Source organism: Caloenas nicobarica, chromosome 23, assembly GCF_036013445.1.
Source record: "Caloenas nicobarica isolate bCalNic1 chromosome 23, bCalNic1.hap1, whole genome shotgun sequence".
Taxonomy (NCBI): domain Eukaryota; kingdom Metazoa; phylum Chordata; class Aves; order Columbiformes; family Columbidae; genus Caloenas; species Caloenas nicobarica.
The window spans coordinates 5015226-5138045 of record NC_088267.1 but is presented as its reverse complement, the minus strand read 5'-3'; the positions used below and the strand labels follow the sequence as shown (position 1 = coordinate 5138045).

At 48.8% G+C, this 122820-nt stretch overlaps 14 protein-coding genes across 19 annotated transcripts; 8 read left to right on the top strand and 6 right to left on the bottom strand.

Moving 5' to 3' along the window:
- The first annotated feature begins 611 nt into the window (after nt 1–611).
- MYOM3 (myomesin 3) lies at nt 612–25682 on the top strand. Its single transcript, XM_065650497.1, has 37 exons — nt 612–750; nt 2846–2980; nt 3129–3203; nt 3864–4023; nt 4271–4428; nt 5498–5593; nt 5903–5991; nt 8294–8338; nt 8546–8686; nt 8934–9095; nt 9375–9516; nt 9609–9808; nt 10118–10171; nt 10499–10626; nt 11257–11440; nt 12293–12467; nt 13076–13197; nt 13869–14056; nt 14226–14352; nt 14808–14986; nt 15062–15176; nt 15457–15613; nt 16001–16110; nt 16593–16637; nt 16753–16889; nt 18442–18586; nt 19838–19897; nt 20067–20134; nt 20401–20511; nt 21011–21098; nt 21852–21890; nt 22444–22549; nt 23353–23516; nt 23641–23677; nt 23793–23815; nt 23906–23961; nt 25015–25682. The coding sequence occupies exons 2-37, from the start codon at nt 2874–2876 to the stop codon at nt 25309–25311; spliced, it is 4290 nt and encodes a 1429-aa protein (XP_065506569.1). The 5' UTR covers nt 612–750; nt 2846–2873; the 3' UTR covers nt 25312–25682.
- A 90-nt stretch (nt 25683–25772) lies between these two features.
- On the top strand, nt 25773–28727 carry LOC135997694 (fatty acid-binding protein, liver). The gene is made up of 4 exons (XM_065650501.1): nt 25773–27705; nt 27962–28134; nt 28396–28485; nt 28609–28727. The coding sequence occupies exons 1-4, from the start codon at nt 27573–27575 to the stop codon at nt 28657–28659; spliced, it is 447 nt and encodes a 148-aa protein (XP_065506573.1). The 5' UTR covers nt 25773–27572; the 3' UTR covers nt 28660–28727.
- Nucleotides 28728–31731: 3004 nt separating this feature from the next.
- On the top strand, nt 31732–41712 carry SRSF10 (serine and arginine rich splicing factor 10). 5 transcript variants are annotated; one of them, XM_065650490.1, is made up of 7 exons: nt 31732–31936; nt 34046–34152; nt 35896–35997; nt 36598–36760; nt 37059–37112; nt 37289–37390; nt 40457–41712. In XM_065650490.1, exons 1-7 carry the CDS (start codon nt 31872–31874, stop codon nt 40473–40475), a joined length of 612 nt encoding a protein of 203 aa, XP_065506562.1. In that variant the 5' UTR covers nt 31732–31871; the 3' UTR covers nt 40476–41712. The 5 variants fall into 5 exon arrangements, with proteins under 5 accessions (XP_065506562.1, XP_065506564.1, XP_065506563.1 ...); XM_065650492.1 differs by lacking the exon at nt 37289–37390 and having other exon boundaries at nt 37062–37112; XM_065650491.1 differs by lacking the exon at nt 37289–37390.
- A 459-nt stretch (nt 41713–42171) lies between these two features.
- On the bottom strand, nt 42172–46185 carry PNRC2 (proline rich nuclear receptor coactivator 2). Its single transcript, XM_065650493.1, has 3 exons — nt 46029–46185; nt 44835–45039; nt 42172–44370 (listed from the first exon to the last, which is right to left on the bottom strand). Exon 3 carries the CDS (start codon nt 44350–44352, stop codon nt 43930–43932), a length of 423 nt encoding a protein of 140 aa, XP_065506565.1. The 5' UTR covers nt 44353–44370; nt 44835–45039; nt 46029–46185; the 3' UTR covers nt 42172–43929.
- An 11735-nt stretch (nt 46186–57920) lies between these two features.
- CNR2 (cannabinoid receptor 2) lies at nt 57921–58991 on the top strand. The gene has a single exon (XM_065650557.1). It carries the CDS (start codon nt 57954–57956, stop codon nt 58989–58991), a length of 1038 nt encoding a protein of 345 aa, XP_065506629.1. The 5' UTR covers nt 57921–57953.
- Nucleotides 58992–60497: 1506 nt separating this feature from the next.
- Nucleotides 60498–65723, top strand: FUCA1 (alpha-L-fucosidase 1). The gene is made up of 8 exons (XM_065650317.1): nt 60498–60964; nt 61787–61921; nt 62112–62249; nt 62837–62942; nt 63379–63579; nt 63793–63983; nt 64784–64883; nt 65532–65723. Exons 1-8 carry the CDS (start codon nt 60498–60500, stop codon nt 65670–65672), a joined length of 1479 nt encoding a protein of 492 aa, XP_065506389.1. The 3' UTR covers nt 65673–65723.
- A 903-nt stretch (nt 65724–66626) lies between these two features.
- Nucleotides 66627–71594, top strand: HMGCL (3-hydroxy-3-methylglutaryl-CoA lyase). The gene is made up of 9 exons (XM_065650612.1): nt 66627–66691; nt 66767–66853; nt 67716–67823; nt 68229–68324; nt 68798–68946; nt 69333–69396; nt 69736–69924; nt 70058–70183; nt 70615–71594. Exons 1-9 carry the CDS (start codon nt 66641–66643, stop codon nt 70714–70716), a joined length of 972 nt encoding a protein of 323 aa, XP_065506684.1. The 5' UTR covers nt 66627–66640; the 3' UTR covers nt 70717–71594.
- Nucleotides 71595–71949: 355 nt separating this feature from the next.
- Nucleotides 71950–75543, top strand: GALE (UDP-galactose-4-epimerase). 2 transcript variants are annotated; one of them, XM_065650648.1, is made up of 11 exons: nt 71950–71991; nt 73239–73365; nt 73468–73583; nt 73844–73957; nt 74083–74259; nt 74381–74494; nt 74591–74657; nt 74765–74850; nt 74985–75062; nt 75220–75334; nt 75412–75543. In XM_065650648.1, exons 2-11 carry the CDS (start codon nt 73245–73247, stop codon nt 75465–75467), a joined length of 1044 nt encoding a protein of 347 aa, XP_065506720.1. In that variant the 5' UTR covers nt 71950–71991; nt 73239–73244; the 3' UTR covers nt 75468–75543. The 2 variants fall into 2 exon arrangements, with proteins under 2 accessions (XP_065506720.1, XP_065506721.1); XM_065650649.1 differs by lacking the exon at nt 71950–71991 and adding an exon at nt 72718–72760.
- Nucleotides 75544–76000: 457 nt separating this feature from the next.
- Nucleotides 76001–84081, bottom strand: LYPLA2 (lysophospholipase 2). Its single transcript, XM_065650565.1, has 10 exons — nt 84005–84081; nt 81808–81913; nt 80921–80952; nt 80277–80342; nt 79664–79711; nt 79403–79473; nt 79065–79138; nt 78805–78906; nt 78239–78415; nt 76001–78126 (listed from the first exon to the last, which is right to left on the bottom strand). Exons 2-10 carry the CDS (start codon nt 81883–81885, stop codon nt 78076–78078), a joined length of 699 nt encoding a protein of 232 aa, XP_065506637.1. The 5' UTR covers nt 81886–81913; nt 84005–84081; the 3' UTR covers nt 76001–78075.
- A 257-nt stretch (nt 84082–84338) lies between these two features.
- PITHD1 (PITH domain containing 1) lies at nt 84339–86809 on the bottom strand. Its single transcript, XM_065650704.1, has 6 exons — nt 86598–86809; nt 86387–86430; nt 86161–86238; nt 85425–85529; nt 84927–85035; nt 84339–84725 (listed from the first exon to the last, which is right to left on the bottom strand). Exons 1-6 carry the CDS (start codon nt 86796–86798, stop codon nt 84624–84626), a joined length of 639 nt encoding a protein of 212 aa, XP_065506776.1. The 5' UTR covers nt 86799–86809; the 3' UTR covers nt 84339–84623.
- Nucleotides 86810–88297: 1488 nt separating this feature from the next.
- On the bottom strand, nt 88298–101373 carry ELOA (elongin A). Its single transcript, XM_065650740.1, has 11 exons — nt 101209–101373; nt 97392–97448; nt 96700–96818; nt 94611–95826; nt 93776–93890; nt 93245–93400; nt 92746–92843; nt 92307–92487; nt 91896–92007; nt 91471–91622; nt 88298–90929 (listed from the first exon to the last, which is right to left on the bottom strand). Exons 1-11 carry the CDS (start codon nt 101278–101280, stop codon nt 90868–90870), a joined length of 2340 nt encoding a protein of 779 aa, XP_065506812.1. The 5' UTR covers nt 101281–101373; the 3' UTR covers nt 88298–90867.
- Nucleotides 101374–102403: 1030 nt separating this feature from the next.
- Nucleotides 102404–104318, bottom strand: RPL11 (ribosomal protein L11). The gene is made up of 6 exons (XM_065650602.1): nt 104285–104318; nt 103751–103901; nt 103452–103558; nt 102939–103070; nt 102623–102733; nt 102404–102481 (listed from the first exon to the last, which is right to left on the bottom strand). Exons 1-6 carry the CDS (start codon nt 104288–104290, stop codon nt 102452–102454), a joined length of 537 nt encoding a protein of 178 aa, XP_065506674.1. The 5' UTR covers nt 104291–104318; the 3' UTR covers nt 102404–102451.
- Nucleotides 104319–104566: 248 nt separating this feature from the next.
- PPT1 (palmitoyl-protein thioesterase 1) lies at nt 104567–108709 on the top strand. The gene is made up of 9 exons (XM_065650433.1): nt 104567–104861; nt 105139–105248; nt 106042–106169; nt 106439–106509; nt 107333–107435; nt 107530–107620; nt 107856–107954; nt 108175–108246; nt 108491–108709. The coding sequence occupies exons 1-9, from the start codon at nt 104588–104590 to the stop codon at nt 108611–108613; spliced, it is 1071 nt and encodes a 356-aa protein (XP_065506505.1). The 5' UTR covers nt 104567–104587; the 3' UTR covers nt 108614–108709.
- A 643-nt stretch (nt 108710–109352) lies between these two features.
- Nucleotides 109353–122324, bottom strand: CAP1 (cyclase associated actin cytoskeleton regulatory protein 1). The gene is made up of 13 exons (XM_065650432.1): nt 122281–122324; nt 117134–117246; nt 116688–116788; nt 116189–116266; nt 114228–114371; nt 114046–114131; nt 113421–113526; nt 113138–113315; nt 112314–112501; nt 111986–112109; nt 111800–111882; nt 111137–111280; nt 109353–110768 (listed from the first exon to the last, which is right to left on the bottom strand). The coding sequence occupies exons 2-13, from the start codon at nt 117225–117227 to the stop codon at nt 110685–110687; spliced, it is 1410 nt and encodes a 469-aa protein (XP_065506504.1). The 5' UTR covers nt 117228–117246; nt 122281–122324; the 3' UTR covers nt 109353–110684.
- Between the last annotated feature and the right edge of the window lie 496 nt (nt 122325–122820).

The following is a 122820-nucleotide window of genomic DNA, read 5'->3' as shown; positions in this document are numbered from 1 at the left end:
ATCACCCAGTTCTCACATTGCTGGGAAGGGTTTATCCTGAAAGCTGAAACGGCAAACCCATCTGAAATAAATGGAAAAGCAGCCGTCTCTGTTCTTTTACCCTACCCCAGGCTCTTCAATCCCACCGTGGGCAGCGGGAGATGTAAACTCACCCGCTACTGCAGCAGCAAGACTTGGTTTGCCTGTAATGAGGAAAGTCTAATAGTCGCACCCAACCAAAACATGAGAGCCGCTGTTAGCTCCCGATCTAATTATACACTGACATAATTTGGCTGGACTTGGCGTTCACTAAAGAGACATCCAAGAAAATGATTTCACTCTATTATGCAGCGCTGGCCACGTTAATCCAGGGGAAATTCCTGGAGGAGATTAAAACATTCGTAATTCATTTTAGATGCTTTGTGAGCTCCTACCCTCAATGAGCAGAGGCTAATCCAATACTCCAATGCCTGAATTTTGGAGGCACCTGTCTTTCCTTATATCAAAGGCAATAATTTGCCCCACCTGAAAAGGAGTCTGTGATCGGTTGCCATTGCAGCAAAGAGCTCCCAGCGCATCTCCCCTGCCGGGTCTCCCCATTGTCCCCGCGATGGCACAGGGATGCTATATTTAAGACTCCAGGATGGGCACTCAAACATGGGGAACATTCTTTTGGGGAGAGTCACTCTTAGTGTCATCACCAGGGGGAAGGAAACGCTCCTTTGTCCTTTCTCTTTCACGAGGACAGGCTCTCACTGTAGGCTTCACAGGGTGAGTTGGGCTTATCTAAATAAACTACTGTTTATAGCCGGATTTTATAAGATCTTCATAGCGGCATTAGTTACATTGTGTGAGCGCTTTATTTGAATTGCACTTCAGAGACAGACTGCGCTTCATGATTGTTTCTGCTTTAAAGTATCATTACTGCTTTTCCAGTGTTGTTCTTGTGAAAATACTGCTTTACTTCATGTTTTCTCACAAGACTCTATTCTGGTTTACTGGTCTGCTTAGAAAAAAAAAAAACCTTATACTTGGATTGAAAAGCATAGATTTTAGCAGATCAGAACTCTGTATCTTTACAATAAACACCGGATTATAAAGCACGGAAAACTTTCCAAGAAAAATTTAAAAACATTATATAGCAAAACTTAATCTGGATCAGTAACTATTCAGGAAAATGGAAACAAAGGTCTGATAGCCAGTAGTCATTCTGCAGCTAAACAGTCCTGAAGTGAGTAGTATTCTATGAAATTACAAAGATATTCTTTCCATAAAAGTATTTTTTATTTTCTCTTTCTTCTATTTGCCACATTTCTCTATTTCTTCTGAAGCTAACATCTACTGAGGAAATATTATTGTGATAATTCTGTATTTTCATTTGCATTTTGGGGTATTTTGCATTTACCAAGACAACTCTGCTTTTCCTTACAACTGTGTTTTTCTATGGACTCTTTTTAACAAATCTGTTCATATTAACAGAAAATTGTATTATTAGTAAAACCTGAGGGGTTTGTATTCTTTATCATTTTAGGATTAGAAAACAGTAAAACTAAAATGCAGGTGCAAAATTTGCCAAGGGAAAATTTGAATGATGGAACATGAGCTGGGGAAAGATTTACAAGTATGTTTGAACAAATATTATTCAGCAACAATTACACTTCCAAAGCTGTTTTTACAAAGTAATCTAAGCTCTTAGAAATTCAAACTCTCAACAGTTTAAGGGCTGTGCTGTACGTTTCTGAATCAGTTGCAGGATAGAATGAGCTAAAGAGGGATGCACTGTTCAAGTTTACTTTTGTTTAATGCCCACTCGTCAGTGCCTAAAGCAGCACGGTGTTAATTATCAGAGAGGCTGCAGCACCAGCCTCGCTCTTGAGCAGTTAATGCAGGAGATGGGGGGGACCCCAGAGCTGGAGTTTGCTCCCGTGTTTCACCTGCAGGAGTGGGATCCCTCTGGGAAGGCTCCTCTGGGCACCCTGGGGAAAATCCTGTTTCCTCCATGATTTATGAAGCTTTTTTGAAGGCCAAGGAAGAAACAGCGGATCTCTCAAGAGACCGGATAAAACATTATCCTCCTAAAGTATTGAACTGTAACTGTTCCTGTCAGCAGCCCAGATACACACGTGGGAATACAGGCTGAACAAGTGCTCAGTTTCGGCAACGGCAACTGGAACTGGTCAGTTCCAGAAAATCCACTGGGATTTTCCAACTATCCCGGACACTGAGCCATTCCTGCCCAGCAGCCAGTGTGTTCGGTTCAGCAGCGCTGCCTCATCCAACCCCCGGCACATCCAGGCAGGAGAACTTGGTGCGATCACAACCTGGGTGGGAGGTCACAGGCTGTTTGGCATCAGAGCTACCCCTGCAATACAGTTTCCAGACCAAAAATCTGCTTGTTTTCTAAACTTTTCCTCTATATCTCACTATCTGATGTTCCATACCTTATTTTGTCCCTAATGTCCCCCGATCTCTCTTTTCACGATGCTCCTCATTTGTCTGCAGGCTATATTGGGGGTCTGATCTCATGGAACTCCCTGGAAGAATATCCTCCAGATTTAGAGCATAAGATCAGTCCTAGGAAAATAAATCTACCCATAAAATGCTGCCAACCTATTGCTGCTTCAGTTACTGTTGTGTTACAGCTTCAGCTGCCTTTAAAGACTTCTGAGTTTCTTCATCTGATTCCATTTTTCACAGAAGCATCACAAAACAAAGCCCTTTCACAGTGTGAACACCAGAATACAGTATTATATGAAATTTATTTCACAGCCCTTGAATGCCAAAGCAAAGCAAGGACTTAATAACTTAAAGAGATTCTGTTAAGGTGTCTTATTTGAAAGCCACTTGATGTTTTCTTCTATTCCAGCAAGAAAGTTCATTTTTGACTTCCCAGCATGGGAACCCGAACCTTGTTCCACCTCCGAGAGGAGGAGCAGAAGGAGGAGAGGCAGCACAGCTTGCAGATGAGCTCCACAACTAGGAAGAAAAAGTTCAAAACCAGGTAAGCCACAGAATTAGGAACAGGCCGAGCAAATCAGGTCCAGATGGGACTTTCTGCACTTGGTACTGAGCATTCCCAGATTTGTTAAATTTTGAGTTTATGGAATTATGGAACTTTGGATTCTTTTACATGCGTCTGCCTCTGGAAGTGAGGAAGAAGAGACTTTCAGCCTTTCTGAGCTATCGATAGCAGCTGCCCTTGCCTTGACCTCCGAAATACCACAGTAAGTCAGAACTCACTGTAACTCAAATACAACCGTTGTATGTAACATCGCCTTTGTATACAGGGGTCACAGCTCATTTCAACTCATTTTGTTGGAAGCAAAAAGAGCAGGTTCAATCAACAGGTTCCTCCTGTCAAACAAAAACCACCAGACCTCAACTAAAATGCAGGAAATGAAATTGTATCACCTTAGTACCCGTGATAATGAGTAATATTGCCCTGCTCACAAGAGAAACCAGATTTCATACGAATAAATGGAAAATACAGTCAAATTAATACATTAATGGTAACAGATGGAACTTCCTCTCCTTGCAAGGAAATCTCGGCAAAGATCCTGCTCTCTATCCATCTGCGATGACTGAACCTCAGTCACTAGCAACATCTCTCCTCCCTTTAATCCTCCTCCCAGTTCCCTGCCGGGATTAAAAGTGGTCAAATAGTGGGTCCCCTTCTTGCGCCATTAAAATACTCTCTCTCATGGTAGTAATGCTGGGCCCTGTGAGGCATAACTGCCTGACATTCATACCCATAGTGCATGCAAGCTTAACACTTGATCTGATTTAACCAAAAGCATGTGCTTTAAAGCAACTACAAAAAAGATCGAAACAAAATCAAAAGCATTATCCTAACTTCTGCTGGCTTTTTTCACCCTTTGTTGCAGGGATTACAAGACAAGAAGAGAAGCTGCCATCCTGGAGCTGGAACAGAGGGGGCAAAAGAGAGTTCGGTTTGGGAATGAGATGGAAAAGCTGGAAAAGGAGGTTATTAGGAACTGCAGGCTGCTGCGTGTGAGAGCCGACCGCAAGGCCCTTCGCAGAAAGGTCAGACCAGACATCTCCATTGGTAGAAAAAACACCAACAGGGTTAAAATTGTCAAGACTAACCAGCATTCTGGAGAGGATACTGAACCTAATCAGGTGTTAGGACAACCTCAAAACCACTAGAAATAAGGACAAGGCCTTACATTCCTGCCCTGAAGCATTATCATGTGTCCCTTTTGTAAAAGGATTTGTGTAATTAGAACATAACCCCTTTCTACTGCCTTTATTTAGTCTCTCCTTGTCACAGGCTGTGGAAAAGGCACGTGTGGAGAAGGAATACATGGAGCTGCGGTCGGGGCGAGCACCTATGTTCTGGATCCCGCTCAGAGTACACGCGGTCTGGGAGCGGATGGAAGTGACGCTGGCGTGTACGGTCCTGGCGTCCCCACTGCCGCACGTTACCTGGTACGTGGGGTGACAGCGGCAACTCGTGCTGCCCACGCGGTTAACAGTCTGCTCGCGTTTCGGGAAGCAACCAGAGGGAAAACATCTGCGTCCTCCTAGAAAGAAGGAAGGGAGAGCTTCAGAAATCACAGAAAACACTTTCAATTCTCCAGTTCCACTGTTACAACCAGTAAAGGCATTAAATATAGAGCGGGCTGTGGAGGCAGCGGACAGTCTTGCGGGGCTCTCCGGTGACAGGACTGACATTCACGTAGCCTTCCCTGGCTGCTGTCCTTCCTGCAGGTAAACTCGGGATTGAAGTCTCAGAAACCAGAATCCGTTGCCAGCACTAAATCCCTGCACACGTACACACCACCCAGGCCTGGCTACCTTGGACGCCATGCAAGTTTTAGCATTAAACTGCTCTCGCTTCTACAATTTGTAAAATACAAAGCAACTCTTTCATTCACTCGGCTTTGCGCATCTACCAAACCACAGGAGAGGAAGCGTTACATACTGGGCCTGGCTGCAGCATTCACCATTAATACAAAGGGACAGAAATAAATGAAAGATCACCTCAAAAAACAATTTGCAAAGGGTACTCTGATCAGTTTGTTAAAGTGATTGACCATTCCTCCCATGGAAGGTTTGAAGTATGCAAACATTTGGATTACTAATGACTTTGTAGGCAGCTAAATCACTGCTGACAGAGCCCCTGATGTCCCGTGTCCTTCCAGAACAACCTCTTTGAATTATGCAAAGAGAATACGAACCTCCTCCAGATCCCAGCAAAAGACATCTGCTCCAAGTCCCTCACACAGCCTGCAAAGCAGGGAGCGCAAACTGAGGACGGAGCAACAAACCATCGCTGAGCTGCCGCAGGCAGCCTGCACCGAACCCACGCGGCGGGAGGGGATCGGGGTCAGCTCTGGCCATTGCAGAGACCTGGAGAACAGGGAATTGCGTCTGCTCCTCTGTTCTGTTGTCCCTCTGTTGTGTTTGACACGGTTAATTTTAAAATAAAGTGTTAATTTTACCAGGCGATTTCTCCGCCCTTTCCTAAGCAGCTTCTTTCCTTTGTGTTCATTAGGTATAAAAATGGAGTCCGTATTGACCCTCGCCTAGCCCCGGCAGGAAAATACAGGATAAAAAACAAGTTTGGGATGCTGACCTTGCACATCAGCAGGTAACGTATGTGCTCTTGTCCGAGTTGTTTTTTCAGTTGAATAAGACCTGTTCGGAAACTCAGTTTGTGTATGCCAGACAAAAAAGAGAATTCTTCTGGAATCAGACCCTGCTTGACTTCAGTGTGTTGTGTCTGAGCCAAACCTTTGCTGTTAGGAAGCAATTTCAACAGCAGTTCATGAGGTTTAAAAATTCTTTTTAAAAAATTACAGCCTTACTTATTACTTACTTATTTTTGCTGTTGAATTTGTCATGTGAGGTTTGAGCAATAACTGAAACCTAAAAAGAAGGGGAAATTGTCTTTTTCCAGATGCTCCATGGAAGATTCTGCTGAATACAGTGTGGAAGTGAAGAATCAATACGGGGAGGCTTACTCATTTGCTACAGTGCTTGTCAGGAGTAAGTAGTCCTTTGGTTTTAAACTTTCAAATTCTTTAGATTCTTCAAAATATTTTCAATGCTATACATTATATCATAGGAACATACAAGCACCCTGGGAAAACAGAGAAAGACGTGAGCATTCTGTTAATAGGAGGGGAGAATTTCAGTTATTACTGAGGGGAAAGCACAACTGGGTAAAATAATCCTTCATTACCACTAACTAATATGTACATGGCTGATACAACGGCTTCTCTTTCTCCTTTACTTCTAGACTCAGGCAAAATCCTTCCAATTCCATAGGGACACAGCTGCCCTTGCACTGTGCTGAAATTGTACTACATTTAGGTGCTTATTTCTTCTGGACTGATATGAAACAGTCATACAGTTAAATACACAACTGACTTAGAGTCTGCTGCATTTCTAAAGATAAAAAAGAAATGGGTTAACAAGTACTGTGGCTTTCCAGGGGATCTCCCAGTGCAATATTGCACAGAATACAAGATTTCTCTCTCAGTCGGTAACTACCAAGAGCAAATACAAGACTTTCTTCTTTGGATCTGTGCTGTTCTTAAAATAACTGGTGCAGACTCCATAGATACACATTCTGCACAAGCCAAATCCAGACATATGGTGAAGGAACTTAAAAAGGCACTTAAAAAGGGAAATTATATGAAGCTTTAAGAAATAGGCAGCACAGTCCCAAAGGATCATAGTCTAGCTGTTCACAGTTCATATATAGACACACATATATAAATAACAATTTTGTCATAAAAAGCCTGAACAGAATAGACCTACAGAACTGTAGACAACTAAATGCTTCAGTGGGGCTGGTAGAGTCAGGGAGTAATTCCAATGGTAGCGGATGAGCAGGAAGGGAACAGCTTTGCTTTGTACATCTTACTGGCCACGAAGAGATGGGTTTCTTTGACTGACTGAATGGCAAAGCCACCTTGAACTGTTTTTTCAGAGAGAGGGGTCTTCTTTGGTCTAGGTAGTATATTTATTGTTAGTGCTTTAATATATTCTTGGCTCTGTCACGGGTTATGTTATTACCATCCTTATTCATTGCGTGCCATATTTTGATCACATCTGAATATTGTTTGGGGATACATATGCACAGAGAAGAATGTGGCTGCAGAATTGTAACAGACATGTACTGTTTATGATATCTTTCAGATCCTTCAATTAAAAAATGGCAAAATTCAGCATATCTGGAAATGTGCAGCACACCCTTACCAATTCTAAAGTGACATGTATAATAGCCCAGAAAACCTTCACTTGCAAGCCTTGCCAGATTCCTAAATTCCCTTTACCCTAAAGCAGAAATACAGAAAAAGTTACCAGCTGTGCAAGGCTTCTCTTCTACAAAGGTTCTTATGGTATGTCCAGAACTCAGGAGCTGGGCCCTTGCCATAAAGCAGAAGCAGCTGCCTGAAAAAAAAATCCATGGCAATAATCACATACTCCTCCCAATTGCCATCAGAATCTCTAAGATCAGAGCAGGCAGGATGAGCGAACAAGAGCTGTGGTTTATCACAGAAAACCTTGGATGGGACTGCTCTCTTCACCTCTAAGTGCCCGATTAAACTGTGCTTCATCAGGCCTAATTAGCACTTTAAACGGCTTGCTAACATTGTTCCTTGTGGCGGGTGAGAGGCTCACAGTGTTCCTTCTCCCTTGACCCTGCCTAATGCCATCCCAGTAACATGATTCTTCCTTTTGCTATTTGCTTTTAACATTCTGAAAATAGAGACTACACCAAGGCCTTAATCCTGCCTTCACTGGAAACATTCCTGTCCCCCGGGCAGGCGATGGCATCTCCTCTCCCGGCCCCGCGCTGTCTGGAACGCCTGCGATGCCCCAGCAGGGCCTGTGATCCACGGTTCCTGCACCAGAATTCACATTCACACTCCCCAAGACATCACCAAGGGACCTGGGATGAGGCTTTGCCTCTTGTGCTTTCCTATTTCTTTCGCTCCATCCTCATGTCTGCTTATGAATGAGCTCTGCTACTGCCAAGCTTCATTCCTTACAAAAATCAGCGCTATTTTATGTGCATTTCTTGCAGCTTATAAATATAAGAAAATATCTCGATTTCATCCTACGTAAGTGCATCAGTTCTTAGGTTCCAGCTCCAAATCATGTCATTTTGTGCGGTGATGCCAGCAGCAATCCAGCGTCAGGTGAAGCACTTGGAAGGTTCACATTAAAAGCTGCTTTGAGGGAAAAACACAGTTTGCTGAGCATCGTTGTATGTTTTTGAGGGGAAGATAAACACTGGCATGAGATTTGCTGAATGTATTTTCTTCTTGTCCTATAGAATATTACGGGAAGGAGTCAGGATTTGATTCAGAAATATACAGAAGTAAGTAAATTCTTGTTATCATTATTTCTTTTATAGCCTGAAGCAACTTGATTCTTTTTTTCTGAGCTGTAGCTTTTCCTATTAGTCTGACTGCACGTGAAAAGTGCGAAGCTCAGCTACCACTCTAAACATATGATAATAAAAATGCTACAAGGAGGAACACTCTGGGAAGTGTTTATCACACAGACTTTTACTCTTTTTTCATAGGATCCCTTAAGGCCAGAGAGGCAGATTTTGCTTTTCCACTGAAGCCTTTATTTTCAAGAGAAAAGGAGCCTTTCACCCTCTCCTGTTACTTCTCTTCTGATTTACTTGAACACCAACGAGACATTACCTGGTTCAGAGATGGTTTGTATGCAACAGATAAGTTTCTACACATATACCTATATACCATTTGAATTCATAGCTGTGATCTAATGTTCACAGAAGAGAATTAGAATTCAGGATCCTCGAGCTGCTCTTGTCTCTTCTCAAGCTACGGATATTATTAGTTAATTTGTATGTTTTCCTCATTTGTAAGAGGATGACGCCGCTAAAATGTTTTGGAGGAAATGACTTAGTTCTGAGTTCCTTTACTGCTCCTCCTGCTTCCCAGGTGAGTTGCTGCAGAGCTCTGAATGTCGGGAACTGAAGTACCAAGACCAGGAGGCTTCTCTGACGGTGTCATGCGCTTACAAAGAAGACGAGGGATTCTACACCATCCGCGTCCCCTCGCTGGATGGATATAAAGAGCAGACCACTTATGTGTTTATTAGAGGTATACGCAGGATTCTGTCTTACTTAGAACAAAAGCTGCTTTCCTAATACTTTGGCCTAAAGAAACTCCCAACTTCGTTCACAAGAAAACGTCTCCCAATTCTGTGAATGGATACGATTATCAAAATGTCCAAATCTCATTTTCAGTGGTGATTTAGGTAGTAGAAAATACAACTTGTATTACTGGGAAGTAGGCCCTTACACACTGAAAATGAAGCTATTGAGTGAAAATTTTGGTACAGAGAAGAAAAAAAAACCAAACCACTTGGTGTTTCTCTAGATGCCGCAACAGAAACAGCTGGTGCACCTGGAGCCCCACTCAACGTGAAATGCCACGATGTGAATAAAGACTGTTTGATGCTGTCTTGGGTAGCACCCAGTGACAACGGAGGCAGCCCCATCTGGGGATACTACATTGAAAGGTCTGTATGTTAACCATCTTCGAGCAAAAAAACCTCATTATTGTGTTGTGGAAAAACCACGAAGAGACTCCACGGGCTGCGTTTCATTTCAGGTGTGTTGCTGGGTCCGAGGATTGGGTCCCATGCAATGAGAAGCCCGTAAAAACCTGCAGATACCCCGTCGTGGGCCTTGCTGAAGGACAGACGTACCAGTTCCGAGTAAAAGCTGTCAATAAAAATGGCATCAGTCACCCTTCAAAAACCAGTGATCCCGTTACGACATATGATCCCAGCAAGGACAAGAGAGTGACAGGTTTGTACTAAAACCAGGAAAATGTGCTCCTTAAGCACAATGTGAGGCTGCAGGTAAAACTGAACGCAGTTTGTCCAGGTTCTCCTCATTTGCACAAATATCATCGCAACACACTGCCATGCTCTGCCTTTGCTGAACCGCCTTAATGTGATTCTGGACAGAAAGAGATCAAAATACCAGTTATGACATTTCATTGTATGTGTAATGAAATGTATACAATTATCCATATAACAAAATGCCACAGTCGCGGGCTCTTTTTTGACAAGCATCTTCCCTTGGTGGATAACATTGCCCTGTTTGACATTACAGTTATTCCATACGACGAAGGCAGGACGATAGAAATTTTCAAGGATGACCTGGAAGGTAAGTTTGAATTTATACTGAGTCATTCCCTCATAGAGAAATGACTGTCATACAACAGTGAGATCTGTAATAATGTGACTCCGGACAAAACACACTTGGGAAAATATATGGTGAAACATCACGGTAAGCTCCATAAGGACCAGAATCTATCCTAAACAGCACAGCCTTTTACAATAATTTTGGTTTGCCTGCATGTTCGCAAAGGGTTTAAGTCTCCTCCTTTATATTGAAGAATCTTGCTTTATAGTGGGAAAACATATTCCATTTTAAAACAACTTTTTTTCCTGCCACGTTACAGCTCTAACAGCCTATTCTGACTTCCCATAGGACATATTAAAATTCCCTTGCCACCCACCAATGTTCATGCAAGTGAGGTCAGAGAAGATTACGTGGCTTTGGCCTGGGATGAACCAGATCCAAGAGGCAGAGAGCCACTGCATTATTATGTGGAAAAGGTAAGAAAACAGTATCACATAGAAGGGAAATTGCAGAACAGAATAATTGATTTCTCAGCTGGTCTATAGCACAGCCGAGGCTGTTCGCCGTGTCGGTAACTGGAGAACTACAGCCCCAAAAACGGCTCGTTCAGCCCCTCTCCAGCTCCTCAGTTCACCTGAGCTATGATCCTGACTCTGGACACCCACTCAAGCGGTAACGATTAACAAAGAATAAACAAGTAAAATTTACACCATGGAACAGGAGAAGAGTTTTAGCAGGAAGACCCTCCCTCCTCTATGCACCCTTAAGTGTGGAAAAGCTGTGAAGAACCGCACAATCGTTCACTTTCCTGTTCCCCACTAATCATTTTGCTGGTTAATTAGTATCTTCTACCAATCTCCTTTCACACATACTCCATTCCCACCTGCTGGACCATTTCTGCTGCAAAGGGACCCTCTGTTGCCAAGGAAGAAAAGCTTGGGTATATCAGCAAGAAATACATCATTTACATTTTCAGTTTGCTTTTTGCTTGTTTGGATTTTTTAAAAAAAACTACTTTCCTGTAAAGACCAGCCTTGTTATTGCTCAGGAGGGTTTTAAGCTTGAGTTACAACATGACTTGTAAATCATCACCTTTTTCGTTACAGACGGTTGTAGGCAGCAACTCCTGGCAAATGGTTAATCTGGATACGCCAGCTAATTCCCCAAGATTTGCACTCTTTGATCTCGTTAAAGGAAAATCGTACTGCTTCCGTGTGCGATCTGTTAACAAGTATGGAATCAGCGAGCCATCCCTGCCCAGTGAGCCTGTAACTGCTGGAGCAACACTGGGTAATTATTTCATTAATATGCCCTACGCTAATGATATGGAAAAGGAAATGTACTATGAAAGTAACGTGTGGGTTTCCCCGTCCCCCCTTTCCTTTAAACTTCATGGTATATGATTACACAGCAGTTGCTTTGATGTCAGGAAATCTCTTAAAGCCTTAAATCCTTATTTAATTACTTTGCAGTTGGTCAGTGCAGTGTAAATCTAGCCGAGCAACGATGGGGGAATTAAATTTAATAAAATAAGAAACAGTTGAAGCCTGTATTTAATCCAAGCATGCATCCAGCACCGTGGAAGAGAGAGGTTACCCAGACCAGTGCTGGAAGGAACGGTACAACTGCTGAAGCCGCCTGTTTCTGGGGGTTTCACACAGAACAGCAGATTTGTTCTGTTTTCTTCCCAGACTGAGCTGACAACACTAAGAGATGCAAAAGCTCATGTCCATGTTTCCATTATGCAGAGAGATGAGCACTACTTCTTTTTTTTTTTTTTTTTTTTAATATTCTCCTGTATTAAAGCTGCACTTATGTCCTTTTTTCTCAAGAGTGAAGCGGGTTCCATTTCATAATGGAGTTACATGAGAGTTACTATATGGGTCTCGTTTCTCCCCCTGCTTCAGAGAAGGTTCAGTAGGTATTACTCTGCAGAAGTCAATGGGCTGTAAGGGAGAGAAAGATGAGATATGGCAAACCCCCAAAATACAGGCTGCAGACTGGGACCATGTCCGTGGTGTTTTGCCATGAACAAAGGTGAATGGAAAAAGCGAATAAATCTAACAGGCCAACTCATTTATAATATTTTCTTCTTCACAAATTTTAAACCTCCCTAATTTTCTCTGTTTTTTCTTTTCTCAGCTACTCTGCCTCCACCATCTCAGGTTTTAGCTTTCAGAGACACCAAGACATCTGTTGTTTTGCAATGGGATAAGTTAAAGGATGGTCTGGAGCCTCTTGGCTACTACATCTATTGTCGGGAGACAGGGACAGAAGAATGGGAAACTGTCAATAACAAGCCCGTGACATGTAACGAGTGAGTTCAGCTCTTACACTCGCTGAGAGAAGACAGGGTGCCAACGTAGATTCTTCTGTTCATGGCTGGAGTCGTATTTCAGATAAAAAAAGAACTTCACAGCACACTCGGGTTGGCACGCACACCAACACCACAGCCTCTTGTAGAATTACGTGTTGCTCAGACTCTCGGGTTTGCATCCCAAGCCGGACTGACAGCAAAGTCTGGCTGTATCTCAGAGATTCTGGCTCTGCAGAAGGTACCAGCAGAACCACGTTCCCTTTTTTCGGTCGCTTTCCAGTACAGTAAATTGGTGTCACTCACGCATATGATTTAGAAAACCTCTCTAGCTGTGGGGGTCACATGTCAAGCAGAAAAAGTCCATTAAAAAGCCCTATTTATTCTACCGACAAGGCCAGCCCGCGGTGTGACACCTCTCTATCTGATCTGGACCTACTGGATGATTTATTGGTGGCCATTTTATGTGACACAGTACACTTTAATTTGCAATGGCAAATAATAATTTTGTAAGTAACAATGCCTTATTAAAATGTATTGCTGTCTGTTCAAAAGCCTGTTTACCTGTACTTTGAACAGTCAAACACGAGGTTATTAATTTGCTCTCCTAGATTTACTGTTCCTGGGCTGCAGCCTGGAAAAGAATATGTCTTTTGTGTGAAATCTGTCGGTGAGGCAGGACTAAGTGAGAACTCACCAGAAACAGACCCCATCGTTGTAAGGCCAGCTATTGGTAAGTAGTAACCTATACACACACATACACACACAAATTAAATCCCTTAAAAATGTATCTATCCCGTACAGCTGTTACTACAGGTAGTGGTAACAACGTTGAGCAGACAAGCAAAGCAAAGCAACAGGGAACTGATTTTCTCGTACCCTGCAGCTTCCGTCATCAATTGTACTTGTCAAAGGTGGACAGAGTTCATTAGGATTTTGGCTTAGCAGTGTGTTACATTTTCAGTATTTATTTAGTGCTGGTACAAGCGACCATTTTAAGCACTCGATTATGCTGGTATCTTGAAATCAGCATTGCAAATTTCTCCAGGGCAATTACTAAGTCCTCCCAACTACATTAGCCAGCATCTAATCCTCCATCGTCTCCATTTCATCGGCGCACTGCTTCTGTCCTTTCTATCAGACAAATCGTAAAGTAACATGCAAGAAACATCCTGAGACACATCCATGACTCTTCCTGTGACTTCCAAATGAGAATCTGGTCATTTTCAAACACTATTAAACTACAAAAGTGGTATTAGGGGGCCTTAACACAAATCAAATCACATCTGGTGTGAGCAAACATATTTCCTCGGCCCAGTTTATCCTGTACCTACACCTCTCACCAGATCCCACACCTGCACTGAACAATAAATACCGTGTTTTCTCTCTCCTTTTGCTGCGCAGCGTGTCCATCGGCACCGCACGGGTTCGTCCTTCTCAGCTGCGGGAAGACTGACATGACCATCGGCTGGAAACCCCCGAAGCGCAAGGGAGGAGCAAAGATTCTGGGTTATTTCCTCGATCAGCACGATCCATCGGAACCAGATTGGCATGAAGTCAATACTCAGCCAATTCCTCAGCGCGTTTACACGGTACTCAGTTCAGATATTATACCGTCATTCTTTAACTGTAGCTATAGCAGGGTTGAGCTGTTTCTCCTCTACTTTCCCTCATCCCAAACTCTCTTCCCACCCTCACAAGACCAGGACCACGCAGGGCTGTACTATTAATAATTATCTGTTTGCATTTCTGAATGCAAAGGTCAGCAATCTGGAGGAAGGTCACCTGTACGAATTCCGGGCCTGTGCCATGAACATGGCTGGTGTCGGGGAAGTATCTGAACCCAGCGACTTGTTCAAATGTGAGGAATGGACAATGCCAGAACCAGGTATCTCTCACATAAAAACAGCCAGGAAAATACAACCAGGTATACTAGTTATCTGCTCGCTCGTCTGCGAATCCGAGAGACTTCTGAATACTATCGGTCTCTATAAGGGTGGCTGCCAATATAGAAAAGCACATGAACTCTTCTAGGGAAGCTTGATTCAGACGTAGTCTATTATTCCTGCATTGCACAGATATAGCACCCAGGTATTTTTAGTATTTCCAGACAATGAAGAACCTGTATTGAATATCCCAACGTCTTTGTACATTACACCAAAGCCAATAACATTAAACCGGCTGATGCACACTTCTTCCTAAACCCACCTCTACAGTTAATGAGCATAGAAAGCATCTCCTAGGGACCCGCTATTCGCTTGTTACCTGAAAACTCGCTGTTTTCTGATCTCAAAGTTGCATTTTTTAACATCGCTGTTTGACAGCCGACCCTTCTCTGACCAGGCCCCCCTTACGACGTGAGGTGCAGTGAAGTGCGAGACTCGTCCCTGCAGCTGCGCTGGGAAGCACCACGGTACACGGGAGCCGGTCCCGTTACGGGGTATTACATAGAAATGTGTGAAGAAGGCTCAGAGGAATGGAAACAAATAAATCAGCAGCCCATAGCCACCACCCACATGAAGGTCTGTATATGCACCTGGTATCCAAGTGTTGCTTCTCATTCAGTCTGATGTTAATTAATTCATTGTTTCCTGCAGGTTTCGGGTCTGGAGACAGGGAAATGCTACGTTTTCCGAGCAAAAGCACTGAACAAGGCTGGAACTGGACCTCCCTCGCTGCCCTCGGATCCCGTGGTGGCTAAAACCAAACCCGGTACGAAATTAAAAGTGATGGGATTGTGCAAGTCGGTAAATACCGAGATGATTCTGGTAAAAAAATGCTTTACAAAACATCAGCTGCACATTTCATAGCAAGCAAGAACCTCAGTCAAAATAAAGATGAGCAAAGCAAACTGCCAAATGAATTTACTCCAGCTGTACACTCTGGCTCTTTTTTTCTTTTTCAATTATTTTTTGAGTTCGATGCCCAGAAGCTAAGCCCTGATCTGTTTTGGTAAGGAATGTTTTGCGGATTGTTTTTTTCAATCATACAGGCACAAATGAAATTGAACTTGGGGTCGACGAAGAGGGTTTCATTTATATGGCTTTCGAAGCTCCTGAAAAGAATGATTCCTCTGAATTTATCTGGTCAAAGGACTACGAAGGACCACCAGATGCTGACAGAGTTCAGATTGAAGAGAAAGGCAATAAGTGAGTCGATAATGTACACTGAGAAAATTAATAGTGGACTGTCAAATAAAGAACACAATAACCACTGAGAAAAACGTGAAGCCAAATGTTTCCGTCTCCTTTCGACATGCAGCTAAAATACATGTACACTACTGAACTTCTGCAAATCTGTCCCTGATTCTCAGCTCTGATGTCTGTGAAATGGGACATTCAGTGCAGGTTTCAGGTCACAAAAGGGAAGCATTTGCCATCACAATGCTAATGTTTTGCTTTGCTCCTCAGTGTCATACATAAATGACGATAAGTACTAGATTTGATATCCCAGGTGTATCAAATATATTGCATTCTGTTACAGAAAGCATATTTTTTGAGGAAAATATAATTTTTATTATTATTTTTCTTTCTAAGATCTAAGCTTATACTGAAAGACCCATCAGAAAAGGATTTGGGTATATATTCAGTGGAGGTCACGGATGTAGATGACGATATCTCTGCCAGCTGCACTTTAACAAAAGAAGGTAAAAACTAATAACTGACAAGAAGTAAAATCTAATGTGCTATAATTCTCTAATGTTAGATGTTTAAAGGAAGGTTCCTTGTAGAGGAATAGTAAGTGATAATGATCGTGGCATCATTAGGAAGATGTTTCCCATTTGTTGAAGGCTCAAGGGCAGTTTCTTTTACAGTCCCCTAAGGAAAGATTCCATTCTCCAGGAAGGTCATTTTTTCCATTACAGTTCAGATTTCACACACAGCTACATCACAGTGATTTAAAACTTCTTTAACTTGTTTCTTGAATTGATACGACCAACATTTTATTCAGCCATAACTCAAAATTATCTCCACAACCTTTCCTAGTCCTCCCCGCTGCTGAATGTTTTGTACTTATCTTCTTCTTCACATAAATAAAGCTCCTTAACAAATTAAATGAAATTAATACAATTAGTTTGTTTTGGCCTAGCTAACTAATCTAAATGACTTGTTATTCTTGGCATTTCAGATCTGGACAAGTTATTGAAACGTAGCCACGAAATCAGGAACCCATGTAAGTTAAACCAGTGAGAAGCCGCAGCCGCCCGTCTGGACTCCGAAAGGAGGACCCTGACGTAACCCTGCGGTTTGCCTGTGAACCCCCCTCCATGGTTTTCTCTGTTTTGCAGTGATCAAGCTGATATCTGGCTGGAACGTTGACATTCTGGAGAAAGGAGAAGTGCGGCTGTGGCTAGAGGTTGAGAAGCTGTCACCAAACGCAGAGCTGCATTTAATCTTCAACGACAAGGAGCTGACAAGTACTCCAGTACGTTCTGGTTTGGTTTGAATTCTGATTTACTTTCCCTCTGCTGAACAGGGAGATGGAACAAATGGGTACGTTCCCGTTTTTCTGAAGTCCCATCACATATTTTGATGTGTGTTTGTGGAAGACTCTTGGCCTCGGTTTTCCGTACATAAACAGAAGGCCAAACCAATTCTCAAGTCCTAGTACCGAGGCAGGCTGTTAGTTCAAGCCACCGTTAGTTCAAGCCTGTGCAATATTCCCCTGTGCCATGGCCAGCAAAACCCTCAGTGGTGACACTCAGAGAATGTTCCCTCCTTATGCAGCTTCCCTGTTCTCCACCTGCCCCGAGAGGCTCCAATGACAATCTCACCGCAGCAGAGACCTCCCTTTTCTAAGGGAATTTTCTGACAACAAACCTCAGCCACGTGTAATTCATCTGATACTAGAAACGCACGTGCGCAGGACCGAGAGCTTTCTCTTGGATGAACAAACCCGATTCATTTAAATGGATGCTAAAGCTATAAGCTTTCCACCCTGTCTCTGAACTAAATGCAGATAAATCTCATGAAGTCTAAGAGCAGATGAAAGTCATTTATTTCTCAGACTGAAGCACTGGAAATAAAACTGCATCACGTGTTGCAGTGCACTCCAACCTTCTGATACATTAAAAAAATGTTATAGCCTCTTCCTTGTCTTCCCCTATCAAGTTAATATTATAACATTTTAAAAGTATTTGGAATGACAGGACCAGAGGGGAGAACAGTTGAGAATGAAGAACAAGATCACTCATTGGCCTGTCAGTTAAATGCAGTGGAGTGATGCCAAGACAACAAAAAGAACAGATAGAACTAAGGGAGAGGACGAGGGCAAAGAATTTCAGAGCTGTTGGGGTTTTTCAAAGCAACATGTAGCAAACTTATCGAAGGCTTCATCTGTTGTAAGAACTGTCTTTTCCACACTGGAGAACTGACACAGTTATGCACGATTACAAAGTGTTTGTCAAGCTCTTTGTAATTATAATATTTGCTTAGAGCAAACAAGGCAGTAAGGTATAATGACGGTATTTATGGTTCGGCATCCGGCAGGTTTCAGGGTGTAGGTATAAAAGGTTCAGTCGTGCTTGCACGATCTCAAGAGAGTGGCAATATTACTCCTCACTGCCCAAGTATGCAATTACATGCCACGGATGGGTAATGAAGCGGCACAGTTCCATTATACTAGAAATCATAGAGATTCTGGTAAGCTGCAAAGTCTAGAATATCCAACAAGAAAGAACGTTTTGTGTTATGTGGTTTTAACAGAAACTTCGTCCCAGAGAAAAGTTCTTTTGTAAGCAATTCTACTGTACCTACGTACATAAACAAATAACAGATGAACCCCAGAATATAGAATATCAGAGTGCACTGGCTTCATTAGTGAGTCCCGTAAGATGAGGGCAGTATGTAAGGATTCATACAGAAGAGGACCATAACGTCTGAGTGTTGCAGAAGATGCTGTGCCAGGATCTGGCCTTGAAACTGTTCCGCTGTGGAAAAAACTATTCAGTTTCTCATATTCGCTTTGTTTTACACAGACGCATAAAATAAACTTTGTCAAAGGAAAAGGTCTCGTGGAACTGATAATCCAGAATTTCTGCGATGACGATAAAGGGACATACACAGCCCAGCTGCAAGATGGAAAAGCTAAAAATCAATTCACCCTCGTTCTTGCGGATGAATGTAAGTGGAAATTCAGGATCAAATATAGACCGCCATGCTCAGTGGAAAGTTTTCTAGGCACTTCAGGCTCCAAAGTATTTCCGACAGTTATAATGGCACACTGGGAATGGGGAGAACAAATATTTATTCTATCACACATTTAAAGTCCAGAACTCATGGAAGAAATTATCTGAATTTCTCTTTAACACAAATTGAAGCTTTTGGTCTTATAAATAGGGTCCTTGATTATAAAAATGGTCTAAGGCAAAAGATCCAGTGGAATGCTTAGTTATTTTTTTCTAATGTTTTACATATTATCTTGCTATGGCAAACTGTCTGTGCCTTGGCAGTAAACTGTATAACACATATGATTACATGTAGTCATTTATCTCAGGACACGATAAGGTTGAAAATTCAGTGTATTTAACAGCTAGATAATTGCATTAAACTGAATGCAATAAAGAAACCAGTGTCAACTATACCTAGGACAAATCCAAGTAACAGAGCTGAACACGAAACATAGAAGGTCCTTGTATATGCTAGTACAGAGCGCCTTTTTTAATCAATTAAAAATATAAAGCAGCAAGAGTCTCATTCAAATACTTCCCCATACAGGGTCTATCTCTATTTTCAGTTCTTGCAAACACTTTTCTTTCAAGTGATGTTCTAAGGCTTCCGAACGTTCTGAATGGAAAGCGTGTATAAATGTCAAGTCTACTTTACACCCTTTACAACCAGTGGAGAGGAACAGGCACTTTACAGAGATTCAGCACACGCTGAATTCAGAATATAGAATCAGTTTGATGAATTGTGCTCTGAAAGTGCCCATTTTTCTTTACTGACAATGAAGGAAGTAGAAATTACTAAAATTACATGTGGATGTCTACAACTGAGGTAAATTTTATGCTCTCTGATTTCTTCAGTGTTTCTTACTTTTCAAACATTTTAATTTCAGCATTTCTAGCCTAACTTTTTGCATGGTCAAAATTCCTGTTTCATTTCCTAAATGCGTAGTGGTCAAGTCTTCAAAGACCCTCTTGTTTTAATGAAAATAAATGTCGGGTTCTGAGCAACCAGTATAATGAAAGAATGATGATACTAACCTGTTCAGGGTTCTTAGTAGGTACCAGAGGTAACTGATGCACTAGAGATGTCGTACAAACAAGTATCACAGCTCTAACGATAACCCTTTCTGTGATCAGTAATTTCTGAAGTGTTACACTGAGAAATAGCCGGGGACTTTTTTGACTTTGACCATTGCTGTTCTCACAGGTTTTGCTAAAGTTGCAGAGGAGGCTGCTGCAAAACGGAGAGAATGGAAGAAAAAGCAGGGTAAGATCAGCAGAAAGTTTAGGACTCGCCACAATGATGCCGAGAGGATGGCAAATCCGGAGCAAAGCTGTTGCACTGCTGGGAGTCAGCACTAGATGGAGTCATTTCCACAGGTAACACTTGAGAGCTGTGGCAACACTTTGCAAAAGACATTTCTTTTCTTTTATAGGTCCGCATTTCATAGAGAATTTGAAATGGAAGGTTACTGAGAACTGTGAAGTGCTCCTTACCTGCAAGGTACACACAGCCATGGGATGCAGCTGCACAGTCCGAGTTCTTCTAGCATTAAATTTTAGATGTAAATTTTAAGGGAAGGGTATGAACAGTGCTCAGCCAGATGCTTATTTGCAGACCAATGAAAGTTAAGAGCCAGTATATCTTGGAGAGACATTTTAATAAAGAAAGAAGCTTCTAAGATTCTGCAGCAATTCTCTAACGCAACCTAGGCATTCAGAAATAAAATGCATTTGGAACCCTGATTTCTAAATGTTGACTTTCAACAGGCAACAAACCTGAGAAAGGACACCAGCTTCCAATGGTTCTTCAATAAGAAAGCCCGAGCAGGTGGTGTGTTTGATCCACAGACTGGGATAGGAACACTTTGTATTAAAAAGGTGAAAAACATAAGACAACTCAGAGGCTTTGGTGATCACACGAAAATGCAAAAAAATACAGGTTGATCTTATTAATATTCCATGTATGTTTTGGGTAGCACTCACTAAATAAGAGATATTGAACAGACACTGAAAAAAGTGCAAAAAAGAAATCATTTAACATTGTAGTCAGATACAACGAATTAGAAGATGTTTTTAACAGTGAGTGGCTGTTAAAAGCTCTAACGTGCTGGGTGGCTTTTTGGGTTTTCTGATAAGGACTGGTTGCCTATTCTGGAGATGAACTTTAGTTACAAAAAAAAATTGTTGTTACTGAGCCCATTACAGAAGTAACAGAAGTAACTGAACGGAATTTTATGGCTTGACCTACAGAGAAGGCCAGACAAGCAGATGAGTAATGCCCCTTGACATGTGAAATTTCTGTTGGGCAGGGGATGCGTGTGTTTGGTTTCATGTTGTTTTTAAATAAATATTGCATATGTACATATGTATTTGATAGATAACCAAAGCGGATGAGGGCCAATACAAAGCAGTTGTTTCAGATGACCGAGGCGAGGACTACACCCAACTTGATCTCACAAAGGGAGGTAAGAGAACCTTGTATCAGGTAATAATACATATTCATATCCCTGCCTAGGACGCATTTTGGATTTAAAAACAAATTTAATACCTCTCTGCCACATTGTTAACTACCATAGGACCTACATGCTTTTACAGCAATTAAAACCCATGTACAAAGTTACTGGTCAATTCTAGGCTGAATTACAACAGAATAGTTGTTAAAGACAACATCAAGTGGAAAAACAATTACATGTCACTACAGATTCCTATTTCACTTTTCAGTGTTCTGAATACACTCTGGAAATTAGAAAATAAATGTGCAGTTCTGACGTCCTAATGTCATTTACATATGTAGTCATTTATCAAGCTACAACTGCATCATAAATTCTGCCAAGCACCAGAGTTAAAAGCTCAGTAATGTTTCAGTCACTTCAACTCAGGATCAATCTGAAGATTCTACTTCCCAAGATTAAATCCTACCCTGACATCTGGAACCTGTCATTTAAACCTGACACAGAAATCTGCTTTCCATGAGGCAGTCTGTTGCACACATTGAGTGCTAAGATAGAAGCATCTAAATTTAGTAAGAAATGCCCAGCATCTAAAAATAAGTGAGTCAGCGGCAAAAACTCCACTTCCAGTAAGCTTTGCAATAGAAAAAGACAAAGATTAACTACTAGATATAAAACATCCTAAATATGAGGAAATTAAGTGGGTAGATCAGATGTGATTTGCTAAATATTGTATTTATAGACACTTAAATCTTTATGTCTTGGCAGCCTTTGAAGACCTTCTGAAGGAGCTCTGTCGGATCAGTGGTATGTCATTGTCCCCTCCTCGGATGCTGTAATAACGAAAGGGATAAGTGGGCGCCCTGAGCAGAGCAAACTGCTTACAAGCTGTCCCTGGGTTTGGATCAAGAGGTCGATATTTACCATCCCAAGTACGATACCACCCATTTACTGTTCCTTTCATGTTAGAAGCACCTTCAAACTGTCAAGGATGGTCAGTAAATAAACCCAGGGACATAAAACCCTCCACACTTACAAACCAACTCTGTGACCTTTACGTGCCAGCAGCCTGCTGCTTGGCACAGCACTTGCTGTGGGAATTTGGGCAAGTTTTACTATTTCTGTCCACAAGACGTGTATTCCAGACCCAAGTCTCTACAAGAGATGCTGACATTTTTCTCCCGGCTGCTGGCTAAAAGATCCATGGTCTCAAGGACGTAAAATACCATCCAGCTGTCAACTAGCCACATTCTCCAGAACGAAACGTTACTACGTCGCTTAGGATTTTGTTTGTGTAATATGTAAAATTCTGCATTCTTGAACGTCCTCCTCAATTTCAGTCTTTTAATTACACCATTAGCTCTTTCTGCTACACCTCTGAAAATTCAGCCTACTGAAGAAGGCATCAAAATCTACACGGATGTGAAGTACTACTCAGACTACATGAAAACAACCTGGTATCACAAGTAAGTTCCCAGAAGACGTTTGCGAGGCTTCTGGAGTACTTGTAATTGTTTATCATCAAAATTAAACATGTTGGGCCTGAGCCCGTAGCTTTTTAAGGCAATGGTAGGTTTGTCTGAGTAAGGGCTGAAAAACTCAATCCACTCTGCATCCAGAAACATGCCTAGGAATTCCAAAATAAGCATTAATGTTATTTTTAACTTGGCACTGCAAAATATTTACAAGTCATCATCTTTACTAGAATAATAATGATACATTAAAAGTACTACTCAGTTACAGCCACCTTGGTTACAGACAGGAAAAGGTTTTTTCAAATTCTTTATTTCTACTACTTTGTACTTCCCTAAACCACCCTACTACTCCACTCCGAGTAACAAATATTGTCAAACATTATAAAATTATTTCCAAGCACTAGCTAAATTAGCCTCATAATGTCTTCATAAAACAGAGAAATGGTGGTTTATTAGATACCATGTTCACACGTATATAAGGAGGCCAACTTTTAATAACATTCAAGGGCTAACTGCTTACAAATATTAAACATCTAAATCCTATTTAATCACCTAAATAAGATCTAAGAGGTCTTTTGTGGAGTTTGTAGAGCTTTGGCGTCCTGCCTGAAAGCACAGCCAGATGCCCCGTGAGACTTTCAGAAGTGACTGAGCGCACAACTCTCCAGGAAATCAACAGCGAGGTCCTGACTCCCACTGGTTATTTCTAACCAGCATAGGTCTAAAAAAAGTTAGCACTCTAATTTACACGGCTCTGCTAAATACTATTGAAATTGTATCATTTGTTTACTTAGGGAGAAAAAACTGGAAAGCCGTGACCGACTGAAAGCTGGAAGCACGATGAATCAGATCTGGCTTCACATCCTGAACCCAACAGATGCAGATAAGGGAAAATACACCCTGGATTTATTTGACGGGAACAAGTCTTACAAACTGTCAACTGACTTGTCTGGACAAGGTAAGCTGAGTCACACAATTATGTCAGAGGTATGAGAGGTACCTGAGCTGCTTTCCAAGATTAAATCTACTAAGTCAAACAAAATAAATGGCAACTTTCCCTAAAACAATTCCATTCCTTGCAGCCTTTGAAGATGCCCTGGCTGACCACAGAAGGCTAAAGTAAGTTCCTGCCTAAATATTTTTACAGCTAAATCTATTTGAGTGTCACCTGCTGTATTGAGAATACAACGCCTAATAAATAAAACCACTATAATTTTCTCTCTCTCACTTTCAGGGAAGCAGCAGTAGCAGAAAAGTGTAAGTAAACTGATTTCCTTCCTTCTGCAAAACACAGCCAAGCGGTGCACTGGTAAGTAAAACTGAGAGGTCATGTTTGTTCATTCCCAGGTCGTGCCAGGGTTGTTCAAGGTCTGCCAGATGTTGCCACCATCATGGAGGACAAGGTAACGTTGAGTAACTGTTTGTGTAACTGGCCCTTGCACAGACATAGAAGAATAATTGATGGGGAGAAAACCACTTGTTTTCACCTCCCAGATGTTCCCAGGAGCTTTTCTGAGCTACTGCAGTTGCCCAAGGTGTGAAGTGGCTCCCTCCACGATACCTGGATCGGCCACTGTACTGGTGGTGCTTCCAAACCCACACGTGCTGCTGCACAGAGGTGCTCTCTGCGGGACAGAACCTCTCATTTTGCAGGGCACGGATGTTACTGCTTCCTAGGTCTAGCCAGATCCTTTCTGTTGTCATCCCAATTCTTAGGATTCGACTAAGGCCTTCAAGTGCTGGACCTGATTTTCCCATCATATAAACTTGCTGCTTACACTTCTGAGTCACGTTGCCCTTTACTGGTACACAGGCAGAATAAAAATCCTGTAAAGTAATTGCAAATTCACCATGTGCCTATTTAACTGTCACTTCACAGCGTAGCTATAAAAGGACAGTAACACAAGTATGAGTCAGGCCCAGTGAATTCAGTTACGTTAATCGTGCTTATACTGGAGGATATCAGGAAAAGGAGTGGACGGTCCTGGAATCTCCCCTACTGAAAATCTAAGACAATTTCCAAAGTGGTTTATTACCAACGTTGTAAAAGTGACCCCAAAGTCATTAACGTAAGAACTTTCTAGTTCCATAGCAGCTGCAAGCAACAGCGATAAAATTTAATTAAGGCCCACCATTTGCTTGGAGCCACGAACTAGACAACCAATTCAATGGCATTGTAAAGTAGCAACTTTTCAAATAATCACTTTGAATAACAATCACCTTTCAGGAATCACTCTCACTTCGTAAAACAGAGACATGAGAGAAAAATGTTGGTTGCTTGCTGAATACAACAGAGTCAATTAGTTCATATCAGATTGGAACAAAGAGGTTATAGATAAGCAACCCCTGTGGATTTTTACTGATGTTGATTTCTATTTTTCTTAATTTCTCATCAACTGAATTTCGTTGCTCATTTATATCTTCATAATCCATTTCTGCTATCTGTTTTACAACAGACCCTGTGTTTAACTTGCTGTGTCTCTGGAGAACCTTACCCAGAAATCACTTGGTTCAAAAACGAGAAAGTTATCGTCTTTAAAGATCGCTACAAAATGGATGTGAAGGGGACAGTTGTCACAATTACCATAGAGAAAGTCTGCAACGAAGACACAGGAAAATACAGCATCTATGTAAAGAACAAGTACGGTTCTGAAACAGGGCAGGTCACTATCAGTGTCTATAAGCACGGAGAGATACCAACAGGAATGGAAGAGCAAGTCCCAGGTGGGATGACAATGAAAAAGCCTAAATGAATTAGTCAAGTATGTTGCATTGAATTTCAAAGGAATTTCACTCCTTCGGATTCCTTTCAGTGTCTCTGCCCTAAAATCCAGGCTCATGTCTCTATTTTTTTCTGGTAATATTTTAGTATTTTTATTTTGGTAGTTGTTAGAAAACAATTCCCTTGTGTGTGCACAGGTGCGTGTGTACACATGCACCTTCACCTTACAGAGAAACTCTTTCCTAGTGAATCTGTGTGGGAAATACCAGAGGATTCACATATGAGAACCGGGCTTCCAGTGGAGTTTTTCTGTAGTAAATCACTATATATTACTGATTATCTAGTAGCTGACACATGCGCTTTTGTGTGTATTATTAAACTTATACCCTTGGTGACACCTCAGCACTGTCGTCCAGTACATCCATCTTGAAATCAGGTAGGAATTTTCCCAAGTTCCGTCCGGAATCGGGGCCCTGCAGCACGCACCTTCACAAACCTGAGCCATCCAGGAAGAAAACACAGCAGTGACTTTTTCTGGCTTGGTTCTTTACAGAGAAACACATTCCACTGCTATGAGCACACTGACACGCAGTAATACTTTTACACAAAAGGGTGGAGTGAACATCTACACAGGTGGACCCAGATCCTTCCATCCTACTGAACATCTATTAATATATTCTTTAGAATTAAAGAGATTTTTAGTTCTATTAGTTATGTTAGATTATTCTGGATGTAGAGAATTGTGGCCTCTCAACAGCTCTGAAGTCACGGCTATGGCCCCAGCTTCCACCAGTAAATCTGTGTCAGTGAGAAATAAAACAGTGATTGTCTTCCTCATTCAGCTGTCTCACTAAATGCATTTATTCAGTAAAACAGCATCTTACCTTGCTGCAAAAACTAGTATAAACTGTCCTCACAATATTTTTGCCATTTATTTGAGGGACACTGCTGTTCCAGTGTCAACACAGCAATTCCATACAGGATTGACAATCATTTGACCAAAGGCAGTTACATTTCACACATTACTCTAAATTAAATGTATATGATTTTTATTATTAAATTTCATAATATTAAAATGAGAGCTTAGCTAATTGTCTAGATTCATCTTACGATGAATGAAGAAAAGCAGGCCCTTCTGATGGCATCATTAACATTATCGCATGGTAAAAGAGATGAATCATGTTCTAGAATAACTCCAATAAAAACACGTGCCCTTCAGAGCCATGTGTGTTACACCCCCACACAAATATGGCTTTATTCATCGGCAGTACCTCATCCTTGCTACTCAGGTATTATAATATGCAAATGTAGTTATAAAATTGGCTCTGTGTGAATTTTCTTTAAAATTCCATACTGAAAAAGAGTTGTGAATTTGTAAGAAAAAGTTCAGCATTGGTTTTCTATTAAAATAGAATTACTGACCAGTACGGGGTAACAAAAGTTAACTTAAAAAGGTCACCAGCCCCTGGGATACAGGCTCCGTCTGAATTAAGCAATATAATTGCAAGACACATAATCTAATGAATATCTTCCAAAATCAACAGTTGTGCTTGCGCAGACGGCAAGGAATATCACTCACTAACTACAACGACTGAGGAATTCTTGGTGCAACTGGTGAGAAAAAAACATAATACATCCCATTTACTTCTTTCATTTCAGTCTCCAAGCAATGTTCCATATTTTATTTTACCTTTAACCTCCTATGTATGCAGTGATTATTACAAAAAACAATAATAAACCGAATTTAATACAGATTCAGATACACATTACTGACATCTACTGGATAAAGTCGTGACTGTCCCACTCCAACATGATTTTCCCTGCCCTCAAGCAACTGGAGGCCCACAATTTTGGAAGAAATAGCTGTTGATTTTATTCCCACCATTTAAGGTCCAAGTGCCCATAGCAGAGAATATTGTGGTAATTAGGAACCTCCCGCTGTAAGACAGTAATTACCTCACACCTATTGTATAAGATGCCATTTTATCTGAAGAGTTCTATCCAAAACACAGAAAATGTGTTAAACATACAAGTTGTGAAGAAAAAGAGAACAAATTAATCCACGCACACTTTACAACAATTACGAATAATTACCCGAGTTCAGTAACCCACAATAAACATTAACATCCCAAACCAGCTGGTCAAGGTAAGATTTCCAACAAAGCAAAATGAACCAGAGGTTATGATCATTAAGAACAAATAAATGATTAATAATTGTTACTCCACGGTTAATAATTAGCCTGTCATCTCATGGTTTGGGCTGGCCTTTCCCTTTCCATAAATAGCATCTGAATGACCAGGCAGAGCCCTCACTTTCCTGCTATCGTCGCCGCCCTAAACCGTGTTCCAGCATCCAGAATGGCCTTCAGCGGCACCTGGCAGGTCTACGCTCAGGAGAACTACGAAGAGTTTCTGAAAGCTCTTGGTAAGTGTCTAGTTACTTTTGAAATCATTTGCTCAGATGGCGAGACATATATAATATCAAAATCTATACAGACTTAGATGGAATGGAACAATATGCCCATAGAGAAGTGAGGAATCCGAAACAAGATTTGTCTTTTAACTTGGGCATCACTTTCTCTTATTGGTTTGTATCTTTTGCACCTTTATGAGAGAAAATAATTTGTTATTTAATATCAACACCGTATTTCATAACAGTCCTTTTTTGCCTTTTTTTACAGCACTGCCAGACGACCTTATCAAAATGGCCAAAGATATTAAGCCTATTGTTGAAATACAACAAAAAGGAGATGACTTTGTTGTGACATCAAAAACCCCCAAGCAATCTGTAACTAACTCATTTACACTTGGAAAAGAGGCTGACATCACTACTATGGATGGCAGAAAGCTAAAGGTAATTTATTTCAGGAATGGGTGCATTGCTTTACTCATCCTTATACTTCAGTTTCTGTGCATGAGTGAAACTTGTTTGTACCATTTCTATTAGCATATATTTCCATCATTTCAACAAACATAAATGTTCCTTCTAAAACTCTTACTAAAATGCTGTAGTGACCAGTTTAAATTAGCATTTGCTATGTATGTAGTTCCCTACTTATTCTAATTTAATTCCAAAATCTAACATTTTTTATAATTTGTAAATCTGCTTCGACAGTGTACTGTGAACATGGTAAACGGGAAGCTTGTGTGCAAATCAGAAAAATTCTGTCATGAGCAAGAAGTTAAAGGAAATGAAATGGTGGAGGTAAGTGACACATTAAGAAAAATGCTGAATTACACATGAATTACAGAAACTTAGAGCCACTTAGCTCTGAATAAATTTCCTAAAGTCTAAATGAGAAACAAGTCATGCATCTGTCTCCTACAGACTATGACTTTTGGCGGAGTAACACTTGTCAGAAGAAGCAAGAGACTTTAAACACAGATCACCTTCTTTGTGACATCTTTACATACCTAAAATAAAGTGCCGTTTCCACAAGGTGTGATCTTTGTTATGTGAAAAAATAGTAGAGAAAATAGTTATGATTTCTACTCTCACACACACATCACTTCCCATTATGATAAGACTCTACTTTCCCTGAGTAGACTTACAGATCCCTTCTATAGTCCAAGTGACAGAAATCTGCTTCCCAGACAATCAAACCTGGACATTAACTGGAACATTATGACTTATCATAATAATCCTTGGGAGCAGACAAAAGCTGATATAAATGCTTCTTCATTTCTTACATACTCAGTGAACATATTCAGCTTTAATTCCTTTGCCTAATAAAGTTTGGTCTCCTACTTAAAATCCTTTCTCTGTAACCTAGCCAGCAAGAAGAATTAGACAGTTATTTAGCTGCTCTGCACCACGTGTCTGTAACAGGAATAGATACAGTAATATTTTAAAAGCTATGAAGTATTTAACAGTCATAAAGTAATAATAGGAATGACCGCTCTTAAACTGAAGTACAGAAGAGTACAATTAAACAAAAATGAGGCACTACAAGAGCAAAGGGAATTAAACATCCTTCCAATTTGCAACATATTCCCAATAGCTGCTTGTCACTGTTTGAGTTTGGGAAGCTCAAGTACAACTAAACCATTTATGTTCAGATTATGCCTCTACTGCAGCATAAAACGCACGGGACCCACACCTACTACGATTTCTCAGTTCACTGCTGATTAGATCCTACTGCTATATCAGCAGTCCGATTTCGTACTTATTTAAGTCACCGCAGATTTGTTAGAGTGTAAGACCCTCATGAAAAACACTGCTGGACCGATTATGCCATTTGACATCCTCAGGGGGTGTTTTATTCCAATTAAGAATGTTGAGTCTACATCTTCCTATGCTGGGAGAAGAGCAATTTATGAGCGGGGAGGTTGTGTTTTAGTTATTAACACTTGCAACATGATATAAGCAATCTGGGAAGTGTATTCTTATTCTGGGATCGGGCTGTCCTCAGGAGGAGCTTTACTGGTGTAACCATGCAAGTCTCATTGTGTTCATCTTGCTTCCCAGGCAGCTCTAATGTTAAGTACACTTTTGCAGGCTAAATTAAATTCCGCATGAGTTACACATAAATAAGATCAACAGAACAGAAATGACGACACTGGTTAAACTCAGGGAGAAAGCTGCTTTAAAGCATCGGTACAGCAAAAAGCCATATAAGAGCCTGAAACAACTTGTGTTTGGAAGTTGCTGGGTAACTGCTGCCAACTACACAATGAAACACCACAAACCAGCATTCAGTTCTTTGGATGACTTGTGCAAGCAGATTCGTATATACACTGCACAAGGCAACAAACTCAACCTGCTGCTAGTATACTTAATACAGAATAGCATTAACTGTAAATATTAAATGCAGAAAACACTGTCAGAGACTCCCATCTCTTTTCTGCAGGGTCCTGAACACAGACCACTGACAATACAACCACCATAATTTTATTTTTTTCCAGAAGAGCTGCTTATATAGTTGACATACACCTCCTGTGTTAGTGATCGAACTTCATCTGTCATTCAAAATCTGTAGAAATGCCCGGCAATTCTGAGTGTGCGACTGGCAGGACATGAACAGCAGTGTCCACCCACCAGAGTTTTCATTCATGTTCAGCCATTTAAAAGTAAAAATATGCTAGTGACAGACATCGCAACTGCATCAACTCTTAAGTTTGTCTTTCCCATCTGCAGCTCACTGAAAATCCCTCACACCAGCAACGATAGAGACACGCTGCTTTACTGAACTCTTCATCAAATCACCTATAACTGTTCACTCATAGATCTGCTGGTGAGTCACACGATAAGGTGTTCAGAAATCATCTCTCACTGTTCTCATCGCACAAACGCCTTTAATGAAGAAGGGCTTGTCCTTTGCACACAGCGTTTGCTCTACAGCTGTCTGATGAAAACTCCCGGGGCACAACGATATTGTCAGTGTAGGAAACAATTATTTTGGAAATATAATAGGCTCAGGCAGGATCTCTCAGCAAAGCAATTTTTTTAATAACGATTTTGCAACACCGGGTGTTCTACCTAAAGCTAGGCACACACAATAGGGCAAAAAGCCCCTGCTCATATCCCCCCAAAATCCCAGCTGCAATTTCCCTCCCCTGTTCCCCACTGGTTGGTACTTCAGGGTTTACACGCTTCCCGACCCTGCCTCAGTTTACATACAATACCCTTCCCCTTATCAATCTATTTAAGACATGGATTCCTGGTACTTTGGCTACCCTTCCCCCTAAATTAACTTGTAAATACAGGTATCAGTACGCATACAGGTATCAATATATATTCCAGAAAGAGACTGTGTTTTATGTCGCAGTTGAGACAGACAAACGACATAGACCAAGTTGTCAAATACAAACAGCAGTCTCCATTCATTGCCACAAACACCTTTTTATATAGTCTTCACCAGCTCAAGTGTCTTTTTGCTATTGGTTACAAGTTGCTGTAGTAACATCTCATTGACTAATTTTGCTATCGTCAATGTTACTCTTTTACTCCCTTCTCTCTCACGGGTACACCTTAATATCTCCTAATACTCCTTTACTCCCATCTTTCTCACGGGTAGGCCTTAATATCTTCAAGGCTAATTTCTGTTCCCATGCCCTCCGTCAGGGAATCCACAGACCCCCCGTAGTCTCCCACAGTTTTACATTAAGGATTCACAGCCCAATATCTCTCGCCCCTTCCCGGGTCAGGCGCCAGGTCCTCAGTTATCTAAAAACAACAGCTCTTCGTTAAGCGTTCCTTACAGTCAGTAACGGGGCTGTGACAGCGTGAGGCTCCTTCTCTCCTCACAGCGAGGGCGCCGCCGCCATCTTGTCGCTCTTTCGGCGGGAAAACAGCGCTGAGGGGACGGCGCCCACTGCGCCTGCGCCCTCTACTCGCCGCGAACGCGCATTCGCGCGTTCGCGGCGAGTAGAGGGCGCAGGCGCAGTGAGGGGAGAGCGGGTTTTGGCGCCGGCTGCTCTCGCCGGAAGCCCCGCGGGAAGTCTCGCGAGAGCCGGCGGGGCGGGCGGCGGTGGCGCTGCGTGCAGCTCCGGAGGGGTCTCCTCAGCCGCTCGGCTCCCCGCAGCGCCTGGGCCCTGCCGCTCGTTCCCTCCCTCCCTTCTTCCCTCTCCCTCCCGCGTCCAAGCGCCGCCATGTCCCGTTACCTGCGCCCCCCCAACACCTCGCTCTTCGTGCGGAACGTGGCCGACGACACCCGGTGAGTGGGGGCGGGTGTTAGCAGGGGGGGGGGGGGGTGCGCAGGCTTTGGCGGGCTCGCTAGGCCGCGCTGGCGGCTGAGGCCCGAGGGACCCGGGGCCCTCCCGGAGCGACGGGAGGGGAGGGGGAGAGACCGAGCAGCTCCTTTCCTCGCCTTTACCTTTCTCCCTGCCTTGCCTTCCGCCCCTTTTCTCCATTTTCCTCTCCCTCCTCGCCACGCTGCTCTATTTTCCCTTCTCTTCCCACGAGGGTCGGTTTCCAAACAACATCCAGCCAGAACAAAGCTGGGCCGGGAGAAAAGTGCAACTCTGGTCCCCGCGGTTTTGAGTTAGTCCAGCGGGATTTTCACGACGAGCCGCCGCTGCCCCCTTGGCAACGCCGCTGGAGTTTTTAACGGGCTTTGAAAACGCAGCGATTGTTCCAAGGAGGGAGAAAACGGCGCCTTTGCTGCGGGTGTCCCCACAAAATTCTTGGTGTAGTTGGTACCGTTAGGATGGTAATTGCTGCCAGTTTGGGGTGGAAGGTTATTGCGTTAATTGTTGGGTACCATGTCCTCTTGTGACGCTGTGGAGGGGGAGAAACAATCCTCTTTCCATCACAGTTGTGTTGTAGCAAAATCCTGTAAGGACTAAATATGTGCAGCAAATTAGTGAAATACATTTTAACAAGCAATTTTTAAAAATTTAAAGTGTGTATTGCACAGATTTTTATATATTACCTAGATTTTTAAAATAAACTGCCAGATTTCTCCATTTGTTTTTTACAGTTAATTATGTCCCTTTTGTCTTTCTCATCTGTAAAACATTCATAGAGCATATTAGTATAGAATGCGCAGGTGAATTAGAGCACTCTTATGTTTTTAATTATAGTAGAATTTGTATGGAAATCCCTGCAAGGTCCAGTTGTATAAAATACAAGCACGAGTTTTCAAACTTGCTGCCTGGGCAGCTTGCACCGAAGTTGTGCAGCAAATAACGGTAGCGTGGGCACAATGGAATGGAATGAATTAAGAACATTATTGTCATCAAAAGCGTCAGTAGCTTCAAATTAAAAATTTTAAATTTATTACCATGAATTTTCTTTCCTCTTTCTGGTGGTTTTACTGTAAGAACAGCCAAGGAGAACTATTACTTCCAAACTTTTTAGAAATAATGTGCATCTTATTGAGGCTTTTCACCATAAGCTTATTATTAGGCAGTACGTTCTTCCTAGAGATGGTTTCATTGTAAGATCTTGATGGTTTAGTTCCCTTCTGCCGTCATTGACTTTATGCACTGTAGGTTCTTTCCCAACCGATGAGAAGGAGAAATGAATAGTAGTAACTTATACCACATAAATACAGTATTACAGGGTCTTTCTCATGCAGGTCGTTGTCCTCAAATGACACAAAAATACACGTAAAGAAGCTGATGTGATTAAGAAACCTCTCAGTTGAGGAGACAGTAGTTTTTCCAAGTGTAGTTCCAGGTCTGTTCAGCAGTTTAGTGCTCCACTCTCTGGAAAAGCTGTCCTAAGGGCACGAGTGGTTGCTCACTCAAGTTTTGTTCTATTTGATGTGGTTGTAAGTATTGATTCTTCTATGGAGATGAGTTTGTGTGACTGGTTTATTATTATACTCTTTCCTTGGATCCTACGAGTTGGCATATGCGTGTTGCAAACGCATTGTCAAGAGTTACATGAGATACTTGAATAACAGTAATTCTTACATCCTTCTTTTTTCCTTTCTGCCCACCTTTCCTAGCACATCTTGCATTGAATTGACTAATATGTGTCACTTCTCATTTACACTCCTATTGTAGAGTTGTGCTGAACACAGGTTTCAAAATGCCAGGATGGATCTTAAGCATCCTGAGGCTTGAGTGTTTCAGAAAAGCCCCATGTGTTGCTTAGGAATGGACTGCTCAAACACTTTTTTCTCAAAAAATGTTTTGGTATGTGCATCTTCTACTGACTGCTTCCAAAAAGATGGATGGTCGTATCAATTGTAGATTTTCAATTTTTTTCTTTTTTCTTTTTTTTTTTTGTGGATGTTTTGTAACACCTTAAACAGTGGGGGGGAGGGGGGGAAAAAAACAAGAACAAAACATATAAGATATTTTTGATATTCTAGGTCTGAAGACTTGCGCCGTGAATTTGGTCGTTATGGGCCTATAGTTGATGTATACGTTCCACTTGACTTCTACACTCGTCGTCCCAGAGGATTTGCTTATGTTCAATATCCTTTCTTCAGATGGCTGATTAGTGAGGGGTGTTGAAGTTTGAAATTCAAGTTTGTGTGAGAGGTAACAAATCTAAATGAAACAGCAGTTTACTTTTGTGTTGTATCTAATAAGTGTCTTATATTGTGGTGTTTATTTTCGTAGATTAACTTCTCTCAATTGTTCTTTGCCTTTTTGCAAAACTTAAGTCCAGTAATATAAAAGCTTGCTTATGTCACTGAAATTAATACTATCTAATTTAAATGGAAATTTATCGCTGACTCAAAATTGTCTAGCACGTTTTTATTTTCACTGGTATGTAAGTAAACTTGTGCTTAGCAAACTGTGGCTGGTATTCATTGTTAATTTAACAAATGGAAACTGGAATCACTTGATCAAAATCAGATTGTATAAAAAATGAGGTGAAGTTTTTTCTTTAATATTGTCCCCTAATTTACTGTCCTCTGTTGTTGCCTCAGAATGTAAAGCTGTACAGTAATGGCGACCCCAAAGAGAAAGCATGAAAGAACCTTTAGAGTAGAGTTCAACAATTAAGGCAAGTAGACAAGCCAAAGACCTCTTAAGGATCAGGCTTGAAGAGAAGGGAGAGTTTGGGAAAAGAAAAAGTAAAGAAAAGCTGGAAGAAGGACAAGCCATAATGGGAGACAAAGCTTCGCTTTATCTGCAAAAGGGGGAAAAGGTTGTTTTTCAAAGTAAAAGATAAAGCCATCTGTCATTTTTGGCCAAGCATCTCATGACAAGTCCTTCTGACAAGCACTTAAAGAGTTAAAGGTCAAGATGAAGTTGAATGGTGGCCAAGATTAAAGGAGTCATACCTGATGTATCCTACAGAATAACAGTTTTTCTTCTGTTTGTCACGTAAGCAGCAATTTGATGAATGATTCTGGTTTAGTCCATTGACAAACCCTGTGATATTTCTCTTGTGAGTGCTATTGTAACTGTGCTCTTGAGTGAAAGTGCATTTGTTCTGGGTTTCTCAGAATCTACTCCTACAGCACTATGGTTTGGTTCTGCACAGGTGGTGCTAAGGATGAACTGAGTTGCTACCAGGAGAAAGGCAATTCCTTCTTTCAGGTCACAGCTGGAAGGAGGTGTGTGAATTACAATAGTGGTCAGTCTCACAGATTAAAATTGGTAAATTAGTAATGTCTGTGTTATTGAACGCCTGACCTGACTGATAGTGCAGGGAGTTTAGTGTGTGATTTTTATCTCAGACTGTTGAAGGTCTGGCATTACATAACTTAAACTTAAAAATCTGCTTGGGGGGGCGGGGTGGAGGGGGAAGCTTTACCCCAATTCTAAAATAATTAGACACATGTTGATTTTTACTGTTGGTATGCCTAGAATAATTTAAGAGCTAGGGTTTAATTTTCATAAAGTCAATGTAGTGGACAGACCTGAATGCCCGTTAACAAATGTATTTTGAAAAGGATACCGTTTTTTTGCCTTGCATAAGTACAAGTGGGAGAAGAAAAAAGTTAAGAGTATTACATAGCAGCTGCTTGCTGATGGATAAGTTCATGATCATATTATGAGATTTTAATTTTATTATAGGAGTTCTTAGCTGATGGTTAATAAAAAAATAATACATTTACTAGTGTGTACTGTAGCACGACCAATAGAACTTTAAAAAGAGGGGGAAAAAAAAGTAAAATTAGAAAATAACTGATTATTTTTTTTTATTTTAAATACCAAACCTGTAAACTAGTCAAATTCCCAAGTACCTTAACACTCACCACATTTGAAGATGTCCGTGATGCAGAGGATGCTCTCCATAATTTGGATCGAAAGTGGATTTGTGGTCGGCAAATAGAAATCCAGTTTGCACAGGGGGATCGGAAGAGTAAGTGCCTTGTGTGTGTTTCATCAGACTCTGATTTTAGCCTTAATGTTTATTACCAGGCAACATTACATGTGTTATTAGTTGTTGTGATATGTTCTTGTATATAAACAGTGTATGGATGTTTTGCTTTTTATCTAGTAATTATTAGTGACTCATTTTAATTAAAAACAGATAACTAAATATAACAGTCACTTACCACAATCTGATCCTTGCTGCTGGCTGAAGATTCTTAAGAGCTTTCTGTGCAGCTCTATCAAGCTTTCTTTGCAGAAACACAGCTGAAAATTCTCCCTGTCAAAATGAGTCGCCCAGTTTTAACGTATTGCAATGTTTCTGTTGTGTTGACGTGTATTAGTGATTCCGTGGTGACGTTTCCTAGCGCTCTCTAATAGCCAGCATTGAGGTAATGTCGTCGTTTTCATTTGGCTTCAAGCTAAAAGTAAATTTCAAGATATCTCAATTCAACATGGAAGAGAAGTCTTGCTTTCTGAACGGATACTTGTAAAGAGAACTTACATCTTTTCTATCTGTTATTCTTATATATATTCTTAATATATAGATAGATACAGGTATTACATTAAATTACTGCTTTTTTTACAGCACCGAATCAAATGAAAGCCAAGGAAGGGAGAAACCTGTACAGTTCTTCTCGTTACGATGACTATGACAGATACAGGCGATCTAGGAGTCGGAGTTACGAAAGGAGACGATCTAGAAGTCGTTCTTTTGATTACAGCTATAGAAGATCGTATAGTCCCAGAAAGTAAGTGTAGCCTGTGTTTGGCTTCAACTGCACAGCAGACTGGTGGAGGAGAAATGCCACACTGACTATTTAATTGTTAAAATTGTGAATAATCTCTTTCTATACTTGCTTTGTAATTACTTGTGGGAGTTACATATCTTGCATGCTACATCAAATCAGAAATATTGAATGAAATGATTCTGTGCTGCATTGAAGAGTAACTAAAAGCAAATGCACAGCTTAAAAAATAATTTATTAAGCACTTGTATACAAACATAGGTATTTGTCACCGTTTACTTTTTCTGATGTACCTTTTTAGCAGTAGACCTACTGGAAGACCTCGTCGTAGCAGAAGCCATTCGGACAATGATAGGTAAAATGCTTTTTACACCCTTTAAATTGCAAACTAGATCACTGTATTCCTTTTAACTATAGGTTTAAAAAAAAGTTTCTCCTGCAAAAAAAAATGGTAAACAATTTTTAATGTACTAGATGTCTAAGAATAGTGTTTTTACATTCAAATCTCCTCTCTCCCCTTTATTCTGATAGGTTCAAACACCGCAATCGATCTTTTTCAAGATCTAAGTCCAATTCAAGATCACGATCCAAGTCACAGCCCAAGAAAGAAATGAAGGCTAAGTCACGGTCTAGGTCTGCATCTCACACCAAATCTAGAGGCACCTCTAAAACAGATTCTAAAACACACTATAAGTCCAGCTCAAGATATGAAAAGGAGTCGAGAAAAAAAGAACCAGCTAGATCCAAATCACAGTCAAGATCACATTCTAGATCTAGGTCCAAATCCAGATCCAGGTCATGGACTAGTCCCAAGTCCAGTGGCCACTAACAGCATATCCACGTTGGTTTTAGGCATGTAAGATTCATTTACACACAGTTCAGTTTACTTAAATTATCAGGAATATGATGTTGCAACAGTGCTAAAAAATATTTTCTTTGTCAGTTTTCCCTGTAGCCGACAATGGTTAAAATTAAAACAGTGTTGAGAGGCCACTGAAAGAGAGAGAGAGAGAGGGAGAATGTCCATTTGGTTAAATGTCATGGGCAGCTACTGATTTGGTTGTGGTGTCTCTATGTATATTTTTGTAAAGATTTGCATTTTTAGTGCTTAGATATTGGTGATGACTTGATTGATCGTAACTTGCAACATTTAAAATGTCATACCCATAGAGAAATCGATATCAGTTTGTGCCGAACAGTTAAACCAACTGTTTAACTTGTTCTTTGATGCTCAATTTTGGGATGAAACGGAAAACTGGACAGCCGTAGCGCAACACTGACTGCTGTGAAACGCAGCCTGGCCGTTTTATGTTCCCATTGTTCAAAGGCAGGTTTCTGTGTTCTCCGTGCCCACTGACACAAGGAGGAGAGAGATTTTTGAGATTTCTCTTTAACTCTGCCATCCGAAGAGATGGTACTAACATTGCGTGTACGACATGGGGAGAGAGTCAGTCCTGGGAGCTCGTTCAGAGATTGTGCAGTGTCAGGATCGAGGCTTCACTGCTTTTGACCTGGCCGCTAGTACTGAGTGCGTGAGGGGAAAAAACCCCACACCTTGAAATGGAAAATTAAATTCACATTGCAGCAAATGGCAGAGCGACTAAGTATTAGGTTGTGTGTACATTTTATGCAGTTTTTGTATCTATTCTAAATTTTAGTGAGCAGTTAACCATAAAATTGCTTAGTTTTCCTGCTGTTAGATACAAGTAGATTGTTTCAAGTTGTGTGTGTGTGTACAGTATATAAGAACTAAACTTTTATGCCAATGACTCCCGTGGTTAGTTGGTGTATTCCTAGGTATAAAACTGTAGCCATCTCTCTTCTGGAGTAGCCCAGGCTTGCTTTTACACTGCAAACAGTATTGGGTCAAGCAAGCCTGAATCACTTCTTCCTGGGAACAGATAGTGGTTTGGTTACAAGATTTCATTTTCCTTAAGAACAAATGTTTGAAGCTGGATATGAACAAGAGCTGCATCTCTAGCTATTTAGTTCTCACTAATACACTATATTTAGTGAACTGAATGTGAACAATAACAAAACCAGTGTGTAATCTTACCAGTATTTCTCTAGAAAGCAAATACTTTGTTATGAAAATGGCTTTTGGCATCGTTTTTTCTAGTTACCTTCAAAAGCCAGCGTCAAACACACGGAGTTCCTTGCTGTCTTATGTAGTAGCATATAAAGACATTGATTTCCAAAAGTTTTTTTTTAGAGAAATGTCTTAGGTTTGGGGTTTAGCGTTCTCAGCAGGGCCTTTGAAGAAACACAGATGGCTGTGAAATCTCGGCAGTGGAACGTGCTTAGGGGGTTGATTCTAGAACCTTTGTACATTTGATAGTATTTCTAATTTTTTCTTTACTGTTTGCAGTTAATGTTCATGTTCCGCTATGCAATCATTTATATGCACGTTCCTTTAATTTTGTAGACTTTCCTGGATGTATAGTTTAAAAAACAGCAAAAAGTCTATTTAAAACTGTAGCAGTAGCGTGCAGCTCTAGCAGAGGAAAGTTGTGGGATTAAACTTTGTATTTCCTTTCTTATAGAAGCTTCTAAAAAGGTATTTTTATATGTTCTTTTTAACAAATATTGTGTACTACCTTTAAAACATTGATGTTTTGATCAAAATACCTAAAGACCCAGCTTATTTTCTGCTTGCTGTAAATTTAGCAAACATGCTGTAATAAAAAAATGAAGGAAATACTGATCCACTGGAATTATTGTAGCTGTAGAATTTGACTCCAGAGCATGGTTAGGAGTAGAGCTGTGCATCCCTTATGGAGTAAAATCCTTACTATGGTATTTCAGTAAAGTCAGGAATTTATCATGTAATGTCTGAATAAATATCATTTCACATTTTAAAAGGGGTACTAGACAAAATAAGAATGATAAGCATATGTTTTAGTCTAATATATTGAAATTACTTTTCCATTAACTTCTGTTATTGCTGGATGGACTTCCCGATGGTTATAGCTCAGATATGATTAGCCAGGTTATGAACTACTTCAAATCAGCAATCGAAGATTCATATAGAGCCAAATTGCTCGTATCACCTTATCGATTTATATTTGCCGTATCAAAAATTGTGCCAGCAGTGGTTCTCTAGAAGGTGGTAAAACTTTGCTGATGACTTTTAAAGTTCAAGCTGCCTCCTGGCACTTGTGGTATTTACAACTAGTTCTTATGCCACTGAATGAAAAAAAACTCAGAAAAGCTCTTAATTGCTTTGATAAACCCGCCGTTCCACTTTGTTAGTCGAGCTGTGATTATCCTGTAGCTGTCCATAAAAACAGCTCGTCACAGAAGGAAACCCCCACCCTTTTTCAGCTTGCTTAAAAGAATATGGTTGTCCAGACTAAAATCCTGCTTAAATATGGTCCACCTGACTGTGGTGTGGGAAAGCTGGTTGTATTTTTGTCAGCAGCCTGCAAGGGGGTGCTGTAATTAATGTTCTTGTTAGTCCAGCCAGAATTACAGCTGGATGGGTGGGGAGGAGGGAGGAGAAATCTGTGTCCAGGCTGAGGTTCTCATCTGAGACTGCCGAGTAACAGTAACTTGATTTTGTCAGCATGTCCTTATATTGTGTGCCTCAACATTTATATATAGCACAGTTTAATTTTTTTTTTTTGTTTTGAAAATCCAATTCATTGCAAGTATAATGTAGTATCTGCCAGTTCTGATGGTTCTTTCTTTCTCTCCCAGAGGTAGGACTAAACTTTGACTTGACTTGTGTATATGAACAAGCCAGAAAAGCCGAACACAAACCCACGATGTTTCAAGAGTGCATGAATAAAGATGTTGTCCTAGTTCTTGCTCCCATGGAAAAATTGTGAAGAAGCTGTTCTGTGGGCCTTTCAGTTGGGGACCGAGTTAGCAGGATGTGGCCAAAAAGGGCAGGGAATGTTCACGCATTCACGCAAGTCAAGCCACAGCCCATCTAGATAAACATCTCCCTTGATGCAGGTATTTTAGTCCTGGTCTAAAAACCAAAAAGCAGTAGCCTGTCTGGTGCAAGCTACCCGCAGGTTATGCACAGCTGGAATGCAAGAACAACACGCAGGCTACAAAAGATCACGTATAGGCATCTTTCTTGTGGAGTCTCAAGACCGGTGGGAATTCTGATGGGGTGTTTTTTTTTTTCCTGTGGTAAACTAGATTTTTGTCATTCCTGCAAAATATGTAGAATTGAAGTAGTATGTTAAAAAAAAAAAAAAAAAATTCTACTGAAAGTTAATGGCTGTGCTCCTAAGTATCTGCAGCGGATTGATTGATCTCAGCAGTAATAGAAGGCTCTGTTGGAACTTCTTTTTCACCAAAAGTCCATGCACCCAACTGATAATTAAAAAATATTAAATTTACTGTTTAAGTAGCTGGGTGTCTCAATTAGGGACTATAATAGGCTGGTCTCTGAAAGCTTAATGTTATCCTTTCTATGTCTTTTAAAGATGTTTAAATGTACAGTATAATGGCTTTATTCAAAGTGGAATTTCAGTTTAAATGTTATTTTGAGCTCTTTTCTTGGAAAGAGCTTTTTTTTTTCCTTGCTGTTTAGTCTGGGTAACAGCTTGAACTATGTTCAGAAAGGGCAATTGGATTGATCTACATCGCAGCACTGCTACTTGATTTTTTTTGGCAGGAATGTTGCAGATTAACACTTTGAAGTACAAAGGGATAAACTTACACATTTTTAGGACATAATTATCCATTAATAATTGCTGGGTTTCTCCATTTATCTTGTAACTTGCTTAAAAAGTCTGTAGTCCATTGCTATAATATTTGTCTGAAGATGCTCTTACTGATGAGACTATTTAGGAAGGGAAGACTATGTACCCTGTAGTGTGTTTGATCAAAAGATGCTAATGTTTTATTCATACACATCCTTTCTTCTTGAGTTTTGTGTTCCATCTGTGCAAATAACCCTGTGAATTGGGAATAAAATGTACAAGTTTTGACTATAACTCGAGAGCACCTTCTGACTTAATTAATGCAGCCGTAGTCTGATGGAGATGGGTCCCCGAGCACTGAACACCCAAGAAGTTCCCTCTGACCCAGCAGAGCAGAGAGTGGGATCACAGCTGGGCTGAGCTTAAGCTCATCTGCTTGCACATCTGACTTTGCTGGGCAGAGCCCAGTAGCCCCTCAGCAGCTTTGGTTTGTCTTTTTGAGTAAATTCAGTGTTAATTTTCCAGCCCTGCGTTCACCCTGTAGGTGAAGAAACTCCATCATTGGGATTTCCAGACCTACAGATTCTTAACAGATAAAGACAATTCTGAAGACTTTCTTGCCAGTTAAGGATATAAAAGGGGTATTTAAATACATTAATCCATCTGCTGAAGTGTTAGAGCTTTATAGAACCCTTGAGCTGCCAAAATGCCATAATTCCAGTTTTCCGTCACCATCGTACAATAAATAGATGCTTTTAGGGGGTGAAAAGTTTTTTATTTAAATTTTGTGTTGTTTCCAATTTGTACATAGACCATTAGTAATTGACAATTTGAAGTTGAATACACAGAATTGTAACTGGGAAACAGCTCCTTTGCTGGTGAAGGTCCAGGTCACAAAAACAAAGTTTAACAACTGCCAATTCCATCTTATTTGGAGTGTTAAGATTTGTAAACATTCAACCAGCTGCCAATGAATTTTGAATGTACAGAACATCTCAAAGATCATTTCACAATCTGCAAAACTCCCTTTCAAGTTACTATTTTTTTTTTTTTTTTTAGTAGTTCCTGCATTTTAAAAGAACCTTGCAATGTGTTGTCACAGGTCAGTTGTTTCTGTTCCAGGATCAACTGACCCGTGACAGCACCCGGAGCTGTGCTGGCAGCTGCCCCAGCCTACCTGCACAAATTCTCAAGTCCTGGGACAAAATAACCTTGTAGCATTGACTGATTTTAGAAATAGAAACACTGTTACAATACCTCCGATTCATCCAGCACCCAAACTCTCAGCCATTTGTATTTCTTGTGAAACATCCAATTTGATTTTGAACACCTTATTCTTGGTGTGTTTTGATCATTAAATACACACCTCTCAGATACATTCAGAACATTAATCTTAAAATTCACAGCTTTTTTTAAAATATTTTTTGTTTTATTAAAAAATTCTAAATAAGCCTTTTTTGCACCAAGTTTACTTTAAAAAAAGAATGAGCTCACAACCAAGTAAAACGTGCGTATTCACTGTATGTTAAGTGCAATGGCACAGCCACAAATGTCTTTTTTTAAACAAAATATTTTTTTTTTTTTAAATCAGGCCATGTAATCCACATGGCCATCTTACATTCAGCAGTTTTGTACTAAAAATACTTCTGTGCAGGAAAGCCCAGCATAAATTTACATATGCTACAAAGTCTTACATTTATTTACATGGCTCTGTCTTCCCTATGAGAACACTTAATACCTGCCACAAGCTACTGTAACTTAAAACAATTATTACAGGATAACCAATTTAAGAGCATTTTTCACCATTTTAAAAACTGACACAAAAATGCATTTTAGAACTCATCAGTGCAATTGGAATACAAAGGATTTTTGGATATTTTTTGGCAGTCACCTGGCAATGCAGCGTCGCTAATTGGCAACTAGAGCTGGACAGAGACAATTTCAGAGTTCCCTGATGTTTCAATTTCAGATTTCCTTGCAGGAATACACACCGATATGGTTCCTAGAACTCCATTTTAGTCACAGGCTTGAAGTGTTTGTCCATCAATCCAAAAGTGCCAAATAAGACAATCTGGTTTATCTAGTGGCCAGGTGGGGCCTCTTCTGCTTGGCAAATCTGCAGTTTAACTATCAATTTTGAAAGGCAGCAAAGTACCTGCCTAAAGCTTTCAGTGCATTTTTTCCCAGATAATGCTGCATTAAGTTAGGTAAGAGCTGGTTTTCTAACACCAAAAAGTAGTCAATTCCAATTTTGAGGCAGTCCCATTTACTCTTACAATAAATGGTGAGTGTCCAGAATTTGATTAGATTGATTGTAGAGAAAATACCTATTTCACAGTGAACACAGCACACAACTTTGGATGCAAAACAGGAGGGGAATGTAAACGTCCAGCCCCTTCTATCCCATGCAGCAAGAACATCCAGCTCTGTACAGCTGGGCACTGCACTTAAAATTCTCAAATTTGAAACCCTGTAAATTTAAATAACTTTAAAAATATGAAAAGTTACATCTCAAGCCTGGACTTTAAGTAATGTTTTAAGCTGAAATGTCATCATTTCTTTATCAGAAGGTTTAAAAGAAACAGGTACCCAGTGACTTGGTGGCTTGGGAAGAACACTTGGTGAGGGCGGCTCACTAAATTTTGCTCCAGCATAGTTCTGATTGGTTTGAGGTGTGAAAAACAGGTTGCGATTCACTAAAGCAGGACTCCAATTTTGATTGTTGGGGAAATGAACGTTGTTCTTTCCCCCTTTTTGCATGGCCTGCCATGCACCAGATGCTGAGTTGCATCCGTGTCCTCTCTCTTTCTTCATATAGGTCTTCATCTGCGAATTCTGGTCTTTATTCTTCTGCCTGTTTTTAAGCTGTTGATGGTTCTTGGTGGTATTTCTAGTCTGGGGAACTGGAATGTTGAATCTTTCTCCACCACCCATCTTCAACTTCAATGTCACCTGTAAAAACAGCAGGAGAAGTCAGTGGAGTTTGCATTACTACTGTTTTTTAAAATAGAAAATATGCAGAGAATTTTTAGATTCTAAGGAAGGGAACTGAAATCAATCTAACCAAACTGAGATCCAACTACTAGATATGCTTCTCAGCAAAAGGTGTTACTGGAAGAATGTGAAACACATGTTGGTCATAAAAATACAGTGCCAAATTTAAGGTGTTAGTATTTAATCCAAGACACTTAAACCAAGCTTTTTTACACCTCAAGATCTGGGCAGTTTGCACTGATAAAGCCGCTCCCCAGTCTTTCTTCTAAGTGCCAGAATTACTGTGATAAACCCAAAGTGAGCTGAAAACAACCTCAAAGGGAAAAGCAGTGATTTGTAAGTGAATTTCCAAAGCAGCCGGGCAGATCCTATCACACCTTCAGCTCACCCTTCAGCGCCGCGTTCCCTCCCACCCCATTTACCTTTCAGTTGTCTTCTCAGACTCAGCGCTCTCCAACTCCTGCCCCCTTTCTTGCTTCCAAGCCTGAAAAAGCAGGTGCTGCCTTTCGCTGGACTCCTTCCTTTGGCCAGGAATCGAAGTTTTCATGGGCTGATCTGCTGTATTCAGCCAGGGAGCCGAGCCCAACATCGGATTCTCGGCACAGATGCTCCGAAGGAGAAGTCCCACTGCATGAATGAGAAAGAAGTTTCGATTCAGGTTCAGGAAACAACAGTTTCTCTTTCAAATTTGGAAGGAGAAAAAAAAGCAGCTGGACTAATTCAGAAAGTCAGTTGGGTTTCTTATTTGTTAAAGATGGCAATACATTTCAAACTAAAAAAAAAAAACAGACAAAGATGGCAGTGTTTATCCTACTCTATATAAACTTCACCATCATACTTAGTATTTTACAGAGAACAGTATATTTATCATGCTCTATACATATCTTAGTAAGTATTTCAATAGGCAAGCAAGAATCTTGTCCTTTAACAGGGAAAAAAAAAAAGAGTCAAATACACGAATACACTGGAAAATATTCTGGGATGAAGCCTTAGGGAACTACAGCTTCGATGCACCTCTCCTCAGCACAAAGAAACCCTGAAAAGCACAATTCCTGACCCCCAATGTCCCAACACCCCCATGAAGCCCCAAAGCCTCGTCCACCCACGGCAACACAGCTCCATTGCTCAGTGTCACTTTTTTCTTTAACCTCCGTTAGCAAAGAAATTCCTCTTTAACTCTTAAAACAACTTCCTGTTTACCCCACGGCTCGTCCTCTCCTGAAATCATATTTAGTATTTTAAGCACTCCAGTCTGTTCACCTGCCCCTAATCGACGTGTCACTTCAGAGCCTCAGGCACCCCCAGCCCATTTATCTCTAAAGCTCCAGGAAGAGCCGCCCATCTCAGTTTTAGTCACAAGGCTGGAAATCAAGGCCTGAGGTACCGTCATTAGCACGAACGAAGCTTGTTTGTTCCCACCGGAGAAGCCCTCACAGGCCCAGCGCTTAGTTCCAAACTTTATATCTTTATCCTGCCCGCGGCCCCCGGCCCCTCGTCCCGCCTGAGCCCCCGGGGAGCCGGGAACCCCCGGCCCCGCTCCCCCAACAACGGAGCGGCCCAGCGAGCACAACATGGCGGCCACAGCGCCCGGCCCTCCCGCACCGCTCCGCCCTTACCGACTTCTGTCCGTCTCGTTCGCACGACAGCACAGATACACACACACAGGCCCTTAGGAACCGACCCTGCTGCTCCTCCGCCGTCACTCTCCGACACCCCCGACTCAAACCACAACCCCAACCCCTCCGCCGCTGCCTCTCTACCTCCCACACAAAATGGCCGCTGCTTCCCTACGCCGTATAACCCACTCACCCTCCACCCCCCCTCCACAAGCTACGCCGCTCCAGCCAATAGGAGCGCGCTTCCCGCTCTCTCCGCCAATCAAAACCAAGACCCGCCTTGTTGCCGGGAGGAGACGGGGCAGACTGGCCGCCGTGGGCGGGCGGGGCCGCCGTTTGAATCTCCTCAGCGCAGGGCAGCCCGGGAGTGCGGCAGCGGAGCTTTGTCCGGACAGCGGCCGCGGCCCCCCGGGGTCACGGAATCCCAGAATGTCAGGGGTTGGAAGGGACCACGAAAGCTCATCCAGTCCAACCCCCCCGCCGGAGCAGGAACACCCAGATGAGGTTACACAGGAAGGTGTCCAGGCGGGTTGGAATGTCTGCAGAGAAGGAGACTCCACAACCTCCCTGGGCAGCCTGGGCCAGGCTCTGCCACCCTCACTGGGAACAAGTTTCTTCTCATCTTTAAGTGGAACCTCCTGTGTTCCAGTTTGCACCCATTGCCCCTTGTCCTATCACTGGCTGTCACCCAGAAGAGCCTGGCTCCATCCTCCTGACACTCCCCCTTTCCATATTGATCCCCATGAACGAGTCAGCCCTCAGTCTCCTCTTCTCCAGCTCAGAGCCCCAGCTCCTCAGCCTTTCCTCACACGGGAGATGCTCCACTCCCTTCAGCATCTTCGTGGCTGCGCTGGGCTCTCTCCAGCAGTTCCCTGTCCTTCTGGAACTGAGGGGCCCAGAACTGGACACAACATTCCAGATGAGGTCTCCCCAGGGCAGAGCAGAGGGGCAGGAGAACCTCTCTGACCTACTGACCACCCCCTTCCAATCCCCCCCAGGTCCCGTTGGCCTTCCTGGCCACCAGGGCCCGGGCTGCCCTCCCCAAACCCCGGCTGGGCAGCGACCTTCCCCCCCTGCACTCGGGAACTAGCACAACAAAAGGTTGGGGGGTGGCCGTGCCAGCTGCTCCTGCTTGGGCCTTCAAAGTGATAAAATAATTAACAACAACAACAACAGAAATCCTCCGGCTGTAAGAGGATCCACTGAACAAAGAGCAAAACCCAGCCCAGCAGGGATCCCCGCAGCTTTCAGGTCACCAAATGTATCTCCAAGTGAGGGGTTTGTCAGCCCATGTCCCACACCTGCTTTTTTGTGCAAAGAATGTTAAAATTTGACATTGTTAAAAATTATTTAGAGACACTTTTAAAACGCAGGGAAATCCGTGAAGGTGAAAGCTTCCTACATTTGAAACTCCTGTTGTGGGAAGGGAACCAAAGCTGCAGAGCCCCTGGCACCGGCTGCTGTTTATAGTCACAAATTATTTCCACTGAAACGCACAAGATTTGGCCTTTACCATGTACGGCCTGAATCAAAATTACATTTTCACAAGAAACCTGCACACTCTGAGAGCTCCCAGCACTGGGTCAAGCACTGTGCCCTCCATAAGGACCGAAAAAGGGACTTTAAAAAGAAAATGGAGAGGAGCTAATTCAGTTTAATCAACTCTGAGGAGGGAGGGGAAGGTACTTACAAGCAATACACGAACATTCAAAGTTTTGATTTTCAGGTATAAGCTTGAAGGGTTCATTGAGCTACTCCACATTTATAGCCACAAAATTTAAAACTTTCTTTCCTCTGTTATCTGTAAACCATTTAAATGGGGCTGGTTTACTGACCAGTGCCCGATATTACGCAGGGCTCTGACCCATCGTGGGCTCTTCAGACACTACCAAAATTAAATTACTCCAAAGAGAAGGTGCATCTTTAAGAAGTTTATATTCCATTATGCAGCATTATTAACAAGAACGTGGAATGTTTTAATACACTAAATATGTTGACATAGCCAAGCCCAGAGCTTTGTTCATGTTCTTTATTGTATGTTTGCATAACCAAGCTGAGATTAATTTGTTTTCCTCCTTCTGCTCTGTATTTCCTGGCTCTTGCTGTCATGTCTAAGATACTTCTCATAGCTTTCATTTAGATAGAGGGCAACAGTATCTGCTGGAATCAAACACTTAAGCCTTGAAATCCCACTAGTTATCTCAAACAATTCTCCTGTGATGCACATCAGCAGATTTTTGCTTTGATTCTCTCTTTAGTGTGTTTAGATTTGCTAAAACACCATCTCATCTGAGCATGTAGATGTTCTTCAGCCAGAACATGTCAGCAAGATTTAGAAACAGCATTTTTAGTGGCTGCAAATGTGCTCTCTTGTTTGGGAGCAGAACAGCCATGTGCTTTTCAACTCCGATCAGGGATGACACAAGGTCTGGCAGGTTTTTTCCTCACTATCTTTTAGTTATTTAAAAAAAACATCTTATCTTTCAGAATTCATTTTGGGGTCAGGCTGACACAGCCAGAGAGGAGCAGGAAATGTCTGTTATAAACCAACCCTGTACTTGTGCAGAAATCCTCCCAGCCCTCCACCACAGCAACACCAACTCAAGGTTTTTTCCCTCGCCACTATTATTTTCTGTTCGGCATTTCCATTCCCTCTCATAGCAAGTGTTATATCAGCCCAGGGAAGCAGCTCCATCTGTGCTGGCATTGCAACAAATAGCGATTTCCACAGAAGTTCCAGTGAAGACAAAGTCCCCGGAGCTTCGTTAGCCACAAACTGAAATGCTTCCAGCTGCGATTGAGATGGATCTAACCACAAACAAATGTATTCGTGCCAGGGCATTTCAGTGGAAAAACCCACTGCTGGATGCTGTGGGAAGTGAGCGGCACAGATGAACCATTTGTTAGGTCGATAGTGAACTGTCACCCGCTTTATTCCACAGGTGACAAGTTTCCTGTGGGACTTGTTTTTTAGAGCCATAAAAAGTAAACACCTCGGGGTTACTAAGAGTCCTGTGACACACTTGAAACCAGTCAGAGGTTTCCGTCTGAGCCAAACATTAACCGGTGTAACAATTTGCATGGAAGTATTGAGCGTACAGTAACATTTTGATTAAATACCCTTTATTCTGTTTGGCAGACGACCGCTGTTTCTCAATCAAATAAAACTCAGGAAATCCACAGCAGTGATCTCTAGGAACCAGGGGGATATTTAAATCTCTGCGGAGTAAATGGAGAAGAGGTACAAAGCAAGCACCCCAACAACCCAATAAAGTGATGTACTTTAAGCACCGAAAGCTCCTTATGAGTTTGTTGTTAAATAAAGCAGAAGCAAGATACCTAAAGATATTTTCTATATGAGCTGTAGATTTGATTTGAGTCAGTGTCCAGCAGCACCTTGGCTTGGATTGTCTCTGGAGTAAAAAGTTCCCTTCTCTGTGCTGCTGAAACCACTTACAGGCTTGGGATCCCTGTCCTTTGTGTGACTGCAACATGCGCATATTTCTACGTATATATATATATAAAAATATGCAGAGAGCAGAACAAAACTCAGCAGCAAGAGTGCAAACACCACAGGCGCACAAAGCTCATTGACGATCAGTTTTCCGAGCCCTGAGCCTCACAGCCCAGAGGGGCCGTTTAAAGGGCTTGTGCCAAAGCAGCTTCATTGCAGCTGATGTCTGAACTTGGTGAATAAAATCACATCCAGGCACGACTCCCGAGTCACACCCTGGATGTTTTCAGTCTCAACAGCTCCCTGTTCAAATCCACAGCAGCACTGAGTCACAGGAGCCTGCAGGAGCTTTCAGCCCATTTAAATCGATATTCCTCACTCAAATCCTATCAGCAGGAAGAACACTACACAAGCGCAAGCAGAGGTGTTCTCCAGCAGCACAGCTCATCCAGGGCACAGGCACCGCCTTACAGCGACTAACTCACCAGCCAAGCCCTGTTTTGCTCACACGAGCTATCAATACAAGAGAATAAGTCTGGTTTTTTCCAAGCATTTCCTTTAAGAGCGCATTATGAAGTCACACTGGTGCTCTCTGCCTCACGCTTTATCAACACGAGCGACGCCTCCACCCTCAGCCCTGCCTGGGCCACTCGGTTTTCAGATTCAGCCCCAGCACACACCAAAGTCAGAATAAAAACCACAGCCCTCTTTGTGCAAGGGCTGGTGATTAATCACCCCACCGCATGAGCTGTGTCCTAACAGCAGCCCCAGGGCTTGCTCCCCACAGCTCTGGAGACAGAGAGACAACTTATTGAGCAAGACCAAGCTCCAAAGCCCTTTTCCCCATAGCCCGAACAGCTTTTCTTTCAGCCTTCCCCCCCAGCAGGACCGAGTGCCAGCAGCTCACCCCGTCCTGCACCCCAACAAGCTGGGGCACCCACCAGCCAGAGCTGGTACCTGTGCGAGGGAAAGCATCCCAGCCAAGGGCATCGCTCTGAAGAGAAGCTGCCAAATTCATGTATACCGTGATTAAGTTACAAAAGACGAACCCACCATCTACCAATTGACACGAGATAAATGTTTTCTGACCACCTGCAAAACGAGGGGGTATTTTTCAAGTTTTAGATCCTTCTGCATGACAAGAGGGAGACAGAAGATGAAGTGATACATTGTTTAGAAGCAGAGTGCTTAGTTTATATTTAACTAATAATTAATAGGTGTATTGTAAGTAAGAAACTAGATAATTACAACTAACATCATCAATTATTTCTTAGTATAGGTGTATTTTACGCCAAAATTTTCAAAAATTGTAAGGCATATGTAATAATTATGTGAACAACACAAGAGCATCCAGTCGCTGGAACACTTATGGAAGATGATTCCCAGTGTTTCCCAGAGCTGAAAAAATAAAAAATGCTGCTTAACAGTATAATTGACTCTGCTGTTAAGTTCATTTCTTCGTTTCAGCTCCAGCTTCCCCGTTGTGCTCAGCCTCAGTCGCCTGGAGAGATCTGGTACAGCCACCAGCAGAAGGCAGGGGGGGAAGAAAAAACCCCACCACAAACTGCTGCCAAGAGCATCTCAAAGAACTGAGCAAAATCCCACACAGCTATCTCCATAACAGCTCAGCTGAGCCTGATTATGCATCTGATTTAAATATGGTAAAATCAGATGCTCCGAATCGAGGCGAACCCACCCAATTGAGGGGGGCCCTGTAAAGCCCCCCCCAGCCCAATCCCTCTCTTAGACCCTTTTTTCAGGGGTAGTTCTCCTAGAGTTCCCAAGCTGGCTGCACTGCTCAGCGCCAGCAGGCACAAAGCAGCAGAATGTGCCATTTCTGGGAATGCAGAGCAGCTCATTGATCCCAGCTGTGGCCCTGGGCATGGGGGTTCCCAGAGACACGCGATTCACAGCCGTGGGGGCTGCAGCTGATGCCAAGGCAAAAAATGCAAGCCGGCGGGGAACAAAACCCCTCACATTACAGAAGTCAGCCTTTCAGAGCTTTCTTTTGCTCTGGCAGGACAATTTTGCTATAAAAGAGTATCCAGAAACCAAATTACAAGCTTCTAGCTATGGTGCAGTAATAGTATTTTTTTCTTTATAGCATGCACTCCTTTGACAGAACAACAGCTCTTATTGTAGGTAGAGGAAACTTGGGTCTATATTTCACAGGATCCTGCTGGACGTGAAGTTGTGATAGAGCAGGGAATAGTTAGGGGCTGAGTGCTGCTTTTCCACTGACCAGTATCAAATGTCTTCCTGGGTTTCGCAAGCTCTTTACAGCCCTATATTTATTCTTGCAAACGAAAATTTGTCAGTTCCTGGCAGCTGAAATGGAAGCCGCTATTTTTTGAGGCAGAGCTGATAACCTGCCTCTTCTCTGCTTATACAACAGTCCTTTTATCTTTATTGTGGTTTCCACCTGTGAGATCCAGAGAGGAGCTTTCAAAACCACCCAGCCCTGAGCAGCATTGAAAGGGTGGGACGGGTCCCAGCCGTCCCCGAGCACCCCGTGAGCACAGGAACCCCCTTTTCCCAGCCAGGGCCCCAGAGGAAGCGCTGGGTTCCCAGTTCTGCCTCTTTCTCCAGCGTCCTCAGGCCGTTGTCCCCGTGAGCATCGCGGGTTTCCCTGGAGAGGGCAGCCGAGCATCGCCGACCAGCTGAGCTCCAGCAGCTGCTGGGAAACCCCTGAGCCACAAATAGTGGCGGCGGGGAAATATGTGAAACGAAGATTTGGAGAGCAGGGGATGTAACTGCTGTTGAAAACCACCATAAATCCACCGAATGGGGGGGAATTGGGATCCAGGTAGGAGGGATGGTTGAGTTCCTGCTTGGGAGAGGATGGGTTGATGGTGATGGGGTTGTGGGAGGAGGTTGCAGCTGCTCCAGGGATCATAGAATCATAGGATGTCCTGAGTTGGAAGGGACCCTCAAGGATTATCGAGTCCAGCTCCTGTTCCTGCACAGGACAACCCCAAAATTCACACCATGTGTCTGAGGGTGTTGTCCAGTCTCTCTTTGAACACCGTCAGGCTTGGAGCTGTGGCACCTCCCTGGGGAGCCTGTTCCAGTGCCCAGCACCCTCTGGGTGAAGAACCTTTTCCTCATGTCCAACCCGAACCTCCTCGGCACATTTTCCTGCCATTCCCTCAGATGTCAGAGCGGGACCTGCTGTGGGCAGGGTGCATTTGGGGACTAAGGACCACGGCCGTGCCTTTGCAGCCAGCACAGCGTGTGCTCCCCACTGCAGGTTCTGTGGTCTTTACCCAACCATAACGTGGCCAATTCCTTTGGGATTTTTGGCAAACTTGCCTTTACCCACCAACACGGAGCCTTGAGTAACAGGCGATGTTCTCCCCAGTGCTCTGGTGTCACCCGGGTTCTGTCGCTGTGTCACAGCAGCAACACCACAACCTGCAGATAACAAGCTACGGCTGCTGCCCGGCGGAGGAGGAGGAGTGGTGAGCAGCGAGGAAGGACAGCGAGAGCTGAGACCTCAGCCTCTGCAGCCCTGGGGCCGTCACGACCACAGGGCTATGATTGTGAAATTTAAGACCTTAAGCCATTTCCTTTCCCTTCCACTCGCAAAGAGAAAAATCACCTAATACCTCTGGCATTAGCAGAGCGTGTTTGTATACGGAGAAGTGGCTTGGCCACTTTACAGGGCACAGTGAGGTGGGATTCTGGGTGTTAATGGGTTTGGCAGACACAGATGGCAGATTTCTGAGCTTGCCCTTAAACCTGCACACAGCTAAATATCCGGGTTTTTCCATGTTTGCATCTTAGCTCTTTTCCTTCCCTTCCTCTTCCAGTGAACCAGAGAAATCAGGAAAAGACCCTGGATGTCTCTTGCCTCAAACACTGCGGGTACATGGAGGAATCGGAGGGACTGAGCAAATAACTCCAGCGAGTCGGAAGGTTGAGGCGGTTGTGAGATGTGGCACGTGCAGCCAGAAGCAGAACACAAAACCCAGAGGGGAAGTGGGGAAGGAGAGAAAACCTGACACGCGTTCACCAAAAGAACGCGAAAGAGAGCGAGAACCCAGAGGAGGGATATGCACTGATGGGTTTCCAGCCCAGGGGAATAAAACAGAATTGTATGAGAAACCCAGATGAAAGCAGAAGTGATGTGAGAGGGAAGCAGGTTCCATCCGCAGCTGCACAAGAGAGCTGGAGCGACGGGAAGCCCCGAGGATCCCCGGCCCGCAGCGTGAGCCGGAGCAGGTGAGTGATTTGAGTTTCCTAACCTGCCGGGAGACCCTGCAGCCAAAATCCCTTTTTTTTCCCAGTAAAACACATCGTACCTTTGCGCCCGCGGTGCTGCCACGCGCGCATGCAACCCGGGGAGACTGTCACGCCAGGTTTGTCACCGGTGTTATTCAGGATAAACTGCAATGCAATGTGTAACAAAGCGGGGGAAATATTTTCTTTAGGATGAGTGCTTTCTCAACAAGAACACGAAAGGTAAGTGTTGAAAAAGCAGACTGCGGACTAAATAGATACAGCCAATTTTAGGAAAAATATTAACGTTGCATATGTCGGAGGTGTTTCCAAATGTCTCGCGAGGATGACTGTGATACTGAGCTCGCAGGCTGAGCATCATGCATGTTAGTTTTTACCGTGACTCCGCGTGTGATGGTTTGACGGATCTAGAGAAGCTCTGTTTTGCCATGTTTTGTACCCAAACTGGTGCTTGCAATGCTGCTCTGCACCCACACACCCCCGTGCTTCAAACACGGACAGAACCGGACTCTGAAATGAAATAAAGCATCAAACCCTCAGTGTGGCATTTGTGCCAGACAGTTCTTGCATTGGGGAGGTAACTCCGCTTGGCATTGTTTAGTATGGTGAAGTGTTATTTCCAAAATAATGGCAAAACTTCTGCAACTAAACCAAGAAATCATATACAAACTAAAATATTTGTAAAGCAATAGATAATTTGCTTTTTCAGCAAGTGAAAAGTCCAAGCGTTAATGACAATTTTGGCATAAATCATTTCACGTGTTCATATTAGGTTGTCACTTAAGACATTTTATTTTACTGTAAAGATCGAATCTCTCTGATTCTGCTCATGAAATATTCCGGGCCAGCGCTTTCAGAGTGCTGCAGGCACATTGCACTGGCTGATAGCAGCAGGAAAATTTAATTTTATATTATGTAAGCAACCGGTATGTTAACTCATTAATCACAATGAGTCTGAGGTGTCTCGGTAAATGAAGAAACCATCCCAAGTGGTATCAGAAATGGTGCTGCTGCGGGCCAGGCAGTGGGAGTCTGACAGCTGAAATCAATCGCAGCAACGCACCGAAATGGAAAAAGACTTTTTCACTTGTAGATTTAATTTTCACCAAAGCCAGCGGAGTTATAGGCTGGAGTGAGGGGGCTCGCAAGCAAATCTAATGGGGGGAAGGTTTGCCTGCTGCTTCTGGGCAGACTTTGCAGCCAGCGAGGCCGTGCCAGAAATATATCGCGTTCCCAAAAGTCTGGTCCGCATTGTGTTCCTAACAGCTGGGCTTCTTATTCATTCAGCGCATTGCCTCTGTTTGCTGCCTCCCCGGGGCTCTGCTGTTGTTGTCGGCACCGTCCGAGGGCTTCTCCATTGCGAGGAGACGGCGTTTCCATCGCTTTGTTTTGGAGATCCCGCTGGCAGGAGACGCTTTGCTGTGCTGGGGGGAGAACAAGAAGCCCCAGCCCTATGACAGGGACTCAGGCTGGTTGTGGTGGGGACACACAGCCATGCCCAGGGCTGTAATTCCTGGGGAAGAGGCGATGCTGCCTCTCCAAAGGGGATCCCTCCGGGATTTGCCCCACGGAGGATGCTGCGGATCAGCTCCCCTGTGGGATTTGGATACGGGCTGGCTTGTTCCCCAGCAGCTGAGACGTACAGGAGGCAGCAGGCATGAATAAACACATGGTTGAGCCCAGGAGCCCATCTGACAAGAGAAAAATGTCCCCTGGGCAGCAAAAAACAGCCTTATGGCCAAAAAAAAAAAAAAGACAGGCAGTTCAAGGAGAGGGGCTCTCGGCACTGCCTGTGATTTCACGCTCTGGACCTCTGCAGAAGAGACCTTGTGCTGGAGCAAAGCCCCGCATGTTCCCTCACCGACATGGGAGCTGGAAGGAGGATTTAGGGGAGCTCGGTCAAAACTGCAAAGAGATTCGTCCTTGTCATTCAGCCTGAGACACAACAGACGTGGGAGGAGAAGGTCTGGGCTGAGCCCAGCACGGTGTTCTGAACCTGAGGGCTTATCTGAATTACTTCAGCTTCACGGAGGGAGCTGTACCGGAACAGTCAGTGCAGGAGTTATTTTGCTGTTATACCCAAATTCTCTCCCCAAGCAGCATAACATAAGGGATGGCGTTTTGCCTTCAATCTCTTGCTTAGTGCTCAGTCATTTCCAGGCTCTGAAGTACATTCGTTGGACATTGCACAACTGCAGATACTGAGAGTTTAAGCTGGTCCTGGGAACGCTGGCTACAATTAATAGATGTCAAAGTGATGATGGGGGCTGCTTAATGAAGAGATGTCTTGGTTTGGATGCCAAAGTTTTGGCTGGGGAGTTTTGGATCCTCAAGGAAGCAGCTGCTGCTTCGGTGGCCCCTGGAGAGCCCTGAGATATATCAAAATCCATCTGTCTGCTAAATCCATCTCTCTCTGGAGAGGGAGATGTTGTCAGGTTTAATTACAGCAGGTAGTAATTCCTGCTGCACTTGTCATGTTTCTGCGAAGAGCTGCAGGAAACGAGTGCTGAGATTAGGGTGCAACATCTCCGGTCCTGCATTATTGCCCCACGTCGGAGCCTGATGTAAGAGGATAAAAGTTTGCTGCAACGCCCAGCCGTGTTTCAGCCCAAAGTCCAGCACTCCTCTGGTCTGATATGCCAAAAGATATGCCAAAAAATATGCCAAAAAACTGCAAATCAGGGTTGAACTGCTCTGGCTGTAACGTGCACTGAACGCCCTGCAACTACCGGTTTTTCAGCCCTGAGCGGCAGGACCAAAATGTGGGGCTTGGGCTCTTCTCTGCCATGTCCTGAGCTGCATCTCAAGTGCTCAGAGGTATTTTGCAATGACTGCAAAACACAGAAGCAGCGACGGGTGCCAGGGGATGGGGGAATTGGTGGGAAAGGAAGTAACAAAGACAGGTAGAAAATACACGTCGCTGCTAAGATGCTGCGGGCAGAGTTTCCCAGTGTGTTGGTCACTGCTGGCTGTTGTCGCCTTCAGCCATTGCCTTTGCTGAATTTCAAAAAAACACCCAGAGAAACCGCAGATGGTGTTTGGGCTGCCCGAGGCCTCGCTCGCTGCAGCCATCACATCCCGTCCGCTGTGGCTCGTGCGTTTTAGATGTTCCTCTTTCGACAGAGAGCGGCAGGAACAGACAGGGAGTTGTTTGTTCGGGGGGAGAGGGAACGCTGTCAGCCCCGGGCTCTCCTCCAGCAGCTCATCAGTGGGATGAAGATGGAGGGATTTAAGTGCATTTTGCTGCAGAAGTGTAGAGAAAAACACGACTGTGCTGCCACAGAGTGCACTGAGCAGCCCAACATCTGCCCAGGGAAAACAAGGCACTTCCCACCATCACATCTCCGCTGGAACTGAGAATATTGATAAAATCAATGCAATCCTGGGCACGGTTCTTTGGTTCAGCTGTCTAACTTCTACACATCTCCATTTTTATGTCCAACTTGCGCTCTAATATTGATGTTAAAAAATAACTTTTAATCACTCTGACCATGGGACAGACTGACTCATGACACAGGGATTAACGGGGTTGAGAAACGCAACCTTAATGAGGCTGAGCTGTGTAAAAACACAATGGGCAGGCTTAAATACAAAACTAGTCTTTTTATGTGTTCAGACAGCTTTGGTGAAGAGTAAATGCTTCAAAATGCACTTTGTGTTCCCAGATGAGCCGCACCAAGTCCCTGGCAGTGCAATATCCTTTGTCCTTCTCCATCCCGGCTACATCCCAGGGCAGCGTCTCTCGGACAAGCTGTTCTCCGGGGTCACAGCACAGAGTCACCACGAGCATCCCCTTCCACCGCTGCCGGCCCTGACCAGCGAATGCCGGAGGATTGGTAAGAGCTGGCACACGATTTGTACAATTCTCAGCGTTGCTGCTTCCCTCTTGTGGTGAGGAAACAGCCCAAGAGATGGACGTGGTACATATGGGGTATGGACAGGGTTTGGACGTGGTGCCCATGGGCTGCGATAGACATGTCTCGGCCAAATCACGGGTGGGGTGAAGCCTGGATCTCTGCTGGGAAAGGGTGGAACTGAATGCAGGTCTCCCTGGGCTCTTTTCCTTTCGCATGCCTCCTTCTAAAGGGAAGGATGTGTCCAAGCGGGTTGAATTTACTGCTTGTTGTGCTCCTGTAAGTCCATTTCCCCTTGGTCTTTTTCAGAGCAGCTGAAGAAGCGCAGAAAGAAGAAAAACGCTTTCTGCAAGCTCCTGCCTCCAGTTAATTACAATGGATGTTTGCAAGATATATGAAAACGCCTCCAAATGCAGCACGAGCACCATGGAATGTTTCATGGTCCTCAGCACGCAGGCGCAGAAGATAAGCATCGCCACGCTATGCGGCCTCTTCGGGACACTGTGCGTTTTTGAGAACTCTTTGGTGCTGTACTTGATCTTCTCCTCCCCTGGGACCAGGAGGAAGCCTTCCTACCTCTTTATCAGCAGCCTGGCCCTGGCTGACATTCTGGCCAGCATCATCTTCGTCTGCAGCTTTGTTAACTTCCACGTCTTTAATAAAACCAATTTCTCTAAAGAAATATACCTGCTGCAGCTGGGAGGGGTGAACACGTCCTTCTCTGCCTCCCTGAGCAGCTTGCTGCTGACAGCCCTGGACCGTTACATCTCCATCAGCCACCCGTCCAAGTACAAGGTCCTCATGACGTGGAAGAGAGCATGGATTGCCCTCGGGGTGCTCTGGGTGACCTGCGCCACCATCGCCTCCCTGCCCCTCCTGGGCTGGAACTGCTGCACCCTCAATTCCACCTGCTCCGAGCTGTTCCCCTTTGTGGATGACAATTATCTGTCGAGCTGGATCTGCTTCGTCATGGTCCTGCTGGGCTGCATCGTCTACGCCTATGCGCACGTGCTGTGGAAGGCTCACCAGCACGCGGCCTACATGGAGAAGCACCAAAAGCAAAACGCCAGGATGAGGATGGACGTCATGCTGGCCAAGACCCTGGTCATGGTGCTCACTGTCCTCGTGCTGTGCTGGTCTCCCGTCCTCATTCTCATGATCTACAGCATCTTCGGCAGGCTGAGCGATCACCTGCTCAAGGTGTTTGCTTTCTGCAGCACCCTCTGCCTGCTCAATTCCATGGTGAACCCCATTATTTATGCCTTGCGGAGCAAGGAGCTGTATTCCTCCCTGAGGATGCTCTTTGCTCGGTTCAGGAGGCAGCTGAAAGCCTCTGAGGAAAGTCCAGAAGGAGACAGTGCCCACAAGTCCTCTGTGATAGAGACCATCTGCGAGGACGTGCGTGTCACGTAGGCAGGCAGCTGTGAAAATCTGTGCTCGGGCTGGCAAAAATAGTCTGGGTCACTTTTCTTTTTCTTTTCTCTTCTTCTGGAGGTCCTGGGAGATGTGGGATCAGATGCCTCTCATGGACCCAGCTCCCACTGATGTTATTCTTAGACGCTGGGACGTAAAGTGCACAAACTTATGCAGGCAGCTGTTCCCCAAGCTGTAGAGACCGGTGGATAATGTTGCATCCCAGAACAGCAGATCCCAACATTTTATACCAACTCCTCCCACCTGTCCACCAGTAACCTCCTAACCCATTTTTCTTACGTTCAGTGGTGTCTTCCTTACACTCCATAAACTACAGCTAACCTCAAACACTCCGCAGACCTTCAAGTCCTCTAGAAATCCCCAGATGTCTCATAGCTGTCTCTAAACCCCTCGACAGGGCAGAGCTGTACGAGCACTAACAGCACATCGCTGCCTGGCAGAGGCACGTCTCTTTATACCAGACTCGAACGCTGTCCCGGGGTGTTTTGTATTAGCAGCACAATGACAAAAAGGTCTTTAGCTCCTGGCAAATGTGACAGAGAACACCACCAAGTCGTGACGAGATCCCGATGATGCTGAATTCCTCGCTGCATCCAGGGGAGCAGGACGGGCAGCAGCAGGAGATGCCTCGGCCCCGGCTGGGAAGGGGGCAAGTGCTTTCTCTGGACTCTTGCAGATGCTCCTGGCTAATTATATCTCGCAGCACTGAGGATCGTGTTGATTTTAGCATCTAATTCTTTATGGAAAACTGAAATCTCTGCCGTAGTTGAGGATTTGGAGGCGGACAGGACGCTGCAGGCAGCACGTTTCTTTCAGCAGATTTAAGGAACGCTGACCTGCGCCACGCGGGCATTCACTGGAAGTTATGTCATTAAACATTAAAGCCATTTCTCAGCCTTTTCTTCCAGCAACCTCTGGGGCACGAACTCCTCCTGGTGACGAGTTTAAGCTGGGGCAGATCCTCTGAGCCTGACGCGCTCGATAGACTTCTTTGCAAATTACACAAAAGCAGCACCTTTAGCTGCAAAACCTGCAGAGAGAGCACCAGGGCTCCTGCCAGCCCCAGAACACCTCCAACAGGGATGAGCTGGGCCCGGGACACGGCACAAGGCCCTTGGACTCTGCCCTGTTTCCCCAGAGGGTGCACCCAGCTCTCCCGGGTGGGTTTTGGAGCCCAGCCCCAGGCCTGCTCTGGCCGCACAGGAGGGCCGGGGATGAGCGGTCTCCTGAGGGCTGAGCTGCTATGGCGCCAGCCCCTCGGGCTCTCTCCTGGCTTCTCGGAGGATGGATGCAGAGGCTCAAACCTCAGGAAGGCACATAGGCGGCTACAGCGGGGCTGGGAGGGAGGGAGGGAGGGAGGAAAGCAAGGAAGGAGAAAAGGGGCGCACCGCGGCCTCGAACCGCCAATTCCTCTGTAGCAATGGCGGCGCCTCGCTGGTGCCTCGGTAGCAATGGCGGCGACGCGGCGGCGTTGCCTCGGTAGCCATGGCGGCGGCCGCGCTAACGTCACGTGGCAAAATGGCGGCGGGCGGGCTGGCGTGGCTGGCGGCTGCGCTGGGGCTGGCGGCTGCGCTGGGGCTGGCGGCTGCGCTGGGGCTGGCGGCTGCGCTGGGGCTGGCGGCCGCGCTGGGGCTGGCGGCCGCGCTGGGGCCCGCGGTGGCCGCGCTGCGCTACAGCCCGGACTGGGCCAGCCTGGACGCGAGGCCGCTGCCCGCCTGGTTCGACCAGGCCAAGGTGGGGGTGTTCGTGCACTGGGGGGTGTTCTCCGTCCCGGCCTGGGGCTCCGAGTGGTTCTGGTGGCACTGGCAGGGCCAGCACCGCGCCGACTACGAGCGCTTCGTGCAGCGCCGGTACCCGCCCGGCACCACCTACGCGGACTTTGCGCCCCGCTTCACCGCCCACGATTTCCAGCCCCGCCAGTGGGCCCAACTCTTCCAGCGGGCTGGTGCCAGGTCAGCGCCGGGCACTGTCCGCCGTGGTTGGGGTCCCTGAGGGGTTGGAGGGTGGGCCTGGGGGTTGCTGAGGGGACAGTGGGTCCCTGAGGGGATGGAGGGTGGGTCTGGGGGTTGCTGAGGGGATGGTGGATCCCTGAGGGGTTGGAGGGTGGGTCTGGGGGTTGCTGAGGGGACGGTGGGTCCCTGAGGGGATGGAGGGTGGGTCTGGGGGTCCCTGAGGGGACAGTGGGTCCCTGAGGGGATGGAGGGTGGGTCTGGGGGTCCCTGAGGGGACGGTGGGTCCCTGAGGGGATGGAGGGTGGGCCTGGGGGTCCCTGAGGGGACGGTGGGTCCCTGAGGGTATGACTGCCGTGCCCGGAGGTCCCTGAGGGTATTCTGGAGCCATTTCTGGGGATCTGTGAGGGGATGGTCACTGAGTGGTTGAGGGAGCCATATCTGGGGGTCTCTGAGGGGATGGAAAGGCCCAGAGAGGACTGGGGGGGCTATTCCTGGGGTCCCCGAGACGTTACAGGGGTCCCCAAGGGGATGGAAAGGCCAAGTTTAGGGATCCCTGCGGGACTGGGGGTCCCTGGGTGGTGCTGGAGATCCCTGAGGGGTCATGCCCAGGGTGCTGGGGAGATGACGGGTCTCAATGGTTCATTCTTTTCCAGCATTAAAATCCATTAAAAACCTTTATTATTCTTGTAGTTGCTTCTAAATTTCAAGGGTGACGAGAGAGGCCTCCTCACAGCATGGTTTTTCAGTCCCTTGCCATTGAGGCTGGGAAGTATCTTCGGTAGTTCCTTGGCCATCCTGATCGAGTACGTTTTTTCCCCTCAGGTACGTGGTACTGACCACAAAGCATCATGAAGGCTTCACCAACTGGGGGTCACCCGTGTCCTGGAACTGGAATTCTGTGGATACGGGACCCCACCGAGATCTCGTAGGGGAGCTGGGACAAGCCCTCAGGGAGAGGTATGGCTGCCAAACCGTGCGGTTCCTTTCGGCTCTGTTCTTGACCAGCAGAGGAAAAATATGAGTTTAATATGAAAAAAAAGTAGTGCTTGCAAAGTCGTGAAATCTTCTGTGAAATGATCTAATCTGCCACTGGTTCTTAATCCCTACAGCCATCCTAACTCTTTCCTCTGTGTTTTCTGTCCCTCAGCAACATACGCTACGGACTGTATCACTCTCTGTTAGAGTGGTTTAATCCACTCTATCTAGCTGACAAGGAAAGTGGCTTCAAGACCCAGGACTTCGTTTTAAAGAAGACAATGCCAGAACTTTATGATCTGGTCTTAAAGTAAGAGCTGCAACCAGTTACAAATCAAAAGCATTTCCTGGTTTCAATACTGTAGAGAAAGATGCAAAGTGGCTGCAGAGAAGAGAGCTGACAAATGTTAATTTTTGCCAAGGCAAATCTGTTTACTTATCAGTAATGTTTTGCAGTAATTAGAAAAGGCGTTCACATTTGCCCTGTGGACAGCCTATCTCATAGAATAAGATAGAGACGATTTTTTCACATAAAAGCAATTGCCTTTAATAGTGCCTTTGTGCAGGGTGGCTGTGAAAGCGGAGTGAGCTGCTTAGTGTGTAGTAGAGTAGAAGAGCAGTTGAACTGAATTTCCATCCTTGCCTTGCTTCCCCTTGTTGATAGAAAACACAAGGCTTGGATTTCTGGGAGAATGGCTCTCTTGAGCCATGATCAACATGTTGTTTGCTGCTGCAAGAACCTCAAAGCTTTATCTGAAGCAGAAGGTGATAGCGTAAACCTCCTGGTAATGTCAGGCAATAGGAAGTGAAGCTAGACTCCAGACGCAAGAAACACAGCGCTGCCTTTTTGGTAGGAGAAAATAAGCCGTTTTGAAATAACATTCATCTCTCTGTTAGATATAAACCAGATTTGATTTGGTCGGATGGAGACTGGGAAGCTCCGGAGTCGTACTGGAATTCTACCTCTTTCCTTGCCTGGCTTTATAACGATAGTCCCGTCAAGGTATCGCTTTCAGCTGTCTCTCACAGCCACTGGCGTTTCATGGGTGCGGAAGGTCTAGCAGCAGTGAGAGGTGAACGTGACCAAATCAGAAACATGCTTGACAGGTGCCAAATGTGCTTCTATTCTTTCACAAAAAAATAAGAAGCTCACACTGTGCTCCTGTGAGAAGACTCTGGTGTCCTTCGCAGCACACAGGTGGGAGGCTCAGAGGCAGGAGCTTTGTTGCCTCAACTTCTCCCTGAGTGAAAAGAGAGAAGTTCTTCAGACAGGGATTCAGCCTTCTCTGGAGGATCCTCTCTCTTACCGTTGGTTACACAAGGGGTTTTAGGTACTTACCTCCTAAATTAGATGCCTTTGTGAACTTAGGAGGGATGAATACAAGCTAAAAAGTCCAAGACAAAACATTATTTTTACTGAGCTTTGTTTCTTCTTTGAGGACACTGTTGTTGTTAATGATCGTTGGTGTAATAACTGCTCTTGCCATCATGGAGGCTACTACAATTGTGCAGACAAATACCAGCCGGGGACGCTGCCAGCTCACAAGTGGGAGATGTGCTCCTCCATTGACAAGCTTTCCTGGGGCTATCGGAGCAACATGAACATTGCAGAGTTAATGGATGAAATGAGTATCATTGAGGTAAGAAATGTGAAATCAAAATAACAGCTATGGGGGAGCTGCTGAGAATTAGAGGTTTCCAGCGTCCTCCTGCTTGCGGAAGGAGTTGTCAGGTGTTTCGTACAATCAGGCTGGAGATCAAGAAGCAGTTGCTGAGGACAAAACCCTCCTCGGGTTTTTTTGTTATCAGAAGAGAAGATAATGTGATTCGTTACCTTGGTTTGTCTGTCGCAGGAGCTGGTGCAGACTGTGAGTTTTGGAGGCAACTACCTTCTGAATGTGGGACCTACAAAAGAAGGGGTGATCGTTCCCATCTTCCAAGAGAGACTTCTGGCCCTTGGGAGGTGGCTGGACACGAATGGGGAAGCGATTTATGAATCGAAGCCCTGGAGAGTACAGATGGAGAACAGCACAGTCATGGTCTGGTAAGGACTTGGTTCCTCAGAACCATCTGGCACTGCCAGAGCTGACATTTCTTTCTTATGTATTCTTAAATTGGGTACATTCTGAAGTGTTGTCATCAGGTGCAGATGATGTTTAGGTAATATCCTACAACTGGAGCGCTCAGTTACTGCCCCAGGGGGTTATCTAAGGAATAGCTTGATGGAAAGAAGAGAATAAAAATCAGCACTTCAGCCATCTTGCCTGATTTGGAAAAAAACAGCTCTTCTTTTAAAAAAGTTTCCATGCTGCTGCTGTCAAGACTCTGTAAGTCATGATCCTGGCTAGTTTGAATTGCACAAATGTAGTTCGTCTAAACACATGCAGTTTGTAAATGAAGCAATATTTGGTTTTAGGCTGTTATGTACTAGTACTAATCTCTGTTACCCAACTGTTAGATTTATACTGAGACAGTCATTATGAGTCAAGAGCCAGAACTTGCTACAAAAGAGTTATTTCTTTTCCTCAAGTGTGTTCGGTCTAGAAATGCAGAGCAACGATCGGGATAAGGTAGCGTGTCCGCTCTGTTGACCACAGGCTGAGGCAAATGACATTTGCTTTTAGGAAGTGATCACGGACTTTGTTTGGGTTTCATCAGCCAGTGCTGACTGGCTCAATGGTGGGTCCAAAGTGACAGATTTTGGAAGCGGGGGAGGAAGTAGGTGACTCCTGTGCGGTGAGAGCAGGCCAAGCCGGTGTTCTCGTGCTGTCTGGAAAGGTCAAGCTCGTATCTGGGTCTCTCTCTGACGGGGCTCTTCACCTTGCTGACCTCTTGCTCTTGCAGGTACACGGCGAAGGGACCAGTTGTCTACGCCATCTTCCTGATCTGGCCTCGGGACAATGTTTTGCAGCTGTCCTCGCCCACTCCATCCCCAGCCACACAAGTAAGGGACTTGAAAAATAGATAACACACTCCAAGCATCCACCTTGGGCACACATGGGCTGGGAGGGGACAACCTGATGTGGTTTGGAAACTGGGGAGAGTGGGGAAGTCATCATCCCGTACTTCTTTTTCTGGGTGCTCTGGCCTCTCCCCACATCCCTGCAGCATCCCAGATTATTCTCCAGGCTTTGGTTCACTGGTAACACACGACGTTGCCAGCCCAGGCTCATAGTCTGTGGTAGAACAGGCAGAGACACTTCACCCCAGAGCCTTTTGATCCCGTTGGCACAGGGAGGTGAAGTAAATAATGAACCTCACGCGTAGAAGGGATCACTGGTATTGCACCTCAAATTCAAATTGTCAATGCAATTGTAAGTGACGCACACGCTGAAGTGCCCTTTGCTCTGAACAAACAGAGGTAAAGCCTTCTCTGGAAAAAAAAAAAAAAAGCACACAAAAACGCACACAAAACAAAAAATATCCTTTTTGCGTTACCTTTGTGCACTGTGACCAATGGGTGGAAATGTGCAGGACTGCTTGGGGAGATGCTGTGCAGAGGCTGGAAGGGTGTTTTGGGTGCCCTGGAGTGTTGAAATGGGAGGAACCTGTGTGAGCTCGGACTGAGCGTTTCCCCTGCCCCCTTCTGCAGGTGACGATGTTGGGGTTTGCAGGGACTCTGAAGTGGCGCAAGTCCCCAGGTGCAGGGCTGCTCATCACGCTGCCCCCCCTGCTCCCATCTCCTCTGCCCTCTCAGTCTGGCTGGACCGTCAGGCTTGAGGGGGTGAAGTGACGGCTGCGGCATGGAAGCACAAATCTCCCCTGCCTTTCTTTTAATCGAGTCTGAGAGGATTTTTCATTTATCGTTGAATAAATTGGTTTTCTCTTAAGAGAATTTTTCCTAATGCCATTTGTGATTTGTGTAGGAGGGCACCTTGTTTGGCAGGAAAGGATTGACCTCTCCGCTCAGCAGTGGGAGGCTGGGGACGTCCTTTGCGGTACTTAAATGATGAAACTCCTCATAACAGCCTGTGTTTCTGCAGCACAGTTTTTGTGAAGGCTCCACGATGTTGCACACAGGCTTGATTTTGTCTCTCTACGATGTACTACAGGCAAAAGTTGCTAGAACGCTGAGAGTTTAGCACAAATGAAGTCCCAGGGCCGGTACACGTGCTGAGCTGGCATTGCAGAAGCCGTTACCCAATTCACGAATAACGGTCTGTGCTGACGAACCTGTGTGGACTTTAGAGAACTGGCACCGAGTTCCAGAGGAGCATCACCCTGGCATCACCCCGGCTCCGGCGATGACGCTGTTACAAATGCAGAAGGGCAAAAAAAGGGACAACAGAGCGATGGCCTGTTTGCCTGCCAACCCCATCACGCCGGTAACCTCTGGTGCTGGGAGGAGGCCCGTCCAAAACAAACACGCCGTGTTTATTTAGCGGCACCAACCAGCTGAAAAGCCCATCGTATAAGTGAGCGGCTGCCGAGGGGCCGCACAGTCGCTGATCTGGGAGGGAAAGATGCCACAGTGTGCCACAGCAGCGCTGCCGCGGGACGGCCCGCGGGGACAGGTAGGGGCTGGGACTCTCTCGTCCCCCCGAGGGGACTGAAATGACGGAGGGCACCGGAAGGACCGAGCGGGCAGCGGCGGCTCCGCGGCCTCGAACCGCGGTCCCGGCAGCGCGGCGGTCATGTGACCGCGAAGCCACGCCCCAGTTCTCGTCACGTGTGGCGGTGGGCGCGGTCACGTGAGCGGCCATGGCGGCGGCGCGGCGGCTGCTCCCGCGCTGGGCGGTGTCGCTGCGGCCGGTGAGCGGGGCCGGGGGGCGAGAAGCGCCGGGCCGGGGCCGGGCTGACGCTGTCCCTGTGTCCCTCTGTCCCCAGGTGAGCGGCGCGGCGGCGGCCGGAGCGCTCCCGAAGCGGGTGAAGGTGGTGGAGGTGGGGCCGCGGGACGGGCTCCAGAACGAGAAGGTACGATCGGGCCTGGGAAAAGGGAGCTGGGGGTCCTGGGGACAGCATTGTGCCATGAGCGAGCGCTGGGCCCTTGTGGCCAGGAAGGGCAATGGGACCTGGGGGGGATTAGAAGGGGGTGGTCAGTAGGTCAGAGAGGTTCTCCTGCCCCTCTGCTCTGCCCTGGTGAGACCTCATCTGGAATGTTGTGTCCAGTTCTGGGCCCTCAGCTCCAGAAGGACAGGGAACTGCTGGAGAGAGTCCAGCGCAGCCACGAAGATGCCGAAGGGAGTGGAGCATCTCCCGTGTGAGGAAAGGCTGAGGAGCTGGGGCTCTGGAGCTGGAGAAGAGGAGACTGAGGGGTGACTCATTCATGGGGATCAATATGGGAAGGGGGAGTGTCAGGAGGATGGAGCCAGGCTCTTCTGGGTGACAACCAGTGATAGGACAAGGGGCAATGGGTGCAAACTGGAACACAGGAGGTTCCGCTTAAATATGAGAAGAAACTTGTTCCCAGTGAGGGTGGCAGAGCCTGGCCCAGGCTGCCCAGGGAGGCTGTGGAGTCTCCTTCTCTGCAGACATTCCAACCCGCCTGGACATCTTCCTGTGTAACCTCATCTGGGTGTTCCTGCCCTGGCAGGGGGATTGGACTGGATGATTTTTTGAGGTCCCTTCCAGTCCCTGACATTCAGTGATTCTGTGATTCTGGGCTCCTCACGGCGAGGGGCTCTGACCAAATACCCATAGCGTGCTGTTGTGCCTCAGCGGCAGGGGAGTTTTTAAAAGAACACTGTGTTTTGATGTTGAAAGATGTGGGGTTTTGGCAATGGGAGAAAAGTTTATTGTGGAAATAATGCGCTTATTGTTCTTTTCTTCTTCCTAGAACGTTGTACCGACAGCAGTGAAAATCAATTTAATCAATATGCTGTCAGAGACAGGGCTTCAGGTTATAGAGGCCACCAGCTTTGTTTCCCCCAAGTGGGTTCCTCAGGTCGGTATTCAAACAGGTTTTGCAATTGTATGTCAAAAATAGTAATCCAATGAAAAGAATCTCTCTGCTCCAAAATCCTTGTTACTGTGGCTTGTAACTGGGCAAGAAGCAGCAAAGTCAAATCAGAGCTTGCAATATTGCAGAGCTTCCCTTTGCACCCTGGGAAGGAGCAAACATGCAGCTGGAAGGCAAACAGCCGGTTGTGCAGGTGCTGACGCCGGCTCTGCCGGGTGACTGAACCCTGATCCTTCACAGGGCGCGTGGCCCTTTGTGCTTCAGAGGCCCATTTCTCTTATTGCTAAATACTGCCGTCCCAGTTCATAAAAATAAATCTCAAAAATGATTTTACAGTTTACAGGAGCGGATGTCGTCACCCTGAGAAACCTTTCCTTGTTTGCTTTGCAGATGGCTGACCACACTGAAGTCATGCAAGGGATTAATAAATTGCCCGGTGTCAGTTATCCTGTGCTGACCCCCAATCTGAAAGGATTTCAGGCGGCGGTAAGAGAGTGTCCGAGTGTCCTTGGTGCCTCATGAACGTTTCAACTGTGGTTAAGGGTGGGAAACACGTCTTTCATTCTGGCAGGCAGCAGGCTCAGCTTGTTGTTCCTTTACAAGGGATCATTTTGCTGGGGGGATAGAAACCTGTTGTTTATAGAAATAGAAAGAAAAGTAACTCATTTTAATTGACAGTGAGTCCTTCAGTCTTATCTGCATTTCCTGCATCTCTCCTAACTACATGCAGCGGATGTAGCTTTACTGCTGCGTCTGCAATGTTACGCTTCCTTTGAATACAAACTTGGATGTGTCATTGTGTTTTCGCTGTGGAACGAACTGAGGAAAGAATTGGGCTATTCGGGAAAGAACTGAGGAAAAACTTTTTTATAAAATGAGAAGAGTGTAGTCGTGGTTGTGCTTGTCATTTCCCTTGCAAGAGAAATCAGGTCGCTTTAATTTAGGCTTCCTCTTGACAGGTGGCAGCGGGGGCCAAAGAAGTGTCGATCTTTGGAGCAGCGTCTGAGCTCTTCACCAAGAAGAACATCAACTGCTCCATAGAGGAGAGCCTGGAGCGATTCGGTGAAGTGATGACGGCAGCGAGAGCAGCCAGCGTTCCTGTCCGGGGGTAAGAAGCTCCTGCTGCGAGCAGAGCATTGATTAATCCCTTTAGATCCCAGCCTGTGCAGCGCTGGGGAGTGGGATTTCTTTTAAACTTTACCGCTTTTTTGGGGGGTGTGTCTCTGCTGGGATGGCTGTGAGCAGACGTGAGCTCAGTGCACTGGGAACCATTCATTTGGAAACACCACCGCACTAATTTTTCATGTCCATGGAAGGGGTAATTGTTGCATGGTTAATCATGTAAGCTTTCTCTACTGGACGGATTTTTAGAATATGAAATTAATTCTTCCACTGTATAGAGCATGCAAGATACTGCACAAGTCCTGACTAATCTGGCCAATAAAATGTCATGTCGGTTCTCTAGTTAAAAGTGTGTATTTTTTTTAACTGTAGATACGTTTCCTGTGTCCTCGGATGTCCCTATGAGGGGAAGATTTCTGCAGCTAAAGTTGCAGAGGTGAGTTCATCGTAAATATAACCAGAATCTTGGGGAGGTTTTTGGCTGCCTTTTGTGGGTGTGAGTTGGGGCTGGAGGATGTGTCAACCACTTAACTGAACACTGGGGAAGGTCACAGCTGCCTCCACAGGGAGGGAAGGCTGGATGTAGCCAAAATGGGTAGGGGAATTCAGGGAGGTGTGGGGACCTGGAGATATTTGATCCCAGAGAAGAGTCTCTGGGCAGTTTTTCCTGTGGCTGTTGTGCTCCAGGGAAGCAAGCTCTGATTCTTCTGTCTCCATCTCTGGGGAACGGAATAGCAAAGCCGCCTTTCCAGTAAGCATCTTGGCTTTTGAACAGGTCTCGAAGAAGATGTACTCGATGGGATGCTACGAGATTTCCCTCGGGGACACCATTGGCATTGGGACCCCGGGGAGCATGAGGGAGATGCTGACAGCGGTGATGAAAGAGGTGCCGGTCGGGGCTCTTGCTGTTCACTGCCATGACACCTACGGACAGGCTCTTGCCAACATCTTGGTAGCGCTTCAGGTGAGATTCTCGCTTTGCAGCGTCTCACCCTTCCTCGAGTTTCTTCCATCCTTGCTCATGAACCGTAGACTTGAGGAGCAGGACCACGGTTTGTGCTTTAAGAGGAATTTACTGAGAGTGATTTTGTTTGCAGATGGGTGTGAGCGTGGTGGACGCTTCCGTCGCTGGCCTTGGGGGCTGCCCCTATGCCCAAGGAGCTTCTGGAAACGTTGCTACAGAGGACTTGGTGTACATGCTGAATGGCCTGGGCATCCACACGGTAAGCATGAGCAGCTCTAGCCTGCAGCAGCCGAGCCTCTCGTGCTGTTTGGGCTTCAGTGGGGCTTCAAAACTCATCCCAGAGAGCCCGAATGTGACGATTGCAGCTGCAGGGTCACTCTGGCGCTGCCGTGCGGCTCAGCCAGGCTGCGGCCGAAGGTCTGGTCTTGTCACGACACCGGGAGCGTTTCATCCTCTCCTGTGATTTGACTCTCGCTCTCAGAGTCGCGTTAGTGAGCAGCGGGTGCTCAGCGCCGCGTTGAAGTACCGGTTGGGCTCGATGACCTCCGGGTCTCTTCCAACCAAAATAATTCTATGATTCAACCCTTTAGGCTCTCTCTGCCCCTGCTAGTCTCTCCCAGTGACACCAGTCGTTACTGGGCAGCTTTAAGTGGTAGAACCAAGGTGTGTCCTATGTTTTGTCCCATGAAGGGTGTGGACCTGCAGAAGCTGATGGACACGGGCACGTTCATTTGCAACGCTCTCAACAGACGCACCAATTCCAAAGTGTCCCAGGCATCGTGCAGACTGTGATACTGAACCGAGTTTCTCCTTGGACCAAGAAGAAAGGCAGGATTCGGTGTTGGCCATTCCGTTCTGACCCTCAGTGCTCTTCCCAGTGCTTGAGGGGAAATGCGTAATCCACTAGAATCTATGAAGAAATGAAAAAAAATGAGAATATTGTGTTCAACCTTGAGGACGTTAGCCATTTGCCTTGGAGAGGGGAGGACGTGGACGCGCTGAGGGAGAAGGGGCGGCCGCCCCTCTCGCCGTTCCAGCGCCAGCTCAAAACCACGTCCCGGAACTTCTACCTCAGGAGCTTGTTGCGATAAACTACCCGCAAAGGATAAACCACAGATTTTCCAGTTAGAGCACTTCTCCAGGTCAGGCCTGACCCTTCCTCCCTCTCTCTCCTCGCTCAAATGTTAAGACTGAAAGCAAAATGTTCCCCTTGGTGATTAAAGTGTCAAGGGGCAGCCTTGGACCTTCTGTCTTAGCGTTTAGGGGTTGTAATAAAGACTGTATCTGTTGTAAGATACTTCTAACTACTAGGAGTAATAAGCACATTATTTAATATTCTGAATTAGAAATTTGGGTTAACTAAACCACTTAAAGAGCTTTTGCTGCTGGTTTCTTTCCAAGTGCCTCAATGTGGAACCGCTGCATCGTCGTGGGCTGTGGCCCATCCCCTGAGAGCAGACGGTGTGAAACCTCACGGCAGACAGGTCCCAGGGAAGTCTCCCCCAATCTTCTATTTAAAATAATTTATTTAATAAGTTTATTTGTGAGACTGGAGACAAGTGCAGAGACCCCGTCCTTCCCTGAGGTGCGTTTGTAGCCGCGTGCTGCGCCTTTCTCAGTGGACCGGGTGTCTCCGCATCACTTAAACACGCTGTAACAATTAAATAAACAGTAACACTGAAATAGCTGCAATCGGTGAATCTATCGGTGGGTTTAAGCCCGGGGCTCGGTGGGCTCCTCCCGCCGCCAGGGGGCGCTGCGGAACCGGTGGCGGAAGCCCCTCCCCGCGGGCGCTGGGGTGTGGCCACGCCCCCTCGCCCTGCGAGCCAATGGGCGCCGCCCTCCCACACTGCGCCCCGCCCTGGGGGCGTGGTCATGCTATACCGCGAATGCGCGCTGCGCGGCTTTTTGTCCCCTCTGCCGCGCCGTAGCGGGAGCGGAGGTGACACGTTTCCATGGGAGAGCGGGGCGCGTGGCACCGCCGGGGGCGGGGAGCGCGGCCGGGCCTTAAAGGGGCCGCACCCGGCGCGGGAGCAGAGCGGCGGCGGGAGCAGAGCGGAGCGGCGGGTGAGCGGCCGGGGAGGGGTGGGGGGAGCCGGGGTCGAGGGTGGGTTGAGAGAGGAGGGACACGCTGCCGTGCTCTCCCTTAGTGGGGAGCTCCCATGGCCCGGCCGGGCCCCTGAGGTATCTCCAGACCTTGAGGTAAATCCAGACCCCTGAGAGAAATTCAAACCCCTGAGGTAAATCCAGCCCCTTGAGGTATTTCCAGACCTTGAGATAAATCCAAACCCCTGAGGTAAATCCAAACCCCTGAGGTATCTCCAGACCCCTGAGGTAAATCGAACCCCTCGGGGCCCCCCCAGCCCCGGGTTCCAGCCCCTCAGGTTCGCCCTGGACCCGACCCCAGCCCCGGGCAATTCACAGCCCCTCAGGAGACCCCGGCCCAGCCCCACGGGCATCCCGGCCCCACACTGACAGGTGCCCCTGTGTCCCAGCTGTGCCACGTCTGCACCCTGTCCCACACACACCTGCCCCACAGGCCCCTGTCCTGCTCACCTGCCCGGCTAAAAGCTGCGTTATTTTGCCTTTCCAGCCCTCACCTGCTCTGCCCTCCCCTGGAGGTGCCTCCTCTGGCTGCCATAGCAGACACAGGGCAGTTTAGGGGGTTTAGTTTGGTTTTCAACCCGAAACGCAGCTCTGGGAGTGACTGAAGTCATCCAGGGAGGAAAATTCCCTTGTGCTGCCTCCACACGCCTTGATAATAAAGCGGATTCTCCCTCCTGCCCACTGAACAGCAGTTGCTGCTCATTTCCCAGAGACGGGCGCCTTCTTGCAGGTTATTTTCCAGGTTTCCACTTTGTGTATGTCAGCAAATGTCCCTGTAGGCTGCAGTGACCTGGTGCCACCTCCGTGGGAAGCCGGGGAGGAAGGGGGCCAGGGCTGGGGCTGGAGGGAGCGCTGGGACTGTTGTGGAGAGGGGATTTCAGAGTGGGAGGAAAAACGGGGAATGAGGGGAAAACGTTAGAGCTGATGCCCTTGAGGAGACTGCACAAGTTCATACTGTTTGATGAATCCCTGCCTGCCCTTGTGCTTAGGGGTGAATCAGCCTGAGGGGTTTGTGCTGCAGGATACGGGTGACACCAGGATCTCGACTGGATTTAGCAGGAAGAACAGAAGGGTTTTTTCCTGGTCTGTGGCAAGTGTCAGATAAACCCTCCCTGTCCCGGAGGTGTGACCCACGTTGCAGGGTGTGCCGCAGCCTGCCCAGCCCCTTCCTCCCCGGATCCAGCGCTCAAGGGCCTTTCCTCCCACAGGGAACCATGGCAGAGAAGATCCTGGTGACCGGCGGTGCCGGCTACATCGGCAGTCACTGTGTGCTGGAGCTGGTGGAGGCTGGCTACGTCCCCGTGGTCATAGACAACTTTCACAATGCCATCCGAGGTACAAGAGCCTTCATCCTTTCCCACACAAGGGGCTTGGCCCCTCTCAGCCTGTGCTGGGACCTCTGGCTATCCCAGTGCCTCATCCCTTCCCTGTTCCCAGGGGCAGATGCGCTTCCCGAGAGCCTCCGGCGTGTGCAGCAGATCGTGTGCCAGCCCATCCTCTTCCAGGAGCTGGATATCACCGACGGGGCAGCGCTGCAGGAGCTCTTCAGTAAGGTGAGAGCAGGAGCTGCAGTGCCCCAGGGAGGGCTCAGGGGCTCCGAGGCGTTTGTGCTGGGGGTGGGAGTCGGGAGATCTGGCCCGGGGAGGACAGTGCTGAGAGGAAATTCTGTGACCAGCAAATGTTGCTCTGAACCATGGAGACCATGTGGTCTGGCTGGATGAAACTCCTGGGGAGATTTCTGGCTGGTTTCTTGCCTGGAAATTTTATCTCCGGTTGCTGTGGCACTAACACCAAGCTCTATCCCCCTCTGCAGCACCGTTTCTCAGCCGTGATACACCTGGCGGGGCTGAAGGCCGTGGGGGAGTCTGTGCAGAAGCCAGTGGAGTACTACAGGGTGAACCTCACCGGGACTATCCGGCTGCTGGAGGTGAGCGGAGCCGGGACGCAGCGTGTGGTGCTGGGGAACGGGTCTGAGTGTGATCCTGCTCGGGGGGGCTGAGCTGGACGGTGCGGAGCTCGCTGGCTCAGCGGCAGCTGGTCCCTGCTCCCCAGACCATGAAAGCCCACGGTGTGAGGAACATCGTGTTCAGCAGCTCTGCCACCGTCTATGGAGACCCCAAGTACCTGCCCCTGGATGAGAACCACCCGGTCGGAGGCTGCACCAACCCCTACGGCAAATCCAAGTACTTCATCGAGGAGATGATTCGAGATCTCTGCAGAGCAGAGAAGGTGAGGAGCTGCCCAAAGGTGCACAGAGCTGGGAACTGAGGTCTGTACACACTGGAGTCTGTTGGGGTGAGCTGGCAGCGCTGCATCCTCCCCAGAGAGCCGCGTTTTTTTGTCTCCCCAGGACTGGAACGCCGTCCTCCTGCGTTATTTCAACCCCATCGGTGCCCATGAGTCAGGCATGATTGGAGAAGATCCTCAGGGGATCCCAAACAACCTCATGCCCTACGTGGCGCAGGTACGGCCCCGCTGCGGCCTTCAGGCACCCCCGGGCTCGTGGTGTCTGTGGGGGGCACAGCCTGAGGCGGGTCTCACTGCTGGTCCCTCCATGCAGGTGGCCGTGGGACGCCGGGAATTCCTGAGTGTGTTCGGGAACGACTACAAGACAGACGATGGAACGGGTGTGTTGCCAAACAGGGGGAGCAGGGACATCCCCCTCCCCTGGCGCAGCCATCGCAGCCCCCAGCCCGGCGGGAGGGATTTTTGCTCAACCTCTGTGTCCCTGCAGGCGTCAGGGATTACATCCACGTCGTGGATCTGGCCAAGGGCCATATTGCTGCTTTGAAGAAGCTCAAGGAGAACTGCGGCTGCAAGGTACCGAGAGGGCCATTGTCTGGGGTGCAGCCAGGGCTGGGCCGGGCTCTCCCAGCCCCCAGGGAGCTAAAGGGGAGTCTGGCCCTTCTCCCCTCACAAAAGCAACCGACCCACATCCCTTCTCCTCCTCCCAGATCTACAATCTGGGCACAGGCAGTGGCTACTCCGTCCTGCAAATGGTCCGGGCCATGGAGAAAGCCTCGGGGAGGGAGGTAAGGTCTGACCTGCAGCACCACGGGCACGGAGCCAGCTGCTCCCATGGGCCACCTCAAGCTGTCACTGTCACAGCAGCCCTTGTGCCCATGGCTGCAGCCTCGGCCAAGTCCCCTCTGCCGAACCCCCAGCCCCCACATTGTGCATTCCCTGCAGATCAAGTACAAGATCACGAGCCGGCGGGAGGGAGACGTGGCCTCCTGCTATGCTGACCCAGCGCTGGCTGAGCGTGAGCTGGGCTGGAAAGCTGCCTTCGGCCTGGACAAGATGTGTGAGTGTCCCCCCTCCCCGGCATGCCATGTGCCACCTGCTGTCCCCCTCCTCACCGCCGCTTTCTCCCTGTTGCAGGTGAGGATCTGTGGCGGTGGCAGCTGCAGAATCCCACAGGCTTCAGCAAGAACTGAGCTGTCTCCCCCCACACCTTTTCCCTTGACCACCAGTGTGGTTTTAGGGGCCAAGTTCCATCTCCCACATGCCGGAGGAGCCCTTGCCAGGCTGTAGCAGCGCCTGCTGCCCGTAGATATGGCTGGCACCTGGTTTTGCTTCCACGTTGCCTGTGGCAGCTACTTCCGTGACCACGTTGCCAAAGGCTGCCCAAGCGCTGGCTCCGCTGTCACACACTGCTCCTATTTATTACCAGCAGCTCTAACGCCTTCGGGAGGCAGCGATGACGCAGTCAGCCTGGTTGGCTGTCAGTTGGATTAATGACTTATGCTACTAAATTATGAATTGAGCTGTTGTTTTCTTTTTAAATAAACTTTCTTATTTTCTAAGCAGCAGGTCTGTTCTGCATCCCCTCAGAAATGGCACCTGGGGGCCTCACGCTCACCCGCTCCCTCCACCCCTCGGTTACGGAGGTGCTGATGGCACATCCTACCCGGCCGCAAACGATGCCAGCTCAGCTCTGGGAGAGGTTTATCATTTATTTAACCTTGTTTCTGACTCTGTGGAACACACACAAAAAAAACCCAAACATTTACAAGGAAGACAAAAGAGAGAGAAAGAAAGAGAAGAAAAAGAAAGGAGAGAAAGAAAAAAAAAAAAAAGCTGTATTGAGGAATGGAGAGAAGCCGTTCACCCTCCTGTGTCCTCAGCATGGCCCCTGCTCAGGAATGCTCTGCCGAGGGGCCGGTGCCCGAGGACGGCCACGAGTCCTGGGCCCCCACCGGCCCCCTGGTTCCAGTTCACAGTCAAATAGGTCGGTCTGTCCATCCGCCAGCCCTCAGGTAACCCACCAGGAGCTGCGTCCCCATCCCAGCTGGCCCCCCGCACCTCCCACCCACCGGAGGGTAGGACACAGCAGCTTTAAAACAGACAAAGTAGAAGAAACAGCACGACTGAACCCCAAGCGAGGGAAAGAGCTGTGCTCCCCCCACCGCTGCTGGTTTAAGACTTCCTAAGGGGGAAGGGGGAGGCAAAACTAAACACCCCAACCAACCCAAGGATTGGTCTGACAGATCCGACTCTCCGGAGAGCGGGTTATTGCTTTGCGCATCCCAGGGTAGGGCTGGAGCGGAGCTGCCTGCACCGAGCCCTGCAAAACAGCCCGAAAAACCAGCCAGCCCCAGTCCTACTAGCTACTGAGCAGAGGCTCCGTGGGGCGAGGGCTGGCCGGGCACAGACCCAGAGCCAGAGCACGCAGGAGAGAGTGACAGCCTGTAGACCAAGAGGGTTTTGTGGTGTTTTCTCTTTTTTTTTTTTTTAAAAGACACTTACAGCTCCAGCCCTGAGGGGCCCAGAGGTGTGGCGGGCTCAGCCCATGGCCGAGAGGCGAGGAGACGGGCAACGCTGCTCAACAGCAAGTGCCCTTGGCCCTGCGGGAGGGGACGGGGACGGCCAGGAGCCCACCCACGGAGGGGACATTCGGGGCCCTGCACCCGGGGAGCTGCTCTGCTGGCAGGGATGGGAGAGGACAAACCTCGGGCACAGCCTCCAGCCAGCCAGGGAAAAGCTGCCGGGGAAACCTGTGATTGTGGAAATGCCAAGAGCCCGCAGCCCTCGCCCTGGGGGGCACTGAGACCCCTGCCCAGGATGGGGCACAGTGGCACCTGGGCGTTCGGCGCTGGTGAGATGATGGCTGGGAGCAAAGCTGCTTCCTCCAGCTGCACCAGGAGCCGTCCCTAGGCTGGGAGGCCTCTCCTCGCCTCTCCTCTCCCTCCCCAAGCCAGCCCGAGCGCCAAGGGAAGGAGAAGTAGCAGCCAGAGAGACGTTAAGGACCGGGCCAGCGCCGGGTGGGCTCCGTGGCAAAACCGTTGGGACAGCGGCTGTAAACGGCAGCGCTTAGGGCTCAGGGTGCAAGGAGAACCTTGGGGACCCCCCATCGGGCTGAGGAGGAGATTGTAAAAGCAACAAGAGGAGGATGAGGAAGGAGGCGATTATCGCGAGGAGAGCTGAGCCCACCGGGGAGTGTGCGTGTGTGACAGGGCAGGGGCCGCGGCCCTGTGCGAGGGGGGGCAGAGGCTGCGCGGATGCGGTTCTGCCGCCCCCCGGCAATGGGGCAGCCTCAGGCTGGGCCTGGGGGCGTCCGCAGGAGAGTCCCGGGTTCCTGAGCTCCGATGGAAAACCCGTGAGTCGCCTGAGCAGAAGCCAAGAGCAGCCGTGGGGAGAAGAGGCCGAGGAGCTGGGGGTGCCCCAGCCCTGCGCCCGCCCCGCTGCACGGGAGGAACCTCCCACCCCTAATACTGTTACAAAAAAAAACCCCAAACCCAACAAAAAGCTTTGCCCGTGCCCGACCAGCTGAAGGGTTGGTGACACCCGCAGAAACCACTTGGAGCAAGAGGAGGAGAGAAAAGGCCACGCCAAGACTCGCCTTAGCTCCGATCTCAGCTCCGAGAGCAGCGGGGGGACACGGGGCACCCCCGGCCGGGGAGGACACGGTGTGAGGAGACGGGGAGCGGCGGGAGGTGCGGTGGGGTGGCCATGGCTTCCGTTTGCAGCGGACGGGTCACAGGGGACAGATCGGCGCCTGCGACCTCGGTGTCATTCCCTGCGACAGTCTCGATTGGGCTCTGCTTAGATCCGGGGCAGCAGCTTCTCGATGAATTCCTTCACCGCCATCATCTCCTGCCGAGAGGACAGAGTGCGTCACCCCGGGACTCCTCAAGGGCTGTCCTTTGTCCCAAGCGTGGGGACACGCAGCGTCCCCAGAGTGAATCGGGGGAACAAACCCACTGACCTGAGGGCAGGAACTGTGCATCACGCCGGGGTAGGTTTTGAACTGGACCTTGGTGGGGGTGACGACAGATTTCAGCTTCTCTGCAGTGAGGGCCCCGAAGCGGACAGGGATCATGGGATCCATCTCCCCGTGGCACTGCAGGATGGCGATGTCCTTGTTCACGCCATTATTCGCCGCCTGCGGCGAGGAAGGAAACACTCAGGGGTGCCCAGGAGAGGGGCAGGTGCTTTACCTACGTCCCCATGCACATCATCGGGCAGGTCCCCGCCTTGAGAGGGACGTGGCAGAGCTACTGACACCACATCTGCTGCCCGGCCACCAAACGCCTCCTCCCGCCAGGACCCAGCTGCCACCAGATGCTTGTGGAGCTGATCGGCTTGCGAATGCCCACACCAGACAGAGCCCCAGTATCTCCTGTGCCGTCACCTCAGGACGACGGGATGAAGCCCCCACCGCAGACACCTCATGCAGCAGCCCCAGGTTCACACCGTAGCGACTCCAGATGGAAAAATCCCCCTCCCCGCGACCCTCCCCGGGGACACACGCGGTGGCGGCAGCGCGGGTACCTGCGGGAAGGCTTTGTGCAGTGGGAGCCAGCAACTGAGCGCCACGATGCCGGCCAGCTGGTGCTGGCAAGTGAGAGCCGTGTACAACGACAAGGCACCGCCCTGCGGCACATTAGAAAAGTTTGTTAGTGCCACGGGGGGATCCGCAACCCCGGGACACCCAGCACCAACCCACGTCCCGGCCATGGACGCTCCCTTTGAGTGGTGTTTTTGGAAGGGGAAGAGAGAGCCCAACGCTCAGCCCCCGCGATTCAGCTCACCTGTGAGAAGCCCCCCAGGATGATGCGGTTGGGTGGGATCCCGTTCTTCATCTCATGCTCGATAATCGCTTTAACTGGAAGGAGAAGAAGACAGAGAAACAGGTCAGTGAAAGGCTGGGGGTGGGGCTGAAGAGCAGCATGCAAGGGCTGGGGGTGCGCATGGAACACTCGGCTGGTCAGGGAGAGGTCCTAGGGACCGAACGTACTCAGATTCAGCCTGGGAGAAGGTGGGTGGGATCACAAGGGAGCAGAAAGGGAGAGGTGGAACATCTGCTCCCGTCCCAGCGAGGGAGAAGCACCCAGGAGCTCAGCGCTTCCCCCTCCCCAAAGCTTCTTACTGTTTTCTGCAGCTTTCTTGATCCCAGCTTCATCCTCGGGTGCGTCCGGAGTCAACCCCATCAGATCAAACCTGGGAGAAGACGCGGGTTGAGCCCCAACGCTCCCCCAGCACCCCAGCTGTGGGGAGGTGGGAGCAGCATGTGCTCTGCCTCGACTCCCGCAGGGCAGCAGATTTTGGCTCTTCAGCCCTCGCATCCCTCCCATTCCCCAAAATACACCCTCAGAGGGTCCCACCCCGCCCTGCCGCCCAAAGCACTGACCATGAGGGCATAACCATCTTCATGTTGAGCGTCACCGGGATCCGGGGCCTGCGGAGAAAACAGTTTGGGTGTTTTAATTTAAGCGCAAGAGAAGAAAATCCGAGCCAAGGGGAGTGAGGTGACCATCCCTCCTGCCCGCAACCACTGAACCCTCTCCCGAGGAACAGCAGCGCATCGGTGCCACCAGCCCCAGCCTGGGGGCTGCACGGTGACCCAGGGATCACCCGGGAGCCCTGAGCGGATCCCAGCGGCTCCCGGGCGTTGCCAAGCAGCTCGTCTGGGGAGCAGAGCACCCGCGTCCCTCTCCTGCTGCCGAGCCAGGAGATGCTGTCGGAGCAGCTGAGACAGGACAGCGCAACAGAGTCCCTGCTGCCGGGGACACCGCAGTGGCAGAGCAACCCCAGCCCGGTGAGTGCCCCCCTGCCCGGGCTGCTATCGACACCGGGGACACATCGGGGAGTGATTCCTTCTCTTGCTGCTGAGCCCCCTCCTGCCTGACCAGGGGACGTGGAAGGAGCTCCAGGGCTTTTGGCTGTCACTGCAGCCTGGGCAGCAGCATCTCAGCCCACCCAGACCCCCCCCAGGCCCTTTCCGAAACCAGGACGGCACTTACGCGTGAGGACAGATATATTTCACGTAAGGGAGGCGGATGGAGGAGAGAGCGTCAGCCCAGCTGTGCCTGGGGAGAGAGAAGAGGGAGTTCAAGGGCTGCTGTAGCATTTTGGAGGATGCTGGCAAAGATGAGGCGATTTCGCCCAAGGAAAAGGTTTTCTCCAAGGCTGCCGTCCCCTGCCCTGACATTATTTTCCCAGGTCCTGCCCATTCTGGCAGCCTGAATCCCAACAGGGATCCCCAGCATAGATCTCTGCAGCAGCACACACAACCACAGCACACAAAGCCCCGCAGCTGGAAGCAGAGGAGCTGCAGTCAGCGAGGGAGGACGGACAATCCTCTAAGGCAGCCTCGCAGGTTAGAGAGATGCTCTCGCATAGACACAACTGAACTTCCCGGCCCTCCCAAGGACTGGAAAAACCGCAGTGCTTATCTGCCTGCCTTGAAGGAAGCAGAAAATCAAACCCGCAGGAAGGAGGGGGCTGCCAGGATCATAAATATTCAAGCTGAAGCGCAGACAGCTGCTGTCTGGCAGTTCCCGGTGAGGAACGGCTCTCGGACCGAGCTCAGAGACCCCGACAAACCCCGGAGCTGCCCCCCGGGAGCAGCAAACCAGGCATCACAGCCAGTGCTAGGAATACTCACCCCGTGTCTCCAAGGCCATGTAAAAAAATGACCTGTTAAATTAAGCAGAAAAGCAAAAGAATTAGCTGGTGTGACAGCCGGTGTCCGGGGAGGGCGGCAGGGCTGGGCGCGCAGGGAAGCGGGGAAACGCCAATTAGTCACTAACGAGAGACGCTAACAGGCGGGAATGAGCCGGTGCTAATGACACGTCTCTGCAGTGTGAGGGATGGGTGGAACAGGCTCGTCACCGTGACACAGAGCCTGCTGTCACGGCCAGTTCGGGGGTGTCGCCGGCCCCGCGGCTGCCCGGTGGAGTAGAGACTGGGGGCGATGGAGCGTCCCTGCCAGGCTGCACCGCACCGCGCGGAGCCGAGTGCGCCCAGACTCAAAAAACCAACACGAGGACCCACAAACCCAGCCCGAGGACTCACAAACCCCATTCTGAGAACCCACAAACCCACCCTGAGAACTCCCAAACCCACCCTGAGGACCCACAAACCCACCCCGAGGACTCCCAAACCCTCCGCTACAGGCTTTGCGTCTCAGCCCCGGGCAGTCCCCAAACGCAGGGAGCAGAGGACGGGCAGCCTGTGGGGCCCCAGCGAAAGGCAGAGCATTTTCTTTGAACAATTTACTTTTAAAAGCTTAAGTAGGCAAATCAGATCCAACTCCCAACAACCTCCTGGCGGGTCAAGCCCAGCCGTGAGGCTGTGCCAAGCACCAGGAACAACCCCAGCCCAAAGGACAATTCCTTTCCCCCCGCAAGACAAGAACCCGCTGGTCCTGCATCCCCGTTGATGCCCCAAGACACACGGGGGACTCCAGGATCAGCTCATGGCCCCCCCGAACCCCACGGGAGCAGCTCCCGATCTGCGGAAAGGGGAGAAGCAGGGGGGTCCGGTTCTTACCGCCGCAGTCTCGCGCTCTGCCCCTGAGACCGTCACTGCGTCAGCGAGGAGGGGGACAGACATGTTGTTACCACACATACACCGAGAGGGACTCAGACACTGGCACCTGCGGGACAGACGGACAAAGGTAAGGCAGGAAAATACTCCCGTCTGCCACCCCAGCAACTATTTGCCTCGGAGGTACCAGCTGTTTGGGGGAAAATTAAAGAGCAGGTGAAGGCTTTGATGTTGAAGCCCTTGGGACAGCCGGGAAGCAGAAAACGCTCCTCACGTCGCAGCACCAGAGCGGGGATGCACGTGTGGGGTGTTCCAAGTGTTAAAATCAGCTGTTTCTGTTCCACCTCAGCGCCCGAGTTATTTCTGGGACGGTAACGACGTGGGCAGAGGGTGACACGCAGCTCCGGCATCCCTCCGAGTCCCTGCTCTGTGGGGATGCAGGGAACAGCACGGGATTTATGGCGCTAATAAACGGGCCAGCCCGCTTTTATGGGGCTGTGTGGGGATAAACCGGAGGCCGCCCAGAGCTGGTGTCCCCCGCAGCGAGGCCACCGCTGTCATGAAGAACTGTCACCTCCCAGGTCCCGGTCACTGGCAGAGTCCCCACGGCAGCACCTTCCGATGTGACAGTCGATGGCGTTTGTTCCCAGCCCGGCGCAAATCGCTAAAACTCCCGCTCCTCATGCAGAGGCCCTAAGCCCCGCTTAACCAGCCGAGACTAAGGAGACCAGAGCACGTTTCCATCATATCCCACCTGCTGGCAGGAGCAAGATCAGCCCCCACCATCCGCTCGAGCCTCCGCATCTCACAGCGAGCTTAGGGACGTGGGTTAGTGCCAGGGTTGGGTTATGGCTGGACTTGGTGATCCTGAGGGTCTTTCCCAACCAAAATGATTCTGTGAGCACCATCCCCAGCGGGGTTTGCAGCACCTGAACCCCCAAAAAGCTCCCGTTATCCCAGCAAACAGCCTCACCTGGCACCAACAGCCGCCTCCTCCACCAGCCCGTGCCAAGACCCGCCCGACTCGTTTCCCCAGCCGCTCGTCAGCCGCTTCCCCGACTCGAAAATAAAAACACCGGGAACAACAAGCTCCTCGGGTCTGGCCGAGCCACACGGCCCACGTGCTGGTGAGTACTCGGGGTCAAAACAGGCAGCCGGGAAACGCAGCACCTGCCAAAACCCTGGCGAGGGGAGCCGTAAATAACAGCGGCTGCCAGATGGAAGAGGCTGAGACGCGCTGCACGGGCTGGCGGCTTTGCCTGGTTCACGGAAACTTCAGGGAAACTATAGGTTTGAGGGTCGGGGCTGCACGGAGCACCTGGGGGTCACCGCTCGGGACACCCCGCATTTCCCGGGGGTGTTTCTGCCCCGTTCTCGGGGTGTCGCCAGGATCCACGGCCACACGAGGAGGCAGCTGAGAGGCCGAACACACCGGGGAGGGATGGATGGAACCCCCCAGGGGAGGAACGGAAGCCCCGGGGGGTCTGTGCTTGGGCAAAAGCCTCATTTGTAAAAAAACCCAAAAAAACAAAAAACCAAAAAACAAAAAAAAACCCAAAACAAAACCAAAAAAACGAAAACGGATTTGGGTCCAATCGGAGCTGTTTTGGTGGCGGCCCCGGAGCTGTCGCACCCCACACACCCCCCGGGGCCGCCGCCTTCGCCAGGGCGGGAGCGCGTGGTTAATTGGTGTTAATTAACGTGTTCCGGCCTCGCCCGCAGGCCCGAAGCGGCGCGGGGGGGCGGGGGGAGCGGCAGCAGGAGGCGGGAGGAACCCCCGCGGGAAGCGGATGGACCGGGGGGGGGGTCCGGGAACGGCCGTTTTCGGTCGAAATGCGGCGTTTCGGGGGGTTTCCGGGGCTGAGGGGCTCGTGCGGCCCCGGTACCGGCTGCGCGCGCTCCCGCCGCCCCGAGCACGAGGCCGCGCGGCGCCGGGACCCGCCCTCGGTGCCACAACCGCGGCGGGGCGGGGGGGGGGCGCCCGGAGCCCCCGAGCCCGGCCCGCAGCTGCACAAGCCGCTGATCTACCGGCCCCCCCGCCCCCGTTAAGCGCCGCGGGGAACGGGCCCCTCAGCCCGCCCCGGTCTCCCGCCGCCCCCGCGGTACCGGGAGCCCCCCCCGCCCCGGTTCCCCTCGGGGTCCCCCCCCCCGCCGCGCCCTGGTGGTACGTCCCGCTCCCCGCCCCCCCCGCTCCCCGCACCTCTCCCGCGGGCTCGGCGCGCGCTCTCCTCCCGGCTCCCCCGACGCGCTCCCACCGGAACTTCCGCCCACCGGGTCGCGGCTGGGGCAGCGCGGCGGAAGTGACGCGCGGCCCGGCCCTCAGGGGCGGCCGTTGTCAGCGGGGCTGAGGCGATCGCGGCGGGAAGGGCGGGAGTTTAACGGGGACAGGCCGCGGGCGGCCCCGCTCCCCCATCGTTACCCCAGCGGCCCGGTCCCCGGCCCCCGCCTCCGCATTCTCCCCCTTCCCGCCTCACACCCAGCGCTCCCCGCGGGGCCGCCCCACGTTAACGGGAACAGGCCACAGCTCTGCACCTCACGCGTGTTTTATTGTCAGGCGGAGACGTAAACGGTGCCGGCGCTGCCTAAAGACCGAGCGTCCCGTTCCGAGAGCAGATCCGCTGCCGTCGGCGGGACCCACCACCCGCTGCCCTCAGCAGCCGCCTCTGTACGGGCACCGCACACCCGGCTTTCTGAGGCAAAGACGGAAACGTAAAGCTGATCCAACCCTCTCCAGCGCTTCAGGAAGGCGTTTCTGTCCGAATCAGCCCCTCACATCTGTGCGCTGGTGCCAGAGCCTCGGGGAGGTTCCAACTGCGCTGTTAGGAGATGAAGTGAGTCTGGGGGGTGATTTGTTCCAGCTTGTGATCGGCCGGGTTCGCCGATGCTTCGTAATTGCAGATGGTGACCTCGTGGCGATGAGCCTGAATTAAGATTAAATGTGTTAGTCCAGAGAACAGAACTCAAGTCCCTCCTGAAAGAGCTGAGCAGGTTCCCAGCTTACAGATTTTTCATCGCAGACCTTCCACCCACGCCCCACTCACCCCTAGAGCTCAACTTAAACTATGATTTCAAGCCTTTTTCACACCGTTTGCACAGTCTTGCTCATCTCTGCTCTCACCCACCTCAGTCCACTCTCCTTTCAGGCCTATATAAAAAATCTTCGTTGTCTCTGCTCCAAAGTTCTTCGGAAAGTGGATGGAGAGGTGGTAAACATTGGAGAAACGGGCAATTCTGAAAGAAAACGCGTGCTGAAAGTGGAGCCGGGCTGCCGCACCGCATGTTGCTCCTACCTGAGTTTGAGATAGACTAGGGAGCAAAGGACTGAGGGGGCAGGAGGAGCATGGGACGTGACACTGGGATGATTCTGCACCCCAGCATTCCTGAGTCGCAGGCACAGGCACCCCCCTGGCTCTGGGAAGGATGTCTTCAGACCAGAGCTCACACCCACCAAGGGCAGGACGGAGCCACGGAGGCAAATTCTACTGTGGGCAGCTCTGAGATGCAAAGGGAAGGACCTGCCCCCCACTAACTCCTTCCTAAAATGCAGCAGCAGGTGTGCAGGCTGACAGAGCTCAGCGCCCACGCTCGGGAGGAGCAGCCCCCGCGTCCCCAAGTCGTACTTGGTGGGGTACTCCAGCTCGCCCCGCGGGTCCCGGTTCAGGCTGAACATCTGGTCCGGTTCCCTGGCTGCATCATCAAAGGACATGTGAGGAATGTTCTTGAACCTGGGAAGAGATGGAGGAAACCCAAGGAGTTATTAACACACAGCTCAGCTAATTGATTTCCTCGCCATCCATTAGCACTGCCCGGCTTCTTCTCAACAGTAAGAAACTGCATTTGCTTTGTTTTCTAAGGCAGAAAATACCAACATCACCACAAAGTATCAGCATGTTCCAGAATATCCCAAACCCTGAAGAAACAACAAGGAAAAGCAAGAAAAAAAGCTTGGGAGATACAGATCCAGAGCCCAGGACACTGGAGACCAAGGACAATGAGGGCTCGATCAAGGTGTATTTCTTCCCCCATAGGCAAAAATTGCAGAGTACTCAATACTCTTTCATTTGGGAAAAAAAAAGATCTTCCCAGCACAGCATCTCACCCAAACGTTCTAATTGAAATCAGCACCCCCTTTCTCTAGAGAAAAAGGCAGCAAGCAGCCTCACTCATCCCCATACAAGTTACAGTTTATTTTTTCCTCCTGGGCCCGCAGAAGGACAGAGGTGACACAGGGAAATGCTGCTCCCCACACCCTGTGCACCTCGCTGGGTGCTCGGGCACTGGAATCACCGCTCTCATTAGCTACAAGTTAATTAGTTCTGTTTAGGCTACAGCAAAGGTAATGCTCGTTTTACTCACAGCCTCATCTCTGCTGGATGCGTATCGTCGTCTTCTCCCATCACAATCACTCCTTTTAATTTGACGTTTCCCGTAAACCTTTCGAAAGATGCAGCAGTGGTGTTTTCACCTCCGTTCTCCCCAAATCAGCCCCAGTTCTGTGCCTCATTCTCGGGCACCTAAAGGCGAGGAATGAGCCCTGCCAGCAGCCAAAGCGATGCCGGAGGAGCTCGGGGAAGGAACTTACGGGATGTTAAACAGAAGCTCCTCGTCATCGTCACTTTCTACGAACTGGGGAGAAAGAGGAGCCGGTCAGGGCGGGCCCGGCTGTGCAGGTACACGGGGGTCGCAGCGGGGGCTGGGGGACCGCTGGGGTGGGTGACCTCGGAGAGACCCACAACACCCCGCTGGCTCCCGCGCCGCCCGGTTCTCCGCTGCAGGCCCCGGCCCGGCCCCACCTGTGCGCGGTCGCCGCGCTCCTCCCAAGCGCGGAAGACGAGCGCGCCGCTGCCCTCGCGGCGCTCGTTGAGGCACTGCAGCCGCTGCCGGTCGATGCGCAGGTAGAGCCCCCAGGCCGCGCCCCGCTCCCGGTCCCCGCCGATCGCCGCCGCCGCCGCCGTCTCCCCGCAGCAACAGCAGTGCCCGTGCCCGTGCGCCATCGCCGCGCCGCGCCCACCGCGCCTGCGCGCTGCCGCCGCCCCGCCCACCGCGCCGAGATACCCCGCCCACTGCATCATCGCCCCGCCCACCAGGCCCTGACGCCCCGCCCACCAGGCCCTGACGCCCCGCCCACCAAGCCCTGACGCCCCGCCCACCGAGCCCTGAGGCCCCGCCCACCAAGCCCTGACGCCCCCGCCCACCGCGCCTGCGCGCTGCCACCGCCCCGCCCGCCGCGCCGGGATACCCCGCCCACCGCACTGTCGCCCCGCCCCTCCTGTATGGAGTATGAACATTATTAACTTGCTTTATTTCTCCAAGTTGTGTGAAGTGACAGTATGTACTGTGCAACAACTAAATCAGTGTCTCATTTCAGAACAGTGTGTAAACTACTGAACAAGATCTGTGAGCACGTTCGTTGCCTGTACAAGCTCTGACACTGTGTTGGTGCTGGATTTGCTGCTCTCATTTGCCCATGCCTGCACTCTTTCTGATTATGGTAAGTTTCTTCATTGATTATATGATTATGGCCAGATAAAGACCCTCCTGTTGGAGAATATCCAGGCTGTTTGGTCTGGTTGTCCAATTGCTAAGCCCACATAACTTTTCTTTTTTTGGGTCTCTGTAGGCTTTAGGTGAGTGCCTCTGGTCTATCATTTCTGGTTTTATGCTGATCTTCTTTCTGTCTCCATTCATTGAAATTACATCCTGCCATTTAGCTGCTGTAAGTCTTCACAGCCAGTCTTTTCACGATAGCCAGTTTAATCATATTCTATTCAAAAGCAAGAAGTCTTTGAACACTCTGAGTTTACAGTTCTGTTCTGAAAGGGCCGAAGTTAACATAGGTGGATCAACGTTACCAACAACACCGAGATACCCCGCCGACCGCACTGTCGCCCCGCCCACCGCGCCTATATACTGCCGTAGCCCCGCCCACCGCGCACTTGCACTCCGCCCACCGCGTCTACGCACGGCCGCCGCCCCGCCCACCGCACTTGCGCCCCGCCCCCAAGGCCCTGACGCCCCGCCCACCGTTCGTACGAACTCACGCCGCCCCGCCCACCGCGTTCTGACGCCCCGCCCACCGCTTCCCATCGCCCCGCCCACCGCCGCCGCACACGTTGGGCCCAGCGCGGCTCCCGATGAACCGAGGGACCCCTGGTTCACCCCGAGGAGGGGCTCGGCCCCGGCCCGGCCCCGGCCGGACCCCAGGGAAGACCGGGCTGCGCTGGCAGCGTCAACCACTGCGGGAAGAGAGCAAAGCTGCTTCTCAGCAGCGCCAGGGAGAGCTCCTGGGGTTAAAACTCGGGGCTCGTTCCAGCCAGGAGCAGGGACAGGAGCGGGGACCTGGTGTGTTTGACATTCATTGCTCAGAGACAGAAAAGAACGAGCAGACACGGTCCAGTGTTTGGCTTTTATTGAGACGTGATTTTTTCTCTTTTTATATAACTTATCTAATTAAAATATTAATCTTAGTTACCACCAAAAAAAAAAAAAAGGGAACATAGAAAATTGTATGTACACAGTTGGGACCAAAATACAAATGCAAGTCAAAGTCACTCGCCCTCCTGCCCATGTTCCTCATCCCAACACCAGCAGGGCAGCGAAGGGGGAAGAGGCAGCTCTGCTCCATTCCTTTGTGCAGCACAGAAAAATTGCACAACTTAACACCCCGGGCACTGAGACTGGAAACAGAACGAGCATTTTTACCCCAGACTTTGCTTAGTTTGAGTCTCGTGGACGTAACTCTCCCCTCTGCTGGTGCCTCTTCTGCCTGTGCAGTTTCGGTGTCTGAGCAAAGGGAAGGGCAGTGGGACCTGCTCAGCACAAACAGGCTGCTCCGAGAAGGAAAATGCATCACCCTGTAACAGCAACACTTTAGGAAATACCCACATCTGATTACGTAGCTGTGGCATTAATTAAGTGGAAGTTTAGTGGTGCCCAAGATTGTTCTCAGGCCTCACCCAGATCCATTGGGGCCTGAAGACGATGCTGGACTCCGCTTCTCTCCTCTCTGCCCCTACCCCCAGTGCAGAGGAGAAATAAATGGTAGCACAACAGTCAGCACAAGATAATATATTGTTATCTAATTAAAAGTACAGCAAAATTAAATACAGCAACAACGCAAGAGTAAGGAGCCATTATTTTACAGCACAACACACACTGAAATGCTGCACAGTAACATTAAAGCATCTGGAACTGTAACAAACTTACAGCGCGTGAGAGTCTGAGAACATTTTTCCAAGACCTTCAAAATAAGAGAAGAACAGACCAAATAAACAAGAGACGGGTGTTCAGAATGGTTTAAAATTAAGAAGAAAAAAAGGAGAAAAAGGAAGAAAGAAACCAACAGAAACCAGAGGCATATAGGGATTTTTCTAGAGCTCTTTCTTCACAGCAACGTTTCCCCGAGTCAGTGCGCACAGACAGCTCCACCGCTTCGGGATTTGGCAGCCACAGAAACCCAGCAGAACTTCTCAAAAGCTGCCACCAACAACAGCATCCGCTACCGGCACCTTTTCCACCCGCACAGCAAAGTCCTAGGGCAGCAAATATGGCTTGGAATGGGAGAATCTCCCCTTTTGATCCTGTCAGACCCTGAGCACTAACGGAGCAGCCGTGTCCCTCGCCACATGACCTGGGTCTAACCAGCTCCATCCTCTGCTTGCACCACCTCAGGTTAAGTTTATTTTTGATGCCAACATAACCCACAGGTGGAAACATTCACCACGATAAGGCTTCCCATTGAACAGCGAGTGCCCAGTTGCGTCTGGCTGCTCGCTCTCTGCTGCGAGTCCCCCTGAAATCACGCACCTTGTGCGATGCTCAGGCTCCACCAGGTCACATCACACACCCTTTCCCTCCAGAGCTCCGGTTCCTCACACACCAAGTACAGCCAGGCTTTTGGAACTCCTGCTATGCAGGACGCACGCATAAAAAAAAAACCGCATTCTGTAATTCCCTCCCCTCCAAGCCCAGTCAAGTGGTTTCATGTTCAGAGACTAAAATCCTTGCTTTTTCCAAAGAGGGGGCAGAGGAAAACATACAGGGAAAAGACAAGATTTAAGCACCAGCTTCCAAAGTGGAAATAAATCCTTCCCAATTCCACACAGAAAACAAGATAAAAGTATTCCTTCTTTCCACTAAAAGAGGCAAACTGACACCTTCATTGATATTTAAAAATTGTTTTTAATTTCAGAGGCAGACAAAGTCCCCCTCTCGAAAAAAAAGTTAAAATCTGACTTAATGCATGGTAAAATTTCTCCCAAAACCCCTCATAGTTTTATTCCCAGTAGCCAGCAGAAGACAACAGCAGCAGATAAAAAGTCCCCAATGGCTCTTGGCATCCCTGCACGACAATGTAAGCATCTGTACGAGATCTACAGTAACAGCAGAGAGAAGGTTGAGAGCTACGATTTTATTAACATACATCATAGAGCGCAAAGCCTCAGGACTTGATGTGTTTGCAAAAGGACCGATGAGCAGACGGGCCACCGGAGCCACCTGTCCCAGAGAGTCCAGGTGGGACTTTGGGCCCAGCAGGTACCAGATCACGAGGAAAGACGCCCGTGACACCCAGTGTCCACTCAGATGGATTCCTGCCCGCTCGAGTCACCGAGGGGCTGCCCCGTGCACTGGACTGGGAGGGCAGAGACTACTGGGAGTGACATAAATAATACCAGCGGGATAGAAGGGCAAAATATTAATTAAAACCATTTTATAATTTATTAAGAGGTTAAATAGTAAATAGTCTCTGGATCTTCCACTCTCAGTAGGTGCCAAGACTTCACATTTTCTCGTGTCAGGAGATTCTGTACACCCTTCTTTTGACGGATGACAAAGCTAAAAACAGGATGTGAAGGGCAGGGGGGGAAAAGATGGGGGGGCTTGACACTGAGAGAGGAACCAGAATAAAAGATTAAAATACTGTGCTGTCGTCTTTTGCAGATCGAAGCTTCTCCCAGCAGCTGCAGTCTCCAAAGAGTTCAAAGAAAAGGGCTGTTTGGTACCGTCTCCCCCTTCAGTGCCACTCCCCAGTGAGGGGGAAAGTCCCAGATCTGCACTGCAAACTTATCTCCGAGAGAACCTGTTTTTGAAAGCTTTGATAGTCTTTGCCATCATGGGTGCAATTTCTGCAGAGAAAGAAAAAAAAAAAAAAAAGAAAACAAATATATATATTAAAAAAAAATGAAAGCAGCAGTCACAAAGAGCAATTAAAGGCTGCAGCCCCGGCAAAGCAGACGCGAGGCAGGCGTGAGCGTGCGCTCTCTGATCATCACATTTCCAGGTCACAGACCGAGGAGAGCCCACTCTGCTCTCTGCACTGCCAGAACACAATCTCTGTGAATCTCTCCCTGCGTCCTTCCCGAGGGAGCTGCGCTACAATTTCATTTCAGCTGGACAAATACAGGAAGATGACAGGAGGGGAAAGGCAGAGCTTCTGCCTTTAGGACAGGCTGATACAGTCAGCACAGTGATTCAGATATTTCCCTGTGCTTTTCCTTGCACGAGGAGTTTGAACAGCCTTTACCTAGTCCTTAGGGAGAGGAGAGAGGCCACCAACACCAACCCTTCTGCACAGCCTGGATTTTTTACAGCAGATGCAGCAGATTCGTGTGTTTGTAAAGGGGGAGCTCTGGGAGACCACATGGATGCTCTGCGGTTTGTACTTACTCTTCACTGGCGGTTTCCTGGGGTCGTAGGAGGAGAAGGTGCTACCTGAAGATGGGGCAGAATGGGCGCTGCTGGTGCTGGGACCGTCATAGGACTGCTCCTCGCTCACACGAGGGTGGCTTTTGCTAGATGTGTACAGGACTGGTTTTATTCTGAAACAGAGATGGGACGGACATTTCAGTAAAGGAGTCACCGTGGTTTGGTGCAATTCTTCAGACACAAGCCACATGTGTTAACACCAGCGTGGAACCACCAGTGACCAGGATCTCCACACTTCCCAGCAAGAAAGCAGCTGTTATAGTCACAACTTTCACTGCAAAAGAACCTCCCAGACATGCAGGATCCTTTCCTGCCAGGATGCTAAGCCTCAGGAGGAAGCTGGCAGGAGTCCCCAGGAAAAAGAGGCCCTAAAGAGAACCACTCACTTGGTCTTCCCTGGCAGAAGAGGTCCTCCAGTTCCAAACTTCTCTTGTCTCCTTCGTACATCCCGAGGGGGCTTCACTGCAGAGTTCACAAATGCCATTTTGGCCACTCTACCTGTAGGAGGACAGAGGAAAACATTGCTGAGATCCAACTTACTACAAAGGAGGCTCCTCAGTGCTTGTTTTATGACAGCAAGATCCAACCAGCTCTCCCTAGTCCATCCATCCCAAAGCTCTGGTGATGGCCTCCTCCCTAAGGCCTGAACCTCTTGCAGTCACAACATGGAACAGAGAGCTAAGCAGCTCCTAAACTGGACTAGATTTAAACCAGTCATTCCAAAAGACCTTCCCCACTGAAGATACCCCCCAGGCAGCATCCCCCGAGCCCTCTCTGATCATTCAGCCCTACTTTACCTTTGGGTTTGTTGGCGTGAGCTGAGCCGATGTTCCGCGCCAACATCAGCAGCCGCTGCTCTCGTGCGTCGTGAAGTCGAAGGTACATCTCCCGCCAGGACTCAAACTCTTCCGGCTTCTCGTTCTTGAAGTCTCGGAGACAGTGATTGTGCCACAGTTGATCCGTATCCTCAATGAGGACCTGAAGCAAACCCACACATGAGCTGGGATCCCTCCCGACACCTTCACTCCCCTCTCCCTCAGCACCAGTGACACTGGGATACCAAAGGGCAAGACACTTGGGGGCCAACATGCAGCAGGACACAGGCAGACGGCAAATTCAGGAACTCGAGACTAGCAAAAGCCACCTCTTGTTATTCTTTCCTATTCTGCTATCGCAGCTGAGGACAGAACATCACTCCCGCATGTCACCAGCCCTTCCCCAGGCCAAGGCACTCACGTGGTTACACTCCTCGATGCGATACAGCTGCTCGGGGGTGCATCTCTCCAGTACCGGCTCCAGCACTGCGAAAGGGACACCACCCACTTCGTAGATCGCTAGAAAGAAGCAAGATGCAGAGTGTTTATCCTGCTCCTTCCTCACGAAGGAAAGGGGTTGACAGCATGAAATGCAGCGGAAAATAATGCAGTGCTGCACGAGACTACGCGATGTGAGGAGACGGGGAAAGGAGCCGGAGGTACAATAGCTCTAGCAAGCCACCAGTAACTCCAAGTTAAGAAGTGTTTTCTGTTTTTACCACTATTTTTGCTCCCTGAAAGCACGCTGGGTGCTGATTCCTGCAGCACCCGAGCTTTCAGCGGGACCTATCCCATATTAGTTAGCTTGCCCTGAGACAGGGGGAAACTGTTCACGCGCTGCAGGGTTATATACAGATAAGTTACTGAGATTGCGGTATCCCCGCAACATGATTTTAAGAGAGATGAGGAAAGGTCCTTACAATCGATGTTGTTGCTGAGGACTCGGATGCATTGCTGATACAGAGACATCATCTTTGGGAGGTAGGCAGTTTTTGAGCCTGAATACACTTGCATCTTTGAATTCAACCGGCGGCCTGTAAAACCCGCTTCGCTCTCTTCAACCGGCGAGGACACAGCTGTAAAGTGAAAGACTTGGAGTAAGAAGGGAACAGAGAAAAGAAGAGCCCACCCTGATGAATAGTGCAGGAGACACAAATCAGAGTCACCCAGAAGCAACCTCAAGGGTCAGGTCTTCCCTGAGAGACCTGCAACCTCATTCACGAAGGGCAAGTCCAAAGCTCAAGTCCAGGAAGGGTCAGCAAAGGATCTTCCTTATTTCTGCTGGAGCATGTGGGCAAGAAGCCACTTTTTTTTTTCCTTACACCTGGGCTCTGGGCATCAGAGGCAGGACACCAGACCCCAACAGAAAGACCTGAACCCAGCCAGCACCCACTCCCTCCCACCAACAGCGGCTGGAGCCCATCTCAGACCTATTTTCCTGCCCAACGCACCTTTCCTTTTGATCTGGGAGCACGTAATGGACTCGATGGAAGGAAGAGGGCGGTAGTTGGCCTGGATCGGTGGCAGTGGGATGTCTGGTAATGTTGGTACCACATCTAAAAGTATCTGGAAGGAGAGGATGGACATGCAAGTAAGCTGAGAATACGGAAGAATGTTACATCCTATACAAAGAGCATTTGGTGCAATATTTTGAATTAGATGTTCAATGCTGATCACCTAGCACCAGGAAACAGCCTCTGTGACTGTGCCTAAGCTGTCAATACAAAGAAGCCAAAATTCAGGATCTGAATCACTCAGCATCCTCCAGCAAGAGCCACCCACACCTTTAACCTACCGGGTTCAGTGCTAAATGCCTCTGGCAAGAACCCAAGTCACATTAACAATGTAAAGAACTGGAGAAAAAAAAATAAGCAGAAGAGAAAGCTGGCAGAAATATTTCCTTGACCTCAAACACTCATGTACCTGTTCTGTCTCTTCTCCTCCTCCTCCTGCAAAAAATGCTGCAGTGGTGGAGGAGAGATGAACCTCATGAACTGAGGCAAACCTAAAACCTTGACATGAGGCACTTATTAGAAGCAGGATTTTAAAAGGCTGCTAAGATTATAAAAACACTTTTTGAAGAGCAAAGTGTTTCAAAGTTGAGTAAAAAGATTAAGTTTTACACATTAGTCCCTATTTATATACACGACTCTGGCACACATGTGGCGATGAATACGTGCAGAAATAATTGCTCATTTTTCACGCTTTCACAAAAGAAGTTTTATCTTCTAGAATCAGCTGCTCTGTAACACAAGCTTTCCCTCCAAAAACCCTTCAAAATCTTACCCTGTTTGGCTTAGGAGGCTCCGGGACTTTTTTCTCTGCCTTTTTCTCACTTGTTCGCTTGTGGCTTGGGCTTTTCCGACTTGAGCTGGAGCTGTTGGTACTGGCTTTGGATCCGTTCTGTTTGCTGTGCCCCTGGTCTTTCTCTCCAGCTGGCACAGAGGGTTTGACCACTTTCTTTTTCTTTTTCTGAGGCTGGTCATAGCTGAGGTACGACTCAAAGGACATTGTAGGTTGTTCGAATTCATCCTCCGCTTCCCCCTCCCCAGAATTTGAGGAGAAACCCATTGATTTTTTGTCCCCGTCAGAGACTTTGCGCTTCCCGTCTGAAGATTTTAAGCTCCCAGAAACCCCCTTTTCTTTAATCCGATTTGACAAGTCGCTCTCAGCTTTCCTTTTCTCCCGCTCTGTGTTAGAGGTCTCCGGGATCGGCTTGGGCTTTTCCAGTTTGCTTTTTTCAGAGTCCCGGTGTTTTTGCTTCTTAACGTAGTTGTCCAAATTCTCTTCCAAGTGCGGCGACACATGCAACTTCTCCTTTCTGGAGGTGCCGCTTTCTCGATTCTTCTCCTTCTTGGCACCATCCGGCATCCTCTGCTTCTCCTTGCTGCCCCCTGCCACGGGGAATTCTCGGAGCTGCTCTTTAAAAGAGCCCTTGTGCAATTTTTCTGGGCTGCAGCCAGCGCTCCTGTCCTCTCCTCTGCCATCGAGTCGTCGCTTCTTGTGAGAAGACTTGTGCTCTTTGCTTTGACTCGCATTCCCTTTGCTGCAGAACTCACCAGAGTTGCTGTCCCGGCCTCCCCCCAGCTTCTCCTGAAAGCTGGGGCCTTTGCCGGCTTTCTGATTAAATATTGTCGCTTCTTCCTGCTCCTCAGAAGTGTAAGGGTCTGTGTACAAATCCTGAGGGCTCTCGCTTGGCTCAGGTGACACAGCTTGTCCATAGTCCGAGTACTCCTGATCTGAAGAGAGCGCTGGGGAAGATCTACCCCAACCCTTCCCCTCGTGGCTGCTGTAGCCATAAATCTCCTGGGCTCTCTCAGGCTTGGGATACCTTTTGGATTTCTTTTCCCTCTGATCTGGGCTGTAGGACTGGCTGCAGGACGGCTGGAAGTGTTCTGAATAGTCCTGGTCGGGTTCCTCATCCTCTCTGAGGGAGGATTCTTGATGCCTTTTGCTTGAGCTGCTCCTCTCGTAGTCACGGTCTTCAGAATCCAGGTTATTTCTGAAGGGGTAAGAAAACAAAATAGCAAGATTAAAACTTCCAATATGAATGAGAAGAGCCACTCCCTACGGACTGTATAGATGGGAACCTTCTTACAGAAGACGAAGGTTGTATGTGGTAGTTTTGTGGCAAGAATAACACTGATTCTCTTAGGCACAGCAACGTCCAGGGATTTAGAAACTGCATGAATCAATTAAGCATTTTTATTAGGACTAGAGACTTCATAGCTCACTCGGAAGCAGAGACAGATGCACACAGAGACTTCTCCGTGCCTGCACACTGTGTGGTGCCTGTGGGAAACGTGTCCCCCGGTTTGCCAGATAAACATGCAGGGATCCCACAGCCAAATTATCATCAATAACCGGGTCTTTATCACCCGCACCTAAACGATCTCGTTGCTGGGTTCAACACGGCTCTGTCACCACAACACGCTCGCTAGCGTCAACTTTCAGTTTCCATCGGATTTTTGCACATTAAAGCCTCCTTTCAAAGCAAGCCACTTCCTCTGCTTGGGCCTAGAATTTCCTGTCTTTAGCATCATAAAACGGGAAGCAAGGAGATTGCATCTCTTGCTTTATTAAAGGCACTTTTCTGGCATCTACCGTTAATCTCTTCATCAAACTGCAAATTCTTGAAAATTGGCCCCTACTTTCAGGCAAAACTGCAGCCGTCAGCAAGCCAACGCTCTGCGGCTCGCAGAGGCAGCAAGTTTATGCCGAAACAGGCCAAAAACCCCATGCAGAGTTTGCACACTCGTGTTACAAGTTTTTCAAGAGCCTTCACTTTGTTTCCTTGGTCAGAGAAGTTTATAATCTCCACTGCAAAAATATAACATAGCTTAACTATCAAAGATAACCAAACGGCTCCACTTACCGGTCTGCCTCTTGGGACACCGGCACCAGCTTCTTCCACCGGGCTACGAGGTTCTTCGCAAAGTCTCCTACAAGCTCGTGTTTCCGTAAACTGTTCACAGTCTTCCCAACACCCGTCTCCTTCATGAGAGAGCCAAGACATTAATTAATCTCAGCAAAAACAGTCAGAATTCCCACCTCTGCTAAACTTCCTACGAAGGGAATAAAGTTAATCTAGTAGAAAAACTTCCTGATCTAACAGCAAAGGTATCATGGTTCTGTAAATCAAAGATGACTTAATTCTGCTTTAGTCAAACATTAATTATTTGTATCAATAAACCAAGTTAGTATTTACCATGACTGTTGGTAAGTTGGAAGACAAAAGTCTCTAATAAGGATTAGCAATTCCTAATTTCATTCTGATTCAGTTATCGTTAGGAACTGCTCTGGCTCTCATATCTTAGGCAAGTGTTAAGCTTTTGGAAGAGCCGAGGATGACGAACTGTCCTCCACGGCTTCACGCTTGCTCTGACACACTCCTTCCCGGTTACCGGAATCTTAGAACCTTGACACAATCGTGCCCATGACACCAGGCTGGAGCAGGTGGCCGAGGCAACGCGCCCTGTTCCAGGGAAAGCAGCTTTTCCGTGACAAACAGTTACCCTGGGACTTGACAGATGCGATGAAAAGCGCGAGAGATTTCACAGCTCTTACCACCAGAATGTCAACTGTGATGGGCAACTCCGACAGCCTCTTCAGACTTTTCAGCAGCTGCAGAGACAAGAAGGAAAGCGTTCAGACTTGTCATATGGAACCGCGTACTGTGATTAAAAAGGAAGAAAATTCTGCGCCGCATGAGAGCTTGTTGGAGCCAAGTGGCAGACAGCTGCTATGCTGCTCCAAATCCAGCTCCTGAGACACCAAACACGAGGGCCAGCTCTAAAGAAATTGTCGCCTCTTTGCTGATGAAGGCCCATCTGAACATTTTAAACCAGCACTCGAATATTAATGCATTCTTCACAGAGGACGGCAGCTTCATTCTGGCTTAAAGCATCAGGAACCGCCGCACACAACTCGGTGGCACAGCAAGGAGAAGAAAGGACTCAGAAGGATGTGACTCTCAGGAGGCAGCGCTGAGAATCACATCCCTTGTTGAGAGCGGAGTGGGGAAATAAAGAGTTCTTTCTGAAATTTTGCAACCCAGGCAGTGAGGGAAGGTTTCTAGATGCTCTTAAAGATCTATAGGGAACCTGCCACCCAGGTGCTTCGGGACATCGCTCCACCAAGATCTCTACTGACATTTTAGTTCCAGCACATGTCTGACAGCACCGCTGCCCCTCACACTATTTCCCTCAGCTCAGCTATAGCCACCGAGCAGCCCCGTCAGCATTCCCGTTATTCCAGCCCCTCTACAGCCCTGGCGTTGTTCAGCGCTGCTGTGCTGTACGCCATAAAGAGCCATCCTTGATCCTGAAGATCTTGTCTTTAAAGCACTGTGCTCATGCTCAAATTAGCACTGAGGGTCTAAGCTATTCGATCACCCCCGCTTCCACCATGCAAGGATCAGAGAGGTTTAGAGGCTTCCTTCATTTTGAAGGAAATAAGTTCATTTCATTTATTCTGCACCCACTGCAGTCAGTGGTTGGAAAACTCCACGTCTTACCAAAAAAAGAAAAGCAAGAGCTGGCATTCCAAGAGGCCACCACGCACACGCCTTTGCCTGAGCGTCACTTTACCGAGCTTTTATACTTGCACGTTCATTAGAAATGTTAACACGGCTTGAGCTGAGCAGCCTTCGCAGCCCAATTGTAAATCTCCAAATGACGCTGTCAGGAAACAAGGCATTTTTGTTACCTGTGTCATCAGTAATGCTCTTATCTGGCGGTCTAAGAGATCAAAACCTGTGCTTATTGCTGCTGTCCAAGCAGCAATATGCGAGCAGGGATATATTTGGGAGCTGTGTCTGTACAGCACAGCAAAACCTCTGCGGACCCCAGGTCCACGTACACGAGACAGACAAAATGAGACAACTCTGACACAGTGAGGCTAAAGAACTTGTACTGATCTGTGTTTCCTACAGAAAGGAGCTGCTGCAGGACACTCCGCTGCCTTTGGCTCCAATCAGCCAAGAACACTCAGATCTGGCAGCTAAACTCAGAAATAACCCAGATCCTTCAAGTCCTACGAGAAACAGGCAGCCGGGCAGAAGACAGAAAACACAAGGCTCGTGTCTTGCCAGGCACCAGATGAAATAGATACGGAAAAGCTAAAACACCCCAGCGCAGGGTAAAGTTTCAGTCAATCAGCCACAAACCGTAAAAGCTTCACTTAGTTCCAGCTCCAACATAGTTTTATTTAATAGGAGTAGATTGTTTTCTTTCTCTAAAAGAAGTCACCCAGGCCATTATAATGCTAACGACACACGTTAATTATCAAATGACTACCAGCCTGGCCCCATCCTCTCAGTGAAGATGCTCCTTGTTCATGTTTCCCTTACCCTCTTTATTCCTTCAGTCCTGCAGAATTTGTATCTTCTCTGCTGGAAAAAAGACCATTTCCAAATAATTACAGCAGCGTCCAAAGTTTCACTCATACTGTTCCGTACCAGCAGCCAAATTTTCACCCCAAGGGAATATTAATACTTAACGCCTTTCGGCAAGGCAATATAGAGTTGTACATGATACTGGGCAAATATTATTCTTTCACATTACTGGTAAGAGGTGTCAAATGGACAAGGCAAAAAACCACGAAGACTGGAAGTGGTGTAAGGTGTGTGTATCACCCAGGAGTGCCCCGGATTTGTCCAGCTGCAGTGGAAACAATTGTAGCAGAAGAGCCCAAAGCCATTTTCTGACATGGGAAGGTGCTCAGAAGATACACAATCTATCAAGGCAACGCAACAGCAACTAAATTCAATCCTAGAAACACTAACACTTCCGAGGATACAGTTGCAAAGGTATGAGAAGTAAGAGCACAGGTCACACAGGACCTTTCTGCTGGGGAGGAGGAAAGGTTTAGAGTCCCTACCCTGGCTAGTAACAGCTCACCAGTGCTTACCGCCTCTCCCTGCCCTTGCAAAACTGCGTTGAATCAACAGAGAAAGACACGACTTAACAGCACAAGGTTACTGGAGAACGAGTCAACCTGTGTAAACAGTGCCCGAAGCCTCCCGATGCCCGAGCAGCACTGACATCAGTTACTGCCCCGAGCTGACACAGGGGTCAGGAAACAGGAGCACTAATTCTCTGTGCACGGCACGCTGAGCAAATATCTGAGTTCTTGCATGTGCTCTCGGCACCACGGAGCCCGAGACCCCCTGGAACTGAATCCTCAGCTCTGGTTTGGGGTCCCACCGGTTAAACCCTGCTCTGGTTTAGGCTGAGAGGGTGAGAAAAGGAACAAGAACTGCTGTCGCTTTGTCCCCAGCTAGGCTGGAGCTGGGTACCGGGGCAGCAGCGTCAGCACTTGAGCACTTCGGTGTCTGTGTCTGTCCTTCTTCATGAGTGGTGGGAGATCTTGGAAAACAAGCAGTTTTCAGGCGTTTGCCTCAGTTAAACGAAGTTAGATGAGCGCAGAGTGGCTGCACGGCCCTCACTGCCTCATCTGAATTAAGTGAAACATGAACCAAACACCTGTAAACAGTCACAACAGATGCTCCCCCTTAAAATATGACATCCCAGAGAATGGGACAACAGCATGCACCGGGCCCACACCTGAACAAAACTCGAATTCCACACTTCGGTTGAAAAAAACAGGCTCAGAACCCTCGTGCCCAGCAGGAGAGTTGCTGTCAGCAACACGCAGCCAAACGCCACCGAACAGATGCCAGCACAAGCGCGGATCGGGGCAGGACGTGTCACTGTGACAGCTGCTGTGGGCAGCAGGTTTCGGACACGGGTGAGAAGCGTCAAGCAACATCTGCAAGGCCAGAGAGGGAACCCGCACCAGGGTAGAGTTAAAACTTGGCAATTTCTTGCCCTGACCCCAACTCCCTGGCAATGGTGGTGGCCTCACCGCGGCCCTCCGGTGCCACTCGACCTGTCAGCTCCCGCCCGGGCTCACGCCAGGGACCGCGGCTCTTCCACCACAAACACGTCACCAGGGCAAGACTCTTCCGGCAAGTTCTCCCGTTGCCCGCTCGCCCGCCTCTCCCCCCGCAGCCCGTGACGTGCCACGGGGAGACCCCACACCCCGACCGGGGGGACCCCACACACAGCACCGGGGGCACCCACACAACGCCCCGGGGGTCCGCGGGGCAGCCGGGCCTGCGAGCCCAGCCCAGCCCGGCAGCAGCGCCGGGGGCTCCCATCGGGGACAACCCGCCGGGCCTGCCCGGTGGCAGCGGGCCCGCCCCGCCCCACGGACCGCAGCCCCGGCCGGGCAGGAAACTTCGCGAGGGGAGCCGGCGGAGGGCAGGGCAGGCCCGGCCCCGCTCCCCGTGTCCCTCGTGGGGTGTCCCGGGCCCTCCCGGCCCCGCCGCGCCGCCCCTGCCGGGGAGGGGGAGCCCCGGTCGCGCCGCCGCCCCCGTCACCTTCTTGGGCTCCGCGCTGCCCGCCAGCCGCGACTGCAGCTTGCCCACAACTTCCAGCACCGACTCCGCCATTTTTACTGCTGGAGAGGCCGCGGCGGCGGAAACGGCTTCACCACCCGCTGGCCACACGGCGATTCCCGAACCCCGCCGCCGCCATCTTGGCTACGGGCAGGAAACGGAAGCGGCGCAGCCGTTGCGCCGACCGGTGGCGGCCATGGCGGGTACGGGCAGAGTTCGGAAGGCGCCATCTTGGGGCCTGGCAGAGGTGGTGGACAGCGCCATCTTGAGTGCTGGCAGAGCGCTGCTGGGGGGAGCGCGGCCGCCACCGACAGACAAATGTCGCTTCATGCCTATTCCTGTTGCTTCCCAACGACCACGGCGCATCGGGAACGAGCGAAAATTAGGTTTTGAAATTAATTTGCAGCCCAAGGCAAAAGGAGCAGGGCCACAGCTGCCCAGGCCGGGGGCTCACAGTTGCCAGACCCTCTGCTCCCTGAGGAGCATGGGGAAGGTGTCAGCAGGGGAATGTCCCCACAACTCATCCTAAACACCCCAAATGCCCCAGGAACCCCTCTGGAGGGCAGCCAGGCCTGCAGCTGCACCCTCATTGCCTCACCCTTGGCAGCGGCCTGGTAATCACACCGGCCTTTGCTCTGCTGTCTTCTGGTGCCCCTGGCATCTGTCAGGGCTCGCAGCAAACCCTGCTGTAAATGTAGAGGTGATAAGAGCAGTCAGCTGGCTTGGACTAACCAGGCTTAACAGCAAGGCTGGAGCGGACACAGCCTGCGGATAGGTCACAGAGAACCAGAGCTCACCCAGCAGGATTGCAGAGACCTCGGCCTGGGGCACGGGAACTGCTGAATAACAGAAATAATGGCACAGGGAAAGACCTTGTTCTCTACAACGGGGCTAAAGGAATTAGAGGCAGCAAAATAGTGCCCAGAGCTGCAGTGTCCAGGTATTTTTCCAAGCTGCTTGCTGTGACTCAGACCCTGCTTGAACCCAGGGTCTCCTCACCTTTGGCTTTACTTGGACAGTACCAAAACCCAAGTAAATCGAACACCTGCTCCTCCAGAAGACATGTCCTCTTCTGCAGAGCATCTGTCCACTTCTGCTGCCCTTTCAGTGTGAGTGAGCTCTGCTCCCAACAGCTTCCCAGGCCGGGAGGAGCCCCCATAAAATTCACAACAGAAGAGAGGGGTTAGAAAATTTTATTTGCTTTTTTTCTGGTAACAGGAACTGTTCATTTACCAGGAAGGATGATGCCATCATACTGTGAAGAAAAAAAAAGAACCAAGTGAGAAAGCGCTGTCAGGTACAGGTGCAGTACCACTGTGGTGAGAACTGAGCCATGAAGCATTTTACTGGTACTTGCTAGAAACACTCTGGGGACACAAAAAAAGAGGGACTTTACCTTTTGCTGAAACCAGCGCATGGCTTCTTCCTTTCCGATTCTGTGCTTGGCTCCGATGTTGCCGGTCCTGCGTTTCTTGTCAGCGATGCTGAAGCCAGGCCTGCCCAGCACCTGCCAGGAGAGGAGACCCACAGCGCTATTTCATTCTGATATTTCTTTATTTTTCTTACACTTAAGAATTTTCTAGGAATCCGTTTAGACTTGGATTTTGTTGCCGTTTTTCCATCTTCCAGCACTGGGCAGCTGGTTACTGTTCTAGGTTCCTTCTAGAGCTTTCCCACAAGCCCAGTAGCTGCGAGGGACAGGGAATACGCACCACATAAAAGTCCAAGCCGTAGATACCAATACTGGGATCGTATTTAATCCCCAGATCGATGTGCTCCTGGATCCCAAAGCCAAAGTTCCCAGTGTCTGAGAAGTTGTTTTTTCTCAATTCATATTCTCGCACCTGAAACAATTGTTGTCGGTCACTATTTCGTTACTGGCTACAAACAGAGTAAGAAATCCTGTGTGTTCCAACTGCTACCAGAACTCGCTTACAAGCTACTAAGTCTTTAGCCCAAGATTTTGCTCATAAACCACAGCAGCAAAGACAGAACCTCAAGAGAAAGCAGCAATTGTACCCAAAAGCTCTTAAATAAGGATAAAACAACAACCAGACAAACAGCACAAACGCAGCAGCCTGTGTATCGGACAAACCTGCACCCCCAACCCTTAATGTCCACAACTAGATCATAGACAACCTTTCAAATCATGCACCTTTTCAGCTGGTATGGACTAAGTTTTGTTCTTTCACAAAATCAAGCACCCAGACCAGCCAAACTCTCACCTTCAACCCCTTATCCAGAATCTCCTCTGCTTTGGCCCCACGAACTGTGCAGTGAACAGCGATCTTCTCATTTCTCCTGATTCCAAAGGATCTCACCGTGTATCGTGCTGTGGGCAGCAACAATTACACTTAGCGGCTATTCAAATAATTCCCACCTGCGGACTCAGGACTTAAGAAGATCAGAAAAATGACTTTAAATAAAAGAAAAAAACCCAAGGCAAATAAATGTTTCTTGTTTGGGGATGAGAACAGCGCAGCGGATACAGAAGTGAAGTGACTCAGAAACACCCGCTCCTCACCTTTGGAGAAGACGGGGGTCTGGCCCGTCAGCTGCTCCAGCACCTTGGCCGCCCGGGTGAGCCTGTCCCCGCTCTCCCCCACGCAGATGTTGAGGCAGAGCTTGCGGATGCGCAGCTCCCGCATCGGGTTCTCCTTCTCAACCGGGTCTTGCTGCGGAGAAACAACACGGGGGACTGCTGGGGGGAGCCCGGGAGACAGCCCAGCGGTCACCCCGGCGGCCCGAGAAGGCCCTGCCAGGTCGGTACCGCAGCCAGACACCGAGCCCTGCTCCACCCCGGGGGCGAACCCCAGCGCCGCGGCCGCCTCTCAAGCACCGCCGGGGCGGCCCGGCCACCGGGTAGGCCTGTCATGGCAGCCGCGTCCCCAGGGCAGCTCATCGGCTCCTCCCTGCCCGTATCGGCCTCGCAGCTCTCCCTCCCGGCCTTCCCCGCTCCCGCCCGCACGGGCCGCGGCACGGCCGACCCCCGCCGAGGGCGGATGGCGCCGGATAGAGACGGGGCAGCCCGGCCGCGGCCCTGGGCGCCGCCACTCACCGCCATGATGGGGGCGGGGAAAAGACCAGTCAGGCGCCGCCGCGGGGTCTTATGGGACGGAGCGGGAGGGCGCGGCGCGGGCGGCAGCGCCCCCTGGCGGCCGGAGGGTGGGCTCTGCGCCGCGGGCGGTTGCCGCGGCAACCGTGGGCCCGGGAAGCCGGCGCGGCCATTTTGTCCCACAGGCCGGTGGGGACGGGGATGCGGAGGGGCCACCGGCTCTGCCCGCCCTCACCCCGTGTCACCGAGCCAGGCTGAGACCAGGGCCCGGCTTGCGGGATTTGGGATTTGAGGGGCCCGGGCGGGATGGAGCCACGCCGGGCCTCGAACCGGGGTCTCGGGTGGGAACCGCTCCCCGCGGCCACGCCCCGCCGCCGCTGGCCCCGCCCACCGCCGCAGACCCCGCCCCTGACGGTCCCGCCCCCGCCAGGCCACGCCCCCCCCCCGCCTGACCGGCGCCTCGGGCGGGTCATGTGCTCAGTCAAGATGGCGGCGCTCTGGGCGGCGGTGCCGCTGCTGCTGGGGCTGTTCGTGCGCGGCGCGGCCGCCGCCGTTCCCCTCGTTATCTGGCACGGGATGGGTGAGCGGGGGCCGGCAGCGGGGGGGAACATCCTCCGGTAACGGCTCTGTGGGCGGGGCTTAGCGGATGGGGCCGCGCGGGGAGCCGGACAGGCCCAGGGGAGCCCGCAGGCCGCCCCCGGCCCCGCTCCGGCCTGTCCGTGCTGCGGACCGGGGGTTTCTGCGGAGGCCGGGAGGTGCTGACCCTCATCCCCCGGGCCTGTGCGTGCGTTGGAAGCTCCTGACCCTGTTTGTGGGGGCGGTGGTTTGATGGTGTTTATCGCTGTTCCCTTTCGCAGGAGATAGTTGCTGCAACCCAATGAGCATGGGCTACATCAAAAAAATAGTGGAGAACAAAATACCAGGGATTTACGTTCTGTCTCTCAAGATTGGAAACAACATGATGCAGGTAATTAGCTGCTGTCGCTCGAGTTCCTGCCTGGCAGGGCGACGGTGAGCGTGCAGGTCTGGAGGTGCGAGAGTTGCAGTGTCTGGTGTTAATGTCATCCCACAAGATTCCTGTTGTGCGTTCCCTGCTGTTTCTTTTCTTCCTGGTGAAGTAAACAGCTTTGACAGGTAGAAACCAATAAAGTCTAGATAATATCTGGGGAAAAGCAAATCCCTAGTCTAAATTGGATTAATATGCAAATCCACTGATTAGCACTCTCTAATGATTACCACGCCAGGTAGTATGAAGGCGTGTGATAAGATAACTGGGCTGGAGCAGAGCTTGCTGTCCTTTTTGATTTACAAATGTTTATTCACTACACGTCTTCAGTATAAAGTAGATACAGGCTCCTTCTGCACCTTCGTGCTTTTTGATAGTTTTATGTAGCCCTATGGAATTTCTTTAAATAGTCTCTGAGGATAATGTGCAATGTATATTAATTTTCTGGGATCTGGAGAAGACGAGCGAAGTTTGATATTTTTATTTTTTATGTATATAAAATCCGAAGGGACTCAGACTGTCAAGGTGTTTGGGGAAATGTCGCTGTTCCACGTAAGACAGTTTTGCCAGGCAGAGCAGGAACAAAGACACAGTGAAGGGAAGTCTCAAAACCTGAATTTCACTTCTGTCACATTGTGAAAGTTAAGGTCCTCTTCCAAAAGCAGAACTGTCAGTCGTCTGTTTGTAGAGATTAAAATAGTGTAAGACACTTTGAAGGTACGAGTTGTACTTTCTAATCTGGCTAATCCCTCAGGACATGCAGAACAGCTTCTTCATGAACGTGAACGACCAAGTGAGGGACGTGTGCGGCCAGCTCGCCGCGGATCCGCGCCTGCAAGGGGGGTACAACGCCATGGGCTTCTCCCAGGGAGGCCAGTTCCTGTGAGTTCACACTCCTGGCCCATTTCCAGGAGTTTTTCTTGGGTTTTAACTTCCGATTTAAAACTCTTTTGAAGTACTAAGCAGATGTAAGCTGGCAAAGCCCTTTGTGAAGGGCTCTAAAGACCAGGGTGTGTTTGCCTGTAGCCCAGCTCTACCAGGGAGGGTTGATTCTCTTTGCAAACCTCACCCAGTGCGCTGGGCCGAGCTCAGATCCTCGTCTATCCCCAGGCGAGTGCACTGGGCTGAGCTCAGCTCTGTCTCTCCCGCAGGCGGGCGGTGGCCCAGAGGTGTCCATCTCCTCCCATGCTCAGTTTGATCTCCATCGGAGGGCAGCACCAAGGTAGTGTCCCCCTGAGCCACTTCCTACCTGCTCTGAGGGGTGGACGCTCCTGTTGGCAGCAGGAATCATTTTTTTTAACCCCTTTCTGAAAAGTGACTGTTTTCTTGTGAGTTAAACTGCCTTTGTTCCTGTCTGAAGCTGCTGACCTGCTTAGGCCCAGCTTTTAGCCCACTATGTTACCATCTGTCTCGGTCTTGCTTAACTGGCAACAAGAGGGACTTTTGCAAGTAGGCAACTTATTGCCTAGGTTGAATTCTTAGATATTTTGGAAGCACTTGAGATTAGTTGTTTCGGGAGAAGAAATTTAAAGCCTTTGTGAAAATAAACCTGAGCGAGAAGGATATTTTGCAGTCATCAGCTGGAAGGCTAAAGCCCTGAGGAAAGGGTGGTGCTTTTTGCGGTAGATTAAAGAGGCAGCAAAGATTTTAAGAGGTGTACAGGTAAGAGTGGGTGGCGATGAATTTCAAATACTCTCCCTGAGATGTTCCAGGGGTTGAGTATTTCTTTGTAATGTAGTGGAAAGACTTGTGGGGAACCATCCTGAGACCTCCTGGGAACACACGAGGCGAGCTGGATGGTGTTTGGCTTGTCTGCCCCTGTTCTCCAGAGCAATTCCCTCAGCTCGAAAACATCATCCATTATCTTGGTGTGTAACAGCACCCAGGGGCAGCAGGGCCGTCTAATGGGATTGCAGGATTAAACACCATCTGATTCCCCGGGTAATTCTTGCCGCTGCTCTGTACGAGGGTGGTTCTTCACCAGCCGGAGGGATTAAGGGATTTTGGTTTGGCTCATCGAGCTCTTACACGTCTCCCTTCCCCAGGCGTGTACGGATTTCCGCGCTGTCCTGGCGAGAGCTCCCATATCTGCGACTGGATCCGGAAGATGCTGGATCTGGGCGCCTACACGCAAGCTGTCCAAGAGCAGTGAGTATCCTCGCCGGGCTGCAGCGACAGGGGCCGGGCCCATGCCAAAAACTCCGAGTTTCCACTCTGACCTTTCGGTTTCTCTCTTCTCCAGCTTGGTACAAGCTGAGTATTGGCACAACCCACTGAAGGAGGAGGACTACAGGAAAAACAGCGTCTTTTTGGCTGACATAAACCAGGAGAGGGTAAGTCCTGGCTGATGATTAAGCAGCAGCAGGAGAAAAGCCTCAGCAGCGAGTTCCTGCCCATTAGTTCTCTGTGGCAGTGATTTTGCTGGAGTTTTAAGGGGAACATTTTGCACATTCTGCCTCTTAGGCCAGTGCAGTCCAGGGTTTCCTTTGCTGAAGTGGGTGGTTTCCCTGACCCATCTCAGGGAATTTTCCAGTTACTCGGATCTGTTCTCTGTTCACTTTCATCCAGGGCGTCAATGAGACGTACAAGAAAAACCTGATGGCTCTGAAAAAGTTTGTGATGGTGAAATTTCTCAATGACACCATGGTCGACCCTCCGATCTCCGAGGTGAGGCGGGTGGGGGCAGGCGCTGCTTTTGGGTGCTGCTTTGGTTCTGGTTTGCTCATTTCGATTTGTCCTTTGGTGGCAGAACTTGGGGCTGCTGAGGAGCAGCCTGAGCACAAACACGGGCCTGATGCTGCGCTGTCCCTGGCAGAAACTGATGAAAACCTGTTTCTCTCGCAGGAACCCTTCAGCAACTGTTGCTTTTTTTTTTAAATTCTGACAGTGGTTTGGGTTTTACAAAAGCGGCCAAGCCAAGGAGACCATCCCGCTGCAGGAGACCTCGCTGTACACGGAGGTAAGTTCTGCTGGGGGCTGAGGGGTTTCTGCTGTTTCTATTTTAGTATCTCCCATAAGAGAGAAAAAAGGCATTTTGGACAACTCTTATGAGAAGCTTTGAAGAGCAGAGGTGGTGCCCACTGTAGCGTGACAGCCGCTTGTGTCACAAAAACAGCCTCTGGCCACCAGCGCTTCTCTCTGTGCCGGGTTCCCTGGCCGCGGCAGAGCCCCTGGAATCTACGGTGGTGCTTCTCTGTCTGCAGGATCGCCTGGGGCTGCAGGAAATGGACAAAGCAGGAAAACTGGTGTTCCTGGGGGTGGCCGGGGACCACCTGCACATCACAGAAGAGTGGTTTTACAGCACCATCCTCCCCTTCCTCCAGTGAGGCCAACGGGAGGGTCTGGTGCTGTAGTTAACGCAGCTGCTACTGTGCAACAGCACTTTTTACGTACAAGCCTGCGGGGAGCTGGGGATGGGGCAGAAAAGGGTTTAATTCAATGGTTCCAGGGTGTGCAGATTAATTACACTCCAGTACGGGTGGCAGAGCCTCGCGCTGACTCCGAAGCGCTCCAGCCTGCACAGGTTCTGGTGAGTCGACTTCAGATCTCAGAGCTGAGGCTGCGCCGCTCACTCGGTGATGGCAAAACGATTAATTGGGCCAAGAGGTTTGTTGTCCCCGTCGCCTGCTCCCCGCAGGACGCAATAGCAGTATTAACCGAATCACTAGTGCGAGAATGCTGCATCTCTTAGGGGATCAGCAGGTGGACTTGCCCGGCTGTGCGCAGGGGAAAGAGGGGACAGCTTTTCCTTCAGGATGGGGAAAAAAAGCCAAATTTAAGGGTTTCTGGGGGAATAAGGAGGGTTTTAAATTAAGTGGGTATTAACAGCTTGAACAGTTTTCAACTAATGGCTTGTTTTACGCACTTTTGTACAGCAACTGAAATCAATAAAGAACTTCACATCTAACCAACTAAAAAAATAAATAAATAAAAGGGGTGAGATTTGACAACTCCTGCCAAGTTGATTTGGGGGAAATTGTGGAAATTCTGCGTTTGCCCTGGGGAAAGCAGCAATTCGGCAGCAACGCCCTGTGAGCCCCAAAGAATAAACACGAGCCGCTGCAATGAGCAAGTTGGCATTAACTTTATTCTATCTTCTGTATAATCTTAAGTACATAAGAAAGGTTGGTTTTTTGTTGTTTTTTTTTTTTCCACAAGCCTCAGGAGAAGACGAGTACAAGTCACAGGACAGTCTCAAAATTAAAAAATTGCATATTTTTTTGTAAGTTTTGTCCTAGAGATAAAAGAACATTGACACTTTACAGAGGAAATGCTTTTAGGATATGCTTATGCCACCCGAGGCATTGGAAAAACGAAGGTCAAAGCACGTGCAGCTCCCTTTGTGGGTGAGTACAGTACGTGTGTGTCTTAAATCCGTCCCTCTGCTCCAGCGCCCTGGCACAGAGACTACAAACTTCCACCAAAGTAAAGAGCCAAGCGAGGGGGGAGAGGGGAGAGTGAGAGGATTCACGTTTTGGGGATCGCAGATGAGGGAGAGAGTGATGAACCGACTTGATCCAACTCGGGTATCTACAAAACCGCGCTACGACCTTGGAATGCAGGAGACCCGTCCTCTGCGGGAGAACAGGTTCAGCAGAACCGTCCTGGAAGACTGAACCTGAGTTCAGCTGCTCAGAGAACAAACAAAACCCGGGGGCAAAGATTCCCCTGCGAGGGTGGGGGCTGATGGACCCGAGGTGCTCAGCTCCAAGCTACCAGCCAGACTGCGGGGGTAACGCCAGTTCCGCCGCTGCAGCCGTTCCTGTGGCACTGGGTGATATAAAACCTCCTGACATGGCACAATCAGAAATACACTGAGCTAATAGGAATGATGGAAGAGAAATCAGGGTGGAATGCTACGGCCTTTGGTCCAACAAAACCATTCCTGTGTCCTGTAATGCCACCAAATTATACACAGAGGTGGAATGAGCAGCTTCTGGGACCTTCTTGAGACACCTGCCATAGCAATCGGGTGCTCTGGACCCTGACAGACACCATTATTTGTTAAAAAGGGACAACATTCCTCTCTCACATGAACAGTTTACTCAAAGGCAATACAAAAAAAAACCCCGAACAACACTCTCAAAGCCAACTGCCAGTACTGGCTGGGACGTTCAGTGAAAATCTGACTTGATCGATTGGTGCAGTTAGATCAGACAAGGGGGGAAAAACCAAAAAAATACACCTTCCTGCTAATAGATGTGGATGATAACTGACCCGCCACCTCCACCAAAGCCCAGCCAGAGTGATCTCAGTGACGGCAGGCGGCTGTGTCTCTCGGGTAGAAGAGAAGCAGTTTGAGAGCAGAAAGGTACAAGAAATCTAAGAGAATCATCTGAAAGCAGATTTGTCCCACAGCAGGGCCAGGGGAGGGCAAGAGCCTCGGAGCTTCTCTGCTTAGCCGGCAATTTCCGTCACGGTGGTGACCAACTTCTGACCGTTCCACACGGTCTTGAACTGTTCTGGAACGGGGAATTCAGTCTGGAAGGTAAAAATAGAAATCTGGTGTCAAAAATCAGTTTATGACTGAGAACAGTAACTGTTCCAGCTGCTTCAGGCATTTCTTTTCTGAGATAGAGGCTTTGTCCCCTCCTGCGCCACAAATGCTGCCTGTTCTGCCTCCCAGAGATCCCAAGGAAGAAGCAGCTCTCACAAAACAACAAATATTTCACCATAAAGACAAATTATTTACAGTTTTTAACATCTGCTCATCATTCACAGCCTCCAAGTCTAGAACTGTCCCTCCAGACCTCACAGTAACTGTGACATTCCCCGTCAGGATTCAAAGTCCAAACCCTGCCCCGTGTTACCCCAACCAGACCACACCGATTTCCAAACTTCGCACTTACAAAGTCACCACCCTCCGCGGGAATAAGGACGTTCATCTCTGACGACTTGGCACTGACGATTTCGCAGTCTAGGGAGTTCTTGCTCAGGTACACGTGGCAACCGTCTGTCTTGTTGATGGAAATCGTTGGCACTTTACCCATAACCTGGTCAAAGCAGCAGTTAGAGGAGCGTTAGCTTGAACTGGGCAACCGCAACATTTTGGTTTTGTGCTTCCCTTCACGGGAAGAGCTTTGACTCCATCCCCCAGCTGCAGACACGCTGGATTCAAGTACTCCCATCTTTGGCAAAAATCCCAAGTTATTTTCTTGTTTTGATCCCTTTAGAACAAAACTACAGAGAACATTGGGCAGATTGACCATCCCAAATCAGATACCAAAACTGGAATCGGAGGAGATTCTCCTGCTGGCCTCTCACCTCGCAGAGACTCATCTTTTATCTAGAGCCATGAAACGGAACTTTGGTGAGAGAAATTCCAGCCGTTTCCTATGGGCTGGGCAGGGTGAGCTGCAGAGCAGCAGGACAGATGGTGTTTCACAAACATTCTCCACAGATGCACGTTCCTGTTCTGGAAATACAGAACTCGAAGCAGCAGATGCTGCAGGCATCCTGTTGCACGGTGCAGCGGTCACGCTCCAGAAAGGGAACAGGCCACAGACACTCACCTGAACTTTAACGTCCCTGCTGTTGATGATCTCCACGATGCCCACCACGTCATCAAACACCAGCCCAAGCTTCTTACAGTTATCTGCAAAAACAAGATACGACAGATCACAGAAAGGTTTTGGAGACTCAGCCTTCTGCAAACAGACCAGCATGCAGAAGCGGTTTTCAAGGGTTTCTCCACTTACCGAGGGTGATGGAGTTGATCTTGCCTTTGATTTGGAGCGTGCTATTTGTGCACTTGAAAACATATGCTACCTGCTTCAACTCTGTGTTGCTGATTACCAGGTTAGTGGCGTTCTCCTGGTTTTCCTGAAAAGGCAGGGAAAATGCACTTTATTTGCTGAACGCAGACCAATTAATCCATGTGAAGAGCAGGACAGCGCAGCTTGTTAAAAGCAAATGGCCGGTGCCTTCAGATGGTGTCTCTTACAAGAAAGGTCTTCAGGAGACATCCCTTCCCTGCTGCAAAGCTCCCACCCCTCCAACCCTCTCACACTGACGCCAGGAACTCACCACTCTCCACTTTTTGCCCTCTAATTCTAGCAATGCAGGTGCCTTCGGAGAGGTTTTTTGGGAGGGATTAGCATTACAGGCTGGTTTGGGAGCAGTGAAAGGTTTGGGTCCGCTTCTCACAGGACCCCCTTGGTTCTTCAGCGCTGGATTCTTGTGGGTCTTCATGTCATCAGAAACATGTCTTAAGCCTGCAAGAGAAGTCGAACCTGAGCTCCAGCTCTGCTCCAAGAATGTGGTTTCACAAACACCAGATGCCAGTGATTGCAACAACCAGCGTAATATCATTTTTCAAAATGCAAATAAATTATTGAGACTGGGCCTAAGTTGAGCCCAAGCACTAGTGACGGCAAGTGAGAGAGGGAGCAAGAAACACTCGACAGAGAGAACACAAGATGTAGTGTAGAACCAGAAGGCACCAGCTCTTCCACTCTACAGCTGGAAAAAGCCCTGAGCTGAGCACCTCACCTTTGTTTCACGTCTGTCCCGATGTGACAGGTGACACACCAAAGGGACGCGTTTTGTGCAAGTATGAATAGGTGCAAAATTGCACCTTTTGTACTTGAGATATGCAGGCAGCCCAAAGGCTCCATCTCTCTGTTCCATCTCTTGTAAAACCTGAGAGATGAGGCCGAGAATTCCATCTCGGATGTGCACTCTTTGTCCCTAGGAACTGCCTTGAGGCTGCTTCTGCCTCCCACCCTCATCCTCAGCCCAGATGGTGTTTTGTGACTCCAAGCGAAGGTTCTAAGCGGGTGTATTGAGAACAGCAGCAGAACAAGGACTCGCAGCACAACAATATCTCGCTTGTGGCTGCTCCCACCTACCCGAAGTGATTCCTTCTCCCCGGTTGATCTGGGCGAAGAGCGCGGAGCGGGAGGCAGAGTCATCTGTGCTGGAGCTGCTGGGGGCAGGAGCTGGCGGGGGAGGAGGACCCGGAGGGGGAGGCGCAGCACCGGCTGGGGGAGCAGGCGGTGATTTAGCCCCTTCTGTTGCTACAGGACCCTGCAAGAGGCCAGCAAGAGGAAAGGCCATTGCACAAGCTCCACGTCTGCTGCAATAGTCATGCAACACTCGTCTAAAGCTCCTGCAGATGCAGGCAGTACTTACTGTTTTGCTCCAGGTCAGCCCCGTGGTGTGATACTCTTTGATATAAGCCTGCAGCTCTGTCCAGATGCTCAGATAAGCTTTCACCCAGTCCACTTGCTTTTTATCTCTGAGGACACAAGGAAATCGTGAGGAGTGAGTAGGTCCATTTGTCATTAGAGCTCAAAGACTATAAACTGTTCTTTATGTCTCTCAGCCTGCCAGCAAGATGCGGCTGGACCAGCACAGCAGCCTCGCACCTCCAGCACCGTGCTCTGCCTTCAGCATTAATCCTGCACCTGCAGGCAGGAGGCCAGAGCGCTGCTCTGTAACCCATTTTCATTGAGGAGTCTGGTATTTCCAACAGGACCCACTCCTGAGACACAACGTGCTGCCCTGGGAAACACTTCAGGTGCTGCTGAGACAAGAGCAGCAATATGCTTCCTACCTGAGGTCCCAGCTACAATGTGAATGCAAAAAATCATCCCTAAGGATCAGGAAAGAACAGCTAAATGAGGCTTTATAAATACACCCTGCCTTTAAAAAGAAAAATTTAATTAAAGACCAAAGCAGCCGTGGTTAGCTACTGGAGGAGACCTTACACAACCAGTTAGCCATGTTCAATGACAAAGAAAGAAGAGGAACTTACACATCCTTGTACTCCTTGAGGATCCTGTTGGTGTAAAACATGGCAGCATCGGTCATTTCCTTCACATAAGGACCAGGCTTTGGAGCCTAAAGAAGAAAGAACACATCGGCGTGGAGCTGCTGACCAGGGAAACAGACCTGTCCCACCAGCCCAAGGAAACCACATCTCACTGGAGTTCTTACCATGGCCACCCAGCCCAGCGCTGGGATGCTCTCGCTGACCGCCGATAAGTGATTGAACATTTTGCTACCGCGGTTCTTCTCCCTGAAATCCTGCACCACCTGGATTTGCTCGGAAATCGGTTTCAGAAGCGATGACAATGCATTCTGCAGGGCAAGAGGGACGGGAACAGTTAACAACATTAGTATCGCTCTGGAATGGCCGCACGTCTTCACAGGCAGCTCTGCCGAGATGAAGGACACTCGGAGGAAGGTTCCAACTGGCACAAGTTTCTGCTGCAGCTCCTGCCTGGGCCCGGCCCTCCCCGCCAGCCCAGCTCGGTCCCACAGCCTCGCTCCTCCGGGGCTGAAGTCATCGCTCCCAACCGGATCGGTACGATGGGAGTACGCCAAGAACTGTGACTCATGTTCCCTCCAAGACACACTGACAAGGCTTGTTAGTAACGAGGACAGAAATAGCATTTGCCTTTCCTGGATTCTTTTGTTCCAAGGCAGTTTGTCAAATTTTTCCTCTTCTTTATGAACCCTCAGAAAAAGGGGGTGCTGCGCAGGTTTTGGAAGTTTGGGATCCACAGCCTGAATTACAGTTGGAGTTGCAGCAAGTTCTCAACTCACCCTATCAAGCTGGACTTCAGTATCCAAGTTGCTTCTCAAGTGTTTGGGTAATACGAATTGTTTCTGTGTGTTGTTCACTTGGCATGCTGACTGAAAGTGCTTCAAAGCCTTCTGAGGTCAGAGCAGCCAATTAAGCAGTTCCAGAGATGCCTCTTGGGCAACTTTTCTTTCCTCTAAGATCAGAAAGTCTCCTGCTGATGGCAGCAGTGAGGGACAAATTTGGGCAAAACATGATTTTCAAAGCCTTTGCTTTTCCATTTGCTGTTTAGATGAACACAGAGATTCTGAGCTCCACCAGCCAGGCTGAGCTTTCAGCAGCTCCAGCCTAACAACACTGTCAAGTCACAGGATGGGGAAATTCTTTGCCACAAGCAATGAGTGTTCATACATTTTACATTCTTAAACTTGCTGCTCCAGAACTGACTCCTGCAAGACAACCTGCACAAAGACCTACGCTAGATTAAGGTTGTCGTTTGTCCGTAATCCTTTACTTAAATAATTTGTAAGCAGATTCTCAGACTAGAGGCTATGCAGAGCAGAGTCCCAGCAAGCCTGGGGAAAGACAAACAACCCTCCAGTGCTGAGTTTGGGCAAAAAAAGATGCAGATGTATTTTGCAGTGAATAGGCAAGGAGCGCAGAAATGCAGCTACCACAGTGTAACAGTAGAAGCTGTGACTAAGCCAGATAATAACTGCAAAGAAAAGCAAGGTGGGATCCTGTTGCTCAGGAAAAACAGTTCTCAGCAGGGAAAAGCCAAGGCATTCAGGATCAGATTCGCAGTCACACATCCTGCTGAGAAGCAGCAGCCTCGGGTAAAGTGTTAAATTACTCGCTAAGGACAAATCAATCCTAAAAGCCTCACTACTATTCAGAGGCCATTCAATAGAGACAAGCACCTGTTATACTTCAGAAGGAGTTTAATGCCTGAAAGTCTATAAGCATCACATAATGAAAAGCAAATCCCAGGGCGGCTCCTGTCTCAGACAAGCTGCATCTCCAAACAGTGATTGCGCAGGGCTGGTGCCAGGTGGAACTTGAGACCGACGCCGTGAGATGACACTCAAAGCCGCTCCGACAGCTACAGAAAACTTGTTGCTCTAGTGACTGGAAAATGCCAGTTCTGCAGCTCTAAGAATCAAGGTCCGGAATTGTGCCCGGTACTGGGTGAGCACCTGGAACAGTCTGCGCTTTCAGCAAGTGTCACCTCACAGATGTGAGTGTCCCCAGTCCTCCTCCGGTTCCTCGTTTGGAGCAACTGTGACAGCCCAGATTCCGCTGCGCTTGCAGCCATCCCCTGCTCTGAGGTCAGGACACACAAGGGTTCTGACAGGCGATCCCCCAGACTCACCTCTGCTGGCTGCTGATGTTGCGATGCCATCACCAGAAGAGCCCTCTCGCTCATCAAGCCCCCATGAACCATCTCAGCCTAAAAACAGAGAGGAAAATGAGACAGCGCTTCCCTTGTACCCACTGTAACGCTCAGAGTCATTCCAGCCCCTGCTGCCCCCAGCTCCAGGTCCCAAAGGGATCTCATCCTCAGGGAAAAAGCACAAGGTGTCACAGCTCTCGGGCTGCTAGCTCACAGGGCTCCTAAAGCCATGTGCCAAAGTGAGCTATGCACCTAATTAACGAAGACTTCAAGAAGGAGGTTTGATTCATAGTGTGTGTAGGTGGCAATCTGCTGGAGTTACCTGGGCTGGAGTTACCTGTTTTGAACCCTCAAAGATTATAAACATCCTCGAATACCACTCTACAGGAATGCAAACACTGACAGCAAACTTGGCCCTTAACGGCCCGGAAGAACAAGCAGCATCTACTTAAAGCGAAGGGAGAATGTGAGTCCTTACATGCTTCTGCACATCCCCGCCAACTTCTTTGCTGATCTTCATGTATTCAGCTACTGGGCCGGCCAGAAGGGCGTCAAAAGCCTGCACGTACTGAGCCACTCCTGCAGAGAGGGAACCAGAGCATGGGGATCAGCGAGAAGTACTGGGAGGGATCAGTAAGAAGTACTGGGGGGGCTCAGCGTTCCCCCAGGCTCAGCCTGCAGCTGAACACAGAGGAGGGAAGCGTTGCAGCCACAGGAAGCCCTTTTCTCAGCAGGACGGTAACCGCAGGGCTGTCGGCGTTTGCGCAGTGTCTGCAAAAGTCGCTTCCCCTCTGTGCACAGCCAGTTCACCCGACAGCGCTTTGCGTGCCCCGCATGAGCATCGCCCGCCCTGCAACGGCTGCTGCTGTCTGACACTGCCACATCAGTGCAGGGTGACGCTGCTGGGGGTGCTTTGGGCCTCACCTTTGGAAGAGTCATTTCCGCACATGCCCGGTCCTTGGCACATCATCTCCAGGCGCTCCACAGCCTTCTCCAACCGTCCGACCAGTCTTTCCATCTCTACCGCTGTCCACAACCTGCACAGGCAGAACACAATTATTCTTATCAACTGACAGTATGAAACTTGTATGCCAGACATTGGAGAGGGTTTATCAGCTGTCTGGTACAAGCTCCACCAGTTCCAGGAGAATAATTTCCACCTGGCTCTGCACCCTGATGATGGGCAGGAGGGTTCCTCACATTAGCAGGGACACTGGGATCACACAACAGCCGCTTTCTATCGCCACAGTCGCTCCTTAATGGCTACATAGTCTTATTCCATCGTAAGGACTTCTTACACAATATAACGACACTAAAACTTACATCTTCTAACCTCATATTGACACCTCTCAATAAAACTAAGGTCTGCACAGAATCTCACTGCAGTCAGCTCTTGGCCAAAGTCCCAGCTGTGACCATAGAAAAAACCAAGTACAATGGCTTTGCTGGGAGTTCATGCACTTCAGGTTAGAACCAGCAGTTTTGATTCTGCAAATGCATCCACAGGGACCTCCTGGAGTCTTGAATTCCCCTGAGGAACATCTATAACTCCAGCATCGCTACAGCACAGAGCATCAGCCTGCAGAACGAGCCACCCTGGCACACGCCAAGACGAGCAGCTGCACAAGCTGAGACGGCAGAGCTGCTTCTGCAACAATGCGCCCCTGTTCATCTCTCCCTCTGCAGCCTTTGGGGTCTGAACTGCACAATCTACTCTGCAAGCACCGCACAGGAAGGTGATTTAGGCACATAAATCATTTGAAGCATCTCATCTGGAAAAGTCTTAAGTGTCATATAAACTTTCCATTAATTACCACTTTGCAGAGACTCTGCACCAAGAAGCACGAGTCACGCTCCCAGCACACTAATGCACGGGGAATGCGGGGAGGGAGCAGCAAGTCACCATTCGCATTTTTATCTTATCACCACTTATCGAAGGATTTTACAATGCGAATCACGATCACGGCCTGGACATGGCTTCCTGCTCACTGCAACGGCTGCGAGAGCTCAAACCCTGCCTGGAGGGGAACGTCGAAAAGGAAGATGAGGTTTACCCAACTGCGTTGATGAACTGATAGCAGATCTCTCTCAGAAATGAAACCTGAAGTTCTAACTCGAGTTTTGCCTTCTCAGCCCCGCTCCAAAGCGCCTGTTTTCACCCGATTTCCAGAGGATGTGGGGCAGATCCAGCGTTAGTCACCGGCGGCACTGATGTCACCAGACAAACAAGACCATTTTCCACCCCTGTTTTGCCTGTTTGCATCAGGAGCAGCAGCACTGACGTGGGGGCAAGCGGGGGATACAGGTCACCCCCTCCCGAGAGGAAGAGTGCGGTTTCCTCTGTGTAACACTGAGCCAGAGCAGATACTGTGCAAAAAAAACGGACAGCAGTAACTGGACGGCTTCCAGATATACAAAAAAAGTTCAGAGAGGCTGCAACTTGTGGGCGGTCACCCATATAATCAACAGAAATGAATACCTCCTTTTTTTTTTTTTCTTTTTTTTTTTATCCTGTGCAATGTAGAAATCCTGACCGCAGGATCGTCAGTGCTTTGCTGCAGCCGAGGACGCCGCATCCAGAATGGGGCTCACGTCTCCAAGCGGGAGCGCAGCCAAGAGCGGGGCTCTGCCTCCCCCGCACTCAGCACACTCAAAAGGGTGTTTTTTTCCCCTAAAAGAGCCACCTGTTAAAGAAATTCTCCTGTGCTCCGAGAGTGCAGCAAGATAAGAAGGTGTAACACAAGGGTTTCAGGAAGGACACGGGGTTTAGAGAACGCTGGGCAGACAAAGCTGCTGTTCTGATCCCCACCACATTCCACACGAGGCTCTAATCTGATCAGCCCCATTACAGAGTCACAAACCGCATTTCAAATTGGGATTACAAACCAGAAAGTCCAGATGGAAAGCTGCTTCCTACCCCCAGCACTGAAACAGGCTGTTGCGAGGAGCATATCGCATCGGTTCTAGATCTGCTGTCGGGATTCGTGTCCTTTAACAAGAAACTGTTCCTTGAAATTCAGATTCCTCCCGTCCCCCCGCAGTTTGACACGTCCTTGCTCAGCCTCCGTGGTTTCCCTGACAGAACCAGCTCTGTAAACCTCGAGCTCTCTGGCAAATGGTGAACTCATTTTAATTTCTGTTTAATGGGCAGCATTAGGACAACTTGCAAGATCAGTCACTTTGTAAATTGGCAGCAAAATGAGACCTGAGGACAGGCAGCAAAGTCCTGGCGCAGGCGGCTGTATCTCAGTTGCTCCTCACTGAAGCCGTCTCGACCCCCCCACTCTGCTCTTTGCCCTGTGGATGCAGCTCTTTCTGATATCTACGTACCAATTCGGAATGAAATAAAGATATTTAGTTGTACAGATGAGAGCCCAACTAACATCAACAGTCTGCAATCCAGAGAGATTCATGTTTATCAAGAAGGAGGAAAAAAAAAGGGGCACAAAGTAGACCTGTTTGGGCAACATCTAAACAGTGTTTTGACTATCGATCACTGAATGCAGAATAATAAGAGACAAACTGACTCCACAGATGTCAGGAATACAATGGGGTCTCAACTGCCTCCTTTAAAGAGGAAGCTGAGACGTACAGATCATCGAGGAGTCATTTCTGCTCAGCGCATCATCCCATGCTCAGGAAGGACGAGAACGGCTCCCGAGCGACGCATGAGCCGGGGGTGGAGGTGAGGTGAAGTTCTCCCTTTTGGGACTATAGTGCAGGGTTTAAATCTAGGTCTTGTTTAAATTCAATTGAACTTTGATTACCAGTGGAGCGGAAGCGATGGACTTGCAGCAAACACATAACTTCACCCTGGGCCAGAAAGTCCTTTCATTTTCATAGCGCATTTGGTTAATTTATTAACCAGCTTTTATTTCCATCAACGCTTAGGAACACAGTTTGAACACACTGTACAGCAAACAGCCTTTCAGCTACAGCTGAACTGGTTTGATACACTGAGCAGAGCAATCAAGGGAAGGGATGTTATTTGTAAAAACACACGTTATCCCAAAGCCGATCCCATCCAACCCCACAGCACGAGGAGTTTCCTGTTTGGAGAATATCAAGGAGTCGGCGCATCCCAGCCAAAAGCCAGGGAGCGAGTTCTCATAAAAACGACATAAATGAAACTCTCCTGGTTGCCTGAGACAGCAACACTGAGTCCTGGTTCAGACATTCTGCAAGACACAAATGTTGGTTTTACAGCCAAAGCAAGTCAAACCTACGCCCCTGCTCAGCTTCAGCTTTTCTGAAGCCCGACAAAGCGCTGTCAGCAGCGCCGAATTTGCATCAGCGACTTCCTGTTTCGACAGGCAAAAGGAATAAAGATGGGACAACTAAATTAAGAACATACCACAGTTTATTTCTGAGCTGACACTGGAATATCTCAAGGGATCAGCTACCAGATGATTTCCGACATTTATATCTTCCAAAAGCCCAAAGATATTTTTTGGTTTAAACAGTTCAGCTCATCAAGTAAGGAACTATTTGAAGCAAGACAGGACTCAAACGCCTGATTTTAGTCAGTTGTCAGGACCAGCCACGAACACCAGGCAGCTATTGTGAGTCCCAGCAGCTGCCAAGACAGAGATCTCTGCTGTTTATATCCAATAAAACTTGTTGACATTGCTCCAGAACCCAGGGTATCTGCTCCTGCTAGTTCACATCTACTTTATTTAGAAAACCAAAAGCGCTTAAAAAAAAAAAAAATCCATCTGGACCCTATTTAAGCTCTCTCAAATAACAAATCCTACTGAAATAATTACAAATGTTATTTGGCGTTTTTACTGAAACATTAAGAGATGGTTAAAGTATCACTTCACACCAGAGCAAGTGCAAGGACTCCTTTTTCATCACAATTACATGAAATAGGAGATCTGCACTTGCCAAACTGTTGTTACACTCCTCCCCTTTCCAGTCCCCGTCAGGGCGATTGGATCCACCAGGGAAGGAACTCAGGAGCTCAGATTTAAGCTAAATTGGGTGCAGCACCAAGCCCCGTATCAGGAATTCAGAGCGTGGACCCTGCTCAGCATCCCTCCCGAGCTGCGCCCGCCCAAGCTGCTTGGCTGAACTTTGTCACACGAAGAACAGGGAGTATTTTTTGCTTTCAGAAAGCTCAGCAATATTCTGGGAACACGAGGATCACCTCGGGAGGAGAAAAGGAATAACAGCAGTTTCTCGAGGTCACTGGTTCCTGGTTTTTCGGCCATGTGCAGCTACAGCCCAGGTCTGAGGGAAACCCAGGACCCGATGCCCAAAAACCCATCACCTGACGTGTGAAATGTCTGTATTGTTTTTTTCCTTTCACTGTCACAAAATTTAAAGCGATCACTGACAGGTTTATCCCATCCCAATCCCCACCAAAGGCAGAAGAGAAGGCAGCAGCGGGCTGAGGACAGCCCGGCGGGGCGGGGGGAGCACCCGGTACCAGGCAACACCGAAATAACGGTGCTTGAGGCTGCGGCAAATCGCTCCTGTCACTGAAAGATGGGTGTATGATATCGCCTGGGCACACCCCGCTCCGGAGTGAGTCACCCGGGAGCTGCCGGCCCCGGGAACCCACCGGGATCCGGCGGCTCCTGCCCGAGAGCCCCGGCAGAGCCCGGCCCCCCTTGCAGGGGCTGCACCGAGGACCAAACGCCTCTCGCTGGGGCTGAGGGGGCGGGTACCGGCGGATCCCGCCGGTAATTTGTGTGTGTCCCGCAGCCCGGGCCGGAAGCGCCTCCGCTCCGCTCCGGAAGCCCCGGGGAGCCCCGAAGCCGCCGCGCCCGGTGACGAGTCCCGGTAACAACCGCGTCGGGCAGCTTTCACGGTTCCATGACTAAACCAACCCAAAATAACGGCGTTTAACGGATTTACCCCCCGCGTTCAGCCCGAAGCCCCTCCCGACTCCCTGAGGCGGAGGAGCCCCCCCTCAGCCCGGCCGGGCCCGACCCCTCACCGGCGCCCCCCGCCCAGCCCCGGGGCCCATCACGGCCGCTCCCCGGGACTCTCCTCCCGCCGATCCGGGCTCGGTGCAGCCCCGGCAGGACCTCCCGCCCCGCTCTTTCTCTCTCTTTCTCTCTCACCTCCCGCCGCTCCCGCTCCGCCGCCGCCCGGCGCCGCCCAGCTGCCCCCGCGCCCGCCGCTTCCGGTCCCCCGCCCCGCGCGCCGGAAGTGCGCACAGCGCGGCGCGGCGCCGGCGGGGAGGAGCTTCGGGCAATCGCCCTCCCTGCGATTGGCGGGTGGGGTTTGGGGGCGTGGTCGAAGAGGGCGAGGGGTGGAGTTAGGGGCGGGGTCTCGCTTGGGGGCGGGGCCACTGAGGCGCTGGTGGGAGGTGAGGGGCGGGGGGGACTTGGGGACCCCGGGGTGGGGCTGAGGGGGCTCATCCCAAACATCAAACCACTCCTGCAAGGCTCCCGGCGTACGAGGCGCTTCGGAGCCTTGTGCTCACAGACCCTCTTTGATCTGAGGGTCCCAAAGCACTTGGCAGAGGGCAGATAGAATCTCACCGAATGTCAGGGGTTGGAAGGGCCCTCGAAAGCTCACCCAGTCCAACCCCCCCGCCGGAGCAGGAACACCCAGATGAGGTTACACAGGAAGGTGTCCAGGCGGGTTGGAATGTCTGC

Bases quoted from the DNA above. Each gene is read 5' to 3' on its own strand.
- MYOM3 (XM_065650497.1), top strand. From the start codon at position 2,874: ATGGGAACCCGAACCTTGTTCCACCTCCGAGAGGAGGAGCAGAAGGAG. The intron at 8,687-8,933 runs GTTTGTATGCAA...CCTGCTTCCCAG, and splicing joins CATTACCTGGTTCAGAGATG to GTGAGTTGCTGCAGAGCTCT. The intron at 11,441-12,292 runs GTAATTATTTCA...TTCTTTTCTCAG, and splicing joins AACTGCTGGAGCAACACTGG to CTACTCTGCCTCCACCATCT.
- LOC135997694 (XM_065650501.1), top strand. From the start codon at position 27,573: ATGACCAGGCAGAGCCCTCACTTTCCTGCTATCGTCGCCGCCCTAAAC. The intron at 27,706-27,961 runs GTAAGTGTCTAG...CTTTTTTTACAG, and splicing joins AGAGTTTCTGAAAGCTCTTG to CACTGCCAGACGACCTTATC. The intron at 28,135-28,395 runs GTAATTTATTTC...CTGCTTCGACAG, and splicing joins TGGATGGCAGAAAGCTAAAG to TGTACTGTGAACATGGTAAA.
- SRSF10 (XM_065650488.1), top strand. From the start codon at position 31,872: ATGTCCCGTTACCTGCGCCCCCCCAACACCTCGCTCTTCGTGCGGAAC. The intron at 31,937-34,045 runs GTGAGTGGGGGC...TTGATATTCTAG, and splicing joins AACGTGGCCGACGACACCCG to GTCTGAAGACTTGCGCCGTG. The intron at 36,761-37,058 runs GTAAGTGTAGCC...GTACCTTTTTAG, and splicing joins AGATCGTATAGTCCCAGAAA to CAGTAGACCTACTGGAAGAC.
- PNRC2 (XM_065650493.1), bottom strand. From the start codon at position 44,352: ATGGGTGGTGGAGAAAGATTCAACATTCCAGTTCCCCAGACTAGAAAT.
- CNR2 (XM_065650557.1), top strand. From the start codon at position 57,954: ATGGATGTTTGCAAGATATATGAAAACGCCTCCAAATGCAGCACGAGC.
- FUCA1 (XM_065650317.1), top strand. From the start codon at position 60,498: ATGGCGGCGGCCGCGCTAACGTCACGTGGCAAAATGGCGGCGGGCGGG. The intron at 61,922-62,111 runs GTATGGCTGCCA...TCTGTCCCTCAG, and splicing joins GGACAAGCCCTCAGGGAGAG to CAACATACGCTACGGACTGT. The intron at 62,943-63,378 runs GTATCGCTTTCA...TTCTTCTTTGAG, and splicing joins ATAACGATAGTCCCGTCAAG to GACACTGTTGTTGTTAATGA.
- HMGCL (XM_065650612.1), top strand. From the start codon at position 66,641: ATGGCGGCGGCGCGGCGGCTGCTCCCGCGCTGGGCGGTGTCGCTGCGG. The intron at 66,854-67,715 runs GTACGATCGGGC...TCTTCTTCCTAG, and splicing joins ACGGGCTCCAGAACGAGAAG to AACGTTGTACCGACAGCAGT. The intron at 67,824-68,228 runs GTCGGTATTCAA...TTTGCTTTGCAG, and splicing joins CCCCCAAGTGGGTTCCTCAG to ATGGCTGACCACACTGAAGT.
- GALE (XM_065650648.1), top strand. From the start codon at position 73,245: ATGGCAGAGAAGATCCTGGTGACCGGCGGTGCCGGCTACATCGGCAGT. The intron at 73,366-73,467 runs GTACAAGAGCCT...CCCTGTTCCCAG, and splicing joins CTTTCACAATGCCATCCGAG to GGGCAGATGCGCTTCCCGAG. The intron at 73,958-74,082 runs GTGAGCGGAGCC...CCTGCTCCCCAG, and splicing joins GGACTATCCGGCTGCTGGAG to ACCATGAAAGCCCACGGTGT.
- LYPLA2 (XM_065650565.1), bottom strand. From the start codon at position 81,885: ATGTGTGGTAACAACATGTCTGTCCCCCTCCTCGCTGACGCAGTGACG. The intron at 80,953-81,807 runs GTAAGAACCGGA...TTAATTTAACAG, and splicing joins CAGAGCGCGAGACTGCGGCG to GTCATTTTTTTACATGGCCT. The intron at 78,416-78,804 runs GTACCCGCGCTG...TCCTCGCCGCAG, and splicing joins TGCACAAAGCCTTCCCGCAG to GCGGCGAATAATGGCGTGAA.
- PITHD1 (XM_065650704.1), bottom strand. From the start codon at position 86,798: ATGGCGCACGGGCACGGGCACTGCTGTTGCTGCGGGGAGACGGCGGCG. The intron at 85,530-86,160 runs GTGAGTAAAACG...ATCTCTTCCCAG, and splicing joins CATCCAGCAGAGATGAGGCT to GTTCAAGAACATTCCTCACA. The intron at 84,726-84,926 runs GTGGGTGAGAGC...ATCTTAATTCAG, and splicing joins TGAAAGGAGAGTGGACTGAG to GCTCATCGCCACGAGGTCAC.
- ELOA (XM_065650740.1), bottom strand. From the start codon at position 101,280: ATGGCGGAGTCGGTGCTGGAAGTTGTGGGCAAGCTGCAGTCGCGGCTG. The intron at 93,401-93,775 runs GTGCGTTGGGCA...TTCACTTTACAG, and splicing joins CTCCCAGATCAAAAGGAAAG to CTGTGTCCTCGCCGGTTGAA. The intron at 92,008-92,306 runs GTAAAGTAGGGC...GTCCTCCTACAG, and splicing joins TCACGCCAACAAACCCAAAG to GTAGAGTGGCCAAAATGGCA.
- RPL11 (XM_065650602.1), bottom strand. The intron at 103,071-103,451 runs GTGAGAGTTTGG...CAATTGTTTCAG, and splicing joins TTCTGGATAAGGGGTTGAAG to GTGCGAGAATATGAATTGAG. The intron at 102,482-102,622 runs GTAAAGTCCCTC...TTTTCTTCACAG, and splicing joins TGCGCTGGTTTCAGCAAAAG to TATGATGGCATCATCCTTCC.
- PPT1 (XM_065650433.1), top strand. From the start codon at position 104,588: ATGGAGCCACGCCGGGCCTCGAACCGGGGTCTCGGGTGGGAACCGCTC. The intron at 104,862-105,138 runs GTGAGCGGGGGC...TCCCTTTCGCAG, and splicing joins CGTTATCTGGCACGGGATGG to GAGATAGTTGCTGCAACCCA. The intron at 107,436-107,529 runs GTGAGTATCCTC...TCTCTTCTCCAG, and splicing joins ACGCAAGCTGTCCAAGAGCA to CTTGGTACAAGCTGAGTATT.
- CAP1 (XM_065650432.1), bottom strand. From the start codon at position 117,227: ATGGAAAGACTGGTCGGACGGTTGGAGAAGGCTGTGGAGCGCCTGGAG. The intron at 114,132-114,227 runs GTAAGAACTCCA...TTTCTTCTTTAG, and splicing joins CGCTGGGCTGGGTGGCCATG to GCTCCAAAGCCTGGTCCTTA. The intron at 113,316-113,420 runs GTAAGTACTGCC...GGCCTCTTGCAG, and splicing joins GGCTGACCTGGAGCAAAACA to GGTCCTGTAGCAACAGAAGG.